Source organism: Rattus rattus, chromosome 5, assembly GCF_011064425.1.
Source record: "Rattus rattus isolate New Zealand chromosome 5, Rrattus_CSIRO_v1, whole genome shotgun sequence".
NCBI classification, from domain to species: Eukaryota; Metazoa; Chordata; class Mammalia; order Rodentia; family Muridae; genus Rattus; species Rattus rattus.
The window spans coordinates 13,471,321-13,615,499 of NC_046158.1; the positions used below are offsets into that span (position 1 = coordinate 13,471,321).

At 48.3% G+C, this 144,179-nt stretch overlaps 1 protein-coding gene across 1 annotated transcript; it reads left to right on the plus strand.

Annotated features, from left to right (window-relative positions):
• Positions 1-25,443: 25,443 nt before the first annotated feature.
• On the plus strand, positions 25,444-109,114 carry Ttll11 (tubulin tyrosine ligase like 11). The gene is made up of 6 exons (XM_032903181.1): positions 25,444-26,148; positions 51,717-51,813; positions 58,670-58,803; positions 94,718-95,293; positions 107,692-107,787; positions 108,696-109,114. Exons 1-6 carry the CDS (start codon positions 25,444-25,446, stop codon positions 108,813-108,815), a joined length of 1,728 nt encoding a protein of 575 aa, XP_032759072.1. The 3' UTR covers positions 108,816-109,114.
• Positions 109,115-144,179: the final 35,065 nt, after the last annotated feature.

Here is a 144,179-nt window from a genome sequence, read left to right on the forward strand (position 1 = left end):
CAGATGGGCACTGGGCATCCCCGTGAAACTGAAAACATGGGGTGTAATTCGCATGCTATGTAGCTCCCACACTGAAACGCACATTTCGGTGGGGTTTTAGTATTCCGCAAAGTTGTTCAACCATTACCACCACCTAATTCCAGAATGCTTTAGCACTGCAAAGAAAGCCCCCAGACCCACCAGGAGCCCTGCCCACTCAGCAGCCCAGTCCTCCAGGGATCTCCGCTCTGCCCTACCTTTGCCAATGGTGGGCATTTTGATCAACGCAACCACACTGCAAGTGGATTTCAATGTCTGGCTTCTTCCGAGTGTTGTGTTTGTGGGGTCTGAGTTCTCGCTCTGTGAATAGGAAATCCAGACAGATGACGTGAAAACCAGAATCAGGCAGAAATCCCGGGCAGGCTTCCCTACGCTGTTACTGCCTTTTCTTTTCCAAGTGGTTAATTCTGAGATTTCTATTTTCTTAATTATGCGTGGTACGTCGTGTGTGGGTATTTCCGTATTAGAGTAGGTGCCAGAGGCCAGCAGAGGGTGTCAGGTGCCCTGGAGCTGGAGTTAATGGCGGTTGTGAGCCTCCTGATTGGGTGATGCTAATAAACCAGGGTCTTCTGCAAAAGCACGGAGAGCATTTAACTGGTAAGTGTGTTTGCATGGGGCTAGGGAGATGGTTCAGAGGTTAAGAGCAGGAGCACGGGCTGCCCTTCCAGAGGTCCTGATTCAGTTCCCAGCAACCATCCATATGGTGGCTCACATCCACCTGTGATGAGATCTGGTGCCCTCTTCTGGTCTCCAGGCACACATCTAGGCAGAACACTGTATAAACAATAAAGCTTTTCTTTCTTTCTTTCTTCTTTCTTTCTTTCTTTCTTTCTTTCTTTCTTTCTTTCTTTCTTTCTTTTTAAAGGTGTTAGCCTGGGATTGTGGGGCTAGGAGTTAGAGACCAGAGATAAGCTCTCAGTCGTATAAAGGGGTAGCCATTGTTCGTCCCCATTGCTATCATACTGGCTAAGAACACACAGCAAGCTGGTGACAGAGCTGGGGTTGGGACAGCAACCTGAGTCCTTGCTCTCATGCTCTCATGCATGGCTCACAGTGCAGGTCTGAGTGAGGAGCTCACAAGGGTTGGCTACTCACCTCAGTTCCTTTTTGGCACCACTTAGACAGCAGGTCCTGGGCCTTCGCAGTTTATTTTAACCCAAGTCCTTTTGCCTCTGGCTTCCTCCTCGGTCTCACTGCCCTTCTATCTACATTGTTGAAGAATTTTTTACAGGAGCAAGAAGGAGAGCATGCCACAGGGCACTGGATCCAGCTGTGGGCCATGCTGTAGTGGGCAGCTCCATGACCCAGGGGTGATCCTGTGCTTGGCAGGATACTGCACCAGTCACCTCCCCTCCTCTCCATAACTCCCCATTGCAACCTGCAGAGGGACTTTCTCATGGGGTAAAAGGTACTCCTGTGACAGTGACACCCTTCTGAGAAGTCCATACCTGTGTCCCTGTATATGCCTTTACCTTCATCCAGAACAAAAATCAAATGTGCTCACTACAGCCTCGAGTTGTGCTCAAAACTGCGGGCACTCTGGAATGCTGGGAAATATTAATGGCTGACACTTGGGTTAGGGGCTGACTGAGACCAACACCACCAATCCCTGGGCATACAAACAGTCCCACACAGCACCGGGAGGGCCCATACACTGCCTCATTCAATCCTGAGGTCACCCAAGCCAGGGGGCCTTCATCCAACCTGGAGGTCTCAGCCACAATCTCGTTGGTTGTTCACCACATAGGAAAAATAACACCCATGTTCCAGAGCTGTACAGATTCAGTAAATTACAGTATAAAATAGGCAGCATACCAAAACCAGTTTCTTGCATTTGGCAAACACTGCAGACACGGGCTGCTTTTCCATTGCTATTTTTCTTGGAGTGGGAAATGTACTGCAGGCTTGATGCCTTCTACACATGCACGCTGCAGAGCTCCTCCCCAGCCCCTCCCTGCTCCCCCTTCACTGTTGGGAGGCCTAGGAAGCAGAATGATTGGCTATTGCTGCGGTTCCATTTGAGTAGTTTCCTTTTCCTTTCTTTTCTTTTCTTTTTAAAGATTTATTTATTTTATGTGAGTACACTGTCGCTGTCTTCAGACACACCAGAAGAGGGCATCAGATCCCATTACAGATGGCTATGAGCAACCATGTGGTTGCTGGGAATTGAACTCAGTACCTCTGGAAGAGCAGTCAGTGCTGAGCCATCTCTCCAGCCCCAGTAGTTTTCTTCTCGGGCACCTTCACCATGGTTGGGAAGTCATTGTGCCCACACTTCCCTCAGGGGCCTGTAGGACAGTGGCCAAATGCCCTGAAGTGAATAGGACTCCCTTGTAAGCACCTAGCCCTGAAATAACTTGACAAGACACGGCTGGGATTGAGTCCAAGTGAGGACATGGCTTTCTACCATGTGGGCTCTGGAGATTAAACTTGAGTCCTGAGACTTCAAGCACCTTTGCCTGCTGAGCCATCTTCCTGACCCCTTCAGCTCTAAGGGCCTTTCTGCCTTCACTTGGCCTCGGTAGATGTAGTTATTATCCTCAGGTTTGCTTGGGAAGAGAGCTAGGTGCCTCGCCAAGGGGGGTATCTTTTGCACCCTCCAGATCACATGTGAATCCTTCTGAGAATGCCTCTTGGCTCCTCTAGCACACCCCCACCCCTGCAACCCCCTAGCCTCTCTTCCCACACACTCATCCCTGCAATGCCCTGGCCTCTCCACACCCCCACTACAATCCTCTGGCTTTGCCTGACCACCACTGCGTCCCCTGCTCTTCCCCCAACCCCTGCAATCTCCTGGACTCCCTCCATACCCATCCCTGCAATTGCCTGGCCCCTCCCCACACCCAGCACTCCTTTGACCTTTTCCCCCACCACACACGACCCACCCCTGCAACCCCCAACACCTGCCCCTGTAGTCCCCTAGCCTCCCACAAACCCACCCTTGCAATCCCCTGGCCTCCCCGCTTACCCACCCCTGCAATCCCCCAGCCTCTCAAAAAGCTGGAGGAACAATTGCTAATCAGCTTCTGAGAGTGCGGGGGATGAATGGAGGCGAAGACAACGAGCTTCAATCACTGGCAGCTGGTCTGCTCTGGCTGCCCAGCCTCAGCGCCTCTCCTGGTACCCCTTCCTCTCTTCAGTTCTTCCTCTGCTGGTTTCTCCACGTCCTAATGGAGCACCAGCCCGTCCCCGATCCCGCACTTTACTCCTCTTCTCGAAGTGAGGCCCCTAAACCCTAGCTCAGTCTCAGTCTCACCTCTGAGGTGCCACGCACCTCACATTTCCTTCTACCTGATCATCTCCCACCCGTCTTCCAAAGTCCAGCTTCCAACGTCACCTCCTTCACGAAGCCCTCCAGGTCTTTGATCTCCTCAAAGGCGCTGTCCCTGGTGTACACTGGTGCATCCATCACACGGTATGAACTCGCCCTGAGGGGCAGATGCTGGGGCAGCTTGGTGTGTGGAGAGGAGTACCGCCTGCTGCCTGGAGTGCTTTGCTCTTTTCTCTGACTTTCTTGGCTGTTTCTCTCCCTGCTTTTATCCAGCTGATCCCTACCCACAGTCTAAACTCTGGTGCTCTGGTCTTCCCCCTACACTAAGAATGAGTCCCTTAGTGCCCCCAGGGCAGCAGTCCTGGCTTTGTGTCCACTGCTGCAGCCTCTGCACACGAGTGACATCGAGGTTTGCTCTGTGGCTACGGATTGTCATGCTAAGTGCAACCCCCGATTGCCCCAGAGACGAGTGGGAGAGTCTGCAAGTAGACCCAAGTGACGCTGTGTGACCTTGCCCCCAAGTTATTTTTGATTGTTAAATAAAGATGCCTACAGTCTATAGCCAGGTAGAATTGAGATAGGTGGTGCTTGGTGTTCCCAGGCTGGGGGTCAGAGGAGACCACAGGGGTGAGAGAGGGGAGGTGAAGGAGGAAGAGAAAGACGCCATGGGTTAGGAGTCAAGAAAGCATGGCCCTGAGGGCTGGCCAATCGGAGTTAAGAGCAGTTCAATAACTCGGGGCTATCAATAGATTTTTAATAGCATAGGGGGTAGATATCTGCCCAGCTCTAGTGCTGATCAAGGTTTATTGTCAATATAAAGATTGTGTGTGTCTTTTATCCAGGAACTAAATGGTCAAAGGTAGGGTAGAAACCCTGGAATAGGATTAAATATTTTCTACAACAGAGACACGGGTGGATGAACGGACGAGAGAACATTCATCTTTAAAGCGGTGACAGTAGCTCCAATGAGAGTTGTTGTGCGACACAACTTTTCCTGGGGAGATACGAAGCACACTTCCACTCACCCCAGATGTGAAACCCAAGGCAGACCGAAGTATGGATACCACCAGAGTCCAGCTTGGTGAACCCATGGGCTTCATTGGGGTTACTTACAGGAACAGAAATGACTCAGGGATAGCTCTGTCATCAAAGCCCACCTCAGCACAGGTGTCAGTTCACAAAAGCTGGGAGCCTGGAGCACATTTCACAGCCTATAGATAACTCAATAGGTTTGATAGTGTCCTTTCCAAGTATCTCTTGTCTAAACTTTGTCTAGGCAGCTCAGCTGGTTTCTGCTCCTTCGAGTCAGCTGTCTGGTCTCAAGAGTCTTCGCAGCTCAGCTTCTCTGAGAGTCCGTTTTGCAGTCCAACTTCCTTTTCTGAGAGGGACTAGATAATGCGTGCCAACCTCCCCCACAGTTCTCGGTAGCAGCTTAAGCAGATCCCGCTATTCCTTCAAAAACTCATGTTTGAACATTGAGTCCTCAGGCCGAGGCTGGCCTCGAGGTAGGGCCTAGCTAAAGGAACTAGTCACTAGGGGTTGGGTCTCGAAGTTTGCTTAGCCTGGCCCCACTTCCGGTCTGCTCCCTGCTTCTTGACTGGATGCAATGTGACCGACAGCCTCTTGCTCCTCCCACCATGGCTTCCTGGCCTTGATGGACTGTCTCTGCTTTCAAACCGAGACAAAACAAGCCTTTCCTTCCTTAGTTTTCGTCTTGTCGGGCATTTAGTCACAGAGCAGCTAACTCAAGGCTGTCTCGTTACCCATGGAGCCCCGCAGAGCTCCCGGCACATGGTAAACATGAGGCATCTGAGTCCTCAGACTGAAGGAAAAGCTGAGCTTTGAGGTTACTCAGTTCTCTCTGCTCCCCACAAATCCAGTACCCCAGACTGTACCCAAGCTGTAACTTCCAAAGAAGCAATTGAGACTACAGGGTTAGGATGGCTTTAGTAGTGAAACTGCAGTCCAGGCTATGGAAACATGGGCTACAAGGGTTGTGGGTTGGCACCTCCTCTGTTCTGCCTAGGGCCCATGTAGCCCCTCAGCCTCACCCCTGCTCACACAACCACCTGGATGAGTAAGAGTTTTGGAGATGTGTGTTGGCAATTGTTAAGAGTTACTGTTGATGCCTGGTTCCCACTTCATACTTCAGTTTTATTGTTTAGAATAAGTTAATCCTCTCCCTCCACTGATCCCCTTAAACTTAACCACACCCAGTGTTCTGTTGGGGGAAAACACACTAGAACTTCCTTGGTCTCTTCTGTAAATAGAGTATGAGTTGACCAAAAACAGAATTAGGTCTGTAGTCACAGCTACTGTTGTTGCATAACAGTTTCCTCTGAGATTGAAGCATCCTTAAACTCCATAAGCAGGAAGGTAACAACTCAAAATAATTTCAGGAAGTCCCTGAAACTGACCAGATTCACTAGGTCCCTCCACGCTAGAGTAAATGATGAAAGCTGGGGGGGGCGGGACAGGTGCAGAGCACCCAGTGCCAAGCCAGCCAGCCCAAAGTATTTCTAGGGTAAAGGAATGTGTCTAGCTGAATTTGGAGCTTTTAAAGAAGCATCCAGTGGCAGCAGGGCACAGATTTAGATAGGACACGCAGCCTGGCCTAGACAGCTTTATCAGCACAGTCTGGTCAGTTGGCTCTGCCTAGAAGCCAACTTCAATGCAAAGGAAGCCTTCACTCCTACGAGCTGTGGCCCTTCTGGAAGAGCAGGGGAGGCAGAGCTGGTGTCAGCAGCAGGGGCAGAGACAGGTGGCCTGCCTCCTTTTGTTGTATTGAAGTAGGGCAGGGAAGTTCCAGGCTGTTTCAGGTTCCAACTGCCCCTGTGGTTGGCTCTATTAGACTTTCCCTATTGGTCAGGTGAGGATGGCCTGCCCGGCAATCTCACTGGACTCAAGTACAGACTCAGCAAGGGAGAGCATGTCCCATGCCAAGCACAGCATCAGGCATGTGGCATTGCCACCCCTGCTGAGACTCAGACATGGGTCAGGAGCTCACAGCCCTGTTGGGAAGCTTCCCCTATTACTGCCATGGATAAACCCGAGACCAGTGTTTCATGAACCTCTCCTGGGGAAATAGTATCTGTTCACCGAGACAGGGTACCAACGTCAGGCCAAAGTAATGATTCATCCCGCTATAGTCTGGGAAATGAAGGCGTTTATTTGATTTACTTAAAAGGCACAGGTGAGCTGGATGGTGGTGGCTTTAAACCAAGCTAAGAACTTGGTCTTGGGGGTCCTGAGCAATACGGATCCTTTCAGGAAGGGAACCAAGACCTAGGTATAACCTTCAAAAACACACCTCTACCAGGAACCTGCTTCCTCCTGCTAACCCTCACTTTTTAAAGTTCCCACCACCTCCTAAAATAGCCGGGGACTGAGGCTTCAACACACGAGACTGCGGGAGACATTTCATATTCAAGCTATAAAGCCTCTGAAAAGACTCACCCTCAGGCTAGAGTAAGGAATGGGAGGAGAACAGAGGTCCAGGGAAAATGATAGCGGCTAGGAAGGAGACACGGGACCTTTTGTCACTGGCGTCCCCCAAGCAGGTGCATCCTCCTCAGGACCACACACCTACACACTTATGGTTTGAAACATCTCCTGTGGGTCATGTGGATCACTTGGTCTCCACATGTGGGAGGCTGTGATGTCTTTAGGGGGCAGGAGTTAGCTGTTAGAAGTAGGTTGCAAGGGGCAGCCCTTCTTCCTATGGTGGCCTCTCTGCCTTCCTGACCCACTGGGATATGTCCACCACATGTCCACCACAAGTCTCTGCCACCATAAACACAGGCTTTTCATCCTGCCTTCCCCATCAGGATGTCCTGAAACAGAGCCCACGGACCAAAACAAACTTTGGCATAGCTACACAAAAGTATATAACCACGTGAAACTAACGCACACACAGCCTAGAGACTGGCACGTGGCTGATACCGAAGGGCTGACTGGAGTGCCAGCTTTCAAATGCTACTACTGAAGGCTGTGGTCAATGCTAGGAGGTCAATCTGCAGGATGCCTGTCGGAATCCCTGGTTTTGGAGGTTTCCTTTGGAAGTCTGCTTTTGAGGTGATGGTAGACTATTACCGAGCTGGTCTGTTGTCTCCCAGTTACGTAGCCCTGCGGGTGGTGGTACTGGAGGAATCCCCATCCTCTCTGTCTAGACCAGGCTGACTAACAGACGGAATCAGACAGGGCCAAGGCAGGATGAAGCTAGACTTGGCCTTTGTCCTAGTTAGGGTTACTATTGCCACGATGAAACACCATGACTACAAAGCATGTTGAAGAGGAAAGGGTGTGTTTGACTCACACTTGCACATCATAGTCCATCGTTGAAGAAAGTCAGGACGGGAGCTCAAACAGGGCAGGAACCGGGAGGCAGGAACTAAAGGTCACGGAGGGTCACGGAGGGCTGGCTTTGCCCAGCCTTCTCTCTCTCTCTCTCTCTCTCTGTCTCTGTCTCCTGTCTCTCTCTGTCTCTCTGTCTGTCTGTCTCTGTCTCTGTCCTCTGTCTGTCTGTCTGTCTGTCTCTCTCTCTCTCTCTCTCTCTCTCTGTCTCTCTCTCTCTGTCTCTGTCTCTCTGTCTCTGTCTCTCTCTGTCTCTGTCTCTCTCTCTTCTGTCTGTCTGTCTGTCTCTCTCTCTCTCTCTCTCTCTCTGTCTCTGTCTCTGTCTGTCTCTCTGTCTCTCTGTCTCTTTGTCTGTCCAGGGATGACCTCACCCCCAAGGAGCTGGGCCCGCCCACGTCAATCACTAATTGAGGAAATGCCCCACAGGCCTGCCTACAGCCTGAGCTTCTGGAGGAATCTTCTCAACTGAGGCTCCCTTCTCTCAGAGGACTTCAGTTTGTGTCAAGTTCATGGAGGACTCACCAGCCCAGCCTTCAAACAGACTCCCAAGTAGAACCTCCCACTTCACACAGGGGTAATGTTTCTGCCTGAAGAATCCTGACTGTAGCGTAGGGACCAGAGGAGAGGTCGCAATACACACTGGAGAACTGCAGGCTTCTAGGTGCCAAGGTGTCCCTGTGCTCTTAAAGAAGCCAGGCTGACTCCTTCCCTCGTTCCCCCCACCCCCAGTTTTTCTGACCCTCTCTAGCTGTTTCTTTCCCTGGTGACCAGTTGGTAGTCTCCTGTCTAGCACCACGTGTCCCCTTTAGCCAGTTGGTGCTGGTTCCTTAAAGGGAGGGAGGAAGCTTTGCCAAGAGCTTGAGGACGAACGGGCAGAGACACCATCCAGCCCCAAGCTGTGAGCAGGGGTCAGGGTTGGGGTTGGTAGGTGTCAACTTGAGGGAGATGGTCTGGGAGATCCCCTGCCTGTCCCTGGAGGTCTGCATGTCTGCCTTGCCCCTTTGCTCTGACCTTCTTTTCCTGGTTCCCTTCAGCCCAGCTCCTTTCAAGCTACCTGGTTCTCTATAATTCTTCCTGACTGGCTTGGAGCTGGGCAGGTTTCCCAAGCCTTCTGTGATTGGGCTCTAGTTCTTCCTTCAGCCTCCAACACACAGATGAAACCAAATGTATCCCTTAGTGACAGGTTCTAACTGGCACGGACTGGAACTGTCTGGTTTAGTCCTCACCAGCTTTACTAATTCCCAGACGGAACATGCTTAGAGGAGTCATTTGCTCCCTGCTGCAGGCATCCCTTGGAGATTTGCAGCCTGTGGAGTCCCTCCACCTGCCTCGACATTCCTCCCTGAGTTCAGTTCCTCTGACCTCTCATGCCACTGAAGGAATGAACTCCCACAGGTTCCCCTAGCCCACTACACATCCCTTTTCACACACCTAAACCACGGGGCTCCCCTTGCACAGGACATTCAGAACTGGGAAAGTTGCAAGCTGGGATCCCAGTTGCCAGACTTACTGTTCCATGATGGAGATACAGACTGGGAGAGGTCTTACTGGTTCTCAAACATCTCAAAAGCAATGTGTCTGCCACTATGAAGCACTCAACACGCCACTTCTCCAAATGTACCATGTTCCGGCTCTGTTTTGGAAAACTGACAAAGCCTGCATCATCAGGATACTGAGAACTGGGTGTAGGCCTGCGAGATTTAAAAAGAAACACACAGACTCGGGTCACTCGTGTTTCAAGAAAACGAATACCAAAACTTTTACTGGGTACACGGAATATATACCCCAACCACCGAGTGGAAGCACAATGGAGAAACCGAAACTGAAACTAAAGCTGAGATCATAAGATCTAGCGTTCAGGTGTTAGCCATCCCCTATGGCGGACAGGAAGTCCAGGTGTTAGCCATCCCCTATGGCGGACAGGAAGTCCAGGATATTCCTTCAAGAGAACAAAGGCTTTCACATGCATCAGCCAGGCTCAGCAGGGGGCAAACACTGACAGAATCCAGGAGGGTCTGACAGTAAACGTCTCCATGCATTCCTCAGTCCTGGTGAACACAGTCAATTTCCACCTCAGACTCTCAGCTATTTCCCCCCATCCCCAACTGTGCCCAACACCCAAAAAAGTGCCCAGAGCATAGGTGTCTTCTGAGATGGCTGGCTAGGTCCAGCTCTTGCAGTTGCCTGCAAACTCAGTTCCTGCAATCCAGCCTCTACAGAACAGCCACAGTAACAGGACCTCCTCAACGTAGCCCTGTTCAAGCCTGCTTCACCCTACCAAGCTCAGAGATGACACCCATGCTTGACTGGCTTGCAAAAACCTGAACAGCCCACCCGACACCCCTCTCCACACACTACTATATATAGATGTTCTAGCCACATCTTAGGTCTTGCAGGCAGCCAACTGTGCCAGGCCGATGATTCACACTTTGGTTTGGCACATGCTGGTCCCTCTGCCTAAGGTTCCCTGCCCCCATCCCATCTGCCCAGTGAACGATTCGCACTTCAGAAGCATGTTCAAAAGTCACGAGGCTCAATTGGACTCCTTTGCATATGTTATAGTATTTAAGTTTTGGAGTTATTTATAGATAAATCTGTTTAGTAAATGGATAAGTCTAGCCTCAGGCCCCAGGACCTTTCTTACTTGTCTCTGCCTGGAGTTCCCAGAAAAGAGCTGGGTCACAGAAGCAGTCATAAAGGACATCTCACTGTTGTGGAAGACTGGCTGTGTCCAGCACTGTTCACGAATTGTTCGCCTCTTGCCCAGGCGGGAGTCACTGTGCCGGTCATTCACTGACACTCAGCAGATGGCCAACGCAAACTCAATTCAAACAGTGGTCTTTTGGTGCTGACCTGATCTGGGGAGCTGGCTAGATTCTCTTGGGGACTGCCCCAAGTGTTGTAGCTCAGGATGCTCACCATAGTGACACTCAGCTGGGGCTGGTACATCTCAATCTTGATGGCTCAAGCACTACTGTCATGGTTGTTGTTGTTGTTGTTGTTGTTGTTGTTGTTTAATGATCCTCCCTTCCCTGCAGCCCCACCTATGCACACAACCCTAAGCCTTTTATTATTGTTGCATACACATGTATGTATGTATGTATGTATGTATGTATGTATGTATGTATGTGAATGCCATAAATATATAAATACAACCTGTTGAGTCTGTTTTTGTTGTGTGTATATGGTTTAAGTGTATATGGTTTCAAGGATGACCATGCCTCATTGGACGAGAAAGACCAGCTCATTTCCAATTTCTAATCAGGAACCATTTCGATAGTCTGGTTCAATTAAGTCCCTGCTTTCTGCAAAATTTTGAGTTTCTGACCCTCAGAGCTAGGCTGTGCCCTAACCCTGTAACCATAGAATGTTCTGTAACAGCCGTTCTAACCCTGTAACCATAGAATGTTCTGTAACAGTCATTCTAACCCTGCAACCATAGAGTGTTCTGTAACAGCCGTTCCAGGAAGATTCCCTTAACTAACTGCCTGGTCTCGCTTCTGTAACTAGGCCTGCTCCCCTACCTTGTGGCTGAGACACTGGTTCACAGCCGATCTCTTGAACCCCGTCTTTGGAGGAGACAGTCACTGGCTGTGTTCCATGTACACAGATAGAGCTTGCTTGAATTTGGCCATAATTTGGGTTGGTGAAATTGACACAACTGATAAAGGAACTCATCCCTGGGAGAGGCTGAGCCCCCTTCTCCCAGAAACTTGCTAGTTGCCTGTAGCTCTTTGTCTAGGGGTGGGGCCCCTAGAAATTTCCTTCCATGTTGACTTGTCCAATTGCTACTGGCTCTGGGTTCTGGTCTTGTGAAGCCATTTCTAAGAGACTCTGTCACAGCAGGCTTCCTGATATTCTTTCTGGCTCTTGAAACTGTTCCACCCCTTCCATGATGTTCTCTGAGTGACAGACGTGGGAGCTGTGATGTATACCCTGGGGCTGGGCTCCTCAGGAGCCATCGAGGTCTGCATTGTGTCCAGTTGTGGTTTTCTGTGGCTTCTTTGGTGAGGGATGATAGCTACGCTCTCTCTCTGTGTGTGTATGAGGATAAGATTTGCAGTGTAGCAAAGTCTGCCTGAGTCTTTACAGTGGGGATTGTGTGTGTGTGTGTGTGTGTGTGTGTGTGTGTGTGTGTGTGTGCTTTCTATGCGGCTGTCAAGGAACCTGTCTGCCATGGTCTTGTTTCCTTCTTCAGAAGTATGTCTGAGCTACGTCTGAGCTATGTCTGAGCATCCTTCTGTCCTATCATGTGGTACATAAACCCATGCCAGTAAGTTTGGTAAGGTAAAACGGGTTAAGGCCCGGGACACTCGGTGGGCACACACCTGAGGCTTAGGTGACTCCCAGCTCCCTACCAGACTCCTGACTTGGAACACGTGTCATGCTTCTCACATTAAAAAATCGTGTGGTCACATAGGCCCAAATCAGAGTTCTCCATGCTAATGAGGTACCTAGAGGCCCAGAGGGCTTAGCCAGTAAGCTTCCCTTCCCAGACACGCCTCCCTGCCAAAGGTATTTAATCTCAGGCCTACCTCAGAGAAGTGGGTATGGTGCATTATGCATCCATTTTCCACCATGAACAACCAATAAACCGTTTAAAATCATGGACTGACTCTTTCATCGAGATCCGCCATGGGGAACCATGAAGAAGGCATTCTCTTACGGAACCGCAGCTTAATTCTCCTGGGAGAAGACCTCTCTGCACTCCCACCCACAACCTGCCTCCACCAAGCTAAGGCCAATCACCACTGGGATGAACCAGAGCTCCCCTTTTCCCCCTGACCCCAGACTGGATGCTGTCCCCAGCCCACAGGTCCCCGACTCCATTCTCTGCTTTTCAGAGACTCCTAACAGTGCCTGGATGTTTAAGAGTCTGAGAACCCCATGGCCCTTGCCTCGTCGCAGGCCCGGGGACCCCTGAACCAGCTCCAGCTTTCCCACATCTCAGATTGAGCTTTCCCACACCCAGAGCAGTGCCTTGGCGCTTCCAAACAGTCCAGCACCCATCCTGGCGGTGGCTTGAGATAAGCACAAACTCCCCACGTTCCACCTCCCCGAGAGGCAGTGCCCAGCGCTCGAGCGGACATGGACTGACACTGCCAGGTGAACGACATGTTGGCTAAGATAGTTAGACGTGGGCTCTGACCTCACTCTGGTTCAGATCTGGTCTTATTCACAAAGGATGGGTCTGAAGGAGGCAACAAGAGCTCCTGTCTGATGTATTAGCCCCCTTTCCCTCAGGCCAGGTCTTTGGCATTAACAACTTCCTTCTGTGATAAAAGTGGCAGGACACTGCTTTCTCCTGAGCATCAGAGACTCCCCTACACTGCAGGCTGCTGGCTCCAGAAGGCAAGTGAGAAGAACCTTCCACATCTCCACTCTGCCACCCACGCTTTCATCATTTCGAATCCTCTCACCACTTCTCATCCAGGGAATTGGGTTAAATGACCCTTAAAACTGTCCCTCTGTGACTCCTCTTCCTCTTCTTCCTTCTTCCCAATGTGCTGAGGATGGAGTCTGGGACTTCAAGCAGGTAAGCACGGAGCCACACCTGAGCCTGCAGTCTCCTCACCTCTTCTCGTTTCTGTGCAGCCAGATGATGCTGTAATACGACTACGCTGCTTAACTCATGTGCCTACTGTGTGCCAGGCATCTCATACACCTACTGTGTGCCAGGTGTGCATTAACCCCTCCGCCTCTCTTCACTCTAGGCGTGAGGGGTGCTGCTGAGCTCCACACCACAGTCTTGTAATGATTTATCCCTGGGCCTTGCTGGTACAGTGCCCGGTGTTCAGTGTTCTGCCCTGGGCAGGGGTCGGGGGAGCCCATGTGTGATTGATCTCTCTTTTCTTCCCACCATAACAGCCATGGTTAGTCTAACCTAAGCTAGACTGTTGAAATGGAGCCTACATTAGCCTATGACCTTGAGTGACAACTACATAAAGAGCCCTGTCCTGGATGTACAGTGTGGTGAGAAGTAGACATCTCAGATGTAGCTGAGACATGGGAATGTTTGTCACTGCCACCTAACAGCCTGTCTGGACTGATGCCTACATTCAAACTCAAAAGAAGCTGCCCCAGGGCTGCTGGAGCCAGTTCTCTGTCCCTTGTACTCAGCCCTTCTGGGAAACCGTAAGCAATCGCTCAGACTGCTATCAAATCTAAAGCCACTGGAGGCCAGCAGGGGTCTTGGCTAATTGGTTGCAGTAGGTTTCAGAAAACAAAGGGATCTGGTGTTCAAAATCTAAAGATACACTCTTTTTTCTACGTACTCCTTATGCCTACAAGGAAGAAGATTCCTTCTCAAACGGGGCTACTCTGGAATTCTGGGAGTTTTCCTTTTTAACCTGTTTCCTAAAGTCAGCCTCACACAGATCACTCGCTGGTGTGGGTTTTTCCACTGCAGCAAAGCTCTGCTCGTCTGCTCAGCACCTCTTGATTCCCCACCCCAGTGAGGGAGGCCTCTCTCTGGAGTGCCTACAGATGATTGCTCCCTAAAATATTTTCAAACTCTGGCAGTTCTCCAAGAGAGGAACCATTTGTTAGGAAAGTGCGCTGGATTCTAATTTCCTTTTTGGGGAAGTGATTTGAAATTTGGTGTTTATTGTCTGCTTTCCCATAGTGTGGAGACAGAAAGATCCGTGGGGCTTGCTGGCCAGCCAGCTTAGGCTAATTCATGAGGCCCAGGTCCCAGTGAGAGGTCCTGCCTCAAAAACCAAGGTTGATAGATGCTGAAGAATGACGCCTGAAGTTGGCCTCTGGTTTCCACATGCCTGCATGTATGCATACATATGTACCCGAACACATGTGTGCACCAACACACATGAACATACTCATCTCCCCTACTTGTAAAGAAGGTCACTTCATATGATCAAGGAACCAAGCCACCAAGAGGTCAGTATAAACTTAAAACAACACACACACACACACACACACACACACACACACACACACACACACACCATGGAAGCTCATGGTATAAGAGGCAAAGTCAATCCGCCTTCACCAACAGACAAATCATATTGACAAAACAGATGGAGGGAAAATATCTGAATTAGAAGATCCATTCTTTGCGGGGCAGGCATGGCACATACCTTTAATCCCAGCATTTCAGGAGGCAGAGGCAGGTGGATCTCTGAGTCGAGGAACTCTAAAATAGTTTCAGGATAGACAAAAGTACACAGAGAAACTCTGTCTCAAAAAACTGTAGGATGTCGTGCAGGTGAGGGCCAGTACAGGATAGAACGAGGCCTGGAGAAGGAAGGATGGGCGGGAGAAAGGTTTGAGGGAAGGGGAGAAGACTGGAACGGAAAAGAAGAGGAGACAGGAGAAGGAGAGAGTAGCCATGGAGAGAACATGGAGGCTGACGTTAAGATTCCACGCCGTACCCTTTGCAGGTTGTTATGAATGTTCTTAAGGGACGGGTGTGAACGGGGCTTTGTATGTCTAGGTGGGCAATTATATCTTATCAACTGGATCAGAGGTTACTGTGTTATGTGTTCTTTCTTGTGGTGAATTAAGTTTAAGAGAGTATGTGGCAGCTGGGACCCTAAGCTGCCACAGTTTGGATGTGTGTTTCTGGCATGGAAACTTGCCTTGGGAACTGGACGGGTAGAGAGATTGTTACCAGGCTCAGAGAAAGGCCTGTGTGATATGGAATGGAGCAGAGCAGGTGAGATGCTTTGCTCACTGAGATTAAGATATCCACCAGCTATCTTGGGGCACTGCGGTGCCGGATCTAGCGGGAGATAAAGAAAGCTATATATGTGTGTGTGTGTGTGTGTGTGTATGTGTATGTGTATATATATATATATATATATATATATATATATATATATATAATTTTACAACAACAAAAAGCAAAAACAAACAAATGAAAGGAGACCCACTGTTCTGGAGCATGACTTCCCCGCAATGATGGTCTGTGTCCTCATAAAACAGCATGGGCCAAACAACCCCCTTCTTCTCTCTAAGTTGTTTTTGTCAGGCCATTTATCTCAAGAACGAGGAGAGCAAATAATGCACACATGTTCCACTAAGTTACAAAATCTAAACGGATAGAGTTCTAGGTGTTTATGACTTGCCAAGGCTAAGCCAAGTTAAAGCAAAAACCAAAACAAAACAAAACAAAAACCACAACAGATCTTGGATGGGCAATAAGAGTTAGGAGGCAGTAAATCTCCCAATGAAATGAGGTTTAGGTCCTAATGGGTTTACTGTCCAATTCCACCAAAACTCTAGAGAACTTAAACCACCACTTCTTAAATTATTCCTCAAAATAGGAAATGAAGAAATGCTTTTAAACTCTTTTTTTATAAAACCAATTTTACCCTGATACCAAGCTTTGACAAAAACCACAACAAAAAGAAGAGTATAGGCCAATCTTTCTGATGAATAGAGTTACGAAAATTCTCAATGAAGTACTACTGGTCTTATCCAAGAGCATATAAAAAGTCACCATTCCTTACGTTCTAATTGGCCTCATTCCAGAACTATTCCAGAGATGCTGGGATAAGTCAACACACACCAATCAGGAGCCAGATTCAAGGACAACAACCAGGTGATTATCTCAATACGTGTAGGAAAAGTCACCGACAAAAATCAAAGATCGCTCCTGGTAAAAGCCCCAAACATTAGGAACTGAAGGAACATACCTCAACGTAACATGAGATTATATGTAGCAAATCGAGAGTCAACGTGATACTAGATGGAGAAACACAGGATAAAGGGATCATGGTAGAGCACATCTGTAATCTCAGCACTCAGGAAGTAGATGAATCAGGAGCTGTCCAGGGTGGGAACACCTTTCCTGCCTCAGCCTTGGTGAAACACCACTACAGGAGCTGTCCACGGGAGCTGTCACACAGGAGCTGTCCCACAGGAGCTGTCCCACAGTAACTATCCACAGGAGTTGTCCCACAGGAGCTGTCCACAGGAGCTGTCCACAGGAGCTGTCCCACAGGAGCTGTCCACAGGAGCTGTCCCATAGGAGCTGTCCCACAACTGTGGACAGTCCCACAGTAACTGTCCACAGGAGCTGTCCACGGGAGTTGTCCCACAGGAGCTGTCCCATAGGAGCTGTCCCACAACTGTGGACAGTCCCACAGTAACTGTCCACAGGAGCTGTCGACAGGAGCTGTCCCACAGGAGTTGTCCCACAGTAACTGTCCACAGGAGCTGTCCACGGGAGCTGTCCCATAGGAGCTGTCCACAGGAGCTGTCCACAGGAGTTGTCCAAAATGGCAGCACCTCTTCTCCAGCTTCCCTAAGCAGCCCCACAGAGATGGTGCCTCAGCAAAAGCCAGCTGCTACCAGGAAGGACCTTCCACCCTAATCCCTGGTCCCAATGGGGTGGTGGGCATATGTGGAGAAAAAACTCACGAATTGCAAGGTCCTCCAAGCTCAGAACTTGAAATTCAACCAAACCTCAGTCTAGACATCTCTATCCTGTAAAACACCCCCATCCAAGAAATCCTATATAAGCCTTGCCCTTTGTACATTTCCATCACCAAGAGCAGAGGACAGTCATCCCTGGATTCATCCCTCCATACCCTGGACACACACACCCCGCCTCCCAGTACCTCTCTTGCATGAAATTTGCTACCTGGTGTGACTCTCACTGGAAAAAGCCAAGAAGAAAAGAAGGAATGAAGAGAAAAGTGAAGAAAGAAGAAAGAGCAGGGTTGAGAGTCCCGAGGTCCTCAGCTCAACTGGGGATACTCCCCTGGGAGCTGCAGTGCTCTGCTGAGAAGGCTTCTTCTCAGAGCTGTGTAGTTCCTGAGTTCCTGTGTCTCAGGACGCCCTTCCACTGGGATAATGCCCCTCAGAGCTGCATGGTTCCTGGGCTTCCAAGTCCCAAGATACCCTTCCATCCAAGCAGAAACATTGACATTGCTGTATTTGAACTGCACTAAATAAATGCATTTGTTTTAATGGATATTGAGTCATGAGCGGACCAAGAATAATGTTAGAAATCCCATCTTGGGGATGAGAGATGAAGGACTCTAAGTTTTAGGGGTGGCTAGAAAAAAAAATGAGATACTGCTAGTAAGTAGCTAAAGGAGTTGCCAGTGAGGAGAGGACGGATTCCTTGATTGGGGAATTGTATGCGGGACTGAAAAAATGGGCAGGGCTGGGTGAGGAGGGAACGCTGTGAGCAGGAGGTGGCAGGAGAAGCCTCAGCTTCAGAGTAGTCAACAGTAGACGGGCAATCATGAAGAGGATCTGAAAATGGAAGCCGCCACCCAGACACCCACCTTCACCTTCCCCATCCCTGGAAAGACCTGACTCAGTCCTGGGGAGGAACCCAAGGAAAGGGCTAATGAGGATGTGGCTACCAAGGGGGTGCAGGGGCCTCAGAGGAGAAGGATCCAGATGCCAGGGTATCACTTGAGCTGCTGAGATGGGGTAGGGGCCTTTGAGGTCGGGGTTCATCTTGTGGGAGGGGAGAACCTGTTGTGAGATGCCTAGAGAGAGAAGTCTGGGCAGAGGCGTGAGGAGGTTGTGAAGGGATTCACTGCACGATCCTCATTCACCTCCTTTTTACCTGGGGTCCAAGGTAAAAAGAAATCATCTAGGAAGATAGTTCAAGCTGCATGTGCACCCAGTGTGGAGGATCTGCACCGCCCCTGTGATAGGCTGCAGTGTGAGCAGTTTTCTTTCCCAGTAGCCAATCAGCTTGGAGACCCCACCTACCCTGCATCACCTTTGCCCAGCTTTCCCTCACTACCCTGAGAAGCTGGGTGGAGCAAATTGGTTGGGGCCATGAAAATGTCAAAAATGCCCCTACTTGCACCCCCTTGATCCAGGTCAAGCGTCTAAGGCAAACGGGATCCTTGACCTCAGGGGACCCCTCAGCAACCCAGCCCTCTCCCTACACAGTGGTCACTGTGTGACTCTTGAGGCTTCCAGTTCCCAGGCTTGGCTCTCAGCTCCTGCCTCCCCAAATGGGATTTCTCTGGGTCTTTTCACTGGTCATGGCCATGGTGCCGTTCTCCCCCGACCCCCGTGCCTCCTCCCTCTTGCTCCCACACAATTTCCCTTCTCTTACCCTTGGGATATATTGATGCGAACATTTAGTAAGTAGGGCTGTGTTGCTCTAACAGATGTGTTAGATGTAGGTGTTGGTCGAGTTGCTTGAAGGCAGAAAGAGCAAGAGTTCAAAGTCATCTCGTCTACATGTCGAATTTAAGGCCAGCCTGGTATAACGAGACCCTATCTTTAAAAAACAAAGGACTAGAGAGCTGGCTCAGTAGCTAAGAGCATTTACTGCTTTGCAGACAACTCAGGTTAAGTTCTCAGAACCCACAACTATTTTGCGACTTCAGTTCCAGAGGATCCAACCCCTTTTCTGACCTTACATACAAACACAGACAGGGGAACATTCATACTCAGAATAATAAAATGAATCTTTTTAAAAACAACAAGGCCTATTGTTTATATACTTTGTATCCCTTTTTGTTTTGTTTTTCTGAGGCAGAATATCCTTGTGTTCTCAGACTGTATTTAAACTGCATTCTTCTTGCCTACCCTCCATAATGCTTGGAATTCAGGAGCATGCCACCACATCCGGCTAATTCCTCCCTACTTAGTGTTTACCGTTCCATCTCTGTCTCTAGTTTTGCTTCTAAGACCTGTAAACTCCAGAACTGAGAATCAAAGATTTAATTTAAAATTTGCACGCCCATGTGTGTGTGTGTGGGGGGGGGAATAGGACCCAGGGTCTTTCACATGCTTGGTCCCAGTTTAGGAGCACAATGACACTCACTGCTATAGTATTGAGCAATCCGTGGCAAAAAGAAAAGAACAAAGTAGGAGCCTCACGACCTAAGACAATCCCCTCCCCATCCCAGTGCCGGCCCCACCCATGCAGCCATCAGCCCCCTCACTGCAATCCTTGAAAGGTCTAGGAGACTAAGCCACAAACGGATGACTCCAACCTTTCAGCTTAGCTTGTTCCTCAGCGAGCTTCAACTCCATGATGAGCCCTGCCTGTTCTACCCTTCCATAAACTCCCTCCCAGGTTGGAGTCCCAGGACCCAGGGTTATTGCCTCTCCCCTCTCCAGTTCCTGGCTATGATACTTTGGGCCATGCCTCGTACCTGGTAGCTGGTCTGTGTGCTCTTTATCTGCAACCTGGAGTCATTCACTGTGGACATGGGCATGCTGACTGGTCATGTAGCAGTCTCTGATGATGCTGGACCACTGTTTTAAGGCCTGGCCCAAGAATAGCATTTGCTCGAGTCATGGTGCCTGCTCAGTAGTTTCCGCTATCAGTGTGTTCTGGTTCCAGCAGAGTACAAGTTGGCTAAACAACTTGGAGAAGATGAAATCTTTGGTCCGTGGGAGGGCAAAGTGGAAGAGGCTGGGACCTGACGCCTGTGTCACCTAGTTGTCGACCAGAGCCTGCTGGGACTATGTGCACAACTGAGAATCGAGGTTTAGCGTTTAATACCTGAGGCCACATGGTACCTGAACTCGCAGATCTCACTAAACCTCCTTTTCTCCGGTGAGGTCACAGACCTGAAGAGGAAAATCACCTGCGTGTTGGAAGTGTTAAGAATGAGTTGCCCCCTTCCCGTCTTCCAGAAATAGGCCCCCTCCTAGAGCAAGTATCAGACCTTCTGTAGTTCTGTTTTCTACTCCCTTTCCCCCCCTCTGTATCCTCTCGGGGTCTCCAGGAGACTGCCATGGATAGAAACCCCAGCTGGAAGTCCCTGGTAACCTTCTGAGATGGTGGGAGGCCAGACTCCAAGTTAATAATGTCCGGTTCATCTTTCTGAGAGGGCATCCTGGAGAAAGAAGCACAGGAGATACTGGCTGGGGTAGATACTAGAGAGGGGACAGGATTATCAGGGCTCCTAGCAACTCTCCCAGAGAGGGTCCAAAGCCCCAGGACAGACACCAGCATGGTGGCATTCCAAACTGACTGCACTTTCCCAAGCAGAGAGTCCTTGGGTGAGTGGACCTTAAAAAGGCTGGGTTGGTTAGGGGCAGTTAAGGAAGAGATGGCGTCTTGTGTGGGCTAGATGTCTGGAAGATGCACGGAGAGTCACTGCTCAGTCCAAGTTAGAAGGCTATGCTGGGTGTTGATGTCAGTGAAGGACGGTGGTGGTGGGGTGTGTCCGCTGCGGTATGCACCAAGGTGGGAAAGGAAGCAGGCAAAGCAAAACCTTTTCCTGGGTGCCTCCTTATATTCCAGCTTCCCGGTAGAAAGTGTGGCCTGTATTCAGTGTAGCTCTTCCCCACTCTAATTAAACTAATCAAGATAATTCCTTACAGATGTTCCCAGAGGCATGCCTCGTGGTGCTGCTGGATCTGATTTTGGATGCCATGAAGTAGAGTCTACTTAGTGGACCATTAATTAACCATCACAATGCGCGCTGACTTTCCGTTTGCCTGCAGGCTTCATCCTTCTGAAAAAGAAGCCTGACGGGGGAGCCTCGCTTAAAACCCTCTCAGTGACATCAGTACTGTGCAGAGGGGCTTGTTTGGAGCCTGACCTTGCAAGCCTCACCAGTCCTTACCGTTCCCCATGCAACGCCCCCGTGCCCCCCTCCCGCCCCAACACTGCTCTTCCATTCCCATTCAACATCCTGGGACTTCTTGACCCCATTGTTTCTGCCAGGATTTCCAGCTCTCATCTCCATCCCCTCCTCAGGAGCCTCCCTCCTACCCCTGCTCACAGGACGTGGGGATAGGAAGAGTCATTCACTACAGAACATTGCATGGCATTTTGCAAGCCTCTGCCGTGAAGCAGGTCCCACCACTGTGGACTTTTGCGTTGCTCGTTCTCACATCAAGTAGATAGTGGACAGCTTGGGTCCTTAAAACGTGATGTCGTTTAAAATTTACTTTATTTTAACCAGTGTCAGGTTTCCTGAGAAGAGGCGCTTTTGTATCGTGTGTGCGTTTGTGCAGAGACAGGTGGGAGCTGCTCAGTGTCCTGGTTACTGTGCCCGCCTTCTCTGTCCATCAACCGTTAACTCTTCAAAAGTCGAGAGTCGAGCGCCATCTGGTGGCAGATCTTGACAGTTGCAGGAAACAAATCTGACAAAAGAAGCCCAGCGCCTCTCCCCTAGACAACTTCTTCCTGACTTTTCCCTCCAGAAATGAACCTGCTATAAAAATGACATAACAGTAGACGCTTTTATTTAAAAATAGATTTTCCAGTTAGCAAAGGGATTTCATGCTTATTGCAGAAAACAAAGAAGAGAACAAAGAAGAAACACGACTCACTTAATGGGCACAGAACAGAGTAATCACTACTAGTATTTGGAAATGTTAACTTCCAGTGGCTTTTCTCTGATTATATTCTTTTCATAGCCAATAATTAGCGGCCTTGCATCTCCTATACACACCTTCAGGTGCTGCGAGCCAACCCGGAGTTAGAATCTTGTCTTCACTGTTACCGACTTGGGCAAACGAGTTCTCCGAGCAGCGATTCCTTCCACCATCTGTGAAATGTGGCTGCTGGAGCTACCCCAGGATGGTATGGCATCTGCAGCGGCCACTTCGGGGCTTGTCGTAGATCTGCGACTTGCCAGTAATAGGTTGTGATGTGAAGCTTCGTCCTTTCTGACTCTTTGAAGCAATCTCCAGAAATAGAATTGATTTGGGGGTTCAGGGGCATGAAGGCCCACAGGGCCGCTACAGTTTTTCAAAACTGAAAGGAAAAATTCGAGCAAGATCTTGTGTTTCCAGCACCACAGCTGTTCCTATTTGTCTCTGAATTCTTCCAAGCTCTCTTTATATTGGGCGGTTTTTAAACACAGTAATTATAGTGCTTTTGCCGGTTCCCTTGACGTTACACCACTGGCATTTTTCTCTGGGGCTAAAGCTGTCATAGACAGCGTTTGCCAAATTAACTTAGCTGCTTCCTCAGTGTGGAATATCTGAACCATGTAAAATTTCATTCATTCATTCACTCATTCATTCATTCATTCACTCACTCACTCATTCATTCATTCACTCACTCACTCATTCATTTATTCATGCAATAGTTACTAAGTGCATCCTCTCTACCAAGCACTAGGCTAGGCACCAGGTCACTGCGGCCCTCATTTCTGGCTCTAAGACTGGCAAGAAGGACATGAGGACAGACAAGCAAAGCTCCCACTTTGGAGCTGTGAGGCAGTCCCTCACCCTGACCTGCTCTTTGCTCTCAGCAGTCACAGTGGATGCTGCTCTTGGAGGAACTTCCTACAGGGCTGCAGTGTCTATTTTCCTATTCCGGGGTCTTTCCAGAGAAGTGAGAGGTATTTCCTGTGCTGTCAAAAGTCGGACAATGGAGCTCAAATGGGCTCTTTGTGCCCTGTTCTTTCTTCTCCCAGGCTTGGGTTTCGTCTGGTCCAGTCAGCTTTCTCCCTCCCAAAGGCTGATGCTGTCTCCTTGCATGCATGGCAGTGCATCTCTTATCTTTTCTCTCAGTGAGCTCCTGCACTTCCCCTGGAGCATCTGAAGCAGGGGTGGGGGTGTCCTCAGCTGATGGACAGAGCCTCTGATACTGTGTCTCAGTGGACAGAGCCTCTGACACTGTGTCTCAGTGGACAGAGCCTGCGCTTGCTTCTTTCTTCACTGGCTCTAGCCATGGTGGAGGCCATGCCCACGCTGTCTAACTTTGCTTGCCCCATTCTCAAGATTCAGCTTATAGTCTACGCCTGATGTAGAGCCTGGCTTTTAATTCTCAGAAGACTCATTTGGCCTCGTGCTTCGTCTTGATTTTCTCTCTTCCATAATTACTCACAGGGTGAGGTCTGCTTCCGATTGACAGCCAGAGCCATCTCCTCAGACTGAAAGCTGAAGAGGTGGGCAGAGTTGGAAGGACATGCAGAAAGGCCCCGGGGGCAGAAGAGCTCATGAATGCACAACTTAGCGGCTATCTCTATGTGGGCTGCTCTTTCCAGATTTGATAAGTTGTAAAATAATTTGTTACTGCATTCACAGTGCACTCTGTAGATCACTCTTTCTGGTCTTTTCTAGAGAGAAATCAGTTCATATTTGTCCTTTGCCTAGACTGATGGAGGAGGCTGGGGTGATTTCTCTGTGAAATGACAGGCAGGATATGGTAGAGGGTTATTATGTACACCACCAGTACAGACTGTAGCTACTTCTGCCCGGAGGTCCTGAGAGACGCTGCTCAAAAAGACAGCTACCAAGATGACTCTGAGTTTCCTAGGCAGACACTAAGGAAGGATACATCCAGGCAGAGGGGGACAGTATGTACAAAGTCACAGAAGCAAAGAGAGGATGTGATTCCAGAAGTGAGGATAGAAAGAAACAACTAATGCTCTAAATTCATCCAGAGAGGTTGGGCAATAAGGGACGTCTTTAAACTTGGAGGGAGCAGTCCCAGCTGTGGTGTGGACAGACAGAAGTGTAGTAGAGACGTACGATACCCATGAGGAGGCTGCTGCAACAGCTCAGAGAAAGGGCAGAGGCTGACATGACAGAGAGATAACAGGGAAGGCAAGAGAAATGATATTTCAATGTAAAAGTTGCAAGACTTTAGGGATGGACTGGCTTTAAGTGAGGAGAGAGGTGGGGTATGTTGTCTTGACAATATTCAAGCATTCATGAATGAGGGTGGTGTCAATTGAAACCAGAAACACCAGGGGGAACAGGATTTGGGGTGTCCTACCGTTCATCTCCAGAACTTTCAATATTGGAAGCATATCCATGAACCAACTCCTGAGGGAGAGTGAATGGTTGTGCAGAGAAGACCTCTTTCAGGTACCATGGACAGCTCCAAAAGCCTCAGGCAAGACTCTGGTTCTTGACTTTGGTAGCCTTAAAATCAAAAGGGCATTTTTAATATCCCCCCCGCCCCCCAACCAGTTACACTCATAGGCTCAACCCGAGTCTGGGCTCCAATTTCTGAAAGAGGGGGTTCAAGATGCTACTTTGTAAACAAGCACCTCAGACCCTTCGTATAGGTACTTGAAGAAAATCTTCCAGGCCTCCTACAAAGGAGGCCTGGTGCCCTTGAAGTTATGGGTGGGCTTCAAGGCAGCTTATTCACACGCTGAAATTCCTATCCAAAGAAACAAGACTTTTGGAGGAATGGAGAAGGGGCCATTTTCCTCCAGGACCCTTAAAATTAATATGCTTTCACTATTGGAAGTTCTTGAGATGAACGGGAGAGATGGTTGCATCACGATATGAACGTACCGAGTGCTACTGAACTGTGAATTACAAATTAGACTAAATGAGGATGGAGAGACGGCTCAGTGTTAAAGAGTGCTGGCTTGTTCATTTCCTGGCACCACACTACAGGTCCCATCGGGGAATCCGATGTTCTCTTCTGGCCTCCTCCAGCATCAGGCGCATACATGGTACACATACATATATGTAGGCAAAAATATACATACACATAAAGTAATAAAAAGAGTTGATTAATGCATCTAGCTATATGGTTTTTATTATAATAAAAAGTGTTGTCCTCTACACTTTTTAGGAATCTGAAGGGCTTCTTCATTCCGCGGGAGATACCTGAAACCTGACAAAGGTGGTCTTCTGCCTCAGTCTGAGACTCACAGAGAAAGAGTCAATAAATGTAGTAGGTCTGGAGTTACCCCAGTGTATGTGGGACTGGGGAAACTGAGTCTCGTGCTCTTCCCAAGTCCTTCTCTTTCCAAGCTCGGGAGCCGGACAGGAACGCAACAACTCCTTTCACCCTCAACCTCACTATCAGCCATTCCTGGCCAGGCCTTGAAAGCTCAGAGCTTTGAGGCTTCTGAGGGCGCCAGGGCCTCAGCGGCTCTCTTCCCTCTTCCAAGATGGCCGCCGCCACCTCTGTGACAGGCCTGGTCACGTGGGCGCGCTCGCTTGTGAGGTCGCCGGGCCCCGGCAGGCGATTGTCCCTTGCCGGGCCCCGTCCCGAGGCGGCGACTATCCCTGTCAACCGGAGCCTGAGAGATCATGGCAACGGGCTCGGGCGGGGAGCGCGTGGCGGCGGCGGCGGCGGTAGCGGCGGCGGCAGTTTGGTCGCGGGCCGGGACGGCGGAGCGGCGGCGGAGGCGGCGGTGGCTGTGGCGCCGGCACCGGCCCTGAGCGTCATGTGGCGCAGCAGCCTCGAGCAGGACTCAGCGGCCGGGTGGGAGACGGACGAGACGGCGGCGGCCGATTCGCTAGAGGCGGAGGAGGGAGAGCAGCTGAGCGTAGACGCGGGCGCCGCCGGGGAGCCCGAGCGCCCGGAGCGAGAGGAGCAGCCCAAGGCCGTGGGCCGGACCCTGACCCCGACGCGACGCCGCGCGACCGAGGAAGGAGATGTCCGCGTTGTCCGCCGGCTGCCGCCCGCGCTGCCCCAGGACCCGCCGAGGCCGGTGGCACGGGCCCTGAGCCATCTCGTGCAGGCCCGGGGCCGGAACCGGGGCTATCGGCGGAACGCGGACTCAGTGCGGCCGGTCACCGTGGACAGCTCCAAGGCTCGCACTTCTCTGGACGCGCTGAAGATCAGCCTTCGCCAGCTCAGGTGGAAGGAGGTGAGGCCCGCAGGCTCCGGCACGGGGGCACAGGGGGGTCGTCCCGAGGCCTGGCCCCCGGAGCCACTTCCCAGGTCAGGTCAGCTGGTCCCTGCCCTGCCCCCCTACAGCTGCAACCCTATGTCTGCAACCCTGGCCTCTTCGAACTCCTGGTTTATATGTCTGTCTTCTCCTCCATTGGCCCCGGGGCCAGGAGCCACCTTCCACTCTCGTATTTAATGTTTATTTAAAGTTTACTAAACTTTAGTGCTTAGAGTGCCACTCTTGGGCCAGGTTTACTCGACATCGCCTCACTACGCTCTTCGACTTAGCCGTGAGACCTTGAGCAAGCTGCTTTTCTTCTTTGGCCCTGTTAACCTTGGTAAAATGAAGCCAGTTCGTTCCTATTAGGGGCCTAGTGCCTAGTGATTGCACAAGATTTCAGCAAGTGACAACTTAACTTTCATCACCTTCCTTTCTTGCCGCCACCACCACCACCACCACCACCACCACTGACACTGATTCAGGGGATGTAGCAGGTGACAGTAAGTAGGGGTGAACGCATGACTGAGGAGATGAATCAGTCACCCTTGAATTCAGTTCAGTCCTTTAAGGGGGCGGGCAGGGCAAAGCACCAACGAATCCAAGAGGTTTCTATTTTCATTGACCGAGTAGATGAAGCCAGCTGACTTTATTTACAGCATAGAAGCCATTTGGTGCGCTAAAGATTCCATGCGCAGACAGCATGAGGGCTCAGGTTCCAAGCCTTGTGCTGATGCTGTGGTAGAAGTGGTTTAATGAAGTCGGAGACTGTGGAGAGATGACCGCAGGAAGGTCCACTATTGTCAGTATGTTGATGTCCCAGTGGAAGAGTTTGGTTTGGAGGGGAACCAAGAGTGAAGTGTGGAGGGGTCTAGCAATCCCAAGTGTCAGAGCCCCCTCAGCCTTAGGTGGAGGACTGGGGAGCCTCGGTTCTACTGTGTCTAAACTGTAGATAAAGTCCCATGTCCAGCCCAAAGATAGGCGGGCCAGGAAGGTAAACTCGGACTCGTCAGTGCTGCTGACCTAGTGAAGAGAGTCCAGGGATAAACTGCCTAAGAACTAAGGTGGCCAGTGAGCGCCTGTGCTTAGCTCAGCGCTGAGAAGAGACAGGGAGCAGACTTGGTTTTGCTCAGCCAACCCAGCTCAGGTTCAGTCCCTTATTTTGTAACTTTCCACTCTGTTGATACCGAGTTCTGTGCTGGGCCTAGGGAGTCACACTTCAAGTCCCCTTGTCTTCAAGCGTCCCTAGTTCAGTAGGGAATGAAATGCAGTAAGTAGTCCCAATGTCTGCAGGACCATTGCTGCTGCTGCCGCTGCTGCCTTAAATGCTCCTCTCCTAGCTATGTGCATGGCTTTCTCTATCACCTCTTGAGACCGCTGATCAGATAGCACATCCTGAGAGAGGTCTCCCAGGCGATGCTCCCAGCATCTCCAGCCCTCGCTGTTTGCTTCGTAGCATGAACCTCTCTATCTGACTTTGTGTTGTATTTGTTGATGGTCTGTTTTGTTCACCAGAATGTAAGCTCTTCAAGGGCAGGCATTTTGTTTTGTTACTGCTGTACTCGAAGTTGTCTGGCATATGGAAGTTGCTCAATAAATATCTGTTGAATGCATGAACACATCATGTGATGAGTGTCTCTATGTGCTGTGTGAGGCAGAGGAGGCCAACTTCAGTATCCCTCCCTGGGGGAAGTGAAGCCCGAATGAGTCTTGAGTGTTGGCCAAAGTTATTAGTGATGTGGACTTTGGGTCTCTGATAGAGGGAGTGGTACAGGCGAGCAGAGGGTGTGCAGTGCTTTGTAGCAGCACTGGCTGGCTGGATCACAGAGAGGGGTCAAGCATGGTGAGAGAAGGGAGCCAGGGTCGGATCATGTCACAGGACTTGAAGGGAAACCTTTCAGGCCATTGCAGAAGTCCAAGGATCTTCAGTCTATTAGCTGTACTACTTCTTCAGACCTGTTTGCTCAGCTGAATAACAAGGGTAGGTTTAGCAAATTCAGGCTCCCAGCATACCACTGTAACCACAAAATGACAATGTTAAACCCTTACATCAGTGAGCCCAGCAGAATACATAGTTTCTAGGACCCTGCCTTGACCGCCCCTCCCATCCCAGGCCTGCCTTCTATCACTTGTAAAATGTGTTGACATGTAGGTAAAGATGCTCATTCTAGTGTCTTTGACTCCCAACAAAAAGCCTTCACTGTGACTTATGCCACCATTCCTAAAGGTGGGGTCATATGACTTGTGTGACTGGTGTCCCTGTCAGAGATACCCAGCAAATGAACAGTGGGACATTTGTAGAACAACACATATGTCATCGGATGCACCAGGACATAGGATTTGGAAGCACCAGCCTCCAGAAACCTTCCAGTCCTTCTGACTTTATCCTTGATTGCTGTACTCTTAGCTTCTAAGACAAAGCAAATGCATGAGAAGTAATATAGATGAACTTGGAACTAACAAAGCACAAATACACAACTTCCTTAGGCTGTCTCTCATCCCTTTTGGGAGTGGTGTTGGACAAGATCCTTTCTAACTTGGGGCCGGTTGATGGGCGTGGCTCATGTCAGGGGTCCTTGAATGTTTAGCTGTGCTGCTCAAGATTGTGGGATATCCTGTTGGCTGGTTTTGGTGGAGGTGAGTGGGTAGCCCAGAAAAGAATGAGGTCATAGCCAGGAGTGGTGGCACATGCCTCTGATCCCAGGACTCAGGAGGCCAAGGCAGGAGGATTACAAGCTCAAGGCTGGGCTGGGCTACATAGCAAGACCTTGTTTCAAAACAAAACAAAACAAAACAAAACATAAATGTAGGAAGGCCATGACTACCAATCAGTGCAAATGCCCCTGCTCTCTGCAGGTATATAGGGAGAACCTTCCCACCATGGTCCACTTCCCAGGGGGCTGTGAGCTAGCGAGCCCTTGAATCCAGAAATGTGCCCAGCTACTGGGCGCACACATTCCCTTCTCTTCTCGGTTTCTTTTTAGTTCCACGTGTATCTAAAACCCACAGTGATGACTGAAATAACGAACCCTCCTGCAGCTCCTACTCAATACCAGACAAGTATTTAGAACTAACCACGCCACTACAGGAAGTGCATTATTGTATCCATTTTATAAATGGAGGAGCTGAAGTCCACGAAGGCTAACTTACGCCGGATCATAGAGTGACTTAGAGACAGAGATAGCATTTGCAATAGACACCCACCCGACCTGAGTCCAGGCTTCAGTTCCCAGCTCGCCTGCAAACTGCGGCAGTCGGTGTGAAGAGAAGAGGCTCCTGGTGGCACAAGAGCTCCTGTTGAAGAGGCACAGAGCTGCAAACAGATGGCCACGGTTCCGCCTGGGATCTGAGTGGGCAAAGGAAACCCCACACAGTGGGGACAAGGCAGGGAGTGGGGAGCAGGTCCCAGATACAAGAGTGACATGCTGGTGGCTCAGGGAGCACGTGGAGGGCAGAAAGATGCAGAAAGGACCAGACGGCCAGCTAAGACCATGCCAAGAAGTTTGTATCCCTGTCTGCCCTGCCTGGCAGCTTGTGGCTGTATGTCAACCCAGCTTCCTTTGCCCACGTCTCTCATGTTAAGTCTGATGGTTAAGTCTTCAGCCACTCAGTTCTGGACACCTGTGTCCACAGAGGTTTTCAATTTGTTTCTGCAAGAGCAAATTCACAGACGGTACGCAGCTCTGTAAACTTGTAGATGTGAACAAAGTTTTCCAGGCTAGCAAAGGAAAGTCACATGTCCAAAAATCACCACTGACGAAGTCGATGGTTCCTGCTCACATTTGGAGACCCTAGAGAATTCTCTTCCCATCACCTACATGTTTTTGTTTGTTTGCCGCCTTCATTAAAGGAGACCTTGGAGAAAAGACACGAGACAGAGAATAGATGGTGAGTGTGTGAGCCGCCTTCCTTGGAGACAGCAGTTGTGTATGGGTGCCACGATTCCGTGGACATGACATAGCATGAATGCAGCCTCAGGGAGATTAGATGGGAGCACATTTGTTGGCAATGGTTTGCATAGTCCTCACCCTTGGAGCTTTTACAGTGGGAACTCTCTTTCAGACACTCCAGAGTGTCTTTGAAAGGTCCCTGACTATCTTCAGCATATGCACACGACTGTCTTAACACGTGTAACATGTGAAATACTTTTTATTAGGTGTATGTACTAGGTATGGTACCAAGTACTTAGTGGTACTCATTAAGAGTGGATTGAGGCCAGAACATGGTGGCACATGACTTTAATCCCAGTCCTTGGGAGGCAGAGGTAGGCAGATCTCTGAGTTTAAGGTCAGCCTGGTCTACAGATTGAGTTCCAAGACAGCATCAAAAGTTAAAAAGCAAATGCATAGTGGATTGAGGAGCTGGAGAGATGGCTCAGTAATTTAGAGCACTGACTGTTGTTCCAGAGGACCCAGGTTCAATTCCCAACATCCTTGTGGAGACTCACAACTGTAACTCCAGTCCCAGTAGATCCAATGTTCTCTTCTGACCCCTGTCAGCATTGTTTGACCACTGTGCACAGACATACATGCAGACAAAACACCCATGCACATAAAAATGAATAAATGAATGAATGAATGAGTGAATTGAAGGGCTGGCATAATGGCCCAGTGGGTAGAAGAGTTTGCCTCCAAGCTTGATGACCTGGAGTGTGATTCCTGGGACCCACGTGGTGGAAGATGAGAACTGACTACTGATCCTTGTAAGCTATTCTCTGCCTTCCACACAAGCATGCTTCTTTCTACATGGACACACACACACACACACACACACACACACACACACACACACACACACACACACTGAATGAACGGGGTTTTAGAGATAGCTCAGCAGTTAAAGAGAACTGACTGGTCCTCCAGAGGACCTGGGTTTGATTCCCAGCATCCACATGGTGGCTCACAACTGCAATGTCAATTCCAGGGAGTCCTGATGCCCTCTTCTGACTTCCCCGGGCACCAGGCACTCTTGTGGGGCAGACATACATGTGGGTAAAACACCCATACACACCCCTAACTGCAGTAAAACATTTAAGAAAACCAAGTGGTTGGGACACTTCCTGTGGGTTCTTTATCTCTTCCTCACACTAACCGCAGGCAGATGCCATCTCTCATCATCTCCAGTTCAGGAAAGATGAAGATGAAAAAATTGAGATTTGAGAGAGATTGGTACAGGGCTAGCCCAATGCCACATAGGTGACAAGTGGCAGAGCCATCCAGGACTAGAGTCTGTCAGCAGCGTACAATCCTAAACAATTGTTTTTGCTATTCCATTGCTAAAAAGCAAGGAACCAGGCCATCACCCCCACCATTATTACTCCTGGGTAAAGGCTGGAGAAATGAAGCAGGCCCAGAATCTAAGCAAGAGAATCAGGCTTACCAGCAGACAGAAGTGTTCCAATACCCCTTTTGCGGGTGTTTTATAATTCTCCACTTTCTATCCCTCCTTTTCCCTATCCAACCTGCAACTCTCAAATGACAGCAGAGTCACTCGGAGCCAGGAGAGCCATATTACGAGCAGCACTTAAAATAAAGCATGCTTAGACACACCCCGTCTGGCAGATGAACACTCAACACCCACTCCTTCCAAGACCTGTCTCGCCAAGGCACAGAGGCCATCCCCGGGCTCTCCGGTGGCTCCTCTGTGGAATGTTATAATGCTAGCAATTTGCATCTCTCTCTGGAGTCCTTCTGGGAAAAGGCAGAGTACAAAATGAAAACCAGGGTGCTTTTGCCCTCCCTCCCTTTCCAGTTTCAACGATAGTACAATTTATGTCATATTTTTGAAAAGAGCATTATACTTGAGAATAGTTTATGCCCCACTCCATCAAATGTTCTCCTTCAGCAGACATGTTATTTTAACGTCTACTCCACCAGAATTTCCCCTTTGCTAGTTAAACTTGTCATCACAGAGAAATCACAATTCACCGCGGCTGGTCTTTGAACAATAGATGTAATAGCTTCGACATCCAGATTAACTTCTTAAAGAGCCCCTTCAAGACAGTAAATTCCAGGGTTCATGCTCAGGGCCTGTAACTACTGCACATTAAGTTTTTCTTTAGCAGGTGTGGTATTTCCTGAGGCTGCTTTTAAAGGTGCAGAATACATACTGTGTGTCCCGTACCTTCATTTTTGCCGGCAGTTCTGGATCCTGGTTTTCTGTCAGCTCACATTGAATGGAAAAATCCACCCTTGCCTTTTTTTTTTCCCCCTTGAAATCTATTTCTGAAGAAGAGCATATTGTAAAACTAATTGGTCTCTTTCAACTGTCTGCTCCGAGGAGGAGGACCAGGTGGCTGAGGGTTAAAATCCTTGCCATTAGCTGCTTAGAGTGTGGACTCTGTACGGACCCTCTGAGTGTCTGCTCCTTCAGCTGTGATGACACTTGCCCCGTCAAGTGTCTGTGAGAGGCACAGAGGAAGGCGCAGACATGACCGCGGCCCAGTGCTGGGCACACTGCTGGTTTTCGATTGGAGCTCCCTTCCTTCTATGGGGCAGTGAAGACATTGGTCTGTATGTGTGCTCCGTCTCTGATCCATTTCATTAACTAGAAGAGAAAAGAAATGTCAGTCTGCTGATTAGGCTTTTTCCAAGCACATAGGACCATTCTTCGTGTCACAGGTATTTGTGACCCACATGTACCTGCTCCATTTGGGCTCTAGTGGTATGACAGATGGCAGACCTGGGGTGGCGGTACAGCACTGGGGATGGAGCCCAGGGTTGTGAGTGTGTGTGTGTGTGTGTGTGTGTGTGCGCGCGCGCACGCACGCGTATTCGTGCGTGTGATGGATTTGACAGTTCCCTCTGTCACATGGCTTTGCATCCCAGACAAGCTGCTTCTCCTCTCTGAAGAGGTTCCTCATCGCTAAAACTGAGCATAGCTGTGAAGATTGTCATCCATTCCCAAGCACTTGGTACTTTGAACACATGACGGTGGGCTTAGCTTCTCTGATGCATTTCTGACATCTGAATTACATTTTATAACAAACGTCAATGACGTGAACAGGTGCATACGCTTGCTGTTTTTTTATTTTGGGCCTCCCCCCCCCCTCCTTGTGACTGCTCCCAGAGTGCCATTTTTAGGGCTGGAGAGAACATGGCTGTGTTTCTGCCCCGTAGGGTTGAAAGAGCATCTCTGTACCTTGTGTCCTCAGCGGCTTGGACACGTGTGCTTCCCTGGGCTTGTGAGCTGCCACAGTTTAGGAGTTGAGGAGTGAATCCCAGCAGGCATTTCCACCTCCCCACCCCCACCCCTGCTTCTGACATCTGAACACACCCCATCATCCGTGAGGAAGCTGGGGAATACGGGTGTTTGTCCCCCATGCTGTACCGTCTGTCCTGGGGAAAGCCAGTTCATCATTTCCAACAGGAAAGTAATGAAGACAGTAACTTTTATAAATATTCCATGAGCGCTTGAGAAAAAGTGCGTCCTTTAGTTATTGAATGCAATATTTCATACATGGCATTCAATTCATTGGGAACTGCATTATATAGTTTACGGCTTTAGTTTCGAGTCTGATGTATTCGTTTATTGGAGTTATGCTAATATTATTCCCAGCAACTGTGGGTTTCCTATCTTTTGTTATTTTTTTCTTTCCCCATTTTCTTGCTGCACTAGACAGGGAGTTACACATTCTATTTTTATTCTTATAAAACTTCATGCTAGAAAATTTGACATGCATGTAATTTTATCTAGTTTAAAGCTAGGGTCACAATGCTCTTTTTAATGTTTAAAAAGATTTAGCTTTCTTATTTCCAAAGTTTTATTTATTTATTGGTTTGAATTTAAATACAGTTGTATCTCTTACATCCTTTCCTTTCCTGCCTCTAACCCCTCCCGTGATCTCTCCCTCCAACCTCTCCCATGGCCCTCCTTCCAACTCCTCCTATGTCCCTCTCCTCAAATAGATGACCTCTTTTTCTTTATTAATTTACACACACACACATGCACACACACACACACACACACACACACACACTCACTCACTCACGCACGCACGGGAGTATAAATACACAAATATAGCCTACTGAGTCATTTTTGTTGCTTGTGCAATTTCAGGGCTTAGAGGATTCCAGGGCTGACCACGTTGTATTGGTTAACCAGTTGGGACTCTTCCCTGGGAGAGGCTAAGTCTCCCCCTCTCAGCAGTCAGTAGTTACCTGTAATTCTTTGTCTAGGGCTGGGCCCCTGTGAGATTCCCCTCTTCTGTGTTAGTATGTCTATTGATGCTGTCACTGTTTAGGTCATATGGTTGTGATATCATGTATACAGCTCCCCTGTCATTTCTAGGAGGCAGAGCATCAGAGCATGTGCACAGCCACAGACATAAAAACAAACAACAAAGTTTTACAGCAGACTTCCGGGTCCTCTGTCTCCTACAATCTTTCTACCTCCCACCCCCTCCTGCTGTATTCCCTGAGCCTCAGGTATAGAAGTTGTGGTGTAGGTATATCCACTGAGGCCGCGTTCCCCATGGTCTGTTGACCTTTGTGGTCTTCTGTAATGGTCTCCCTTTTCTGTAAAGAGAAGCTTCTATGATGAGGGGTACCATTTATCTATGGGTGTAGGGTAGGTTTTAGAACTCTTTAAGAATCATGCAGGTCTAATAAAGTGGTGGTAATCAGCTCTCTTCTGAACCTATCACCTCACCAGCCCCAGGCAGTTGGCTAGGTTACTGTTCCTGCTTTTAATTATGTGTCTGTATTTGTGTGTGGGTTTCTGCTTGTTAAGTACAATCCCCGCTGCGGCTAGAAAGGGTGATGGGTCACCTGGAGTTGGAGTGAGAGGCATTTGTTAGACGTCTGATGTGGGTATTGGAAGCAGAGCTCTGGTAGGTACTCTGTTACATCAGTTCCTGCTTTTAATTGCTAAGCCATCTCTCCAGCTCCTTTATTTATCATTGTTATTGTTACTGTTGTTGCCGTTGTTGTTGTTGTCGTTCTTGTTTTGAGACAAGGTTTCTTTGTGTAGCTTTGACCGTCCATCTCTCTGTGTAGCCCTGGCTGTTCTGGAACGCACTGTGTAGACCAGGCTGGCCTTGGACTCACAGAGATTCTCACCTGCCCGTGCCTCCCAGGTAATAAAAAGTGTGTGCCACCACTCTCTGACCGTTTGCTTGTATGTATGCCCGTGGCTGTGCACGTGCTATGACGCACGTCAGAGGACAACTAACAGGAGCCTGTTCTCTCCTACCACGTGGGTCCTGGGGATCGAGCTCATGGCATTAAGTTTGGCAACAAGCACCACTAACCACTGAGCCTTCTTGCTTGTCCCATTACTCCCTCAGCAACTGGTGACCTTAGGGGGAGTCTTCACTCAGGCCATATTTGTACATGCCTTTGTAGCCGATGTTTTTGTTATTTTATCCTTTCTACAACTTCAAAAGTTGGATATTATTTTATTGAGCCTTGGTGTCTTTTGAATTTACCCACAGTTGCCATTTTCTTTGATTATTTTATTTTGATTTTTTTAAAGATTTATTTATTTATTTATATGAGTACACTGAGGCTGTCTTCAGACACACCAGAAGAGGGTACCAGATCCCATTACAGATGGTTGTGAGCCACCATGGGGTTGCTGGGATTTGAACTCAGGACCTCTAGAAGAGCAGTCAGTGCTCTTAACCGCTGAGCCATCTCTCCAGCCCCTACTTTGATTAATTTAATGAGGTGTTATTTGTAATAAATTCTATCAGGTTTTATTGTACCAAAAATTATCTTTATTTTCCCTAATCCTTGGGGGATAGTGTTGCGGTGCATACAGTTCACACGGCTCTGTCTTGTTGGTCACATGATCCTGTTCCTTGGAAGATGTGCCTTTTCTCACGCTTTTGCTGTTGAGACGAGTCGGCAGTCTTTTTCCTTTTGCTGGCTGGGTAGGCTTTTCCTTTGGGTACTTTAAAAGTCTCTGTTTGTTCCAGGTGTCTCCCGAGTCGCTGAAGCCCTTCCAGGAAAGGGGGTTTCCTTTTTGTTCTGCTGAGGATTTGGGGAGGATCCCATTTTCTGAGGGTCGCCATCCTATCGATTCTAGAAAGTTCTTGCCCATTTCTCTTGCAATATTCTCTTTTCCAGTCTCCCTTTGCTATCTTTCTCTTTTGGACTTGGAACTGAGGTCTCAAGTCTTGTTGGATGTGTATCTGTGCTTAGGATTTAAATCTCTGGCTGTTCTTTGCGGTGTGATTCAAAAATGAGAATTTTCATTTTGTGTGGCCCTGCAGAGGCTTCTGTGAACCACAACATTTAATACTAATTGTGTGTGTATGCATGTATGTGCATGTGACTGTGTTTGTCTTTGTTGTACTTTTTAAACTCTAGACACAGTATGAATCTTGTCTCTAGCCTCTTCTGCAGGAAATGCTATGGTAGGCATCCTGACGGAAACTTTTCCCTCTTACTTCTCCTTGCTTTCACCAAAGCCACGACAAAACAGGGTTTCCTCTAGTTCACCTACTGAAGGCAGCATTTCAGGGGTCCTGGCTTGTATGGGAGTGTCTGTTCTGGTTCTCACCATGCCAGTAGGCATTCAGAAGCCAGAGTACATGGCCAGGCCATTGCCTAAGTGTACAGGAACAAGACTCAGTTGACTGTTGGCCGTGGAGAATGGATTACAGGGCAGACTCCAGGCAGAGAAGTGGGCTAGGATGCTATTGTAGGCTGAGTCAGGGTTAAGACACTGGCATGGGATGGTGACTGGTGAGAAGAATATGGACTGAGACTGTTTCCCTGGACTGCTAGCCATTCAGTGGAGCGGAGTTTGTCCTATGCATCTGCAGGTGCCTGGGGCAGAGGCGTTGGAGGCGATGGCAGGCTTGAACCCTCGTGTATCTGGTGCAGCTTCAAGGACTACCTTCAGAATGATGCTTTTTTCTCTAAAGGCAGATGACGTAGAGAGATCCAGGTGGCGTGCTCATGCCCATCTCTGTCATGGCCAAGCTCCGGCTAGAAATAAAGAGCCGGCTGTTTGAGAGTTCTGACGGCCTTCCATCCCTCACAGCTGCTGTTCCACGATCACAGTTCTCTTCAGCTTGTGCACTTGTCCTTTTATCAGGGATCCCAGGCTGTCTGAGAGAGCTCGCACAGAGCCTTATCGTCTTCCTGAATTTTTATGACATTTCTGAGAGACAACTAAACCTTACGAGTCTCTCGGCACTCTGCAAAGCTGTTCCACTAATGGCTGTTATGGCTCAGAAAACTCCCTACTCCTAAGGTGTTCTGTGTCTGGGGACCAATGGGAGAGGCAAATGGTCCCTGCCATGTGACAGTTTAACAAGCCTCATATGGCCACCGAGGACCGAGGCGCGGAGTCTATGCAATAGTGTTCCGTCAGAGCGAGCAGAGCGTGTCTAGAAAGTGAGGGGAAATAAAGAATAGACAAGCAGCTTAAACCCCGTGGCCTGGGAAGCCATTATTATCACTAAGGAAATATGGGTTGAATATCAGCTGTTCCCCAAGGTCTTTAAACCAGGACCACAGTTGTCTTACAGAAAACTATACTTGCCAATATACTATTTATTGACCAGTTTGTTAGAGTCATCCACTATTAAAAGGTTGATGTTGGTTATTAATAATACCCTGCTGTATCACAACGGAGCACTTGTTGATTCGAACTTGGAATTCAGAAGTAAACAGAGGATGATTGAGTTGCAATATAAAATCTCAAATGTAACTACTGCGCTGATTCTACAAGGGATTTCCCATGAATTTCCAGTGTGGCCCCAAGCCACCTCTCACCTGAAAAGCAGATCTGTGTTTAGAAAAACAGGCTGCTGTTAGATCGGTAGGGTCTCCTGCTTGTCAAACTTGTCAAACTTGCCTGTTAGAATAAGATACTTGATTGCCCTCTGCCAGAAAAGCCTCCTTACAAATATCGACTCCCCCAAGTGGAAAAACCACCTGTTTGCTTACCAAGATGGAATGTTTCTCGATGTTCGTTTAAAACAACAAATCATCTTATTATGACAGCACGTCAATACTACATAATAGCTTTGCTCGTAAGCCTCGCGCTGCAGAGTTAAACATAAAATATTGTGAGCTGACCTTTCTGGCCTGAGCCCACGACCCAGCTATTCTGGATGCCGAGGCAGAGGATCCGTTGAGCCTAGAATTTAAGATCAGCCTAGGAAATGTGGGGAGACCCCTCCTCCAAACTAAACCAAGAAAATTCCAAACCTTACCAAAAAGGCTGCACAGAAACAGCATGTCGAGAAGAGACGCACGGACAGTGAGCCCATACTAGGCGCTGAAATGCAGCAGGGGACAGGAGGGCAATGTGTGTTAAAAACATGGAGGCTCCTGGGTGAGTGCGGTGCATGGTCTTTTCTACAGTTTTGGCCTCTTGCCCACTTCCTGCTGTGCTCTGGATAATGGAATCAGCTCGGGTCTTGATTCCTGGTGCGTTGCTATTTTTAGAGTGTGTTGCTCTTTCCTCTGGCCCACACCGCCTCCATCTTCTGGTGTGAGCTAAAACCTCACTTTCCAAAGGAGACTTACCTGACTGCCTTAGATGCTCTTTCTCAGGGCCTCCCTTCCACAGCATGTGTCCGCTTTACTGTTATTGTTTGTTGAATTTTCTCTTTCCCCAGCAGACTTTAAATTCAACTCACTAGTGCAAGGACCGACCGTGTGTATCTCACTCACTCCTGTTTCTTATTGGATCCTCATGTTCCACACATGGTGCCTGCGACAGTCTAGAATCAGATTCTGATAAGTACTGGCAGGAATGATTCTTCCATTTCCCCCATCAAACATTTCTTCAGGCTTGACTTCAGTGCCACAGACCCCTCTGAGTCCTGGGCAAACAATGCAGTGGTTCCTCCCCTGTAGGGGCTGTCCCTCCGGGAGCCTTGGTCTATTGTGAGACCCAGTAGGAAGGGCAGAGGTAAAGGTAAGGGAGGAAGAAGGGGGGAGGCTTCAGCTGGGAGGAAGGAGTCTCTAGCTGAGGCTGGGGTGTGGGAGAGTGGCTATCAGAATAGAGCTGAGGTGGCACCAGGGTATTGGGACTGGGGAGGAGACTGCTGGCAGCCATCTCCATCTGAAGCACAGGATATGAGAGCAAAGTGACATGAACTGGCCCGAGACACATACCATAGTGCCCGAAAAAAAAACCAGACCCGTAAGCCAGAAAGCCCCTCTGGCTGTGTGTGGAGGTGTATTTAGGGGTGAGATGGTGGATAGAGTGGGTAAATCCTCCTTAGGGACTGAGTGCATGGTCTCCTCTAGTCTAACATCTAAAGAATGGAACACAGCAAGGAAGCACTAAAGTGACATCTGGTGACAGAGCCAACTGTGGAGACTGGCAGAGCAAGGCATGAGACCTCAGCACAGAGCAGGGACAGTGTCACTCAGCACTTTATTGAGCCTCTGTGACAGTTAGGCATCTGCCCTTGGCTCCATGCCCCACAGTAAATGTCCGAAGCAAGACTGACCAAGAGATCCGTGCCCAGTCTGTTTAAATGAGCAAACGGCAGAATATACACCCAGGTCTGCTTGGTGCAGGGCCAAGCACATTCTGTTCTGCCCTGGGCTATGCCGAGGGAGGCCGGGGAGAGAAGTCTCTCTTTTTCCTTTTTAAGATTTATTTATTATATATGAGTACACTGCAGCTGTCTTCAGACACCAGAAGAGGGCATCGGATCTCAGTACAGATGGTTGTGAGCCACCACGTGGTTTCTGGGAATTGAACTCAGGTCCTCTGGAAGAGCAGTCAGTGCTCTTAACCGCTGAGCCACCTCTCCAGTCCAGGAAGTCTCTTTTTTCAGAGATCTCTATCCTTCTTTCTGATGAGCAGGGGCAACCCCAAAGAGGCCTCTCCGGGCCTCCAGCCACTGAGGGTTTTCCCCCATGTTTGCCTCAGGCTGCAAAGCCCTCTCTCTCCTGAGTGTCCTTTCAGAGGGAGAGGAGAAGGCCCAGGAGGCAGTTGAGTGCTGTCTGCCCAGCACGATGGGAAGAGATTTGTGCACAGCTCCCATCCTCAGTGCCTGGTGTATGCCTGCTATTTAATAAAGGCCTCCTTGCAGGGAGGGCCGTTAAGCAACCAATGATGTATTTCATCTTCATTGGGGAAGAAGCTGCTGAATTAAATCAAATTCAGGCCATGTGGAAACAAAACAATAAAAATGCTATCTATCCACATGCATGGGCCTTTTCCAGAGATGAGAGGGACAGGAAGCAGCCACCCAGAGTCCATGCTGATAGCAGCGTTGGGGATGGTTTCTTACTGAATACTTGAAGAAATGCTGACACGGATGCAGGGATCTGTGTTTTCTCCAATCTCTTCACACATATCCACATATGTGTGTGTGCAGGTGTGAAAGTATGTGTAGGTATGAGTGTTTTGTACATGTTTGTGAGCACATGCATGCAAGTGTATGCACATGTATGCACATGTGTGTGGAGGCCAAAGGTCAACACTACCTCCTTGGTGGCTCCCCACCTCATCTTTTGAGGCAGGGTCTCTCACTCCCCTGGAGCTAGCTCATCAATTTGACTAGGCTGGTAACCAGTAAACTCCCAGGGATCTGCTTGTATTCACCCCATCCCTGTTACCTTGGTTACAGACACACATAACCACACCCTGTTTTTCCTTGAGAGCTGGAGATCCAAACTCAGGTCCTCCTGGCAAGTACTTGACAGTCTGAGTTGTCTCCCCATCTGTTCCCACCTCTCCCATCCTCAATTTGGAAGCCCCTTATATTTTCTGTCATCTGTAAAAGGTCATTTAAAATGTTTAGAGTTAGTAATGTGGCCTGTGGACCCCTGACTCACGGTTCTCCATGGTTCTCCACTCTTCCAGCTGGTGACAGAGAATGCAAGGTCTGCACTCCTCTCTGGAACTTGTGATCAGTTCCCACAGCTCCCAGAACAACCTCTTGTTTATAAAGTTCAGCATATTACAGTCCACCAGCCACCCTCGTACCTCTAGGTAAAAGCATACCTGTGGTCCCATCCACTGTCTCACTGGAAAGGGTTTTGTTCTTCACATGCATCTCTCTCTTTAAAACAGAACAGAACACCTTTAATAACTGTTGATTTCCTATTGGCACCGACATCATCTCTCTCTTACTAAGCTGTACATTTCCTTGTTTCATTATTATTTGTTGACCAACATCTGTTAAGGGCCCAACTGTCAAGCCACCACCTCCATTATCTTGTGTTCCTAAGAATATTCTGGAAAGCAGAGCTAATTGGACTCTTTGCAGATGGGCAGACTGAGGATCAGAGAGGTTCATGAAGTGGCCATGTTTTATCTGTAAGTGGTGGGTCTGGGATTTGAACTTAGGTTGCCTTGATTCTGGATCCATGGTCTCTCACCAATGGAAGCCAGTGGTTTCTTATGATCTGGATGCTTTGGCTACTCTGTCCTGAGCCCTCTGTGTGGGAATGGGCTCTGTTCCAAGCAGGCATCCATTAAACCAGAATGAGAGAGGGTAAGGTCCACAAGGAATGGGAAAGACAGGTGAACAGCCTTTTGTTTTTTTTGTTTTTTTTTTTTTTCTTTTTTTCGGCGCTGGGGACCGAACCCAGGGCCTTGAGCTTCCTAGGCAAGCGCTCTACCACTGAGCTAAATCCCCAACCCCAGCCTTTTGTTTTGACTGGATGGCTGACTGATCTCTAGAAGGCTCTCTCCCTCATTCTCTTTCTCTTCTCCCATTTGCTTTCTTAGAAAGCTGAGTGACTTTAAGGGATTCCAGTCTGTTCAGTCCTCACACAGAGCAGCTTTCTTCTGGAAGCCTCTGCCGGGGAGTCTTGAGCCAGCGTGGATTCTGGCTAAGAGGTGTCAGGCATGGCTTGAGATGAAGCTGTTCCCAGAGGGAGGAAAGCGCTTCTGAGGTGGAAGGTCCCTCAGCTTGGCCTCCATTGCCGGCAATAAACACATTTAACATTCTGGTGAAGATGAGACTCAATAATTTGGGACTTAGCAGTGAGCTGACGCAGGCCACTGTGTGGGAGTGGGGACAGAGAGATGGCTTCCGGGGTGCTCCTGAGTCACGCTAGAGTTTATCCCTCGTATTGGATCTATGATCCGACAGACTTGAATATATTTAGCATGGAAATTTTGCTGTTTGTGTCACCCTTATAGATCGGAATGTGGAGGAAAACAGAGGGCTATGTTGATCACTAATCTTTCCAGAGCCGTTTGCTAAAGAAACTGGAATTTTAATTAAAACCGCAAGCCAAGAGGTAAATTGCTGTGGAAGTTTGTGGATGTTTTTCTCCTGCTTAATATAATCACTGCTAATAAGATTCTTCGTGGGTGGGAAAGTAGACGGCACAGTGGGTATCCTGAGGGGAAGGCTGATGTCATGACGGTGCCCGGGTCATCTCCCCACTCCGACTGACGACTGACGGGGTTCCTCCCTGCACTCACACCATTTGGCAACAGTATTGATCTTATTGAAAGACTTGGGTCCAGAAGCAAGAGTGAGGTTGACGACAGACCCCCACCCCCAACCTGCCCCCAAAGCTTCGCCAGCTGTGAAGGGGGGAGGGAATGAGAACAAATGGGTTTAATATAAATACCCTGTGCTTTGGCGTTGACTTGGTAAACAATGAATGGCGCACCAGCCCGGAGTGCCACACTGTATCTACAGTAAGGAAGGGGTGAGCAGGAACGGGGCTCCGTAGATCACAAGAATTGCCACTTTGCAGTAAAAGGTTGTTAATTTAACCATCCTCAGGCTGTATTTATTGACTCTATTAGAGGGTGAGTAATTGTTGTGTTCAAGGGAAAACACCCCGGAGCCAGACGCACTGTTATTAAATTGGAAGGCTCCCCGGGAGCACCAGTCAGCCACGTGAGAGCCTCTCCGGGAGCACCAGTCAGCCACGTGAGAGCCTCTCCTCGGGAGTCTCAGCAGCTCGTATCCTGGGGGAGGTGATACAGGAACTAACCTGGGACTGCCCTGGACCCTAGCTCCTCTGGACCCCAGCTCCTCGGTGACTTGCCTTTTCCTCTTCCCAGGACATGCCTGTTTATGGTCCCGGTCCCGTCACCACACTGGCCCCCTTTTCTTCCCCCAGCGCCGCTTGGCTTCCTCATGGCGTCTGCTCCCGATTATTCATTCACATCTGCCTTAACCCAGCTCTCCTTTTCTCCAGCAAGGCTGCGCCTGCAGAGCCAAGCTCAATCCTTAGACAGCCTAGGAGACTTCAGCATTGAAGTGGGCCACGAGGGAGCCCTGTGAGTCTCTCCAGCCTTGTCCCCCAGAGCCTCGAGCTCTAGGCATGCAGGGCTCTCTGCCTTCAGCCCTCTGCCCTCTGCCCTCTGCCCAACTTCTCTGATGCTCACAAATGTCACCTCGTACTGGTCTCACACCAACTTCTTTGGTTCAGTTTTCTTAACCAGAGCCACCAGGATTCATTGTTGTGGTTTTCTCAGAGGACTCCTGGAGGGGCGTCTTCTCCTTTGTCTGTCATCAGGTATGGCTAGGGAGGCTCCCTCTCAGTCTTTCTCACCAGGGGACTTCATTAGTGGAAGAACAGCCAGGGAGCCTTGGTCGCAGTGTCTCTAACTGGGCTAATTTAGCTCCTACTATGCGCCAGGCTCCTGTGTCAGGGGCGTCCTTTCCCCTGAGTGGCTGTTTTCATCGCTCCAGCAGGCACTCCAGGGACACTGCGCCGCTCATCTTTCTCGGATGATGAAATCACAGCTCACCACAGTTGACAGGGCTGAGATTTGAAGCCAGGTTCTCAGACTCCAGGCGAGGGACTCGTCTGCAAGTGCGGGCTCCCCAGAGTCTGGGCTGTGTGATCTGTCACCCAGCTGGATGTCTTTGCCCATCATCTCCATTCTCTGCTGTCTGGGAGGATGACAGTGTCCTTAGATGAGATACAAGTGGCAGAGACCTGGGCTGGGCTGGGCTGGGCTGGGCTGGGCTGGGCTGGGCTGGCCTTCCTCTACCAGGGCTTGCTTTGACCTTATGTTTGGCCGCCACACACAGCAGTGTTCAGGATTTGATAGTTACTGTAGGTTGGCTCTGAACTGTCTCCCAAGGGCCACGTGGGAAAGGCCTGGACCTCAGCCCTTGGCCTTACTGCAGAGTGGTGGAACCTGTGGAAGCGCAGCCTAGCCCATCTGGAATTACCCTTGAAGAGTGTACTGGCTGGTTTCATGTGTCTACTTGACACAAGCTGGAGTTATCACAGAGAAAGGAGTCTCAGTTGTGGAAATGCCTCCATGAGACCCAGCTGTAAGGCATTTTCTCAACTAGTGATCAAGGGGGCACGATCCAGCCCATTGTGGGTGGTGCCAGCCCTGGGCTGGTGGTCTTGAGTTCTATAAGAAAGCAAGCTGAGCAAGCCAGGGGAAGCAAGCCAGTAAGACACATCTCTCCATGGCCTCTGCATCAGCTCCTGCTTCCTGACCTGCTTGAGTTCCTGTTCTGACTTCCTTTGGTGATGAAACAGTAAAATGGAGGTGTAAGCTGAATAAACCCTTTCCTCCCCAACTTGCTTCTTGGTCATGATGTTTGTGCAGGAATAGAAACCCTGACTAAGACAAAGAGATTGTAGATAGGTACCCTGATCTCTCTTGCTTCCTTGCTAAGAGACAAATGGATTTGCTTCACCATGCTCCCCCTGTTGTGAAGGTGCTTGTCTCACCTCAGGTGCAAAAGCAAGATAGTTAGCCAACCCTGTCCTGAAACCTCCATGATTGTGAGGTAAGATAAATACTGCTTCTCCTCAAGATTCATCATTTCAAGTACTTGTCACAGTGATGGGAAGTGGACCCAGATTTCTCCCAGCCCATAGTCAGCTTCCTTCCTGAAGGTGAAGGGTGAAGTTTTAGTCCTTTCCTGATTTTTCCTGTGTGACATTCTTTTGTTATGGCTTTTATGGTTTCTTTCTAGCTGGGTCTTGAACACTGTCATTGAGAACGGCCACAGTGGTGATAGACAGCGTCTAGGAGAACAGTGGCCAGGTGACAGCTGGGTTGAGATGTGTGAATGAGATGAGCCCAACGAGAGAATGAAACCAGACATACAAAACAAAGACACTTATTACAGAGAGGATAGGGGTGCTTCAGTGGGCAGCCCCATAGCTGCAAAGAACTGTGGGAGGAAGGAAGAGACAGTGGGACCATGCATTTCTTCACGTCTATGGGATTCATCCTTTGGGCTTTCTGCCTCAGGATCCTAATCATTCCTGTCACCCCGATTTTGAACATAAGGTTTTCTGGCCAGTTGTTGAAGATGCACTGGGTTTGGGTCAATAGGATACACAACATGCATGTTGGATCACAGACAGCCATGTAGAGAAGGCAAGCTTCAATTAAGCCAAAGGTGACTAGGTACTGTTCATTGGGTTTCACATAATTTATATCAGACCTAAAAGTCGATGCCAGGGCTGTAGCTATATTAAGCACATTTATGATGTCTTCCTTGAGGTATCAGCCATACTGCTGGGTACTCATTTCTGACACAGGTTAGCCCATCTAGCTTAGTAGAAGCAAAGAGCACAACCTTTAGAGAGAGAGATCAACATTGTCTTCCATTTCTGGGTTTGCTACTCTGGGATTATATTTATTTTTTATTTATATGTGGTTTTGTCTGTATGTATGTGTGTGCAGTGCCTGTGGAGGCAGAGGAGGGGATTTGATCCCCTGGAACCAGAGTTAAGGGGCTGTGAGAAACCATGTGGGTGCAGGAAGTCAAACCTAGGTCTTCTACAAAAGGAGCTCATGCTCTTAACCATTGAGCTATGTCTCCAGCCCTCGGGTCATCCGTTTAAAGCACTGGTTTGGATGGTTTCTCCTATGTACCGCACATGTACTTGCCCATATCAAAGTGTATTTCCCACTTCTATGTAAAACTAGTTTTAAAAGCTGCAGTATTTCTCTATTCCTGGCTAGATCCCAAATGAATAAGACAGCGACTATTCGATTTATATAACCAAGCTTTACTGCACAATACCTGGGCAGTCATCGATCTAGTCTAATCCTCTAAGCTAATCTGGCTACCTCCCAGCCAACATCCCCGAGATACTTGCATTTTAGTATTGGTCTGGCTCTCTAGGCTTCAAGTGTGTTTTTCCATGATGTCTTCTCTTGCCCTTCTTGTGGCCGAATCCCCTCTTCCTCTCTCTTCTGCCCCCTCCCCTGGCTGGGAGGGAGTCCAGCTCAGTCATTGGCTGATCAGCTTCTTGACTGAGCAACCAGGGAATAACTGGGGAGCAATGTACACAGCACTGAGACAGGAGATTCTCAGAATAAGGATGGTAACCAAATATGGAGACGTAGATGCCAGCATCTGAATAATACATGGATAATCTTCGCACACTGCACAGTAACATGCCTACACTTTTATTCTCAGTCAGGAAAAGAGTTTCTGTTTGCATGGGAGCTTTGTGAATAAAAGTGTCCACAAAGTGCAGAAATGAGAATTCTGCTTTCTTTGACCATCAGCAGCCATGAAATCTCATTCTGGGAAACCATGGGAGGTGAAGTTTGAACCTACCTTTTGGGTCATTAAAAGAGAAACCCTGGCATCAGTTCCTTAAACACAAATATACTCAGAGCTCCAGCTCTTGTTTTAGCCTGTTTTGGACGTGTGTTTTGGGTCTTTCCTGGTGTATCCCGCGTCAGAGCTATTGTACAGGCGAGGGAAGGTTTGTTATGGTACTTTACATTGGCGCAATACATGACTGTGATGATTAGTTCAGAATGTGGTGTGTAGAGGTAGCTTAGCCAGCTTTGTATTGCTACAATGAAATACTGAAGGCGCGTTGCTTGTAAAAGAGGAGGAGTTACTGAGTGCAGATGAAGGCTTGTCTCCGCGGCCACCACAACCTGCAGAGTAATAATCTGTGAGAGACAAGAAGGCAGTGGGATCCAGCAAGACTCCGTAGCCAGTGTTGGCTCAAACTTCAGGAGTCTGACCCAAGAAGTTTATTTTAGGACATTTAAGCACAACACAATTTCATGAAAACTTCCTGGTGATTTAATCCCATGTGTCCAATAAAGCAGAGGGATGTATATCCCTCTGAGAATCAAAGAAAGCTAAATAAAAAACAGACATAACTACATCAAAACTATTTGTAAAGTACATGTAACACTTCCCATAAAAATGGGTTCTGTAGTGGGTTGGGGATTTAGCTCAGGCCCTGGGTTCGGTCCCCAGCTCCAAAAAAAAGAAAAGAAAAGAAAAAAAATGAGTTCTGTACATTGACGGAGAAAAATGAGCTCATGATAATAATGGTCTGAGGAAGGGTCCAGTATGCTCTCAGCCACACAGAGTGCAAAGGTCAACTGGGCTAGTAACCACTTCCGCTCCCAGCCTTCTGGGCAGGCATCAGATTATGCATTCCTCCCTTTGAAGGAACAGCCCTCTCCTTGTGTTTAACACCCCTGGTTCCTCTGCTGCTTCTCTGTGAGCACATGTACCTCTCTGCCCCCCACAATTGAGCTCACAGTACTGGAGGTTCCAATCTGAGATCACACAAACCCTTGAGGACCCACATCCAAGCATGTCCAGTGTTCAGGTGTTTGGTCTCGGAATCAGGTCTTTTTAAATGGTGTGTGTGGGTACTCATGCCATGGATCACATGTGGAGACAAAAGGGCAACTTGGTGAAGTTGATCCTTTCCTTCCACCTTCATGTGGGTTCCAGGATGGTTTCACAGAGATGGAATTCAGGTCACCAGGCTTGTGTGGCAAGAGCTTATCCACTGAGCCATCCTGCCAGCCACGTTTAGTTTTTTGTTTTGTTTTGTTGAGATCGTCTCACTGTGTACCTGGAATTTGCTATGTAGACCAGGGCAGCCTTGAACACACAGAAACCTGACCCTTCTGCCTTCGGAGTATGGACTGAGCTTACAGGTGCATGCCACCATGCCTGGCTTGGGTCTTGGAATCCAGGAGACCAGGATTTGAACTCTGCCTTTACTAGCCCTGTGACCAGGAGGAAGTCATTTATCTTTGCAAAGCATTGTGTCCTCAGTCTATTAAACAGGGTTCATGGTGCTGCTTTTCTTATAAGACTGCCGCCATGAGGGCTGAGACACTACACTCATGGCACTGGGCACACATTGCTAAGTCATTAAGAGAGTAGTGGAAGTGACGGTGTGTTTTTGAGTGTGTGGTGCTTTGTGAGCTCATTCAATTGCGTGTCCATGGACATTCTTGGCGTATTATGATCTATGGGTTTGGGGGATGAACGATGACCCATGCTCTTCACTCTAGTGCCTAAACATAGTTTCACTATCTTGAGAATCCTCTGTGCTCTGTGTATTCATCCCCACCTCCACCACACACACACACACACACACACACACACACACCAGCCTCTGACATCTACCAATGGTTGTATCACCTCCATAGATGTCTTGCGTAGAGTGTCTTACGGTGGGAACTATTCGTTATGCAGCCATTTCAGATTTGCCCTTTCCTTTTAGCAGTGCGCACGATGCTTCCTCTACAGTTTGTCATGACCCAAAGCTGATGGCCCTTTAGCACCAAATAGTGTCTCGTCTCACAGTCTATTTACCTGCTGAAGAAGACGGACCTGGCCATAAACACTTGTGTTCATGTTTTTCTGTGGGCATTGTTTCAACTCACTTGAATAAACACCAAGAAATATAATTGCCCGATACTGTGGTAAGAGTACATTTGTCTCCTAAGTAATGGCCGCCTGTCTTCTAAAGTGGCTATGCTATTTCACAGTGCAGCCAGAAAAGAGTATTTTGTTTTACAGCCTTGTAGCTTTGTTTCAAGCTTTGACATCCCAAGTGTGAGGTCTCCCACTGGATTTATCTTTCTCGAGGTTGTTTTGGCCAATTAGAGATTCTCATCATTCCCTTTAAGTGTAAGTTTATCTTTTCTATTTCTTGCCCAAACCAAGTCATGGCTGTTTTCGTAGAGACATTAAATCTATAGCTCACTTTGGATAATATGGTATTGACATCTTAAATAATATTGTTTTCCAACCTGCAAAATGGGATTTTCTTCCCTTTATTTGAAGTTTCATTAATTTCCTTGAGGAACATTTTGTAGTCTCACATTTACTCCATTCCCAAGTTAATTCTTAAGTACTTTATCCTTTGGGTTTGATGTTATGGTTCTCTTGAGTTTCCATAAGCTTTTCATGCAATCTCTGGAATTTCCTATATGCAGGGGCCCATCATGCACACACAGGCCATTTCCTTCCACGTTTCCAGCGAGAATGTCCTTAGTTTCCTTTGTCTGGTGCTCTGGTGGTGTTAACCTTGTATTAGACAGAAGGGAGAGCAGACACCCTCCCCTTCTTCTCAATCTTAGAGGCTAAAACTTCAGCTTTTTACTGTTGAATTTGTTCAAGCTCTGAGCACCTTTAAAATTGTGCTGTTCTGTATTCCTAGCTCTACATTAGAGTCTGGAACATGACAATTATAAAACAAATGTAGCCTTTATAACTTAGTGAGCTCCTGGAGGAGGTGGCCCACGCCTTTAATCCCAGCACCTGGGCGGTAGATACAGGAGGTTATTTATGAATTCAAGGCCAGTCTACTCCAAAGCAAGTTTCAGGACAGCCAAGGCCACACAGAGAAACCCTCTTAAAACAAAACAAAACAAAACAAAATCAAAAAGAAAAAAAGTTTATTGAGCTAAAGGTATTTTTTTTTATCCTTTCTGAGTTTTGCACTGTCTTTTGCTGTTTTTGTTATTATAAGACCAGGTCTTACTCTGTAGTCCAGGCTAGCATGGAACTCACTCTGCAGCCCAGGCTGACCTCAAGTTCATGACAATCCTCCTGCATCAAGTTCCTCAAATATGGGCATAAGCCACCACGTCTAGTTTTATAAAAGTTTAGAGGGCAATGGTATGGGTAGAAAGTGTCATCAGGCGGCACACTAGCAGGAAGCTGGTGTTGGTCACTAATGACGGGCACCAGAGTCACTACGGTTATGGTCCAGCTGCTTGGACAGTATATTTTAGAGCCTCCGTCCAGTTGTCTTTTCCTTTTCTGTATTAGCACTTAACAGCTGGAAGAAGGCAGCATATGTTCCAACACTTCATGCTAATGGCTACTGAATAAATAACTTGGCATCCACTGGAAGCGAAGAAAATGAACCAAAAGCTATAAATTATAGATAGAAGTTGTTCGGGCCCATGGATGTAACAGCATATGCCTCGCCGTGGCACAGCTCTGCAGCCACTTAGCTGGTCGGCCTTGGTGTTAATTGGGGCGGTTGGAAGCACCACTTACCATCATTTCATCAGCTGTGCCATGCTCTTCCATCAGGATGAGACCCCTCCGCTCACAGCAGACAGAAGTTCTGACGAAGTGTCACCTCAAAATGGGAACGTCAAGGGACTTTATTTAATGTGCGGCCATCTCTCTTTATTTGGACTTTTAACAAGGAGGTTCTAAATATGAGCTATCAGGTCTTCAGGCTTCCCTTTAACGAGGCCATCAGAGTCACATTTTAAAGAGCCTCATCTACAGATGCAGAACTCGCTAATGACATTGAGGGTGTCTGAACAGAGCAGAAAGAACAGGCCTTTTTGTCTCCACGAGAGGTTTTCTCCCTGAAAATAATTGAAACCCTGGAGCTTGTGCCAAAGAGGAGCTTAGAACACTGGGAAGATGCAGGATTATCTTCTAGGAGTGAAGCCATTGGCCCCGCAGGCAGCCAGGCTGGGGAGAACAACAGGAGGCAACCTCGGTCTCTCCATCTGTCTCTGGGAGGCATGGCCGTTTCTCTCCACAGCTGTCCCCAATCTCACCAGACGGGCTGTCCCTCCTTTCGCCCACCCAGTCGTCTCCAGTTGTTTAGCTGTCTTTTCACTGTGCCGGGCCCACAGGCCAGCAGAGGTTGCCTGGCGTCTCTGACTCCCACATTCCCGGAAGGTAGACTCTCCTTAGCTCATCTTGAGTCAGGTGATCACGCCTAGCTCCTTCATTTATGAATTCAAACATCTGCACTAAAGCCCAGGAACTGTCTCACCGACTGAGGACACATCCTGCAATGCATGGGGGTCATGGGGAAGGAGAGAGGAGGGGCTGTGTGTGAGGCAGGGGGAGGGAGAGAGGGAACGCCTCCACCCATTTTATAGGACCAGGCTGAAGGTTGCATTTTCAGAGAAAGGGAAGGAAGTGTGGGCTTAGGATTTGTTGTCTTATCCTAGGTTCAAATTCTGACTACCACCACCATCATACCCCCAGACCCCTGACACAGACACACACACACACACACACACACACACACACACACACACACACATACACACACACATACACACACACACACACGCATGTTCCATCGTGCACCAGCTAAGCATGAACTGAAACATATTAAGTGACTCCTCTCAGCCCTAAGTTTTTAATCAGTAAAATGAGACTAATTCTTTATAAAGCAAGCATGAGACTCATTAAAGCAAAACAGCGCTTGCCAAACCAGGAGCGTTTCCACTACCACCGTGATCCCTGTGTGAACATGTTTCTCTGCTTTCCGTGCAGCTTCGAGGATTAAAATGTGGGGTGTTTGCCCAGTGCCGTTTGTAAATCCCGAGCCCCTGTGCAGCTGCTGCGCCTCTTTTCTTACCATGAATCACATGTTCCCCTCTTTTTCTAGTTCCCATTTGGCCGGCGCTTGCCTTGTGACATCTACTGGCATGGAGTTTCATTTCGAGACAATGACATACTCTCCGGTCAAGTGAACAAATTTCCAGGTATCTGAACTTGCTGTTAGCCTTTAGAAGTAACCCCAGGTCCAAGGTCAGAGTCTGGTCTTCTGCAAGAACACGGCACTGTTTTCAGGTCAAACTCGAGGACTCTTAACTGAGGCTCTCTGCTCTGCTGGGCTGCTGTGGCCATGGGGAGGAAGTCGATGGGGAGTCCTGAGAACTAACACTCCCGAGGGTTGGAAGATGTAGACTGGGCCCTCACCGGTTAAGAATGTGCTTTCCACAGGCACAAGAACGTGAGTTAGGGGCTCAGGGTGAAGAGCTTCCTGTGCAGGCATGAGGACCCTGAGGACCAGAGCTTGAATCCCCAGCTCCCCAGGCATGGCGGTCTACCTGTAATCCCAGCTCCCCGGGAGTAGATACAAAGGATCCTTAGTGCAAGCCGCTAGCTGGATTAGTTGAACTGGTGAGCTCCAGGTTCAGTGGGGGGACCTGCCCTAGCGAACGAGGAGGAGGGTGATAGAAGAAGATACCAGATATTAACCTCTGGGCCTCTGCACAAGTGTGTAAGCATGTACATGCTCATCAGCACACAGATGCAAGTGCACACAAGCGTGCCACACCTACATGTAACACATACAAAATAAAAGAACATGCTTTGAACGTGTTGAGTTAGAGACGTAATACAGCGGGCCCAGGGAAGGGACTCTCGTGTCTGAGGAAAGAAATACAGCCCCTTTCTGCAGGACCCAGAGTTCCGTGACTCGTCATCACGGAAATGAAGACCCCACTGCTTTCCCTTCAGGTTTCTCAGTTGAAGGTACCCTGAGAGTGAGCACCCCTGGTCTCCACTAAGCACCACAGGCTGTGGACAGCCTCTACGTCTTACTAAGGGTCTCATGATGAGACTTACCCTGCAGAGACTCAGTAGCAGGAAACGGTTAAGGTCATATCCATGTTTGCTTTTCTCCTGTCTTTCAGCCTCTCTCTCCATCTCCTCTACAGTCGCCATTCCTGATGGCTGTGTGACCCAGAGGCACAGGGCAGTGGGACTGCTTAGGGCGGAAGGAACATTTGGTTGAACTTCTAGATGTAGGCCCTACACTTATCTTGTTGTATGGCATGTTATATATTAAATACAATTAATAATGTTAAGGAAAAAATCACTCAAATTTCACCCTTCATTTAAGATTACATTTTCTCCCAAAGTGTTTGATTTCTTTTTTATATTATGTACTTGAATCTTTTCCATATGTATGTATGTATGTATGTATGTATGTATGTATGTATGTATGTGTACGTATGTGTACCATGGGTGTGCAGTGCCCATGAAGGCCAGAAGAAGGCATCAGATACCCTGGAACTAGAGTAACAGATTGCTGGGAGGTACCATGTGGGTTCTGAGAACTGAACCTGGGTCTTCTGAAGAAGCAGCAATGGTCTTTACTCCTGAGCTGTCTCTCCGGCCCCAGTTCTCTCAGATGTTAGCCATGGCCGCCCGTTTTTATAGCATAGCCTCACAGTGCAGTTGCTGTAGCAAGACACCTTCTGTTAGTCTCACATATTTTGCACTTAGATTGAGGGAAAAATTAATTTGCTTGTTTGTTGTTGTTGCTGTTGCTGTTGTTGTTGTTTTATTTTGTTGTTTTGTATCCTATCCCATATCTTCCAGAAAACTCTCAGCTAGTCAGATGTGGTGACTCATGCTTGAGAGACTGAGGCAGGAGGATTGTCATGAGTTGGAGACCAGACCAGGCAACATAATGAGTTGCAGGCTAGCTTAGACTATGTAGTGAGACTATGTCTCAAGATGAAAACAAACAAACAAAAGCCCGCCATTTCTCAGTACCCACGCTCTACACACTGGGTAGTTCTGTAACATACACCACAGGGTTTTAACTTAACCACGCAGACATACAAAGTTGCTAGTACAGGCAGTACTCTGTTCACGCGCAAGGATCGGGGTAGGAAGCACAACATGGTTGCGGGTCAGAGTGGAGCATTTGTCTTTAGTAGAATATTTGCAAAAGTTCCAGGGACTTGTCTCTGGCCCTCAGTTAAGCGAGATGAGATGAGGAGACAAGGTCCCCATCTGACCCCCAGATGCCAGGATCTTTCCTGATTCTGCAGGCACAGTGCCCCCTGCAAGGCTTATGCTGAGTTACAGGAATCACCACTCAGGAAGTCTGGGGTCTCAGCTTCCTGCTGGGCGTTCACATGGCTTACCAATCCGAGCTTGTGTTAACCATGAAGTAGGTCAGGGTCTACATCAGGACAATGAAGTACGGAGGAAGGGGTCTTCCCAAAGGATTAGCCTCACACAAGAACATTCATTCCAAAGGCAAGCCTGTGTTCTTTAACAACACAGCAGATATCCCAGCTTTATTGGTTTTTTAGGAGAGCAGAACTAGAAGTTATCCCAAGGTCAAATTTCTCCTCAGAGAGGAGAAAGGGTTAGCCAGGGTCCTTGCACACCGATTTAATGGCCTTGCTACTATTTCTTTCTTGCTGCTCACAAAAGGCTACCATAAAAAGGACTTTTTGGGGTCGTGGGAGAAAACTTGTACACAAACAACACTCTGCCTGGGTAGAGTTGTTGAGACACGATTCACAATTACAATTCAATGGTTGAGGCTGCCTATCCGTTTTCTTTCTGTCCTGTCTCCCCTGATGGCTGAGGATGAAGTCGCTCAGGGTCTACATCAGGAAAATGAAGTATGGAGGAAAGGGTCTTCCCAGAGGAGTAGCCTCACACAAGAACATTCGTTCCAAAGGCAAGCCTGCACCATCCTCTATTCAGCATGACAGTGACTGGAAGAGGCAATTTTCCACTTTGCAAACAGCAGTTAATTAACTGTAATGACACAGCGCCTTGGAACAACTTCTAGTTCTGCTCTCCTAAAAAACCAATAAAGCTGGGATATCTGCTGTGTTGTTAAAGAACACAGGCTTGCCTTTGGAATGAATGTTCTTGTGTGAGGCTAATCCTTTGGGAAGACCCCTTCCTCCGTACTTCATTGTCCTGATGTAGACCCTGACCTACTTCATGGTTAACTCTAGGACATATGGCACGTGTGGGAAATGCACACTTAGAATAGTGGGATACTTGTGAGACAGGAGATAAACCCACAGCCGAAGCCAAAAGCCAGTGCTGGCTGGAATTGCCTCCCTGCCCGGGTGGGTTTCTGTCTGTCCAAGGCGGAGGGCACGGCAGTGCGTTCCCTACCTGGTATGTCCTAGAGTAAGCTCTGGTGGACGCTCCAGAAGAGAATGTGCTAGAAACATAGCACAAATTGAGAACTTTAGGACACACATAGTGGAATGTATCTACGTCACTGTATTAAATGTTGTTTGCTTTTCATTGGGCAATTTTCTTAGTTCAAAATACACTTTGTGTCATAAGCGATGTATTAAGATTCTTTATTTAAATATTCTGATTTAGACTGGTATTTGCTTTGGTAGTGTTTGTTTGTTTGTTTGTTTGTTTGTTTTTGTCTTGTTCTTGATACAAAGTCTCTGTGTAGCCCTGGATGGCCTGCAACTCACTATGTGGAAAGGCTGAGCTCAAAATTGCTGTGGTTGCCCCTCCCCTCATGCAGGAATTGCACAGTTGTGCCACAGCACCTGGTACTGTCTTTTCTTTATGAAAGTCCAAGATTATCATTTCTTAGCCCACAAGCAGTTCTTTGCTAAATTCCGAGGTCTGAGATGTGAGGCCTACAGGACAGTCAAGGGGCCTCTCTGTAGGTGGGAAAGGGAGCTTCATGGGGGAGTCTGTAAGGTGGCCAGGCAAACACAGTGTATGTGCTGTGCTGGGATGGTTTAAGGGACTTGCAAACCAATTTGCATTTGTTTGCAAGGCAGACAGGCTGGGTGAAAGAAAACAGGGAGCTGAGTCCTGGGAAGGGGCGGTCCTCTCCCCACACCAAACAGGGAGCTGAGCTGGTGCAGAAGTACAGATGGCACTGGCATGCCATTCCTTCAGAGGACGGCAGGTGATATAGACAGTTCCAGACTGTCCAGTGGGGCAGTGGGGAAGGTGACAGTGAGGACCTAACCTCAGCACTATTGTGGCCCCGGGGTCAGTGCGAGCAACGAAGACCCTCTTAAACCAAAGAGTGACCTAGGTCAGCTCAAACTTTAGAAAGGTTAGCCAGAGGGTCACAGTAGAGGCAGTGAAGAGAGGAAATGGACTCAGGAACCATGACAGGAACCATTATTAATGACAGGAACCATTATTTATGGTTATAAAGGATGCTTAGATTGAACAATGCTTCAAGTATAGCTCAGCTTGTGGTGTGAGGACCAACCTGTATGCTCTTTGTTGGCTCCAAGGGGATAAGACCCATTAGGCCTTATGCCTGCAACAGAAGAACCCAGGGCTAGAGGCAAGCACTTGGTATTAGTAGCTGTGACTTGAGGCAGGAGAACTGCTACCACAGGAGTTGTCTAGGGGTTGACCTCTATGAGTAGTGACTCAGGGAGGCGGTCAGCCTCAAGAGTCCGGTAGTAAGTGGCAGGAGCCTAGATGCTGGCTATAGTCATAGGCAGTAAGATGCTAGCGTTTTGGACAGGCAAGAAGGAATGGAAACAAGACTGGAGAGAGGTGTAACAGGAGAAAGAATGGGCCAACACCTCAGCTCTTTGTGTGTGGCTCAGGTAGCTACTAAACCACGAGGAATAAAAGATACGTTACAAACACAGAGGTCAGAAAAACATAAGACCCCTCAGCTGTGGAACGGAGCCAAACTTTTTAGCAGAGGGAAAAAGACTTAGAGCATCCACTGTAAGTCACAGAGGGCTCCAGGGACGCTGTCAAGTGAGAAGAGGTTGTTTTAAGAACAGAAACAGAATGGGTCCTATAGGGCCTGGAGCCTAAAGGACACAGAGCCTTCAGGGCATAAAGCCTAAGGGGCATAGAGCCTAAGGGACATGGAGCCTAAGGGGCATGGAGCCTAAAGGGCATGGAGCCTAAGGGGCATGGGGCCTGCAGGGCATGGAACCTGTAGGACATGGAGCCTGCAGGGCATGGAGCCTACAGGGCATGGAGCCTACAGGGCATAAAGCCTAAGGGGCATGGGGCCTAAGGGACATGGGGCCTCAGGAGCATAGAGCCTGTAGGGCATAGAGCCTGCAGGGCATAGGGCTTGGAGAGCCCTGCCTATCACTTCTGTTTACATATTTATTCTGGGAGCATGAGCTTGCCTCTGCTGGAAATCCAGATGACCCTGGGCAGGGTTGTATTGTGAAAAGACACCACTCCTCACATGTACATGAGCTGCATGCAAAAGGTGCCAGTGGCCTCCATGACAGTGAAGTCTGCTAGACAAGCGTAAGGACCCAAGTCGACCATCAAAATCCACATCGCAGAGCCAGATGTGGTAGCCGGTACTTGTAGTCCCAGTGCTGGGGAGAGGCAGATCTTGGGTCTCCTGGCCAGCTCACCTAGTCTAATTATGGGGCTCCAGATCAATGAGAGACCCCATTTCTAAAAAGCAAGGTGCAGGACTGAGGACATGTCTCAGCAAGAAATGCTCTTGCTGTGTAAACATTAAGGCTTGACTTCAGATCCCTGGAAGCCATGTTAATGTCTGCTGTGCACGGTGGCCCGTGTCTGTATCATTCAGATGCTTGGAGGACAGAAGATCCCCAGAGCAAGCTGGCTGGCTAGACCAGCTGTACCATTGAACTGGTCAATGAACTGGTCTCACCATTGGTCTGGTGAGAGACCCTGCCTCAGTGAATACAGGGGAGAACAATGAAGACTCAAACAACTGTCACAGCCTCCACACACATGTACATACACACAACACACACACACACACTCTCACATATACATGTACACACATGCACACACATGCACACACATGTACACACATGTACACATGTACACATACAACACACATTTACACATTCACATACACATGTACACACATGCACACATTTACACATTCACATACACATGTACACACATGTACACACAACACACACATGTACACACATGTACACACACCCACACACATGTACACCATGTACACACACATATACACGAACACACCTGTACACACACATGTACACACACTCACACACATGTGTACAGACACAACACACACATGTACACACACTCACACACATACATGTACAAACATGTGTGCACACACACACAGGTGGACAGCTCCTGAGCAATGACACCATACCCAAGGTTGCCTTCCTATAGGTGTCCACTCACCCACACGAACACACACACACACATGTGCACAAGCACACATAAAGATCAAAATATCCATGTATTTTTAAGAGAAACATCTTCATCTCCTCTGGGCAAATAAATGAAGGAAAGCCAGGAGACCTAGTCCCTCAGCACCTCCCACAAGCGACGCCATAAGGTATGCTGTGGCCCACTCCCTGCCCTTGGTTCAAGGAGAGAGATCTTATGCTGAAAGGCGTGTGGTTTTCTATTTTATACCTTTAATAGTCATGGAAGATTAGAACAAAGCAGCTTAATTACATTTCTCACAATGTCGCCAGAGTCCACTAGATAATCTTCCCTGGGGAACAGGATAGAAAGGACCCAGGAAATAATGTGCGCTGGCCACGCATTAAAGAGGGGGCTCAGTTCTACGTGCATGGTAGAACTTCATTACCCACAAAGATGGCAAAGGATATTCTTAGACGGAGGCTCGGATAGAAGGTGGAAAGTTCACCCTTACACCGACCCCACCCCCACCCCCTACCCGGGATTAAGAAGGGAGAATGAATCTACTGATTCTCCTTCCTTTAAGATCCTGCCTGAGAAAGTGACCGTGGTGTTGGGGCAGGGGGAGGATAGTGGGGGGCGGTGTCCCAAACAATGGCTACTGGTTCCCTGGTGGTCCAGCCTCACAGCTTCTCCTCTCCCCAGGCATGACGGAGATGGTGCGTAAAATCACCTTGAGCAGAGCTCTGAGGATCATGCAGAACCTGTTTCCCGAGGAGTACAACTTCTACCCTCGCTCATGGATCCTGCCTGAGGAGTTCCAGCTCTTTGTTGCTCAGGTAGATGGCTCGCTGGCCTGTGGCCCTAGAATGATAATTATCTTTGGGACTGCAGCTGTGTCCCGGTCCCAAGTGTTGGGAGCCGGGCTGACTGGGGCACCAGGAAGTCGAGCGATTTGCTTGTACACGGTTTGGCAGCCATCAAGGCCGCTTGCGGAGCTGAACAGGCAGGGCGACAGGGGTTGGGGGTGGGGAGTTAATTGGAGAAGTGGGGTGCTAGAACTGGATCATGGAGACAGGGAGCCAGCAAACCAGGGAGCTGGAGGAGGTGTGGAGCCCACAAGTGGAACGGGTGTTCTAGGTGAAACCTGGGGGTGGACTTCCAAGTCACCAGTGTCGTTGAGGGTGCTTAAAGACCGGTCGATCAGCAGGTCTAACAGCCAGACATGGGGAGCCTTTTATGTGTCCTGCTTTAAACTTGTGCCAGAATCCACTTTCCAATGGTCTATCCCTTCCACCTTGAAAGCAGTATGTTTGAAAGAATACTCTGGAGCCTTGGATACCAGTTTGAAAAAGTGGTGGTGGGGTAGTAGGGCTCAGAATCACTGTTTACATTAGTTTTTGTTTGTGACAAGTTAATTCCCAGACCATGTCAAAACCCTTGGCAAGCTCTGCAGACCATGCCATAACTATGAACTTCAGGGGAAGAGCAATAAATGGGTCAGCTACTGTTAGTGATTTTATATCATCTGGAATTGTGCCTGCAGCTTAACACGGTTTCTTGTAAAACTAGAATGATTTTATGACATCCCTCCTTTTATGAATCTCCCCCATTTTACAGATAAGAAAACTGAGGCTTTGTGAAATTATGGAGTCTGCTCAAGAAGTATGTTTTAAATCTAGAGCTAATACTGAGGTCTAGAGTCTGTTCAAATGCCTCAATATTGTTTTGGAGCCCGATATAAAAATCTAGAACTAGAAATAAGATTAGGACTTACCAAACACAAAAATAGCTTGCTCATTTTTCAAGAGAGACACTGGGGCTAGAAGCTCGTGGGTAGATACCTTTCCGTGTGTGTATGAGACCCTGGGTTTAGTCTCTAGCACTGCATAGATGGATGGATGGATGGATGGATGGATGGATGGATGGATGGATGGATGGATAGATAGATAGATAGATAGATAGATAGATAGATAGATAGATAGATAGACAGACAGACAGACAGACAGACAGACAGATGGTAGACACGTGGATCCATGTATTTATTGACTCAGGTGTATTTATTATGTGTAAACTTTGCTTCAATAAAGTTAATTTTAAAAATAGCCATCACTGCTTCCATTTTCACTCATGGCTCTGCTCACCCTTCCTTCCAGATCCCTACAACTCTCTCTTTTAAGGATTAAACAGTTAAGTCTAAATCCAGCTGTATTTAAGATCTAGTGAGACAAGCACAGCCACCATCCATTCCCACAGCCCTTGTGTGAGTCCTCGTTGTCAGTCCTCAGGTCTCTCACTGCAGATAGGAAAATAAATAAAAGCTGTCAAAAGTGCCTTGAGATCCAACCAGGCTTGTTGCATGCTTCTGTACTTGTGTGACTGACAGATGTTCCATGATGTGAATGCACCACAATGTGGGGACCCATCCTGCATTTGATGGCTATTTGCCTCTTTTTCCAGCTGGGGACAAAGCAAAGCTGCTCTGACTGTTAGCCGGTAGTTACTTTGTAGACGCATGTGATCCAATCCCGGAAATCTTAGAATCACGTTACCTTTGGGACTTTCTAACTTTCTCACCAGCAACTCCAAAGTAGCAATTCCTCAACTCCCAGCAGCTTTGACAGCTGCCGCTGTTAGATACTTGAAACTGTGAGGCCTTTTAGTTGTTGATGGGCTGGAGGGTATGACTCTGTTTCTTCTTAGTACCCTTTTCTTTCTTTTTTTTCCCCCCTAGTCCTTCTCTTCTCCTCCTTCCGAGATACGGTATTACTATGTAGCCCTGACTGTCCTGGACTCTGTATGTAGACCACAGAGATCCACCTGTCTCTGCCTCCCAAGCGTTGGGATTAAAGGCATGCACCACCATGCCTGTAATATATTCAAATATTAAAACCTCATTATTATACCTATAATAGGACGCACATACCCTCTGTTACCCCACATCTTGTGCCTCCAGTCTATCTCTCCTCAGTAAGTCAATTAAAAGAGCCAAATTAAACATTGAAAGCAGAGGAAAAAAAATTGAAAGACATTTATTCAGTGTGGCCCCACTGGAAGAGGGGCAGAGAGAGCCAGCAAAGTCCTCAAAGGCACTGAAGTGAGATCAGAATTTAAATAGAGTCAAGGTTGCACACAGGTAAACAGCACTGTCCAAGTGTGGTCCCACCCACCACTGACCTGTCAGTGTGCTTCCATGTCATTTTGCATGCTGGTTTACAAGTTGTTAGAACTACGTGCTATCTCTTTCTGAGGGACAAGTTCCCCCATCAGCCTGGTTCTTTTCCTTCCCCCAGAATGAGACTCCCAGGGTTCATTGTGTCACTAGCCAGTCAGATAGTGTGACCTGAGCTTCTCCTCAGAGTATCTTTATTTCTGCCAGGTCTGTGACAGAGGCTCACATCTGGCAGGCAGAGTTCTCTCTCCCCTCCCCCCTCCCTCCCCCTCCCTCCACATCCCCTTCCCTCCTCCCCCCCCTCCCCTGGGTCTGGACTCTTGCTAATTATCTTACATTTGTCTTGTTTAGATTAGTTGATTTTTTAAAAAATATTACTTTGTCTCTTCTTTTGTTTTATTAGTATATCTATTTAAAAATGGTTTTAGGTTTTAATCCTAATCCTATGGTATAGCCTCTTCAAAACATCTTTAACTTATAACATTTACCCTTAATTATTTCTATATTCCTAAAAGTCAGGCAACTTCAAACAGCACAGAGCTGTTCCTACTCTCAACCTACATGCTTTTTGCAACATATTTTGCAGAAAATCTTACAACATATTATTATCATTCAAAAGTTAGGTTTTTTGTCTCATAAAGTCCAAGTTGGTCTCACCCCACACTCCCCCAACTGCTGAGATGACAGGCATGTGCCCTTATTTTAAGGAAACTGAAAACTGAATATATTTGGCCTTGATAATTACCACATACCTTTAATGTCCCCAGCACTCTGAATTCCTTCCGTCTGGGCTCCCTCTGCTATTTTGGTTTGACCTGCAGGATTTTAATGAACGCATTATTTTTGGTATCGCAGGTCTGCCAGTGGCAAATTCCCTTGTCTTATCTGAAAGTATATTTTGCCTTTAGTTTCTAAAGTATTTTGAAATGACTTTAGGCTCATAATATGTTATAAAGTTAGTACAGAATTTGTTGTCCTACCTGTTCCCTGCGTCCTCACCAGTGTACCCTGTACACAGTTGTTGAAACTCGGGGAACACTAGTTGACTGCCATGCCACTGTCCCCTTCTGCTCCGGGGTGTCTGTGAGGTCTGAGTTGGCTGAGCCATCATTTCCTTCTCTCCTCCTTCAGCTGTTACAGTTCCTCAGTCTTTGTCTTTTCTGCCCTTGACTTTCTAAGCATCATTGCCCGTTTTTTTTGTTATTTCAGAAGGATCTTCAATTTGATTGTATCTGATTTCTCTCACAATCCAATTTAGATGTTTTTACAAAACATTACCTAAAAAGAAGATGTTGCGACCTCCTCAGTTCAGCATACCAGGAGGTGTTAGGATTCCGGTGTCATATTCCTAGTGGTGCCGGTTAAATGAGTTATTACAGCGTCTGTTCTGTTTCTCTACTGCCAAGTCGGTCTTTTAATCTTTGCAGTCTCTAAGTGTCTTGTGGGGAGGTAGATATTTTTAGATAGCACAGATAGCTCGCATTATAATTCCCTCCCAATTGAGACTGTTAGCGGTTCCTATATCCCCTCCCCTAAATCCCACTGGGACTGTGGAGAGATTGTAGGTCAATCTTTATATCATTTGGGAATAACTGGCACCTTCAGATCTGTGGACATGAGCCATGCCTCCTTTAACCAAGGTCGTCTTTAATTTTTACTCATGTCTTTGAGTGAGCCCTGCACAATGTTGAACACAAGCCACATGCAGACATCCTCGTGGTGTTTGTTTTGGGTCTTTTTTTCTTATATTATTTTTGGTGTGAAATCTGTTGTCATCTTTATCCTTTGTCTTCACTGGGGGAATACCTCCTTTCTGTCTGCCTCACCTTCTTTCTCTGTATGGCTGACTTGAACCCTTGATTAGATGTGCCCTGGGTATAACTTTCCCTCATGTTTCTGATTCATGAAGTTATATGTGGACTTATATTTTCCATAAAATGTAGAAAATATCTGACCTGTTATTTCTTCAGATTTATTCTTCTGTCTCTTTTCTCATTCGGCACTTGGATTCCACATATATTAAATCACTCCAAGTTATCTCACAGTTCACTGATATTCCATACAATATTCTGGGATGGTGGTCTGAGATGGCTTAGCAGGCAACGGTGCTGGCCACCAAACCTGTCAAACCTGAGTTTGATCTCTGGGACCCACAGGGTGGGAAAAACCCAACTCCTGGGAGTTGTCCTCTGATCTCCATAAGTATGCTATGTGCCCGCCCCTCCCCAACATGGACATAAACAAACACAGGGTGGGGCATAAGAAATCTAATCTGAGCCTTGGAGATGGTTGTATCCTTACACAAATTCTTGAACTGTGCTACAAGACAGTGACCTGAAAACAGATTATAGGTTTATTTTCTTGAGTAATACCCAGTCTGAATCCAATTATTCCCTTCCTATTAAGGCAAGCCTTTTACTCTCGACCCACCTGATGTTCCACGAATCCTGGTGTGTCTCATTCTGGCTAGAAGAACATACTATTCCTGGTACCATGCAGATGCCAGGCACTGCCACTTCTAATCCTTTTGGGTGGTGCTTTCTTTGATCTTACTTTCGTCACATGGGCGCAGTGATCTGTACTTGGCTGGATATCAAAGGGGTTCTCTGGTAGAAGAGATTCTGACCAGACTTCAGTGTGTTATGTTTATCATCAGTAAAGTATCAGTCAGAGCCTATATTAGCTACTTTTCTGTTGTCATGATAAAAAAAAAAATACCATGATCAAAAGAACCTTGGAGGAGAAAAGGGTTTATTTTGGTCATCCCGTCCCATGGGGACAGAATCCATTATGGTGGGGAAGGCGTGACAATGGTCACCGGAAGCATGGCGGCAGGAGCAGGGAGGATGATCCCGTCCCAGAACGGTACGACTAACTGGGGACCAAGTGCCCAGATAGATACTCGAGCCTCTGGGGGACATTCTCATTTGGAACACCACAAAGCCTAAGCAACACAAGCACACGTTCATGAAACAGTGTGGCTGGCACACTGAAAGCACACGGGGAGAGCACAGCCAGGAAAGGATGAGCTGTTCGGCCTTGGTGGAGTTTAGGAGGAGAGCACTAGACTATGTACGATGAACTGTGTGTGCACTCCATTCAGGCCCACGGACAGTGGAGGCCACGCGGAAGCTTCCAGTAAAAGACTGGGTGAGGATGGTCAGGTTTTAGAACGGGAAGGGTAGATGGACGAGAGAGACGTAGTAAAAATGAGAGAGAGGAGGACCACGGTGCTGACGGTAGAGCTGGGATGGTGGCGTATGCTACCACGTGATTCTGGTACCTGGGAGGTAAAGGCAGGAAGGCTGGAAGTTTAAGGCCAGCCTGGCTACCCAGTACCACAGAGCTGCCCGCCTCACCATAAAACTCAGAACTTTAAACTGAGACATAGAGACAGGGGTCTTGAGGAGAGAAGGTTTAGATGTGAGAAAGATTCACTAGGTGGTACCAAAAAGACCCTGGAGCTGGAGAGGGCAGGACACTTACGGCGACCTGTGAGATGCCCAAGAAAAGCAGCTGATTTCATGGAAAAAATGGAAAATGGCCTCCCTGGGGCTGTGGAGGTGACCTTGGCTTTTCCTGATGATTGTCTGCATCTACCCAGAGAGACGCTTTTCTCTGCAGTAAGCCAGAGGTCAGGTTAAGAGGTGGCTCCAGTAGCTTCCTGTTTTAGCACTTTAAGCCCTGTAACATCAATGCCCATTTGACCGAAGCTGAGGTGCTGAGGACTGCATAGTCTCTGGTATAATTCTCAGTCTCCTGACTCTGGGCCCGTCACTCATACCATACTCTTCTGGGGTCTCTGGCCTCATCCTTCAGCCCCATTATGTCATCTCTGTGTGTTAGTATTCCGTCACTGTGACAAAGAGCATAAGACCACCAGCCTGCAGAGCGTTGGTCAGCTCATAGCTTAGGGAATTCAAGCCCCAGTCAGTGGCTATGGCCCCGTTGCCTTGGGTCTTTTATGTGATAGCACATTGTGGCAGGGACATGGTAAGGACCTGCCCACCCATGGCAATGGGAACCAGAATGAGGAGAGACTGGCATTCCACAAGCTCCCTTGAGGGCACACAACAAATAACATAATAACATTCTAGAAGGACTTCCCTTTCCACCCTGTAATAGCACCACAAGCTGTCGATCAATCCTGTAAGCCCTTTAAGATCCAACAGTAATATCTGAAGAAGAAAATGCTCCTAACTGGAGTGCATATGGGCAACCAGTGGATGTTTATGATGAGCACTCCTTGTTAGTTACAAACCTCAGTTTTAATTGTGGCATTATTATTTCTACTGACTTCTCTGGTTTGCCAGAAAATAATGTCTTCACTCTAAGAGTTTGGCTAGTATACAATTATGTGAAATAAAAAGTGAATTGGGGGGGGGCTGGAGAGATGGCTCAGAGGCTAAGAGCACTGACTGCTCTTCCAGAGGTCCTGAGTTCAAATCCCAGCAAGCACATGTCGGCTCACAACCATCTGTAGTGGGATCTGGTGCCCTCTTCTGGCCTGCAGACATACATGCGGCTGAATGCTGTATAGGTAAAAAAAAAATTTTTTTAAGTGAGAGAAGGCGCCTGCAGGTGGTGCCTGCCTTTAATCCCAGTACTTGGGAAGCTGAGGCAGGACTTCTCTGTGAGTTTGAAGCCAGCCAGCCTGGGTGAGGTCTACATAGTGAGACCTTGTTTGTTTGTTTGTTTGTTTGTTTGTTTGTTTGTTTTAAAGTCCCCACTTACTAGCTGAAGTGAGGTGTGTTTGGGCTACAGAAGAGTACCACTAATTAGAAAGCAACAGTTCAGCGTGTGTCCTTTCGGCCTCTTCCTGTGTACAAGCAAATACATGTAACAATCACACATTTTTCTCGAAACCCTTGGGTTATACTAAACACTGTTCTCCATAAGCTTTGCTTTTACCCCCTCCCAGCACTTTTGACTTCTTTTCGGGTCAGTCCCACATTGCCTTTCATTATACGAAGAGATCATAACTTGTGTTAGGTAGTCTCATGCTGCTTGTTGTCCAACAAATAACATTCAAGGGCGCCCTCATTACAGAGCGCTGGCATTTTCTTCAGATAGGTAGGTCATCCGCACGCTAAGCCATAGCACGTACTTCCTGGACAGACAAGCCAAGCATAAAGCTTCATCAAACACGGGAGGGTGTGAGTGCCTCTCTGTGTGTGTGTGTGTGTGTGTGTGTGTGTGTGTGAGAGAGAGAGAGAGAGAGAGAGAGAGAGAGAGAGAGAGAGAGAGAGAGAGAGAGAAGAGAGAGAAGAGTCACTGCAAAACAAACAAAAAGAAATCTGGAGCTTTGCGATTTCTTTCCTGGATTATTAGTGAGTGCATTTCATCCAGACAAGGGGGAGACCCAGTTCTTCTGCTGTCCATGCACAGTCTTTACCCACATTCAACCAGCAGGTGGCGCCTGGCGGACGCAAATAGGCTTCTCAGTGGGGTTTTTTTTTTTTTTTTTTTTTTTTTAAAGGCTGGAGAAAGATGCAGGCTTGCTTTCCAATTTTAGCAGATGGCCAATCAAAAAATTCCTTTGGAGTTTTTTTTTCTTCCTTTTTTTTATTTTTTGCATATGGTCTTCCATCTGGGTATTTGAGAAAAGTACAGTTTTGTTATCAAAACAGCATTTATTACGGTGAAAGAGTTTGTATTTCTCAGCAAAGATTTTTTTTTTTTACTTTTTTACTTTTAGTGAATAAAGCCAAAGCCTGCTCAATAATGTCTTGCAGCTTCTTGGAGGGATCCATGGAGCTTGAGTGCTTCCGTTTCCCAGCCGTTGGTCCTAAGTAGCTCTTATGAGTCAGCGCCTCAGGGCACATTGTTTGAAAAGACGAAACAGAAAGCAATGTTCTCCACTGGGTTTAAAATAGGAAAAGTAAAGGTCTAAGTGGGTCAGAGTAAAGGCAGGAAAAAGTCCCCTTCTCTCTGTCCTACAACCTTCTGGTGACTTACTTGCACAGTTGAGTGATGGTCGGCTTTAACTGTTAACTTGTCACAAGACTCACTGGAGAAGACAGTTTCAGTGAGGGATTGTCTACCTCAGGTTATCCTGTGGGCATGCTAATGGGGAACCATCTTGGTTGCCTCCACTGGGAAGACCCAGCCCACCGTGGGAGGTACCATTCCCTAGGCTTGCGGATCCTGAACTATACAAGGGAGGAGAAAGCCAACTGAGCACTAGTAAGCAAGTGGGTGTTTTCATTCATCTCTCTGCTTCTGACTTTGGATGTGCTGTGACCAGGAGCTCCTGCCACCGAGACATGCCTGCAGTGGTGAAGTACAACCTGGAATTATAAGCCAAACCACCCTCCCCCGTCCATGTTGCTTCTGTCAGGTGTCAGACAGTGTTCTGATCTGCCCTGCTTGGAGTCACCAATGTTTGTAAGTTTAAACTTGACTTGCCTTAGTGAGTCCTGCCTACCCCTGAAGTTCAACCCTCACAGTCCCAACCCCTCCTGCTTCAGTACTTTGTGTATACGTGTGTGTGCATGTGCGTGTATGAGAACACACACGTGTAGGTCAGAGGGCAACCCCAGTGTGTTATTCCTCAGCATATCTGCCTTTGTGGGGTAAAGTTTCTCACAAACCATCCAGGCCAGGCTGACCAGCAAGCTCCAGAGACCCATCTGTCTCTGCCTCAGAATTATGTCATGTGGGCCCTCTGTGCCCCGTTTTTATAAGTTAATTCTAGGGGTGAATTCAAGTCTTCCTGCTTACAAGTCCAGCTCATTACCAACCGAGCGATTTCTTCAGCACCATACTTGAGGGTTTCAGGTATCAGCTCCTTGATCACTCTTTGTGGCCTATTGTTGCCTAGAGCTCTGGACTTTGTCCATCGTGTCTCCTTCAGTCCCCAACGCTGTTTTATTTCACAGGACTGATGCTGTTCATTCTTCTGTTTTTCTTTCTTTCTACTTTCATGTCTTTCTACCTTCTTTTGAAACAGGGTCTCATAAAGAGGACTGACCTTGAATTTGTTAAGTAGCTAAAGATGGCTGTGAACTCTTGGCCCTCCTCCTTCCAATGGCCAGGAGCTGAGATGACAGGCGTGTGCCTCTATACCTGGCTCAACTTTGATAATTCCTTAAACTCCTGCCATGCTTGTTCCTTCTCTACCACACCTGCTCTGCTACCCATGTCTAGGGCATTGAGCTGTTTTCTTTAAGATACTTAGGCTAGCAACTAAATTTCCTTCTCTCTTTACCCTACTAAGGGGATCTGGTTGGTCTAATTGACCATCCTCTCATAGTAGACAGTCAAGAACAGTTGTCTAATTGAATAGAAAGGCTCTATCTCTTGGGAGGTTAGCCATTGAAGTTGGCCTCTCTGGTCAGCATGACTTGACCTGTCCCCAAGAATGTAGAACACACTTTGATAAGAACCGAAGTAATGCCATCCAGTGAGAGGCCCAGGTAGTCACTCACTGGCCAACCTGCCCAGTTGTCATCTCGCCTCCACCTGGTCACGTGTCTTTCCCATCAACAGCCAGAGAAGGAACAGACATGAACAATGGGATGTCATCTGCTTTTGGCACACCGCATCCTTAGAGGCTGAGGCCCATGGTGGCGGTGTCCAGTGAGTAAAAGACTGGAGACAGAAGCAATGAACCAGATGTCAGAAGAATCAGATGATCCAAAGACATGGCCTCATCTCTCCATCTGCTTCAAGATTTCTCTTCTTAGTTCCAAAAATAGATTGCCACCCTCCTCCCATGAGATGGCTCATGTTGTCCCTGTGTCCCTTGCTCACCAGCTGGTGCATTTCCTAGGTGATGACATCATCTCCAGCTCAAGTTGCTGCTCCTCTCTGGACATGAGAAGGTCTGCCTGTGTCCCATGCATTAGCCCAAGTGACAACTGGCACCTGAGTCCTGGTGCCTGCACTGCCTACTGCAGCCTTTCCACACACAGGCCTGTTTTAATCTTCATTTGGCATGGGCTGCTCCCATCCCCACCACTTGTAGAAGCAGAGATGAGAGGTGGGAGTGGTAGGCTTGTGCTTTTGTATATGTAAACAGGCATATGTAGCTGCCACTGTTCATATGTACCCAGACCTTGTGGTAGGCAGACATTTCCTGAGATCTACCTAATACCAAGTGTTAAAGCCACAAAATGGATTGAAAATGTTCTGACCCTTGGGTTTCTAGGCTGGAAGGAAGATCATCAATCATCCATCATTCATCCATCCATCTACCCATCCATTCACCTACCTATTCCATCCATCTATTTATCTACCCACTTACCTACTCATCCACCCACCTACCCATCCATCCATCTATTCATCCACCCATTCACCCATCCATCTACCTACCAATTCATCCATCCATCCATCCATCATCCATCCACCCATCCACCCATCCATCCATCCATCTATTCAGCTACCCACCTACCCATCCATCCATCTACCCACTCATCCATCCATTCATTATTCATCCATCTACCCATCCATCCATCCATCCATCTATTCACCTACCCACATACCTACTCTTCTACCACCACCTACCCATCCATCCATCCATTCATCCACCCATCATCCATCCATCTTTCTTTCTTGAGAAGTTGAGGTTCTGATCTCACTGTCATTCCCTGAAATCATATTCTTATTCTTTACATAGGAAGAAGCTAAGGTTCTGAAAGTTAAGTAACTTCCCAGAGTCTCTTGGCTTCTGATGACATGTAGCCAGGACTTGGACACACACTGGACTCGGGCATGTTTTCCCTTAGTCTTAGACATTTACTGGATGATTTTTAAATACCCAGCATCCAAGGGATGAACCTCTGCTTTCAGTGGAGGGCACTGAGTGTGCTGGTTATTTCCATATGAACTCGACACAAGCTAGAGTCATGAATTAAGAAAATGCCTCCATAAGATTGACCTGTTAGCAAATCTGTAGGGTACTATTCGATTATTGATTGCTGTGGTACCTCCCCTGGGCAGGCGGTCCTGGAGGGGTGCATAATAAAGCAGGCTGAACAAGCCAAGAGGAGAGAGTCCACGAGCAGTGCCCCTCCATGACCTCTGCATCAGCTCCTGCCTCCAGGTCCCTGCCCTGACTTCCCAGGATGACAGAGTACAAGCTGTAAGATGAAACAAGCCCTCTCCTCCCCAAGCTGCTGCTGGCCATGGTGCTTCATCGCAGCAATAGACACTGCTAGCAGATGAATGGTCCAAAGGAGATGGACGGGACAGTCTGCAGTGAGCTCAACACAGGCGCCGCGCGAACCAGGGTAATATGGGGTGTGAAGTGTGGGAGTGAGGCAGGTCAAGGAAAGCTCTTAGGCCATCCTTTAACCTGAAACGAAACAGTGAGCCGGAGTCCAAGGGACCAGGGTACAAGTCCACACTATGTCTTCACTGACTATGGGATACGAAAGCCACCTCGCCTTGCTTTACTGTTCCTAAAGGCTTCAGAAGACTAGAATATCACAAGGTGCCTGCATTCTGACCTGTAACTCTGTGGTTTGGGTTTTCCAAAACCTGCTGAAACTAAACCACTATGCAAATTTGCTGTACTGTTCCTAAAAAACCTTGGCTATCAGAAGACTAGAACAGTGAGGGCTACAAGAGGCTGTATCAGGTGTCCTCAAGCAGGTGCCTGCATTCTGACCCATCCCCACTAACTCTGTGGTTTCCCATAGGTTTCCAAAAGGCCACTCAGAAAGACTGTCACAAAACTCTTCTGGACCCCTCTCCTGGAACTAAACCACACACACAACACACACACACACACACACACACACACACACACACACACACACACACACACACACCTCTGGTCCAAATCATCTTTTGTGTTTTGGTGTCATCAAACTATAAAAGGCCCCTGGACCTCAGGCCCTAGTCTGTACCCTTCCTCAATTCCTCAATAATAAGACCCCCCAAGTCCCCAAACATCATGTTTTCAGAATTCCCTGCTAAGAGACAGTGAGAGCAAGATTTGATGTTGCTATAGACTTGGTTTGGGAGCCTCTCCTCGCTCTCTTCAGACCCTGTACTCAGTAAGTTAGTCAGGCTAAGCCTCAGCTTGCTTCTCCTCCATAGCAGGGTTGCTGTGTGAATCACAGAGAATGGCTCACAGGAAACGCTTCCTATTCTGCAGTCCCTGCTAAATTGGGGCCTCTAAGAAGCTGTTCTCCAGTAAGGGGCACAAAGAGCATGCTCAGACAAGTGTGAAGTGAATGACTACTGAAAATGGCTTTGCGGTGCTGGATGTAAATCTAAGACAAGAGTGTTTAGCAAGGCTGGAGAGGTGGCTCAGTGGTTAGAGCACGGCAGCTCTTCCGGAGGACACGGGCTCAATTCCCAGCACCAATATGGCTGCTTAGAGTCACCTGTAACTCCAGTCCCAGGGGTCTGATGTTCTTCTGGCCTTCTCAGGCAGCAGGCATACAAGTGGTGAGCGTGAGCATGTGAGAGACTAAAACATCCACACACATTAAATAAATAAATGCAACTACAAGACCTAATGCTTAGCATTCTGGGTGTTTGTAGCTTAGGGAGGTATAGAAATGGATTTTTACCAGCTTGAGATGATGGAATGATCGAGGCCAAGGGCTGATATCTCCACCTCATCCCCAGACAGCTCCCCCACTCCATCAGCCTCTTATAATAACACTTGCAATTAAAGGAGTTTTAGTGTCTCATGTTCAAAACTCCAATCTCCCCCAGCCACACTAGCGTTTTAAATCACAACTATTATAATCACATTACTTTGCAGTACTGATCGATCATGAGACGCGTGGGGACAAGCTTGCTCATTCAGGCCCCTGCTTTAGTGTGCCTCTCTCTAATGCAGCTTTCAGAAAGGAAAAGTGGGGGAGGCAAAGAATCCCTGTCTGGGAGAGACTGTCTTAAAAGGTCAAGGAAACCCTGCTTGCCCCAAGCAAGCAATGGGCGTCTTTCACCCTTCCGTTTTTTATCCGTTTGTCTCACTTTGCAAAACTAAAACCTTGGTAATGATGCCCAAGTCACTTGAGCATGAGAAGAGTGGAGCCAACCTTGACTTCAGTGCCTGTTTCAAATGGAAATTATGAAAACCGCCCCGTGTTTTCTTTCCTCAGCTCCAAAGAAATGAAGAAATCTCTCTGTCACTCGTTCAAGGCTTCTCCCTGTGAATGCACCTCAGATGGGTCTAATGAAAGGAGAAATGCAGTTAGAAAGACTGTGCAGGCGGGGGTGGGGAGCTTACTAATGGCCAGTGTCTCTGGCCCTTGCCCTCACCTGTCATGCATCCCTCCCCCACCCTCTGAAACACGCCTTTCCTCGAGGGGTTTGGATAGAATGAACTTGGGACAATGCTTCTCGATGCCTAAGGTCTTAATGCCTCCCCTCTGTTTTCTCTCTAACTTTCCTTTACGTAGGTGTACTGTGTGCATGGTGCAGGTGCATGTGTTGCCAGTGCCGTGCACGCCCGCGAGGGCAGGGTCTCTCCTGAAGCTGAAGCTCTGTTTCTGGCTAGGCTTGGCCATCAGTGAACCCAACACCCTCCCATCTTCCGTCCCACCCCAGTGCTGAGTGCAGTTCCACACGGGTGCCGGGGATCTGCAGGCGAGCCCTCATGCTCACACAGCAGGCCCTCTTACGTCTGGAATCTCCCCAGCTTCTTAACTCTTCATTTTGACGTGACTCAGACTCAGACATAGAAAAACTCTAAAAATAGTACAATAACTTCTAACTCCTTCACTGAACACCAAAGCTCGCCGTTGGACCACATTTGCCCCATTCTCTTTCTCTCTCTCTATCCTTTTCAACAGTAACTTCTTTTTATTGGATATTTTTTATTTACATTTCGAATGTTATCCCCTTTCCCTGTTTCCCATCCATAAACTCCCTATCCCATCCCCCTCCTTCTTCTATGAGGGTGTTCCCCCACCCATCCACTCACCCTTTCTGCCTTCCCACCCTGACATTCCCCTACACTGGGGTGGGGGTCCAGTCTTGGCAGGACCAAGGGCTTCTCCTCCCTTTGGTGCCCAACAAGGTCATCCTCTGCTACATGTGCAGCTGGAGCCCTGGGTCTGTCCATGTGTACTCTTTGGATGGTGATTTAGTCCCTGAGAGCTCTGGTTGGTTGGCATTATTGTTCTTATGGGGTAGCAAGCCCCTTCAGCTCCTTCAATCCTTTCTCTAATTCCTCCAATGGGGACCCTGTTCTCAGTTCAGTGGTTTGCTGCGAGCGTCGTCTCTGTATTTGTCAAGGAACAGCTATATCAGGTTCCTGTCAGCTTGCACTTCTTGGCATCAGCAATATTGTCTGGGTTTGGTGGCCCCAGGTGGGGCAGTCTCTGGATGGCTTTTCCTTTAGTCTCTGCTCCAAACTTTGTCTCTGTATTTTCTCCTGTGAATATTTTTGTTCCCCCTTCTAAGGAGGACTGAAGTATCCACACTTCGGTCATCCTTCTTCTTGAGCTTCATGTGGTCTGTGGATTGTATCTTGGTTAATCCAAGCTTTTGGGCTAATATCCACTTATCAGTGAGTGCATACCATTAGTATTTTTTTGTGATTGGGTTACCTCACTCAAGATGATATTTTCTAGTTCCATCCATTTGCCTATGAACGTCATGAAGTCATTTATACACACGATATCCCCCAAACATTTCTGGGTACATCTCCCACATATATGGAGACAGAGTTTTCCAAGACAGAGTTTTTCTGTGTAGCTCTGGCCATCCCGGAACTCTTGCTGTAGGAACAGGCTAACCTCAAACTCGGAGATCCGCCTGCCTCTGCCTCCTGAGTGATGGAATTAAAGGCGTGCACTACCACAGCCCAGCTGCATTTTTTCACAGTTACAGTGTAGCTATCAAGACTGAAATTCACAGGGACCCAACACCGTCTACAATGGAGCTATGGTCACAGTTTATTCCATTTACTGTAATTAGTTTTATCCACTTACTTTGGTCGTCCTAAAAAGCATGGCAGAAATCCAGGTGTATACCTGTAACCCCCAGAGCACACCTGTAACCCCTGGTGCACACCTGTAACCCCTGGTGCACACCTGTAACCCCTGGTGCACACCTGTAACCCCCGGTGCACACCTGTAACCCCCGGTGCAGACCTGTAACCCCAGCCTTGGCGAGGCAGAGGCGGCAGGATCTTGCACTTCACATCAGCCCAGGCTATGGAAAGATCCTACCCTGAGTAAATAAAGATAAAGTGGACAACACCAGGTATTTTTGCATGCAGAGTGCTCACTCTAGACACAGTCCCAGACTCTAGACTAGACTATGCGCATGTTTGCTGTTCAGTTCTTACATTAAATCTGTAAGATACATAACACCTATCGCCACCATTTTACACATGAAAAGTAAACCAAGGGGAGTTCTAGTCTCAGGCCAAAGATGACGGTTTCCTAGGGATCTTAGCAGATAAGGAGCAGCCAGTGAGTGGCAGACCTTACTTTTTGAACCATGACCTATCAGACACCAAAAGCTATGTGTTTTTGAAGATCACATTAACTGGTAATTCTGCAAAAGGATAGAAAGACACTTATTTTTGAGAAAAATCTTAGCAGATGCCAGGTCTAGAGAGGATAACCTTGGAAACAATTAAATATAAACACGGGGACAGTTCGGTGGTTAAGAGCACTGGCTGCTCTTCCAGAGGATGCGGGTTCAATTCTCAGCACTCACACGGCAGTTCCAGAAGATCTGATGCCTTCTTCTGGTTTCCATGGGTACAGGCAAGCTAGTGGTATGCTGGCATGCACGCCTATAGGTTTGTCAACCCTCTAAACATCTGAGAGGATGTTCAAAGGCTACTGATAATCACTCCATGACAAGCATATTTGCTAGTAGAGCTGATGATCACACTATGTTGAAATGTTTGTTTTTGGCAGTAGTATCAATGATACAGCGTGTTTATTCTCTGTGCAGAAGTTGGCCAACTTGTTCCTTCAAGGGTGTCTTCAGTTTTACACATCACAGAGTCTTTGTCACACTCAGCTCAGATGTTGTGCTTCCAAGAGCCATAGACGATCCATGAGCAAATGAATATGGCCACAAGCCAATGAAACTTCATAGCACAGCCAGGGGTAGACTCACAGCATGGTTCAGAGTCTGCCATCCCACACGGCCAGCTGATGTAACCTTATTTCATCCCGGAGACACTCGGTGGGATCTACGATTGAAGCAAGAAAGAAAAGAAAAATGGTCGTGCTCAGATTTTAAGCAATGCCTGACCTTTGGTTTTACAGGAGGTGTGGATGTGGTTTAGTTTCTTTTCTGTCAGTTAGATGACGATTAAACAGAAAGGAATGTATACTGAGTGATAAGAATAATTTATATGCAAGGCTATGCTGTAGATTGACATTGGGAAGTGCTCCTGAGACATGTTAGTACATAAGGCAGGGCTTAAAAGAGGCAGAGTAGGGGTTGGGGATTTAGCTCAGTGGTAGAGCGCTTGCCTAGCAAGTGCAAGGCCCTGGGTTCGGTCCACAGCTCCGAAAAAAAGAAAAAAAAAGAGGCAGAGTAAACACACGTGCACACACACGCACACACAGGCACACACATGCACACACGACATAGTGACAGACACACACACACACACACACACACACACACACACACACACACACACACACACACACACACACACACACATATACTGACAACCACACAGTAGGACCGTCTCACTGAGGAGATGCAGAGAGAAGAAAGGGAAGAAGTATCACTCAACCCTTCACTCCCCAGTGATGACTCAGAGACTTATATTTATCTATGACCGCTTAGGCCTTACAGCTTAGGCTGTTCCCTACTAGCTCCTATAACTTAATAACCCATGTTTACTAGTCCGCATTTGCCAAATGGCGAGTTACCTCTAATTCAGTCTGCATGCATCTGACTTCCTCTGTGTCTGGCTGGCAAACCTTGAGCCTCTCAATTCTTCCCACAGTCCCTCTCTCTGCCTGGATGCTCGGCCTTTCCTGTCCTGCCTCAGCTACAGTCAGCTCTTTATTGAACTAATCAGAGGTAACCGAGAAGAGTGTTTACAAACCGCGATGCAGGTGCTGAGCAAAGAGAATAGCAACACGGAAGTCCAGACAGCTCAGCTCCCTGCTGGTGCAGAAGTCAACATTTGACTAAAGACAAGCTTTACACAATGTACAAGAGGACTATACCAATAAACAAACAGATATGAGAGAATTAAATTCGTGCGTTTACGTGAAGCTATGTATGTTTTAAAATTATTTTAATCGGGTAGCCATCTCTAGATGACAAAGACGGCAGGTCAGCGTCCACTGATTGAGATTCCTTAGCAACCTTAAGTCACAGAATGGAAGCCAATGCTGCCTTGAAATAAGATGCAGTTGTTAGATTTGGTTTGTTTTACGTTGGTTTTGATTTTCTGAGACAGGGTTTGTTTCTCTATGTAGCCCTGGCTGTCCTGGAACTCACTCTGTAGACCAGGCCGATCTCAGAGATCCACCTGCCTCTGCCTCCCGAGTGCTGAGGTTTAAGGTGTGTGCACCACGACCTGACACAAAAGCTAGGGTTTACTAGGAATCAGGCACCAGAATAGCTATATATGTATGTGTGTGTATTCACACACATATAAATGAACACATATATACATACAACATTGTTATTCTAGGTATAGTATACAGAATATGTATATTATACATGTACACATATATAAATGTATATACAGTTTCTGTAGAAATATTTCTGTATTTAGAGAGTATATATATAGAGATATATACCCACATATTTGGTATATAGAAAATAAATAGTGTATTCGTAATAGATATCTACATTTGATTTTATTAAATCTTTTTTTTCTTTTTATTTTTTTTTCTTTTTTTTCGGAGCTGAGGACCAAACCCAGGGCCTTGCATTTGCTAGGCAAGCGCTCTACCACTGAGCTAAATCCCCAACCCAAATTTTATTAAATCTTACAGCAAAAGATTAACTACAAGGCTGGGGGCAGAGCCTAGCGCTTACCTAGCCTATGCCAGGCCCTGAGTTGATCCCCAGTACTATAGAGAACACATGAATGAAAAGGTGAAACAAACAAATCAGGTTTTTGACTAAGTTACTAATGTGTACTTTTTAAAAATCAACTGGTAGATTAAATTATATGTTTATCAGGCACACCACAGGTATAGATTTAAATATGTATAAATTATAGACTGGTAAATAGAGTGGATTACCTCATATGTCTGTCACTTTTTCTGTGGTGAGAACACTTGAGATCTACCCTCTCGGTGCTGGAGAGACAGCTCAGCAGTGAAGAGTGTAGACTGCTTTTGCAGGGGACCAGTGTTCAGTTCCCAGCGCCCACATCAGGTGGTTTGTAATTAAGCGCCTATTACTCCATTTCTAAGGATCTGATGTCTTCTTCCACATGCGCATACACACATGTACATATGCACATATTGAAAAAATCAGTCTCACTAACTTTCAAAATCAACATATTGTTTGCTGTAGTCGTGGCCTTAGTTTTCCATTGCTATGACTACAAAATGAGGTAACTTACAAGGGGAAGGATTGAGTTTTGCTGGCTAGTCTTATGACAGCCTGACACAGGCTAAGTCATCTGAAAGGTGGGACAGCCTCCAGAAGATCAGGCTGCAGACAGGCCTAGAGGGCAGCTTCCTAATTAGTGACTGAAGTGGGAAGGCCCAGTCCATTGTGGGTGTCGTCCTGAGTGCTTAGGAGGGTTCCTTTGCTGTGGGCCTGTGGTAAGGCCAGACATCTTGGCAGAAGTATGTGATGAAGGAAATTGTGCCTTCACTGTGGCCAGGAAGCAGAGACAGGGAGGCCAGAGTTCCAGTGTCCCCTCAAAAGTACAAAACTAATGCTCCAACGTCTTTCTATGCCTGCTAACGGTACAGCCATCTCCCAATAGCATTACCAGCTGTGCCAAGCCTTCAACACACAAGCCTTTGGGGTCACTTAAGACCTGAACCATAACCACCACCATGTAGACCTTCTGATTTTACTCTGATCTAATTTCATGGTCTTTGCCCAGCATTTCACAACCATCCAGCCCCTCCTATCCACCAAACTGTTCTTTACTGTAGAGCAGCCCTGTCAGTGTGCACATGAGAGCATGTGGTCTTTCTTGTATTCTCCACTTGGCTCATTTCACTGAGTACAATGTCCTACAGATTTATCCAGATTGCCGTTAAGTGGCAGGACTTTTTTCCCTTTTAAAGACTGCAGAGTATTCCATTATGAGTGTATACTGCATTTCTTATCCACTCATCTGTTTATAGGCACTGGACTAATTCCCCATCTTGGACATTAAGTACAGGACTGCACCGAACAGGGAAGTGTGCAGGTAATTCTTAGCACACTACTTCCACTTCCTTTTGATATAATAGAGTAAATGAACCGTAGATCGTGTTTCTGATTTTTTTTTTTTGAGGAACTTCACAAATCACGATACCGCCATTTTCCACAGCGACCATGAGCAAAGGTCTCCTCTTCTCTGCAGCCTCAGTAAACTTAGCCTCTGTTGTTTCAGCAGCAGCCATTCCGACAGCTTGCGAGGATAAAGACTTTGGCTTGCATTCTTTGGTGCTTGGCGATAAGGAGCATTCCCTGCATCCCTGGTAATACTTAGCGCATCCTCTCTTGAGAAACGTCTGTGCAGAGCCTTAGCCGCACTACGTTGCTCCGTTTTCATTTTGCATTTGTGTGTGGGCCATTTGTCCTTGTGTTGTACACATAGCACAGGTACACACTGGAGTGAATGTCTTTCAACCATTCCCCAGCCTCAGTTTTTGAGGTAGGATTTCTCACTGAACCTTAAATATCATTTCAAGTAGACTGTCCATGTGTCTGATTATTAGGGACAATAACTTGAATTGTTTGGTTAAGGTGATGTGTGCCAGGCTTCCGGTGTAGACTATTCCTCCATCCCGATCAGTAAACGTCTTGTCGGAAGGGGCTTATGGAAAGCCCTGCTGTTCCACCGACTTCTCCTTTCTTGCCTTAGCTCCATTAATAAGCCTTAGCTCCATTAATAAGCCTTAGCTCCATTAATAAGCCTTAGCTCCATTAATAAGCCTAATAAGCCTTGCTTGACTCTATTATGATGGTGATGATAATGGTTGCAAAATGGTGATTGTCTAATGCCACCAACCCCTGTTCAGTTGCCTGGTGATGTTTTGCTTCGAAGGAGAACTTGGCTTTCTCACTTCCTTACTGATGTGTGTACACATGCATGTTAGTGTGCACTTGTGAACTGCTATTCATTGGGTTATAATGTTTAACATCATTTATTTGAGTGCTTAAATCATCCAAGATTTGGCCAGCAGGATCTTCAGTACTTTTAGCAGTCCCTGACACTCTTTGTGCAATGTATCACCATAACCATAAGATGCTCCGGGTCCCTTTTGTGTTTTCTTGTCACAGCCATAGAACCATCCAATTCCCCAATCAATCTTGGGAGGGGGTTCATTTGTTTGTTTGTTTTTTATGCTTATTGCTACACAAGTGCTATATGGTTCCTCTTTCCCACCTTTTGTTAATATGAACTGTGGTTGGGGCATAACTGTGCACACCTATGATCCCAGCACCTAAGAGGAGGAAGCAGGAGGATGTGGAGTCTGAGGCCAGCCGGAGTTACACAGCGAGACTCTTACTTCAAACAACAGTAAAGTAGCAGATAAGTAACCTGCACACGTAGTCAAAACAAACAGAACAGAACCCCTCCAACTGCACTCTAGAGCACACAAATAAGGACGCATTCTTTACAAACAGTCCACACTTCAATGAGTTCACAGTCACACCATGTGACAAAATGACCCGCACTCCCTCGCCAGCTCCTGACCCATAATGAACACGTCTGCATGTAAGGCAATTGACTAAGCACAGTCTTTCCCACTGTTTAATATTTCTCTATATGTATACATGTGACTCTATTTTCTATATTTAAAACTATGTCCATAAGTAATCACTGGATATTGCATGCATGACAGATCTACCATGAAGCACTGTGCCATTAGTAAGGTGGTGTTCCTGAAATAGTAAATATACTTGATAAAATTTCAGGAATGAAAGAAGGAAAAATGTGATTTCCCCCTATCTACCCAGTCCCTGTGTGTGTGTGTGTGTGTGTGTGTGTGTGTGTGTGTGTGTGTGTGTGTGTGTGTGTGTAATTCAAACCAGAAAACGTCTCCCAAGTTCTATAGGACACAGAGGAAGGTTCTGGGCTGTCCTTATCTCATCTATAAAACAGTCTTTCACAAGACGGCTCAACGCAATGAGGTCTTTCTGGAATCCCTGGACCCTGCCCGCCAAACAGCTAGTCTTACGCTTCAGTCACTGTGACAGTGACAAATGCCACCGGGAACTTCCAAGACCCTCCCTAGGTGGCAGTGGCAGCTTCCTCAAGACCACAGGCTAACCAACATGAAGCAGAAGCATCTCATCTCAGTATCCTAGAAATGCAAACCTCGTATAGTGCTCAAAGGCATTAATTTTTAATACAGCCCAGAATTGTGTCTAATGCCATGCATTTGTCTGGTTCCCACTCTGCTTTCTGAATCAAAATGAGCCAGGTCTGTCTCCCTGCTTGAGTGCGGACCCTGAGATCACTGACTTAGGTGGCCCAAACTGGTACCCAGAGCGTCCCAGGCAGGCTTGTGGTGTGGAGCCATCCTGCTGGCGAGCTCGTCGTAACCAATTCACCAGAAAGCGTGAAGAACCTTGGAAGTTCTAAGCAGAATAGTTCTCAGAAGGATCATCAGACAGAACCCTCCATTGTACAGAGGAGGAAACTGAAGCCCGGAGAAGGGAAGAGACTTGACCAAGATGCACGGGGAGCTGAAAATACTAATTAGGCTTAGAATAGGAGAAATCGGAGAAACTGGAAAGGACCCGAGGATGTGGTCAGACTCCAGCCTTTTCATACGTGGGCAACTAGATGTGTTTCAAGGCAGTTCACCCTCCTATGGGGGAGTTCTAACTGTAGATAAAGCTCAGTTGCACCCTTCGCCCTGTATCTTGCCCTTCTCTCCGGGTATGATTTGGCCCTCGTGGTCCCAGAGAACATGCATATTCTTCGTCAACCCTGTGACAGCTCTTTACAAATTCTGAAGTGGTCTCTGTGTCTGCTGAGTGTCCTAAGCTATAGTGTCTGCATGGGGTGCCACCATTACTGAGAAGGACAAACCTGACATGGTTCTTCTCTTTGAGGAGCAAACACAACATAACCAGGAACACAGGCTCACCCCATGTCCCTTAGCACCGTGGTAAAAAAAAAATCACAGAACCCCAGGCTGTGGGGCAGCTTGCATAGGGTCGGCCACAGCTGATAGCATTACCTCCAGCTCAGGAGAACTCAGTAGGAACCCTCTCAGAGGGCTGTCAGAAGGACAGCAAGAGGTGCACTTTAGTAAGAATGAGGTAGCACCCCCAGCGCTGATGCTTAATAAATCTTAGTTTGCTTCTCTCTCCTTCCCCAACTGACATGCTTGAAGCAGGGAAAGTGGGATAAAAGTGATTCACCTCTGTGTCCTTGTTCTCCAGCCTTTGCCTAGACAGCCATGCGGTATTTGTAAAAGTACCTGGGCGAAGGCCGGAAGATGTCTCTGGATAAAGTGCTTGCCGTGCGTACGTGAAGTCACACATTTGATTCACCAGACCCATGAAAATGCTGTAGTGTAGGATGCATGTATGACCATGTAGTAGCATGCGTTTGTAATCACAAGGGTCCTAAAGAGAGAGGAAAGGTGGGAACAGGAGAATCCTGGAAGCTTACAGTCAGGGAACCTGGGTATGCAGTGGGGACAGGCAGCAGTGAACAACAGAGATCGTTTCAAACAAGGTGGAAGGCAAGGTGGTCCTCTGGCTTCTATACATGCACTGTGGCATGCACATACCCACAATCATATCTACACACACATGATGCACACATGCACATATATTTAAATCACATGGGCCAAGCATACACAAGGAACATACGTAACATGCTTATTTGGATTAAAGGCTCAGGAAAAGGGGAACAGCTTCCCTGATTGTGATTATGTCACATACTGACCACCCGATCAATCTATTTTTACTAAAGAGATGTGAGCGCCGTGTTCTCCAAGCACCCCATGGCCATGCAAGCCTGGAAGATGCAGAACCTGGGAGGTTCCTTGTGACCCCACTTGGCAGGTGAAGACCCCAGCACAGATGTGTAACATGCAGCGCCTCACTTCAACACGTGTCTTCTGTGTTGTACACCTGGGGTATTGTATTCCAGAAGCCTGTGGTGGCTGTCGTACTGAGAGTGGCACTGCTGCTCTGTCCTGTGGGTCCTAGATGAGGCCTAAGGAAAGTGGATTGGCCAGGGCTTGCAGCTCATTCGTGTAATTCCAGGGCTTCCGGGGCAGGGGAGGAGGATCTGGGGTTTCAAGGCCACTTGACTACACAAGGCTACACTAGACTGTTTCAAGAAAAGGAAAGAAAAGAAAAGAAAAGAAAAGAAAAGAAAAGAAAAGAAAAGAAAGGAAAAGAAAAAAGAAAAGAAAAGAAAAGAAAAGAAACAAACAATATTCCTTCTGTGCCTGTTTACAGGAATCTTGATCAAGGCTTGATCCCAAGTCTTGGGGGACCTGGATATGGCGCTGGGAACTAGGGAGCATTGCCCTCTGCCATCAAGGGGAAAAGGGGAGCTTCCACACTGAGGTTGGGGCTCTTGTGAAGAAGAGTGTGTAGCTGTGTGCCCTTTCACTGTCCCACTTGCTCTCCTTGAGTTATTGATTAGGTCATTTACATTGGGGACTAAGAGTTGGGGCATAGCTGTGGTTCTGAGCCAAGTAGGGGTCCAGCTGCCCCTCTTCGTCCTCAGCTTCCCATTGAGGTGGTGATTATGACTTGTGAGACACTCCCAAAATTTAAAAAAAAAAAAAACCACATTGACACATTGAGAGGAAGGGTGGGCAGGTCAGCTGTCGCTCAGAGAGCAGTCTTCTGTAGCCCCTCTTCAGATCATCGAGGAGGAGGTCCATTTCCTCACAGATGATCAGAGATGGGTGAGGAAGGAGTATTGAAGGACATTTCCTGTGATTCCCAATCTGGCTGTCCAGTGTCCCCCTGCTACCCTTTCGATGAAATAACGTTCATCTCCCATTGCCTTTGTCCCAGCTCAGCTTCCAGCCACAGTTCTCCCTTCAAGGTGATCAAAGGCATGCGAGAGCAGCTTCCTTTCATGTCAGTACCTGCAGGCTTCCCTTGAACCCCACACTCACCCGTGTGGGAACCAGACACTTGTCAGGGCATCCTGACCCCACTCTGCTGGTGGAGACGATCTGGGGAGACAGCCCTCATGCTGGGTGTCTAGACACTTGACATCTGGCTCAGAGGCTCACACAGCCTACCCAGGCCTTCTCTGTGCAGGGTACCAGGCCTTCCTGCCTGCTCTGCTGTCCCTGAGGGCCTGAAACAGCCACACTCCCCCACCCACCATGCCACTGAAACTCAGGACAGTGAGGGATAGAATTCATAGCCCAGTCTATAAGGTGATCTTGATTTTGTTATCCATCCCCTCCTGACCTCTGGCTCTGTTGTTCTAGACCCGCTTGACTTCTATGGGCCTCAGCGCTCTCTCATAATATTACTAAATGCAGTCTCCCACCACCTCTCAACCATCTAATGCCTGCAGATTTCTCGTGGTGCGACTGTGAGGATTAAGTAAAATAACAAGCGTAAGGCACGTTGTAGGTGCTTGGGAGATGCTGTTCTCGACGTGTACTGACGCATTTTAAAGCATGAAGCTGTGAGGAGGAACCAGCCCCGCAGACTCTGAGAGGCGAGGCCATTCAGCAGAAGAAGTGTGACCTTGGAACACGGAACACACACCTGTGTTCAGATCCTGGTTCTCTGGAACACAAAATATGTGACCTTGGAGAAGTGAATTTTCCTTTAGGACTCAGTTTTACAGCCAGGTATGATGGTACATGCTTACACCAGCATTGGGAGGCAGAGGCAGGAGGGTTAGGAGTTCAAAGCCAGGCACACACACACACACACACACACACACACACACACACACACACAAATACACACACACACACACACACACACACACGCACACACAAGATCTTAACGCTATATGAGACTCTGTCTTGAAAAACAAAAAAACGCCCCACATGCACCCAAACCTACCAGTTTGGCTTCTGATGGAAATCAACAGCAGGGACAGTGAGCTGTAAGAACCTATGTGTACATACATGCAGGGAACTGTATCTGGGCTATAGAATGGCACTTTCATACAGCTCGCCTACTTTACAATGCTGCTTCTAAGAGCCAAGCACACTGGGTGGGAAATGCTCACACTACCTGCACTGCAGTCTTCAAGATGATTTGGGAAGCTGGTGCGGTGATACCCATGATAATGCCAAGGGAGCCATTAGGTGTGTAAAGAAGTAGAATAGGAAGGTGTGTGTGTGTGTGTGTGTGTGTGTGTGTGTGTGTGTGTGTGTGTGTGTGAAGGAGAAGGCAGATCCCTGGCACGGGGACGTGAAGTGGCTGCGTGCACTGATGAAGCACACAGAGGAATAGATCTGAAGGGAAAGATGAGTTCATTGCTCCTAGCGTATGTCATGATGAGTCTGCAGCCCAGGACAGCACCATTCCAGACAGAGCGAGAGTCAGAGCATGGGGCAGACTTTGACTGAGGTCTTGGGAACAGAGATTCACCCAGGCCTAGCATTTACAGAAATGTTAGTGTTGGGACACAATGTGACAGAACTGAATGGAGGAAACGTTGGGTGAATTCATGGAGGTATCAGCCATGTTCTTCTTCTCTAAAGATGTAGAAGGCGGGGCAGAATCTTGGCATGTCCTACAGTTCCCCTGCCCTCTGGAGTTAGCAGTTACTCAACGTCTCATGAGTCTGGCAGAACCTGCTAGCTACAAAGCACGGAGGAGAATTATTCCTCGCCCTGTAGGGTTACATCTCAGCTATCCATGTGGATGTGCCTAGTCTTGTGACTAAGACTGCCATTTTGTCCGGCAGAGCATTTAGATGAAGAGCACCTGGGTGAAATGCTGCAAAACATGGCATCGATCAGGTTAACGTGCGTGTGGATTGCTGCAGGAGTGCAAGACACATGGGCGAGCAGTGTTGGGCGGGAGGAAGACATGAGCCAGTGATCTGAAGTGCTCTCGACTGTAATGAAGTTGTATATACTTGGAAGTGAACTAAAGATCGTTTAGCCAGTTCATTAGTAGGAAGTCCTGGCAATTGGAAAAACGGCTTTAGCTGGAGGGGGACTCACTCGACAGCTGAATGTTGGGCTCGGGGTGGGCGTGCACAGCTGTGAGGTTTTCTGTTGTCTCACAGAAAACTTGGAGGCCTTGAGACCGGGATCCAGGCTGGGAACCTGAACCCTGGAGGGATGGGCATAGGACAGAGTAGATCCTAGGCAACAAGAACCTGACAGCACTGGGACCCAGCTGAGGGTTAGTAAGTAAACAGGTTTCAGTCAATGATGGGATAGCCTGGGCATGTAGTTAGATCCCAGCCAAGGTGGTTGGGATGTACAATGGGAACCCAAGTAATACTGGGGAAAACCAAGGCAGGCTCTAGTTGAAACAGAACAGAACTGTATTAAGTGGAATGCTGGCTAGTTCTGCATTATTCTCTCACTGCTGGGAATACTCCTGTTGGACACGGTATTGACAAGTAGATAAACCGCTTGGCCAGGGCCCAGCAGTCAGTGCGGCAGGGTGAATGTCATTTGAGCCTGTCCCCCAAGGGCTGATGTGATGGGATCTTGGTCCTAGTGTCATAGTGCTGGGAGGTGTTGGAATTGGTGGAAAGTTCTTAGATTGCTAAGAGATTAAGGCAGTTCTCTGGGACTTTGAGTTCTCAAAAGACCACTCACCTCAGAGTGAGCTCCTGAGTCACTCTTTGGATTCTTGTCTGGCCATGTGATCTGTCCGTTTTGAATATGGTGTCATTTGCCCTGAGACGATCACCAGAGTCAATTGAGATAGCCTTGAACCTCCCAACCTATGAGCTAAATAAACCAGTTTTCTTCACAAACTTCCCAGCCTATAAGAACAGAAAGGGACACATTTTCCTAGAAACTGTCTACAGAGATGTGAATCAACATCTGTCTGGCTCCAAAACCTTATAACCCATAGTCTGTACTTAGTAAGAAAAGGAGGTGGCAGCCTGAGGTCCTCCATGTATTCAGAGATCATTGAGGACCGAGGGCCGAGGGCCGACATGCTCCAGGCCACCCAAGTCAGGCTTAGTATTCACTTTTTAGGGATGGGTGGAGCGCTCGCTCGGGCTGGAGCCATGGAGAAGGGTACCGGGAAAGCCAGGTAGGGCTGACCACAGGGCTGGTGTGCTCAGTGCTCTGAGCTGAAGTATGAGGGGGCTGGTGTTGAGGAGGGCCTTGGGAAAATGGACAAACACATTCCTTCCGACTGAGCAGAGTTCATGTGACCCCAGAGGTGACTTCAAATGGCATTTTGATTGCCCCCTAATGATGGGTAGATTCTGCCCCACAAGTCAGACTTGTGGCATCCATTAAACCACCTTGTGGCATGGGTTAGAGCTAAAGCAGGTGGAGGACTCGGGGTTCTAGCTTCTCTGAGCAGTTTATGTGGTGCTGTGCCTGCTTCCCATGTAAAACCCAAGGCATCTTCCAAAGAAAAGGTCTGCCTAGCCTGGAGCTCCCATTCCACCTGCTGTCTGGACAATGTAGGCTCCCTGCATGCCTCACCAGGACTGTTTGCTTGTTTTCTGTGAAATGTAGGCTTGAAAAACTCAGCTGACTAGGCAGAGTCCAGGAGAACTTGCTATTACTCAACAGATGTTACATGTTGTTCAGAATGAGAGGGCTGCACCCCAAATTCTCCTTCAGAGTCCCCGGTTCAATCTGATAGAAAGAATTTTAGGCTGGGAGTCTGAAGATGTTTGTTTTAATTCTCTGCTGCTAGTTATATGACAGCCTTGGGTCAGTCTCTGGGCCTCTTGGTCTTGGATTCTCTGTTTCTAAAGCATGTTCACGTGCACAAATGCACACACACAAGCACAGTGACATTTCCTTCCCGGGCCTTGAAGGGCCAAGTGTGAAGGAACAGCTGGATGCAGGGAAGCAGCATGGTGGAAGGAAAAAGATCCACTTGGAGAACCGCAAGCCAGGCCAGCACTCCCATGAATGGGACTGTGCATGCTGGGTAGGAATTCTGCAAGTGACAGGGGCAGAGGGGCCAGTGGAAGCCTTAGGCAAACACACATGGAGGCAAGAAAAAGGGACAGGACAGGGATGGGGACTGAGGCTGCTGGGGTCGGTGAGGCAGGGCTGCCACCAAGGAGGGCCTCTCCTGTAAGCTGTGTCACACAGGAGTGACCAGCAACGGCTCCCTGTGAATGCTTAGCACCATTTCTTTTAAGCCAATACTCATCCTGGGTGTAGCTGCAGGACTTTTTTTCTTCAATCTAAAAATTGTAATGTAGGTTTTCTTAACTGGAACCCTTCCATAGATGGTTACAGTGGCAGGCACTCTCCTTTCCACGTGATCCGTGGCTCCCATTAAGTTGGAGCTGAAGGTGTCAGGACCCCCCACCCACCCAGGCACGAGCTCTCATCCCGGGAGATAGCACCCCATGGTTTTTCTTCTCGGATCGGCAGAGTTTCTGCACCAAAATTTCCTTGAGGAAATATTGAACACCAAACATGGTTGAGGAACGAGGTTGAAATTAACTTTGTGGCAAGAGCCAGTGGTCAGTTCAGGATGACTTGGCTGAAGGACTCTCTCCCCTCCACCTCAGCACAGCGATGTCTGCTCTTTGTGGTATTTCCTTAGCCTGTACCTAGCACAGCGCCCCTCTGTGAATATGGAAGCCCTAAAACCTGCAACCTCCCCTCCCCACTTCCTTATATCCCTCTGGTTACCAGTGGGTTCCTGACAACCTAGCTCTTCTCTTGTCACCCCTCTGCCTCAGTGCCGACATCCCTGCCCCTGTCCAGGCCGTCAGGCCTCTTGTGTCTGTGACGCCATCTTGTCTCAGTCTCAGGCCTCCCATGCGGCAGTCTCCACATGAAGGTCCATCAGTTGCCTGCAGGTCAAGCTCTGATAGGACAGGCCTCTGCGGCAGACACCATCACCTGCCTGACTACTCGTGACTCTGGACACACGTGTCCACGTGCAGGCTCGAAGACTCACGCCATTTCTAGTTTGTTCTCTGCTTCCTGTCTGTTGCTCAAGATGTGAGCTGCTAGCTTGCTCTTCAACCTTCACAGGACCTTGAGCCAAAATAAACTCTCTTCCGTAAGTCACCTGGGTCGTGGTGTTTTAGCACAGCAACAGAGAAAGTAACGAAGACTCAAAGTGACCATAAACGCTTCCCAGCTGTGTGTCCTTCTGTCCCTCTATCTGGCTCATCACCTCCCCTGCCCCTGATAAATCTTCCCTCCTCTCATCTCCCTAACACGATGATGGAAATCGGCCCAGCCCCTGGTTTCTCATCACTGCCATGAGACACTTGATCTAAACAACGGAAAGGAGGAAGGACCTGGTGAGGTTTTAGCTTTTGAGAAGTTTAGGCTCACAACTGGGTATTTTGCATCTAAAATGTTGCTCAAGCCTTTCCTCTCTGTCCTTGGACATCCACCCCATCCAGGACACTTTCTATCTAGCAGCTGAAGGATCTTTCCGTAATACCCATCAATTAGAGTTTCTTCTTTCTCGGAAATGTGAAGTCACTACCTTTGCAGAGTATCATCCTCCAGACTCCCCAAAGGGATGTTCATCAAGGTTCTCTTCAAACAGGCTCACCTCTCACACCCAGGCATGACCTATTCATTGTGGACATAGACTCTAGAATCTGACTGCACACCCTATTGGCTGTGTTACTCTGGGCAGGTTAATAGAACATCTCTGGCCCTCTGTTTTCTGGTCTATAAAATAAGATGGTTGTGAGGATTAAATGAGAAGTGTACGGAACAGTGCCTGACTCATAGTGTCTTGAGAAGCTCCTGTTTATCTCATGAGTCTTGTGTGATCTCATGAGTAGGAGTCTGTGTGGCCTCATGAGTAGAAGTATTGTGTGATCTCATGAGTGGGAGAGACTCTTGTGTGATCTCATGAGTGGGAGTCTGTGTGATCTCATGAGTGGGAGTCTGTGTGATCTCATAAGTTGGAGTCTTGTGTGATCTCATGAGTGGGAGTCTTGTGTAATCTCATGAGTGGGAGTCTGTGTGATGTGTGATCTCATGAGTGGGAGTCTGTGTGATCTCATGAGTGGGAGTCTTGTGTGATCTCTTTAGTGGGAGTCTGTGTGATCTCATGAGTGGGAGTCTTGTGTGATCTCATGAGTGGGAGTCTTGTGTAACCTCATGAGTAGGAGTCTGTGACCTCATGAGGTGGAAGTGTGTGATCTCATGAGGGGAGTCTGTGTGATCTCATGGAGTGGGAGTCTTGTGATCTCTTTAGTGGAGTCTGTGTGATCTCATGAGTGGGAGTCTTGTGTGATCTCATGAGTGGGAGTCTTGTGTAACCTCATGAGTAGGAGTCTGTGTGACCTCATGAGTGGAAGTATTGTGTGATCTCATGAGTGGGAGTCTTGTGTGATCTCATGAGTGGGAGAGACTCTTGTGTGATCTCATGAGTGGGAGTCTTGTGTGTTCTCTTGAGTGGGAGTCTTGTATGATCTCATGAGTGGGATTCTTGTGTGTTCTCTTGAGTGGGAGTCTTGTATGATCTCATGAGTGGGATTCTTGTGTGTTCTCTTGAGTGGGAGTCTCATGTCTGCTCCTGACATTAGTGATCATTCTCTTGCTGTTCTCCGCCATTGGCAGTCTCCTAAATATCTCCTGTTCTCTCCTGCTTTGTTATCTACTCGAGTTCTTCTTTGCAGCCACCACAGTCTCCCTCCCACTTTGCCTCTCGGATGGCCCGTGTTGCCCTTCTTGTTTGACCCGGGTCACCTGCATGACAACTGCTTCCTCCTTAGCAGGCCTCAGAAACTGTCGTGTACATCAAGAGTCGGAATTTCCCTTGAGTGCCAGACCCCACAGCTGTCAGGACTGGTTCCTTGTGCCCTACCCAATACACACTTTGTTTATCAAAGTCTTGTTTGTCCTAAAGATCCACAGCCTGTGCCCATGACACCCATGGCCTGGGTTGTTAGGATAAAATGTAGTTCCTCCAGTGTGACAAAACACGGGTCTAACTAGCTGTGACATCCCTGGTGTCATCGTAACTCAGAACTTGTCCCCATGCCTGCCCCTCGATGCTAATAATGCTTTGTTAGCTTTCTGGTCCAGCTGCTGGATTTCTTCCCTCCAAGTGCTCTGACTTGCGTCTCCCACGGGCCCTGCTTGACTGCCACAAACGCATCATAAATCTCCCATGCAAACCCCTGCTCTCACAGATGTCCCTGTGTGCTGGTGGGGAAGCACAGAATGACCTCTCCAGGGCGGCTAATCCTCCACGAGTGTTTGGGACACAGCCTTCAATAGAGGTGATGCCAACCCCTGCTCAGCCCTCGTTAGCTGGCTGAGGCCCGGGATTGTCTAATAAACCCTTGATTCTTCAGGTGGACATGGCAGAGCACAGGAGAAAGCCCAGTGACCTTCTCCATGGTCACATGACAGCCGGAAGTGTCCCAGCAATACTGGAGCCAAAATCCAGAGTTTTCTGGTTTTCACTCTTTCCAACTCACCAAAGGCCAATTGGCGTAAATACACGTAACAAGCGTTTGCCAGTTCCGTCATTTTTTCTTTTGTGTGTGCATATGTGGTGGGGAAGGTACATGTATGTTTTTATATGGATGCATGCACGCACATGTGTGCATGTGCACGTGGAGCCCAGAGACGGCTGTCAAGAATCCCCGGAGCCAGTCCTTAGTGTAGCTTTTCAGACTACCGGGATCTCATGGCTTCCACTAAGCTGGCCAATCAGCATCTCCTGGGATCTGCCTGTCGCAGTTTTCCCTACCCTGCCCGATTCCAGCATTACAAGCACGTGCCACATGCCCAGCTTTTTATCTGGTTGCTGGGGCCACATGCTTGTGTGGTAGGGCCTCTATTAGCTTCATAATTTTTGGAGGGTAAAGTTGAGTGGTACAAACATTGCCACCATCCAGTTGTAGAATTTTTAAAACCTTGAGTGACTGAAATTCCATCATTAAATGCTAACTCTACTAACCATTCCACACCTCCAACCTCAACCCCTTCTGCTTCTGTGTTCTTACCACTTCAAAATCTTAAGAATTTGACCTCTTGGGTACCTTGCACAGTTGGATCCTAAAATACTTGCATTTTTGTGTTTGGCTTATTTCTCCGCACAAAATACTCAAGATTTTGGCCCTGTTATCATTCCGTTGCGTTTTAAGGCTAGTAATGTCCCACTTAGGTTGGAAAACCAGACTTTCTCAGACGCCTTTCCAGAATACCACTAGGGGGCAGTAAAGGTGCAGAAAATTTTCAGTAAGCCTCCTGCGTGCCAGGCAGCCCAGCCGGCATCCTCTAAGTATCTCTTTCAGCCATCCGAGGATACAGTTACAAGATAATGGATTTCACATCCGACAGCAGAGTTGGATAAACCAGAGATACCATCAGCTGTAGTTTAAGAGCCGTCTTCCTCACATTCTGGCCAACACTAAGGCATAGAGCTTCATTTCAGACAGTGGCTTGAGATGCTATTTTGGCTTAATTCACTTGAGTCCAGTGGTTCTCAATGCTCATGACAGAATCACATATTCAGGCTTCAGCCAGAATCAAGTCAGAATTTTGGTGGGAGGTAAGGGTGAGGTTGGGCCAGAGATAGAAGCTATATTTAACATCAGTCATTGAACGAAAAGGTGTCTATTAAGCAAACCCCGAAAGGTTCAGAGAATATGAATTCTGATTTTTTATTTTATTTTTTGCTAAAGGAGTGGCTGAGGGGACTGAAAATATAGGAACCTCATTTCCTAGACCCAGCACTTATGTGTGCATGTGTGTGGAGGTCAGAGGTCAGAGGTCAAAGCCAGATGTCCTTCTCAATTGTTCTTTACCCTCTTTGGTTTTAAGACAAGGTCTTACATTGTGCCTGGAGCCCAATGGGGAACCAGCCCCGGGGTTCCTCCTGTCTCTGCCTCCCTAGTTCTGGAATCACAATTCTGGACACAGTTCCAAGACAGCCATGTTCAGGGTGAGGTCAGAGCCCAGATATCAGTAATGTCTGCGATATTCTGAGAGTCTTTGCTATGGGAATCAGAAAAACAGGTCTTCGACTTCATCTTATCAAAAGTAAAAATGGCACAGAGAACCTGAGGGGGATCAGAGACCTGGGTTCTCACCCTAACTGCGTCACTAGCCAGTTTTAGGACCCAGGTGGACCCTGCCCCTTCCTCAGCCTCAGCCTCCCCTCTGCATTAGGAGCAGATGGGCTGTTGGTCTCCAAGGATCCTTTTGGGTCAGAAAATTCACTGATTCTACTAGAATTAATAATCGTGATCTGTAATGATGACTCTGGCAAAGAAAGGAAGAAATATTTAACAGTGTAATGAATGACAGAGACTATCGACCATGTAGCTTAATTTATTTAAGGCACATACCCCGAATTCAAAGGAGAAACTATCGCTCCTGATAACATATTGAACCGTTAGTATCATCAGCCTCGCAAAAGCTTTCCAGAGGGAAAAATTACCCATCAGTGCAAACTTGACATCTCTCACTTGCTAGTCCACGGCTGTCATCCGTCCGCAGCAGTCGTGTTTGCCGTAAAAGCCATGCATGTGGATGCCGAGGACGAATATTAAATAATGACATAAGCGTCGAGGTCACCGCCTCAGGGGAGGCTCTGCAGAGGGCCGGGAGTGGGGGGGAGCCCGCATTGATCCCTCGTGAAGCTTCCGTTCCGGAATCCTGCTGACATGGAGGAAGCGATTGATGAGAGCCATTATCAGGGCTGTGAGTGTCCCTCCATTGTTAAGGATCCTTTACGAGACCAAGGAATCGGCAAAAGCTTCAGCTAGAAATATAGGCCAGTCAAAGAGATAAGTGCATTCTAGAGTGCAGACAGCCTGGGTCAGGCTTACACAGCACAAGCAGAGGCTGATGGGAAGCCAGCACCGGACCAGCACCGGCTTTGCCTGCATGTCGGGCGCTGCTCTTGGGGATGGCTCAGAACAGAGCTTCCATGCCGGGAACTGCAGAGAGAAGGTGTTCATCTTCACGTGTCCCCACCGAAAACCCTTTCTCTGAACATTTTGGTCCATCTTCTTCCATAGCTTCCCAAAGCACCCCAACAAAGATGTCTGGATGGCTCGGGCCTTCTGAGTCTGTAAAGAATAGAAATGTATGTCTTTCAGCTCTAGAGGCTTAAAAGTCCAATGTCAAGATGCTGGCAGCTGGCGAGGGGCCTTCTCACTATGTCACAAGGTGGCAGAGAGCATTATAGGACAAGACACATCCAATGTGCTGCTCTGTCCCTTTCTTATGAAGCTGCCAGTGCCGCCATGGGGGAATCTACCCCTCTCAAACTTTGCCTGCCAAGTCTCTACCTCAAGATACCATCGCTATATGCATCGAGGTTAAGTTTCCAGCATGTGAGCTCGGGGGAACACCTTGAAGCCATAGCCTGAGGGAATCAGGTACCCATAAATTATACACAGCCACAGGTCCAGATCTGGGCTGGCCAAGTGCCTAGATGGCCTTGGGCGTGTCCTGCTGTCCCAGATCTGGGAGGAGGGCAGCTGCTGCAGGTGACAGGAAAGAGCTCCAGAAAGGTCCTCTCAGATGGAGGGATTGGCCGAGTCTGCGAGATACACAAAATAAAGCAGAAAACCTGTTTCTCCTGTGCTAGCTCAGGGCTTGTCACTGCGCCTGGACCTTAGTACGTCTCGGCTGGTTGAGGGTTGAAAACAATATGGGGGAAGGCACAGGGCTCTAAGGTCATCAATCCAGGATTCAGCCCCAACTCCGCTGCCTCCCCAAGTTAAACCCACAAGTTTATTTTCTCACTGAATCCTTAACCTGCACAGGTGGCCGGATGCTTGCCTAGCATGCACGGAGCCCAGCACCACAAAAGTTAGGTGTGATGTTCGCTTATCTGTGATCCTAGCACCTGGAAGGTGAAGATGGTTGGGTGAGGAGTTCAAGGTCATCCTTAGCTATAGAGCAAGTTCAAGGCCAGGCCGGACAAGATGCCCTGTCTCGAAACAAGATCCAAAAGGGGGGGGGAGCAAATCTTAATTCTATTTAACAGGTATTGAATGTAGAGAGAAATAATTTGCTCTGTAAATGATGACACCAGAGCTTGAACCCAGGTGGGCTGACCCTTTCCTCTCACGTGTAACAATGGCTGCATCCCTCCACAACAACCATATTTTCTGGGAGCATTTGATGAAGTAACTAGTGTAAGTCACCCAGTACAATACCTGTCACATCACAGGCATTCACAAATTATATTAAGCTGATGTCATAGTTATTAGTTACATGACTAGAATACAACTAAGAACTGGTGGAGTGACTTGAACTCAGGTCTCGTGACTACCTGTCTAATCCACATTCCACCTCGCTCTTGAGTATAAGACTGAGGACAAGTCTTGTGTCGCTGTGCCCCCAGGCAGCGTCATCTCTGTGGATCTCTGACATAGCCCTAACAGTCTTTTCCCTCCCTTCCAGGTCCAAACGGTGAAAGACAATGACCCCACCTGGAGGCCCACTTTTATTGTGAAACCGGACAGTGGCTGTCAGGGCGACGGAATCTACCTCATTAAAGATCCCTGTGACTGCCGCCTGACTGGGACCCTGCATAACAGGCCGGCAGTGGTCCAGGAGTACATCCGCAAGCCTCTCCTTATCGACAAACTCAAGTTCGACATCCGTCTGTATGTCCTGCTGAAGTCCTTGGACCCCTTAGAAATCTATATAGCCAAAGATGGACTCTCTAGGTTTTGTACAGAGCCATATCAAGAACCCAACCCCCAGAACCTGCACCATGTCTTCATGCACTTGACCAACTACTCCCTGAACATCCACAGCGGCAAGTTCGTCCACTCAGACAGCGCCAGCACAGGCAGCAAGAGGACTTTCTCTAGCATTCTCTGTAGACTGTCTTCCAAAGGTGTGGACATCAAGAAGGTCTGGTCTGATATCATCTCCTTAGTTATTAAGACTGTCATCGCCCTGACCCCAGAGCTCAAAGTTTTCTACCAGTCAGACATCCCAACAGGGAGGCCGGGGCCCACCTGCTTCCAGGTAACCATGGCAGCCGCCACCCTGAGTTTTAGCCTTGAGTGGGCTGAGGAAAGGCTCCTTGGCTATGGGATGAAGGATGGGTAGGACTGCATTGTCAGAGGTGGGGATACACAGGTGGTGGCCAGTCTGGGCCACCTTCCCCAGCCCAGCTTTCAACTTTAACCCTAGGTGATTTGGGGCAGGCTACTTTCCTTCATTTAACTGTGAGTCTGTAGGCTTCTTGTGAGAGCACATATGTAACACATACATTCTTCATTCAGTGGACAGTTGTTACTGCCTACTCAGGAGGGGGGCAGGCATTGTTGTAGAGTCCTGCTGCCCAGTGCCAAGAATCCGTGGTGTGAGAAAGCCATTAAGAAGGCATTGACATGGGGGTTGGGGATTTAGCTCAGTGGTAGAGCGCTTGCCTAGGAAGCGCAAGGCCCTGGGTTCGGTTCCCAGCTCCGGAAAAAAAAGAAAAAAAAAAAAGACAAAGTAATTAAGAAGGCATTGACACAGAGGGTCACATGTGGTGGAATGAAGTAAGAAATGGACCAGGTGCTATGGGGTTATGGACCCATCCACCATTCCTGGCTCAATCCAGGAAGTCTTCTTGAAAGACATGACGGCTCCACTGAAAGCCGGGGAGAGCTGGAGCAGGAAAGAATGACTAGGGATCGTCACAGACTGTTCTAGGTGAAGACATGCTGCTTTGGAGGTAAGAGGGAAACCCGGTATGTTTGAGATAACCGAAGAAGTTCAGTGTGGCTAAGGCATGCTTCCAAGCATAGAGGAAGAATGTGAGAAAAGATGAGGTGGGGGCGAGCAGGTTAAGCTCAAGTTGTGGAGAGCCCTAGGGGCAGTGGCAGCCATCATTAGAGGATTATAAACGGGACAGATGGCACCCAGCTCAAAAGCACAGAGTTCCATGATAGCGAGTTATGGCTTAAGCCAAGGCTGGCTGCACGGAAATTGCTAATGCATGCTTTTGTATAAGCAATGGAAGATGCTGGCTTTGAGTAGGAAGGTCTTGATAGACGAGAAGAGCAAAGGTAAAGTGGAATCCCATCTGAGGATTCTGATGGCCCGGTGACTGTGGGGGCTCTGGGGAAAGAGAAAAGAAGGTAGCAGACAGAGGAGGAGTTCCTGGGGTAGAGACATGCGGCTTGGGCGCTTGAAAAGATGGACAGAGGCTACTTGTGGAGGAGGATTGGGGTATCAGGGAAGGGCCAGGATCTGGAGGCAAATGCCTCTGTGGCAGTCGAAAGGAGAGGTTAGATTGCAAGTGGGTATTTGGGCTGGCATTTGGAAAAGACAGGAGTGGGTTGGAGAAAGAACTGGGAACGTGTCCACTGCAGTGACTAAAGGCATGAGGTGGTATGGGGAGGACCCCTGTGATGTCCCCACCTTAATAGAAGAATGGAAAGAGGCAGGGAACCAACAAAGGAGACTGAGAAGATTGGTCAAGGGGGATGTGTTCAAAATGCCAGGAGAGAGGTGCTCAGAGAATACCTGGGCATGGGCTATAGCCTCAAACATTGCCAGGATGTCAGGCAAGACCATTGCTAGCACTAACCATTACGTTCACTGACACTTGTCCCGGGGACGCGAGCAAGAACTGTCTTGGGCATCCAGCCAGTTTGTGAGAGGGAAGGAAATGGTGTAAAGGAGCTTTTAAGCACATTTTAAAAACATAGCTCTCAGGGGTGAGACAGGGGCATGGAGACCAGGCACTCACTGGGCACACCCTTCCTGCCACCAGATCTGTCAGACGAGGCAAGAGAAGATAAAATGAAGCTCTGGGATTCTCTCCTCCTAATCTTTGATATTGTTGCATAGCAGTGTGTGTGTGTGTGTGTGTGTGTGTGTGTGTGTGTGTGTGTGTGTGTGTGTGTGTGTGTGTGTGTGTGTGTGTGGATAAAACAACACAACACATTTGTAAGGATCACACCTGACCCAGTGCCCAGCTCCAATGTGTGTTCTTCCTAGTCTCTTCCCCAGCCCGTGCTCTACATAACCACTGTTCTAAGTGTTATGTTCAATTTTCAGAACTACACATGGTCATGCATGTATGTCCCCCCAGACAGGACACCACCGTATCTGACTCGTTTCAAAGCTGCATAGCAGTCCCCGGTGTGAAATCCTGAAGTGCCTGCTCCTTCACAGGCAATGGTTCAAATGTCTGTCCCATCGCTGGGGCTGGTGGCGTGGCTTTGCTTGTACTGGTGCACAGCACATAAACACGTACAGGATATTTCCTGCCTTGACTAGGAGGGTCAAAGGCAGCAAGGGCCAAGAGTGAGGAGAGGATCAGAGCAATGGCTCTCACAGTTGGATACCTACTGACTAGCCCACAAGAAACTGGGTAGCTCCAGATCCAGAGACTCAGGGACTGGGTCCCCATCAGCAGGGTCATCAGGTGAAAGCCCCTGGACAGGGACGGGAAAATGGGAGAAGTAGGGATTGTCCTGTAGAGTCCCATCCATGGTCCTATGCCAGCCCCACCCTCCGTGCCTTCAGTTCTTAAGCAGGTATGTACAGTAGCCATGGGGAGATGCTTAGAAAGAGCTGCTGAGGACTTCCAGACAGTGCCAGAACAAAGACGCCCTGACCCAGGCCACCACAAAGTGAGGGCAGAGGAGCCACTTGTAGTAACGGTCACACCCTAGGTTCATCCCTGAGGACAAGTGTGGCCATGCCTGTTTGGCAGTGACAGCTATTCTAGGAGCATCAAATGGGGCCGGGCAAGCACAGCAAACCGCAGAGGCCCAGCAAGGAGGACCGAGAGGTCATTATGTGCGTGTCCTCAGTAGACAGGCCGCAACAGCCATCAGGGTTGGGGCAGGGCCAGCTGTAGGGCACTGAAGGTCTGGGTCAGGAGCCACTGCTTTGGTCAGGGTCACATTTAGCAAATGGGCCCAGAGCCTCATGACCGTTTGCCACTGCTTGATCACACACACTAAATGCTTCCAAGGTGAGGAGACAGGCTGGGAATGAAGCCCTTTCTGGCTTGGTGAGTACTGGAGTCTTTCTCACCACCCAGTGCCTCTTAGGTTCCCTGTGTACACTCACACCTCTGTCTCTGTCTCTGTCTCTGTCTCTGTCTCCTCTGTCTGTGTGTGTGTGTGTGTGTGTGTGTGTGTGTGTGTGTGTGTGTGTGGTGTGCGTGTGCGTGCTGGAAAGTGATGTGGGTGAAGAGGCTTTAAGAAGGTGTCAAGTGGTATCTGCTTAGCATTTCTTGCTCTGAGGGTCTCAGACACAAGGTGAGGGAGAGGATTTGGTATCCTACTCGAAGCTGAGTCCACTCCTGCTTGCTCTGTCTGCATCACCTTTCAGGATGCTGTTAGCTGGGCTCCAGACATCTGAGCAGATCTTGAGCAGGTTTCCATGGTATGGTTCTGATGTCCGTTTGCCATGTGACCCATCCTAAGTCACTTAACTCTGCAGGAGTTCAGCTTCCTCCCCTGCCTCATGGGGTCGGCATCCAACCTCTGTGAGACAGGGATCACGTAGGAAACACTTTGCAAACTGCTGAGACTCTGCACAAGTGCAGGAAGTTAGTTTCTTACCTGGGTAGGCCTTTCTTGTTTGTAGCAAGGCCTGACCAGATGGCAGCATTACGGAGCATAAACCTTAGCCAACCAGATTACACTCATCTGGGGCATGTGACTGTGACCCTGTTCCAGCCATGACCGCAGTAATGACTTGGAAAACATGGTGGCCAAGCGACAGCTGGCATGGCTCTGTCGTGGTCAGGTTTCCTGTAATCTGCTGCTGAGGAACACAGCTGCCCTGTCATTCTAGCCTCTCCCTTGTCATTGCTCAGGCAGCCCCAGCCACAGAGCCTCACATCTGCCATCGTGAGGGCAACAGTGTGATCCAGCTTAAATGTCAAGGTCAGCCTGGGTGTAGACGATCATGTGGTAGAAACACACAGAGGGAACAGGCTCTGTGGCTTGGACTGTATATTTGTCGTGTTCCTTATGTCTAATTCTGGCCTCAGCCATGACCTCCTGTTGGGTGTCGAAAGATTCAGCTTTCCTAAGACCTAACATAACCCTCCTCCTCCTCTGTCCTCTGCCCTCTTTCTTACCCCACAGCCCGGACACATTACCAGACAGAAGTGGAGAATCAGTGTATGTGTTGGTGGGGAGGGGTTGTCAAGGGCTGGAGCTTCCTTCTCAGATGGACTGGGTTTGGGCTTCTCCCAGCTCCTGCTTACAGCTCCTGGTGAGCTTAGCAAGTCAACCTTTCCTAGTCTGGATTTCTGTGGCTACAAGGAGGTAGCTTGCTTGTAGCTATATCCCAGAGTTGTCCCGTGCTCCAGTAAGAGGGAGCTGCGTGGACCAGTCCCCAGCACAGAGCAGTCACTTAATAAGTGAGAGGATGGGTGTTTATTACTATGGCAACAGCTCTCACACCTACCCACGAGAAAGGACCTTGAAGTTATGGTACATCAGCAACTATTCTCATTTTGATGTTAACTAGGACATTGGTGATACAAGTTTGGAGCCAAGTCTGGAAACCTGGTGTTTTAGCCACATCTCAACCTGGCTCCCTAGCTCCCCTGTGCCTCAACCTTGGTTCTCCCATACCAGATCTGCTTCCTCTCCTGTGGTTGTCACCAGTGCCTCCCTGGTCGTGCCGTTGGTTTTCCTCTGTCTCTGCCAGGCTGGTCTGATCTCTCCTATTCATTGGTTTCAATATTCAGTACCTTCCAAAGTACAACTCAAGACCTTCTTTCTCTGTAAAGCCTTCCTTGACCACTCCAACAGCTACATTATTTTCCTCCTTTGCAATCTAGCACATACCCTGGGTACCCACTGAGATGAGGCCTGAGATAGGTATGGGGCATGTGGCTAAGAACAAAGGGAGGCCAGGGCCTCTAAGGGATGCTCCGTTTAGTGTGAAAGACTCACAGAGATAATCCCTGCTCCTTATACACCATGCTATCCAAGGGCACACATGAGATGAGGGGGGAAGAGTTAACTGCCCAAGCAAAGCCTTCCAGAGGAGGGGATGCCCAAGTGAGTTCAAGGCATAACGAAGAGGTTTTCCCAGCAGACACTGAAGGGTCCCACATTTTCATGTTTCCCTGCTACCTTCCTGGTTGCTCTTCCCCCAGCCTCTTCCTCTGGTCCTGTCATTATTGGAGATATATTGGAGATCCCTGGAGATCGATTCTTAGAAACTTGTCATTGTACACCTACCAGCTCTTCCTAAGTGATCTCATCCTGCCCATGGCTTCAGGGATCAGCTGCGTGCTGTTGGATTCACATTGCTAATCTTGACCTCTGCCGGAGCTCCAGGCTGTCATATACCATTGATCACTCCCTCTTCTACTGGGATAGCTGGTGGGCACCAAACCCAGAGGCAATAGCAAATCTGCGCCTTCCCTCCTAGAGCCTGCCATCCACAGCCCTTCCTGCCTTAGTGAGCGAGCAGCACTCACATGACCAGAAGCTGGAATCACCCTTAGCTCTTCCATCCCCTTCTTCCCACATGCAAGCCACAAACGACCCTGCAGTAGCCAACAGGATGCTTTAGAGATTCCAGTCAGATGACATTGACTTCCTTTGCTCAAATCCTGCATTATAAGATGCTGTCTAATCCATCCTCTCTGTTCTATCAGAGCTCAGCTCCTGTCATGTACCTGTTGGTCATCCACTTGGTCACTCAAAAGTAGCCTCCGTTCTCAGTGCTCCATTCTGGAATGCTCTTACCAGCCCTTCAAACAAAACTCACTCTCTTACTTTACTCGTTGTTGACACATCACCTCCTGAAATCCACAGTTCTGATCGTGATGGAGGCACAAAGACTCACCGTCAACCGCTAGGCTCCCAGGAACATGTCACACAGGCATCTGAGTAAGCGTCCTGAGCTTCGGGCGGTAGAGGTGGCCTTCCACTGTGAGCCCAAGAAAAGGGTGGAATCAAGGCCAATCCTATTGCTGTCCCTGTTTTCTGTTAGAGGCAGCGTCTGGAGTATGGGACAAGGATGGGGTACCACACAGACCTGGCGACCTCAAGGAAAGTGACTGGTGATGTGGTCTAGGTTCTGGAAAGATGCTGGTTAAGTCAGGAAGGAGCCTCAGAAATCTGTCTCAGGATCCCAGCAAGTCTTATTGGAGTCCTAGGCCACTTGTGTGATGGTGGTGGTGGTGGTAGTAGTGGTGGTAGTGGTGGTGTGGTGGTGGTGGTGGTATATTCATCTACCAAGCTCGCAGAGAATGACACAGAACTGATAATGGGACCTCTGAAGCTCACACATGATGGGGAGGAGTCCTAGTCTTGCACAGAGTCCAGACCTGAGCTACAGTCCAGAGGCCTTGCTGGTTACTGAGGGTGTTCAATGAAGATGTCAAAGATGTTCTGTCTCTACAAGTTGACACATGGGTTCTTCCTCAGTTGACACAGCCCATCTGACCATAAACAAGACTTTAAGGTATCAGAATAACTCACAAAGACTGATTGCAGCACAAAGCCCAGAGTCTTGAGATGGATGCTAGACATCCGTCATGGTGCCACCATGGTGCCCAGCACCCAACTGAAGAAAACACTGGCAGTGCACACGGGAAGGAAAGCTGGGGACAAGCTGTTCACTAGATCCAAAGTCTAAATGATGATAGAACCAGCAGGAAAAGAATAACAAAATAATTATAGCGATCACAAGAGCACAAGGGAAATACTATGTTAATGAAGATAGAGCTAGGTGTCCTTTAAAAAAGCAAGTCAAGCTTCTAAAAAGACTAACATCTAAGGCAAGCATCCTGGTCCACATCTGCAATCTTAGCACCGAGTAGGCTGGGGCTGGGGCTGGGGCTGGGGCTGAGGCTGGGGCTGGGGCTGGGGCTGAGGCTGGGGCTGGGGCTGGGGCTGGGGCTGGGGCTGGGGCTGGGGCTGGGGCTGGGGCTGGGGCTGAGGCTGGGGCTGGGGCTGGGGCTGAGGCTGAGGCTGAGGCTGGGGCTGGGGCTGGGGCTGGGGCTGGGGCTGGGGCTGGGGCTGGGGCTGGGGCTGGGGCTGGGGCTGGGGCTGAGGGATGGAGGCCAACCTGGGCTGTGTAGTGATACCCCATCTTAAAGAAAAATAAAGAAGGAGCAAGAAAACAACCAAAATGGAATCTTGTTAATGATGTGAGGTTTCACTGACTGAGATTCATGACAAACTGAAGAAAGTAGCAGTGACCTTGTAGACACCAGCAGAGCAAAACTACACAGCAAAACTACACAGAGGAGCACAGGGAAGCAAATCACGGAACAGACCCGGAGGCCTCACACTCGTTCATCTGGGTCCCAGGACAACAGAGGAAAGGAAAGCACAGAAAACACGGAAAGAACGGGTAGTGGATACTTTCCAAATTCGGTTAAACATAACAGAAGTTCACTATCCAAGAAGCTAAAACAAAACAAAAGATAAAAAAACAAACTAAAACAAAACAAAAACACTAAGAAACTTCAAACAGGACACACGTCATACACCCCCCACTCATACACCTTCACCCCAACCCATCCCATCCCAACCCACACACACCACCATAAGACTTATAATCAAACTGTGAATAACCAGTAACGATAAGAACAACCTTACAGCAGCCAGGGAAAAAAGACTGATTCCACTGAAAGGAAGAAGGACATGTACACACACACAGATACACACAGACACACACAGACAGACACAGACAGACACACACACACACACACAGACAGACACACAGACACACAGACAGACACACAGACACACAGACAGACACAGACACACACACACACACACACACACACACACACACATTCTATGAGAGGCTGTGTGAGTCGAAAGACAGTGGCTAACAAAAGGTTCCTCCTCAGGAAGGCCTTCCCTGGCCTCTACCCCTGTGCCAGGCTCTGTGTTCTTACCTTGCTCATGGTCCTCTCTCCTCAAAAATGTGAGTCCTGGAGACCACAGAGCTTTATTTCGAGTTGCTTTGAGTGACAAAGAAATAGTGCCATCCAGGAGGAAGAGAAGAGAAGAGGGTCGGAGAGACACAGCAAATTAAAGCAAGCTAGAGCTGTGTGATTAGAGCCACGATGAACAGGAGTGAGAGGAGGTAAGGATGCTGTGTGAGACCCTTAACTGAGGGGCACGCCACAGGGCTTGGACCCTATGGGCAGAAGTGAGGCAGAGGAGTAGTAGTGTTCTATCGGCAGTCTAGGAGTTACCCTGCCATCTCACACCAGATAATTTAATTTAAAAGTATGAGTTTGAAATCAGATAGGTGAGAGCTGAGAGCAGGGTTTCAGAAGTGGACCTGGGCCAGATCTAGAAAACTCCTGTGGGAGCTGGTGACCAGGAAGCTGTAAGGTGAAGGGAGGAGTTTTGACTTGACCGATGGTTGGGTAAGGAATAAGGGAAGCAGTGTAGATTGTAGAGGAAAAGGATGCTTTGCTCGTTATCTACCACTGCGGACAAATGAGCAGCCCAAAACAGCCTTCCTTCATAATCTCAGCATTCCTGGTGATCAAGAAGCTACAGGGAGGGGCTGGAGAGTTGGCTCAGCCTGTAAGAGCATTTGTTTGATGGTTTTGATTCCTAGTACCTATATGCGGGCTCACAACTCCTTTAACCTCTGACCTCAGCAGGCACCAGGCACACACGGTGCACAAATGTACAAGCAAGCAAAATACTAATACACAGAAAATAATAAAATGAATAAATCTAAAAACCCCAGCATAATAAGTTTTTAAAGATCTAGGGGTATAATTCTAACACTGAGGAGACAGGTAGATCTCTGCAAGTTAGAGACTAGTCTGGTCTACATAGCAAATTCCAGATTAGTCAGGGCTACACAGTGAGGTCCCTCCCCCTTCTCAAAACAAAACAAAACAAAAAAACCTGGGAGTAATTGATGTGTCTTTGGCTCCAGTCTCCAGGCTGGCCAGCATGTCAGTCCTCCTCCAAGTTCACTCAGTGTTGACGGCCCTTAGGTCCTGCTGGCAGGTGGCTAGATAGATCAGGTCAATTCTATCCTTCTCTACAGGGAAGCTCACTTGCATGCCTGGTGGCTTCTTTCAGAGTGGAGAAGAGCACCCCAACACAGAAGCCACTATCCTTTTTTTAACTTAATGTTGAAAGTGGCACACCATCACTTCTGCCTTCCTGTCAGAAACAGGTACTAATAAACCTAGCTCTCAAGTGGGTAGAGCTGGTTGGGGGTTGCACAAACTCTTGAATCCTGGGAGATGGGACTCATTGGGACATTAGAGTCCATAGGCCATGGGTAGTTACATGTATGCTTTGAGGAGTCCCAGACCTCCTTTGTTGAGAATAGTTGATTTGGGTGATCTATAGCTCACTCAGAAGAGAGCATTCTCTCTGTGGAATGCGGCTCGAAGTCTGTGTGAGTCTACAGTCAGTCACTCTGGACCCTCTCCACCTCAGTCTGAGCATCTAGAGGTCAACAGTGGAGCCCAGGTGGTTCTAAATGCCAGGGCAGCCTTCGGGCTGGAGGCCTCGCCACGTAAGTGTTGATTGAAAGGCTCCATAATGCAGATCATATGACTGAAAAGCCACCTCTCCATTTGACAACGCTTGCCGTGCTGCAACTGTAGGGCAGACTTAGAGGGAGCTCCTTCCCTTCCCAAGCAACAGGTTCCTAGGGCCGCCTAAGAGAAGGGACTAGACAAGATTAATGGGTTCTCAAAAAAGACAAAAAGAAAAATACACAAATGTCTCTTCCTGGAAGTAACATATTAAAAGTGCATCAAAGTTGATCCAATCTGTCCGGCTTCCTCCTTCCAAAAGAACACCATCCTCGGAAGTTGTGGACCAAGAACATTCCAGACTTTTTTTTTTTTTCCAGTTTAGACAGTTTGGAATTTTAATGGCAAGATCCAAATCAAAGTTGTTCCCAGTCCTTTGAGTCCAAGACAGTTCATCAGCAAACTTGTTGAGAGGAAAATAATCCAGACGTCCTTAAACTTAGGAAAGCTATAACATTGCTTGGGCTTCCTTAGGCACATCTGGTGCTTTGCAGAATGGATCACATTCTGAGTCTGACTTGACGGTGCTTGGTTGTAGAAACTATTCGGTAAATATCGCACCAATGAATGAGCGAAAGCTCTCATTCCCATTTTACAGGTAAAGACAGTGGGGCCTAGAGGCACTGAGAAGCTTGCCTTCAGTCATAAAGGCAGAGCTGGACCATGAGTGGCTCCTTGCCACTCTACGACATACCCAGGCCATTCCAATTTCATGCTGATGGCTCAGTTGGAAACTGGAAAGAAAGCTAGCCTAGGCCACCTTCTATATGGTGAGCACAGTCCCAGGTGGTACTTTTCATAGCCGTGACTCATGACCCTGTAGGGCCTCTATTTTATGCCCATTTTTCAACAAGGTAATGGGCTCAGAGAGTAAAAGCCTGTTAAAGAGCTAGTGGGGTAAAGTGGGCTAAGACGGGAGCCCAGGGCTTTCTGATTCCAAAGCACATTCCAAACCATGCACCCATGTTCTGACTCTTGAATGGATGGCATCAACTGCCCCCTCCTCCAGCTCTCAACATTTTCGTTCATTTACCAGTCCACCGGGCCTGGGACAGAAAAGTGTCTACCTCGTTTGAAAGAGTGTAAATCCATACTTCTAAAGTGCAGCAGAAAGGCGGGCAGACAGTTAAGGATGACCAGCGCTGGCACCAGCCATCGGCCTCGGCCTCATCTGCAGCACGTGGCTCGGGCCAAGTCCAAAGTTACCCTGATGATGTCACCAGATCTCTTAAAGGCCTCATCACTCATACCCACGTGTCATTTATTATTAAGCAGGTCCGTGATCCATGCAGCATATCTACTGATTTCCATCCCTGACTTTTCATGACCACAGGAAGAAAAATAGTCCAAGGGCGATTTTTCCCAGCTCCTCATCCTGATTGCCCTTCACCAAGACAGAAGTTCATTTTGAATCATTCCCCAAAATGGCCATCCAGACTTTGATTTCATTAATATAGATGAATACAGTTTGATAATTATCATTTAACTAATGCATATTCTGTACGGTTGAGCAAATGGATTCCCGTCATCTCTCCCTCTGAGGTCCATAGATGAAGAGGTGTCTACACTGTACCTTTCTTTTCTTTCCACTTGTCCTCCCGCATTATTTTTTTTGTGACCCCAGGGTTGTGTCAATGTTGTTGGAAATGTTCTAATGTTCTTCCTTCTCTAGAGATAGAGACCCCCTCCCCCACCCCAGAATCTGAGGTCTGTGGAGTTCAAGTCTGAACCTCATGAGGAAGGATCTCAAGGATGAGAAGTTAAGCAGGTGGAGGACTATGTAAGGGGGAGAGCATGGGGCACTTGGTCTGACAGACTCGTTAAGGAAGGGTTCAGAGGCAAGGGGACTGGGGGGCTGGTTGACCGAGCTTCACCTGGTGCCGGTCGGTACTGGATTCAAGCACAGGTGCCCAGCAGTTGGTGCTGGAATGAGCCTTGAGTGCCGGCCCAGCCTGTGGTGGTGGGGAAATGTGTGGAGTCGCTGCACAGGGTCCCACGTTTGGAGTGGCTTTCCAGCCTGGTTTGATGCTCTGGTGTCACCGTCAGGAAAGTATCCGTGATTTTTGAGCAAAGAGACATACACTCATATAATACTGGAGGCACATGTGATTGGTTTAGATGTGAAAGCCAATGCGTGCACACTAGGCGGCCTGCACTGAGGAAACCCATGGTGCTTTCTGAGGCCCAAACTCTGCTTGTAAGAGTGTTTTCATAGGATCTAATGAGATTCCGAGTCTTTGGTGCGTCAGATAGTTACTAATGCTGTGTGTGTGTGTGTGTGTGTGTGTGTGTGTGTGTGTGTGTGTGTGTGAGTGTGATGTCAAATAGGAACACACACACACACACACACACACACACACACACACACACACACACACACAGGCTCACCCAGGGGAGGGTGACTGCCCCATTCTACACTGATCCAGCGGGTGTGGCCTGTAGGATGAGCTGCTCTGAAACCTTATGAGACACTCAGGCACACCAGGTTAAGAAGGGTGGCCTTGGGTTTCCAGAGATGCAGCCAAGAAGTAACTTAGCAGAGGGAAGTGGACAAAGGCCAGGAGAGAAGTCAGTGGACTGCTAGGAGTCCTTAACATAATGAAAAGCCTGTTAAAAGGAAAGGGGTCATGGTTTTATGGCGCTTGCGACACAGACAGTGCTGAGAGGCACTACGGGAACACAGCCCATTACCAAGGTTTCCATAAAAAAAGGCCTGCTATCCATTTGGTCAGACAAGTACACCCAGAGGAGCAAGGGCTGAGGAGGTCAGAGGTCAGGGTCAAGGCCAAGGCTGGAGACAGAGTTTGAATTTATTTTCCTCTTAATGTCCCTAATACCATATGCAATCCCTGAGAAGAACCTGTGGCCCTGGGGGATAATGCTGAGTGATGTCTGTTCTGCCCAGATTCTAGGCTTTGACATTCTTCTGATGAAAAACCTGAAGCCCATGCTACTTGAAGTGAATGCAAACCCCAGCATGAGGATTGAGCATGAGTACGAAGTAAGTGATGCAGCCCCCCTGGGCCGTGAGGCTGCAGAGCGCCCCCTGGGCCGTGAGGCTGCAGCAGGCAAACCCCTGCAAACCCCTTTGCTGCCCAAGACTTGCCATCCTCGAAATTTCACAGCAAAGTTTCGTTTGAGTCAAATACTTTTAGTTCTGTCGAGCTCCAAACAGAGTCTATTAATATGAGACCTTTCTGACCCTTGGTAATTTCCCAGCATGCCATTCTCCTCATTTTTAAGGTGGGAAACTTGGAAGCATCGAGTCTTTCCATCAGTTTTTTTTTTTCCCATCAGTTTTGACATGAACTAATTAGTTAGCCTCCGGAGATGAACTAATTGAAATTCTATGACTATGAGTTAGCCACGTCGATGTTCTTGAGCCACTAAGATAAACAGTACATTTAACAGTGCCTATGCTGCCCCTCACAACACATTTAAAAAGCTGGAGGAAATACCCCTAAAATTACTAGTGGGCTTTGGGGGGATTATCTGGATTCTTTTAATTTTCTTTCAACCCTCTTCACATTCTCAGCTCTTAGAAAAATAATCCAAGAAGCACAGTGCTAAGACCAGGCATGTGGTGCACATCTGTAGTCCCAGGAGTCCAGAGGGCAGAGTCATGAGTTCAAGACCATTCTCAGCTACATATCAAGTCAGTGGCTAGCCTTGGCTAACAAAATAAAACCATACCACCACCAACAAAACCATAGTGCTAGTGTTCCTCTTTGTAAGTTTTGTGATTTTATAAAAGGGAATTTGCATGCTAATATGGAGGGAAGGTCTAAAGACTGTTTTCTATGGATTCGTATAGGCCAGATGTATAATTGCACAACCATTTGAGCTCATCAGAGGCAGTCAGGGACTGGGTCCCAGTTTGGCTCTAACTCAGAGTTCTTACCTTCCAAGCTCTCTCCAGGAGTGTTTGAAAATATCCCCAGCCTGGTGGACGAAGAAGTGAAGGTGGCCGTGATCAGAGACACGCTGCGCCTCATGGACCCGATGAGGAAGAAAAGGGAGATCCAGTAAGTCTCTAGTGTGTTACTGCTTTCTGCCGGTTCCTTCATGTCTCTGCTGTGTCCCAGGCAGGTGAAGTAACTTCTTGAGAACTAAATGGAGAGACCACACATCTCATAAATAGTCCCATGTCACCAGCAACTCAAGAGCAGGAATGGTTGAGAGTACAGCTCAATGGTAGAGCTTATGCTAGCCTGTGTGAGACCCTAAGTCCAATTCCCAGCACCACATGCAACCTACCAACCAACCAATACACACTGAACTGACGAGGGGCGGGATCCAGTGATACATTTCCCACAGCCATCCAAATCCTAACCCCCCACCCCCCGCTTCCTCAGTGACAGATTCCACACTTGCTCACCACTATTTAGTGGGCAGGAGTGTGACAGCATGCAGGGGAGACCCCAGCAGCTGGACACAGAGAGAGCTATCTCTGTCCTCCCTCATGCTCCTTTTGACTCCTGTGGGTGAGCTTTGAGTTTGCAGAGTGGATGCCATCGCCTTCTAACACCTCTAGTGCAGGTCCGTATTAAATTCTCCCCACATGCCCCTGCAGCCACCCATGGGGACCCCCAGGGGGATGATGAACATCCCCCGCTTCACTCTCCAAGCAAGCGCCCTCGAGATGAAAGATATTTTGCTTGGCCAGTTGGTTCTGTTTGTCCCCCACCACACACACGTCAGGTTCCCACAAAGTGTTTGCTGGCGACTGAATATCGTTGACTGAGTCTTCAAGTAGTAGTTCTTCCCATATTCGTGACGTGTTGGACTGACCCAAAAGCTCCCAGACCTTCAGCTCTAACCACCATGGCCTGAAGCAGGGAGGAATGCTGACTTCCCCAACAAGTGGTGTTGGGTTCCTCTGCTGAGACTCCTCATCAATGGGGCTGCAGCCCAGCTCTTGCTTGCAAGTTACCTTACAGCAATGTTTCTCACCCTTGACTGCACACAAGAACCTTCCAGAGCAGCTTTCAAAATGCCGGCACAGCAGCCTCCACCTTCAGCAACACCGATTCTCATGGCTATGACTTAGAGGTTTGTCCGTGCATTTGCAAGTTCCCTGGGTGCCCCATCTTGGCAGCCCATGGTCAAGCAAACAAACATACCTTGCGGGAAATGTGAGTCTTTAAAATTGGTCATATTATCCTCAGGCAGGCTGGGTTGTAACCATTCCCCTGATCTGTCCTGAGAGTGATGTCATCACCAACAGCCAGTTCTGTCTGTGTGGCCTCCATTGACTCCTGCTTCGGAGATGAGGTCCTTGGGCCTCCAGGTTCTCAGAGCATCTATGGCCCGACAGAGGACAAATGATAGGGCCACCGACTAACTACTGCTACTCTCACTACTCACCCTCAGAAAAAAACACCAATTAGAGCTGCAATTTAGTCAGATTAATCGCCATAGAGCACACTCCTTAAAAATCTTTTCTGTAATGGTTATTGATCTCAGCAGCCAAGATGAGATTCCCAAGAGACTTTGTGCTCCACACATAGAGAAGTAGGTGGCTTTCTGCAGCATGGTGGCACAGATTATTTTAGGATGACCTTGACACATCGGTATTCTGACGTCTTCACTGGAAATAAGAAGTTCAAAGTCCATGGTGTGGCCCGAGCATACTTTCAAATTTTAAGTTAAAAGGTTTTTTTTCTCTTTTGCAAATTTCCTGAATGGGTGCCATATTTGCGTTCTTTCCACTTCTCGCTCATCCTCTCCAGCTCCTCACGTGCCCGTCCCACCATCACTCTAACTTAATAGTCACTACCTCCTCTTCTATAATCATATATATGTATATGTAAATCATATATGTAATCTACTAAGCATATCAGTGTTGCTGCTACATATGTGTGCTTAGGGCTGATCACTTGGGATTAGACAGCCCGTCGGAGGTCTCTCCTACAGCCATACCGCCCTGGATGCGCCCGTCTCCTCCTAGCTCAGAGGCTAAACAGTCAGGGCCAGTTAGTACTCGGGTGGGAGGCCCGAGCATTCTTTAACCTTTGCCACCAAGCACAGAGGAGCAGAGGCTCTGCCCTTCATGGTAAAGCAGCACGGCGAGACGGGCTTCCCTCTTCCCTTTCCTTGTTTCGCGTTACCTACACAATCCACCAGAGCTGAAGATTTGAGATGTAATTGCCAAGGAGCCCAGGACCATTGATTGGGAAGGACGAAAGAGGCATTTTATAACTTGTCAAGTCATAAGCAGTGTCTCATTTTTAATTTAAAAAGCATTGACATTTGTATCGATATCCAGGGACAGAATTTTTAGGGCTCCGGCTCCATTTCTAATCTAGAAACCCTTTCATCTCCCTCTTTCTTACCTGTAGCATAAGGAGATGCGTGACTCGCTAAGTGCCATTTACTGACTTCTCCCTTAATTTCACCTTTTTATTTTATGTTTACCCAGCATGCACAAGAGCACACTGCAGTCTGCAAAGTGCATGAACACATAAACAATTGTTACTGAGGTAACTTTACCAGGCTTGAGGCTGAAATTATTCTCAGTTCCTACGACTCGCAGTAACGGGATGGAGCACGGGGTGGGGAAACATAAAATGTGTAGGGCTGTGAGGTCAAAACCTGTGGCTGCAGTTCTGAGACCACGCCATTGCAACTGTATTGAGCAATGTCACAGTAGAATTCCAGGCTGGAATTTACCTGTAGTAGCAGAGTTTTCCGTTTCTTCTTGCTGTTGTTTGACTTGGGTCTCACTACGAAGCCCAGGCAAGCCCTGAACTCACAACCCTCAGGTTTCTGCCTCCCCGGAAGCAGGAGGATTAAAAGTGTGTGTCTCTATGCCCAGTTCTAGAGCCCGTGGCATGGTCCTTTTTAGTTCCTTCCTGGGGTGTTTGTCATCAAAACAGCTGGGGTGGGGGCATTTCATTTGCCCCACTCAATCTTAATTAAGCAGATGTCCTGAGACCCTCAACCCTGGGCTTCCCGGGAAAGGTGCAGAAGAACCATTACAAAGGTGCCAGCACGTAGGGTACTATACACCCTGCACCCTGCACCCCCATACAACCTGGGTCCTGTAGACCCCCAGGACTGCTCCTGGTGAGACTGGGAACAGTCACGGGTGTTCTGTGTGCAGAGGAGCCTGACCCCAGTGACTGCCTTCTGCACAGAGCTAAGGTACTTCTTTTGCTGGGCATGAGGGTTTCTGCCCGTAATCCTCATGAGGCTGAGGAACAAAGGAAAACCTGCTCTGCCTAGTGAATTCCTGCCCAGGCCTGGGCTACAGAATCAGGTGGTGTCTCAAACAAGGAAAAAAAAATGCTTTCTTTTGTGGCTAAGAGACAACATGCAAGTCTTCACTTTGTAGTGAGTTACGAGTTAGGGCTTCAGCAAGTCGCATGGCTGTTTTGAGTCTACATAATAGATAAGGGCATGTAAATAGATCAACGATAACTACATCCAAATGAAACAATTTAGTGGGCGCTTTCTAAATTTGGTTTGCCATTGGTTTTTGAGAAGCAGCCTCCCGGTGTGGGCCATGCTGGCCTGGAACTTGTACTTGGTTCTCGTGTCTCAGCTCCCTGAGCCTGGGGTCTTAGGTGAAGTGCCGCCATACTGTTGACAGTAGACTCTCTAACGTACACTTTACTGCTCGGCGAGGAAACAAGCCAAAGCATGGATTGGTCGTTATATCCTTGCAGAATTGTGAGTTTATGACCAGTGATGGAGCATAAATCTGAGGTGGGGAGATCACCATGGACTACCGCAGACACCAGGCAGCAAGGTGTCGCTGGGGCTCGTGTGTGGGGGAGGTTAGGAGAAATTACCTTTGGAGTAAAGCAGGGAGACAACCACCACAGCAAACTAAGTTGACCGGAAACCTTTTAGTAACTAGACACTACTGATTTCCGTTCCTGCTGGGGCTCAGTGGAGGGGCCCTAAGAACATGGAACTAAGGAGGCTAACTCTTAAGACTGTAGAGGTAAAATTCATATACTGTAAACTTTGAGAGCATTCACCTTGAGGGCCTGGGGTGTGACTCGATTATGGAAAGTCGCCTAGCATGTCTGAGGCCTTAGATTTGATCCAAAGCAACCCCTTCCCCAAAAGCGTACAATCCAGTGATATATAGTGACATTTGGTACATCTCCAGTGTTATAGGGATATCAGTCTACCAGGTTCCAAACATGTTTGTCACTCTGTGAGAAACCCATCCCTGTAAGCACTTCCTGCATCCCCAGATCCCTCTCTTCCCCATCCCCTGCTGACCACTACCATCCTTGGGGGCTACCTATCTGCCATGGATTTCCTGCCCTTGGTAGGTTGTTTTGTTTTGTTTTGTTTTAACAGAGCTTCACAATAAGCACTCTTTTGTAATTGGTTTCTTTTGTTTGTATAATGTCCCTGAGATTCAGCCATACTATAGCATGTGTTAAGAGTTTTAATAGATTATTATCTATATAGATTATAATCTTTATATAGTCTATTATATAGATTTTGGTTGTCCAAGTCTTTGTTTTGAAAATCTATCAGACATAGTCCCCAGCTATTCTCAGATGAGGTCCTAGTCTGAGGAAAAAGTCGCGTCTCGGTCCAGAGGGGCCATTTTACTTGCCCTTCCTTTCTGGATGTCGTTCTGTCTGGTAACTGGACTCTCCTTGGAAATTACAACCCTTTGGGACCCCAGAGTTTATACAGGGTGCCAGGAATAGAGGCACGGAGGAATCTGAGGAGATTTTATGGAGCTTGCGATGCCTGGAAGTTGGGTTACCTCCTCTTGCCTCTGATTCAACTACAGCTGCTTGCAACATGACTTACGGAAGCCCAGAGGGCCCTTTTCCCACAGTAACTTGTCACAGTCTACTCCCACTTTATTTACCCCTTCCCACCATGATAACAACCCTGTTTGCTGTAAAAGACAGAGGGAGTCTGCCTGATGCCTCAGTGCAATTGGAGACGTCCATTCTTTACTTCTTACCTTGACAAGCATTTCTCTGGAATCCTCTGCCATTAGAACCAACAGGTAGAAACTCCAAAGCAGATAGATTCTACATGGAACCCAGGACAAAGGTGAAGCATTCTGAGAGAACTGAGAAGAGGAACCTCCCCAGGCACACAGTTGGCATAGCTGGGAGTGACTGTGACTGTGTCCTGTCCTCAAGAAGAGTAGAGGAAACACACGGATCAGAAAGCTCACAGACTGACTCCTCCCACTTGCATTGGCTGTACTGAAAAATAATAGGAAAGACGTATCCATATTTTAAAAAGACTTATGGTTTTTATTTTATCCATGTGAGTGCTAGGAATTGAACCCCAGTTGTCTGAGAAAGCAGCCAGTACTCTTAACTCCCGAGCCACCTCTCCAGAATTATGCGCACTTTAGGAAGCATGCCATCCTAGAAAGGGGGCGGCACCCTCTGACCGTGATCATGCTTCTGGAAAGAGTCTTCCAGAGGTCTCTCTGTCCTGTAGATTGGTCCATCTATCTACACCACAGCTGATCTCTGATTAAAATCCCGAAGTTCAGCTGATGCCAAAGAATTCTTTACACTGACCCCGGTGGAGCAGCATACACAGATCCCAAGTGCCTCTGGAGGTGTCATCTACATAAAAGAAGTCTGGGTCAAAGTAAGGCCACCGTTGGAATGTTCGTTTGCATATCATTTGCATCAGCGGTGTCTTAGAGAAACGAGACTGCTTTATCTCCAGTGTTTGTTGAGCATTTACTGTGTGTCAAGAGGAGGACTCCAGAAACCAATTAGCTCACGGCCAGGAGGGGAGGCGAGACCCATACACAGAGACCTATACTGTGGAGCAGGCTAAGCACAGCGAATGCAAGGAGAAATTGTCAAGGAGGAAGAGCCTATGGAGACAGCATTTCCTGTCAGGAAGAACTGTTTAAGTAGATGAAGAGACAGCACTTCAGCTGAGGTGTAAAGCCAGAGTAGGGCTTGAAATACAAAGACAAGAAGAAGGACGTCCCCCAGGGAGGAAGCAGCCACCGCAGGAGGCTCTGCAGGGAGCTCTGAGGAGTTCAGGGAGGCTGGAAAGGCAGGTGTGTGAAGTGGATCTAAGAGAGGAGGGAGGCAGAAGGAAGAGCCATGGAAACCCAGAGCCCAGAGGAGGGCAGCCTGGTGTCAAAAGAAAGAATCCAGAGCTCCTCTTTTTCAGAGCGGAATGTGCATGGTCTTGAGGAGCCCAGAGGTGACACAGGATCTTGTGTATGTGTGTGCCGTTCCTGGAGAAAAAGGGCCAGAATTTTATTATCTAAGGCCAAAGTTGGAGACTCCGTCACCCAACCCTCCAAAGGTTGGGGACATTGTGGTTTGCATCTAAGGCGACTCTCTGGTCCTGAAAGGTCTCAGGCTCGGACGGGTTGTCAGTAAACTAGAAATATGTGCCTGCGGTTTCATGGGAAGACAGACAGGAGGTGGCCAATGATACACGCATTTCTCTGTGTAAAGCACGCCAAGTCATTTCCATCTCAGAATGTGGAACCGTTGAATGAGGAGTAAGCCTCTCCTATGTGTAGTCCGCTGAGGGAGCCACTTCCGAGGCTGCTGGGAAAGTGGATTTCCTGAGGAGTGTCCTTCCAGAGGGACATCGGGCAGCATCTGGGTCCCTCTACCACTGGTATGCAGGTGCCCCTCCCCCTATAAGAGTGGAGATGGGAAACTGGATGGACATTAACACTGTGGATAAAGCGCTTGCCACGTTAAACCCTGAGGATGGAAATTCAGACTCCAGGACCCACAAAAAAAAAAAAAAAAAAAAACCAGTGTGGTGTGGTATGGCCACCTGTGTGGTAGAGAGTATGGTAGAGGTCACCTGTGTTTCCAGGGAGGAGGGATCTCTGTGGGACAGCAAGCTGGTCTGGGTTCAGAGAAAGAGACTCTGCCTCAGTGAATAAAATGGAGACCTGTCTTGTTTCTTCACTGTGAGCTAGAACGGTGTCTTGTCTCTCTATTTATGTGGGCTAAGCAAATGAACAGGTGACTCTGTGTGAGAAAGAATCTCAGGCCACCAGGAAGTGTCTAGGCTTTCAGTCAGGTCCCAAACCGGAAGGGCTGAAGCATAAGCTGGGGTGTAGAGAGAAGTTAGACCCTTGGTGGGCAGGATTTTCATCAAGGGTTAGGCAGGGGTTTGTTTCCCTCTGCATATAATTATCACATCCTCTGAGGGAAGAGAGCAGAGAGCCACTCATGGCTTTTGTGTGTAGATGGGGAGCAGAGTGGGTAGGCACAGGGCTCTGCAGTCAGATGCTTCAGAGGTAAATCCCTGCTCTGTCATTTATAGCCATAAAAGGTTTTGTCTCCTCACTCTGCACTCTGCTTCCTTCATCCATAAAAGGGAGTTTTTCAGTTGGATATATATATTTTTTTTAAATCTGCAAAGCAATGAAAAGTTCTTGCTTTGGAGGGAGGGAGAATCTTGCTTATTCCTGGGAGAGCCCTTGCTATGGGAAATGTCCAATCTGAATAGTTTGAAGTAAGTGGTCCACTGTGTGAGAGGGGTGTGTGTGTGTGTGTGTGTGTGTGTGTGTGTGTGTGTGTGTGTGTGTGTGTGTGCTCACGCTGTTTAGGGAGAAAGTGTGGGAGAAGCGGTGGAGTAGTAAGTAGGAAGAGCTACGGCCGTGACAGGTTAATCTTTGGCTGTGGGGAGGGATTTGATTTCCCTCTAATTATCTGCTAGATTAAAAGAAATGAGAGATGAGAACGAAGGCCCGCTTTGGCATTCCCCGGAGCCCTGGGTTATCACACCAAATGGTCGGCAATATTCTCCAGCTGCTCTCTTTCCTCCTCTTTTCATGCAATTTCCATTTCTTCCTTCACTTTCGGCAACTCTCCAGGCAGAGGCTAATGTGCGGGGCGTGGGAGAGGGCAGGATCTGAGCAGTTCAGAGCAGTAGGATCTGGCCCCACGCTTGCTCGTCCACCCCTGCACCCTTGCAAGTCAGGGCTGCTTGTGAACAGAGCTCTACTCCCCACCCCCTCCAGCTGCAGAACCAGCTCTCCCTGGCATGGTGGGTGGCGTCCTTAATGTTGAGTGGATCCCCTCTGCCCCCAGACTGTGCTATCCCCCTGCAGCATGGAAGCTGCTAGCAAGTCAGTGGATGCACAGGGGAAAACACCTCTGCATGTCAAACTGTGCCCGGGGCTGGGTCAGCAGTGCACCTGACCCTGGTGGGGTACAGAATGCAGTAGGAACGCCATGGAGGGGACCAGCGGACCTGCCCCAGAGAATGTAAGGCAGGATGGCGGTGGAGTGGAAGCCTCAGCAGAAGCTCCAACCCGGTCCTAATGAAGCTCTTGGCCACCAGAAAATCGGGACTACAATATCCATAGCCCCGTCACTCGTGAAAGCTAGAAAAGCAACCATGCTCCCACAGAGGCATGTATTGCTTTGACTCCTGGCGCTTAGTTTCTGCCCCACCCACAGCACCACAGCGCCACAGCGCCACAGCGCCACAGCGCCACAGCGCCACAGCGCCACAGCGCCACAGCGCCACAGCAGTTCAGAGGCCCACTTGCAGGCTCAGCCCCTGGATGCAGGAACATCTTGTCTTTTAGGTACCTGTGATGACTAATATTGATCATTGACTTGACAAGACCTAGGATCAATCACCCAGGAGGCAAGCCTCTGGGACTGTCTCTGGGTGTCTAGACTAGTTTAACTGAGGTAGGAAGACCCATCCTGAATACAGGCTAGGGACCTGGATCCTAAATTTAAAAAGGGGGGGGGGACTGAATCCCAGCATTTCTCTCTCTCTGCTTCCCGACTGCGGCAAAGCCACCTCATACCCCCCGCTGCCACAACGAACTGTAACCGCCTTGGTCGAGCCACAATAAACCCTTCCCTCCTTAAGTTTTCCTTTGTAAGGTGTTTATTCCAGCAATGCCGGAGTGGTTGTCTGTCTATCATCCGTGCAGTTATAACTCACTGGGAGTCTCTCAGAGCCACACAACAGCTTTGGCGTACTCAGGGGCACTTGGCTCAGCTGTGCACTGTGCCAGGCCTGTCAGCGGTGGGGATAGTGAAGGAGATGAACTCTGGTGCAGAGGTAGAGGGCTGCTCAGAGCACTGGCCTCCAGGCCAAGAATCCAAAGCGCAGGAAGGCTGCCTTCAGCTCTGGGTCTTGGGACCCCATCTCCTGCAGGCAGGAGGAGTTAACCTGCATCCGAAATCAGCTGAGGTGGAATGTCTACACAAGATGCACCCTGAGAAACGCCGTGGGGACAGAGACTAGACTGTCCTCCAAGGCCTGATTAAGTAGAGGATCTAGAAACCCTCTGCTAGGAAGGAAAAGGGACGCATTGAGGATGTCTCAGCTCAGAGGAGAGAGAACCAAAGCAGGAGCCATGTGTAGCTTCGAAGATTGGCGTGGGAGATGGAGTAACGTCTCTGCCGGTGCCGGTGGCGGAACAAGGAACTGAGGCTGAAGTTAGAGGTGGAGACTGTAAAACCCGGTGAAAACAAGGAAAAGCAAAAAGCTCCCCTTTGCAAAGTTACCATCAGTCTCAAAGGACTCATGAGTCCCATGCAGCCGGAAGTAACCAAGCCAAGGTCAAACAAGACATAGCAAAGGAAAGGCAGCCCTGGGATGAGTGCACACGGGTTCAAAGTTTGAGCGTGTGACAGAGCAAATCACTTAGCCTCCCTGAACTCCAGCTTTCCGCACTCTACAGTGGGATAATGGTGGAGCGATGCCTGCCTTGCATTTTTGACTGGAGCATCACTCAGTGCTTGAGGCGGACACCTCAAAGCAGGCAGGGTTTTATTAATCTTAGTTCCCAGCTTCAGAGTAGTCGCTGCCACTTGACTCCATTGTGATGATTCAGAGCCTCATGGTCTGCATGTGTTAAAGCCAAGCCACTCTCCTCATAACACCAGAAGGAAGGGCACACAATGTCACCTCGAGAGTAAGCCCTCAGTAACCTGTTCTTCCCACCAGCCTCTACTTTCTACAGCTTCCCCCCGACCCCAGCATCCCTAGAGCCCAGGAAGTATGCACCCACCAATGAATCAGCCCATTCATGAGACCAGGACCTTCGTGGTCTGGTTAGCTGGGCCCCACTTCTGAATATTGCAACACTAGGGGCCAAGCCTTCAACTCATAAGCTTTGGGGGCACATTGTAGATCCAAACCATAATAGTTATTAGGAGAAAATAAGGGATCAGAACAGATCTCAGGGTACATTCTCTCCAGAAGTGTCTATTGGGTTCTTCCTGGGGTGTGGCTCACGTTACCTGCATTCTCATCAGTTTGCATGCAGACCCTCCCCTTGTCCTTGTGACACCCCAGAAAGAGTACATCTGAGATCTCAGCCTGCTCCCACTCAACTCCACCACTTCAGGATGACGGTAGACACTCTAGTTTACACACACACACACACACACACACACTCTCACACACACACACACACACACACACACCAACCACAGCGTCTCTACCCTACCTGGCTCTGGCTTTAAGTCTGTCCCACCATCAGACACCCTCTGGGAAGCACTCCCTTAGCCCCCTCGTTTAGTGCTGAGATAATCAGGAGCCTCGTGAGAGGTGGACAGTGCCCCCGGGGAGGGACACCCTGGACACAGCTTTCCAATGACTCCAAGAGCAAGGTATGCCCCAGTTTGAATTCTGTTCATAACGCTTGCAGCCAGAACACTGAGAAGAACACGGGGCCCCACCATTAACTCACGTTTTTGTTCATCCGCTTTCTTTCCCTGGCTTTCTGTGTGGGTTTCTTAAGACAATCAAAATATTAACAATTGTCAAACCTAACCTTTACGGCACCATCACATCCATTTAAAACAATTCTTCTAATGAGGGAGAAGTTGCAATCCCCCTCCTCCATGCCTTTTTATTCTCCCACAGCTGGTTTGCAGGCTAAACCTAGATGCATTCTTAATTTTGACTCAGCCTTTCTCTCCAGCAGAGAAAGTGATGGGGAAGATTTTTTTTCTCTAGGCAACAGCAACGCTGTTGTCTCATTTGTTTGGTTGTTGTTTGTTTTGTTTGTTTGTTTGTTTTTGCATTGTAACATGGCAACTTGCAAGATCGCTGATCGGAACCTCAGTGCTTCTAGGAACATGTCCTTCCTCCATGGTCAGTAAACACGACTTGCAGATTTTAGCCGTCTAACTATTGAATGCCGAAGTGTTTCTTTGCTTCATGAATATCTTAAGACGGAACAGTAGACAAATTCTACCTTGCTCCCAAATTTTGCTGGAGCTCTGAAACAATGTGCATTTCAGTTTTATACAACTGCCCTGGCCGGTGTGAGCTCTACTTCCCTCGGCTCTCTGCCAGGACAAGGCCAGGGTGGCTGTGGAGGACATGCTGTCCTCCAACCCCTGAGTTTACCCTTGGATCTTGAAATGCCCTCGTTGGAAATAGAATTTGAAGCAGCCCCTTTTTGACAGACGGGGATGCTGTCTTCTGTGGTGCCGGAGGCAGAAGGTTTCCGAGTCCTCTGGGCCTGGATTTGAGAACAGCTCTTCCATTTGCTCTCTGTGAGAACTGGAGCAGTTGACTTCCCTGATCCTTGGTTTCTCCATCAGTAAAAAGTTGGTAATAGTTAAACGCTGCTTAGCAGAAGTGTTGCGATGGTGAAGTGAACCTCTGTGCCTAATCCACACAGCACACGCGCTGCCTGGATATGGGAAGCATTTCATGAGTGGTAATTGTTTGATAATTAGCCTTTTACACTCATCTAATACCACAGTACGGAGCACCACTAATAGCACAGGGCTAACGTTGCTAGCATTAATGTTATTACAGCCCTCACAAATGGACACATGCTGAAATACAGCTGTCCTTCCCAGCATCTCCCATGGTACCAAAGCCTGTGGATGCTCAAGTCCCTTACACAGAACAGTAGAGTCTGTGTGTAACTGCCCCCCCACCCTGCCCCATACACTTTAGATTTCTGCAGATACCTTGTATACCGAATACAATGTAAATGCTGCCTAAGCAGTTGCTACACTGTATTGTTCGGGAAATGACCCTTTGAAAATAGGCTAGACACAGTCAGTAAAAATGCGGCTTCTTTCCAGAGGATTGCCCATCCTTGGTTGAATCCTTGGACACAGACCTCACAGACCTCACAGAGGCAGAGGGCAAATGGTATACAGGCTTCTTCTATTCAAGTCATGTGTGTGTTATTTTTTGAAGACAGGAATTTATCTAAACAAACGGATAGGGTAACAAGAGTTCAGCAAGACTCAAGTAAGTCAACAGTGCCCATGTTTCTAGTCTAATTAAAGTGATCCCCGGTACAAAGCGTTTGCTCCGTTCGTGCCTCACATTGAAAACGGATCCCTCTAATTTCCATGAAGTTTTTGTCACATCGCATGAGCGGGGACCCTTAAAAAAAAAGAAAAAAGAAAAAAGGAAGTCTCCTAGGGGATGTAGCTCTGACCCAGCTCGGAGGTGAGGTCCTGGGCTGCTGGTGCCACAGTGCACTCTGAAGCTGACCTTGAGCAAGTCTCTACATCCACCCAACCCCGCCCCGCCCCGCCCCGCCCCCAGCTTGTGGTTTGTTCATCTCTACTGTCTGCCATGTCGCAAAACCCTCAGCTTTTATAAGCATGACGATTTATCATTGGAAGAAAGAGATAAAAATAAAAAGAAAGATTCCATCTTTTAAAAACCCTTGGACTCTGTGCTCGCTTCGGCAGCACATATACTAAAAACCCTTGGACTCTGCAAATTTTGCTGGTTGCTTTTAAACCATTAGATATGAGATGCCAGATATTGGAGGCCAGCCTAATTGGGAGCTGTAGTTCTTGTCTACCGTAGCTGTGCTTTCGAGAAGTGTTTCTGACAGTCTCTCACCACCCCGCCACTTGCTTCCAACTGTAGGGATCTGCTTCTCCATAGCAGTCACAAGAAACACTTCAGTCCTGCTTATAAACGTTAATTAGTTTGAAGAAGAGAAACAGGATTTGTGGTTCTTAAAATAGCTGCGGATATAGAAGGCCACTTCCCCGGTGTTGTAATCTGGATGCTCCGTAAAGATGCCACTGTGAGGCTTTGCACGGATCCTCTGCCCAAGTTTATGGCTAGCGACTTCCAAACTGGCAAGCCAGTGTGTGCATTTAAGGGAAGAGATTGGTCCTCATCCCTACACTTAGCTATTTTAGATGTGACTCCTGTGTCTTCCGTGGTCTGGCCACAGGTTGTGAGCCATCTTTCCATTAATGTTGGAAGCCTGCTCAAATCACATCTGACCTGTGATTACAGTACCAGGACTACTCGGTGTTGGTGGAGTGACCAGGCAACGGCGTCTCTGAGTAATATTCCAGATACGAAGCTCACACATGCAATAGCCGCCATTCCTTTGGAGGTCGAAGGCAGACGAATTGAGTTCAAGCCCAACCTGAGCTATGTTGTGAGTTTGAGATCAGCAGGGAGACCTTGAGTAGCAGCCCGGCTGTGCCACTGGCTTGCTCTTCGATGCATGCTATGGGCCAGGTGCCGTATTGAGCCTGTGGCTGCACAGATAATGTGTGTGCAGCTTCCTGCCTCTCCTCAGCTCGGGGCTGGGTTCCACTGCTGTGCTGGTGTTTTAATTTTTTATGTGTGGGGCTGTTTTGCTTGTGTGCATGCTTTGCCCACAAAGGCCAGAAGCGAGCTTTGGGTCTCTGGAGCAACAGGTATTTGTGAACTGCCATGCTGGTGCTCATAATCAAACCCGGGTCCTCTGGAAGAGGAACCAGTGCTCCTAACTGCAGAGTCCATCTCCTGGTTAGTTTTAACTGTCAACTTGACATCACCTGAGAGGCGCGTCTCTACTGAGGGATTTCCTAGACAGATTGGTCTATGGGGGATTGTCTCGACTGTTAACTGAGGTTGATAGACATAATCCTTCGTGAAGGCGATACCGTTTCATGGGCTAAACCCTCAAGTGTTTGAGAGCAATGAGAAGTAGCCAAGCATATGCACCAAGCACGCACTGTTTGGTGGGAACCAGCTGCCTAAGCCCTGCCTTGACCCCTCTCAGTGACGGATGTAACCTGGACTTGTAAGCTGGACAAACCCCTCCCTCTCTTAGATCCCTTCTGTCTGGATAGTTCATCCTGGTCATTGGTGTTAAACCAGAAGCGCTGTGGAGGGCCCTTCCTGTCCCCGGGGTCCATCAACTCTGTTGTTCTCGCACAGCAGTCAGTCTCAGGCTATCAACCAGGGCCCCACTCCAGCAATGGGCAGTCCCTAGACAGGTTCCAGATTATAGAAGCCCCAGCAAGATTACTTACCTTGTGAGCGTGGTCGCACCCCACACGAGGTCTGTTGGGTTTGGGAGTCTGTGTGTGTATTATAAGGACTTACTTGTCTCCAAATAAACTGGTTTTAGCCCATGCTTGGCAGTTGAAAATATCTGTCCTTGGCACTTGTTAGGAGTCCTCAGGTCACCTTTATACTGCACCTTAGATGGGGGAATTTTAGTACCTCTCTCTGGACAGTGCATTCATTTGGATTTATGTTTTCTCTTCTAGTTTGCTTTACACTTAAGACATTTTTGTAATATTGCCCCACCCCTCCCTTTCCCATTAAACTGTGTGGATTAATCTGCATTAAGAAAATCACCTTTGGGGTTGGGGATTTGGCTCAGTGGTAGAGCGCTTGCCTAGGAAGAGCAAGGTCCTGGGTTCGGTCCCCAGCCCCGGAAAAAAAAAAAGAAAGAAAATCACCTTCACACAGCGTAATGTTGACTTAGCACACCCCTGACCGCCTGTAAGCCTCTTGTGAATTGGAAGTCACATGGAACTGTAAGTGGGACTTGTCCTTCCAGCCAGCCCCTGACATGCCATCTAGGTGTTTTATTTATTTTATTACAAGCCACAAGCCTAGGTTGGGCGCTATTCTAACTTATTTCCCAGCCATAACGTTCCTTGTTACTTGTTGTTTTCCTGGTCACGTGCTCTTGGTCCATCTCTCATCTGGCTTGCTCTATTCTCCCAGTCCTCTCCCCCCACCCACCCCTTCCCCGCAACCCCCTCACTCAGTCCTCTAGTCCCACCTTTCTCCCTCTACTGCCCAATCACAGGCTCTAGCCTTCTATTGACCAGCATTACTTGGTGTGCCCAAGGGTCTGCTGTCAGTTGTGGACAGCCAGATCTTGAGGGCAGGCAGTAGAATACAAATAGCATCAGACCAACCAATCAGAGCTGGGGGGCCTTGCCTCCACCTAGCGTCAGAATGATTTGAGAATATGATAAAGGAATAAAGAGAACCTGAAATTCATCCTCATGGAAGAGGTAAGACCAGAGAGAGAAGCATCTTCAGGCAAGAATCCAGAGTGAGGTTTTCCCTGCAGCCCACACGCAGGGCTGCGAGGAACCAGAGTCAGGCCTGTAAGCAGCAGAAATGAGCAGGCAGTGGGTGTCTGGGCCCCCTCCGCGCACGTCTTCCTCCAGATTCAACAGTCACCAAAGGCGTTCTCTCTCCTCCAGTAGACGATGCCCCAATACCGTGTGATTGTGCTTAGCTCCTGGGGTGAAATGAGACTCAGGGAACAGTGCCCCTTGCAAACAGAAGCAGGCTCAGGTTCCAACTGTAGTCCCCCATGTTTAGCTGTGGGATGACAGGTGAGCCCCCCTCCCAACACTGCACCTCATCCACAGAAAGAGACATAACGCTGGGCAGCTGTGAAAGTTAAGAGGGCTAATACACGGATGTGCCGCCTCCGTGAGTGCTCAGTGTATAAGAATAAGGCAGGTGACACAGCAACGCACACAGACGTCCTTGGTAAACGGCACCAATTTACATAAATTGCTTCCATATAAGTATAAAGAAATACTGTTATGTTTATGATGGTTTTAGCTAATCTGGAATTCTTTTGGCTGTTAGCACTGCTTATTTTGATAGCGGGGCACCTGGTGCCTGCTCCCACCCTCCTCCTTGTTACAAAGAAGGATCACAAGCCAGAAGGAAAGGAGAAATTAAATTCATGAGAAACCTCTGTGCATCGAGTGGCCATTCTCTGACGCTAGCTATTTTTATAGGTCCTCCTGGAAGCTGTCACATAATTCTGTAGCAGCCATTTCAAAGTATTTGCGCCAGTTAATTTATGCTGAGAAGTCATTGGTGGGAATTTGACACAGGCCTGGCATATCCGTAAGCCATCAGGCTTCAAGGGACAGCACGCTGTCCAAGGCAGCCTGTGAGGAACATGCAGGAATGAGAAGGAGTGGGCACCCATGGCTTCTTGATGGCTCGTCTGTCCTCCCTGTCATCATCGCCACTGGATTTTACTGAGAGTTACTTTAGTCAGAACCATAACCCTACCGAGTATACGATGCCATTTGACTGTTTCCAGGTTCGCCGCAGGACTTGGGCAGAGGAGAGGATTGAACCAGGCTTAGCTCATGCGGGATCCCACATTAGCCTCATGGAGCTGAGGGGATGCTTCTCCATTCCCAGAGAAGGTTCCATAAAGGTCCATGTGGCATTTGTGCGGGAGTTACTTGGTATTAATCAACAGTTTCTCTCTTCCTGGCAAACATCACTGCTAATGTGTTGCTCCAGACTCCTTGCCCTTTAAAACTAATATTTCTCTTCCTCCCTTGATCCGTGCAATGTGGGAACTGACCCAAGCCGCAGGGCACTCTCTCTACGATCCATACCACCTTGTGTTCCTAGGGAGGATTCTGTCTCCGATCTCTAGATATGCTGGGCGTTGCCAGAAAGAATCCCTAAGTCACCTTACTTTGGCTCATGATTCTGGAAGTTTCAGTACAAAACTGGGTTGGCTCTGGTGCTCTTGGGCCTGTGATGAGCCAGCACATGTGGTGGGGGGCACATGGAGGAATCTGCTCTTCTTACAGGGGCTGGCGCTCTGCCTCTGTGGTTAAAAGCACGCGCTACTCTTGCAGAGGACCTGGGTTTGGTTCCCAATACCCATGCAGCGTGGCTCGCAACCACCGAAGTCCAGCTCCAAAGCATCCGACACCCTCTTCTAACCTACACACAGACACACAGATATTTGATAATGCCTGTGCATTATTAAAAGTAAATCTTTTTAAAAGTGAGCATCCCAATGACCTAACTTCCTGCCACTAGGCCCCACCTCTTAAAAGTCCCTCTACTTTCCAATAACACCAAGCAGAAGACCGTGCCTTTTAAATTTGGGGATTTTGTCTATTTTGTGTTTGTTTTGTTTCATCTTGGACATAGGGCATCACTATGTATGTCCAAGATTGTCCTGGAACTCGCGATCCTCCCATTTCCGTCGCCTGAGTGCTACAATTACAGGTGTGCATTGTCGCACCCAGCTGAGACCAGTCCTTCCCACACAGGAGCACGTGGTGAGGGCTGACTGACAGGAGCATGAGGGCCTAGATCTATGGCGTCCCTGAAAGCCCACCCCAGAGGGAGGTGACGTGCAAAAGCCACGTCACTGGAGCTCTTGAGCGACTGGCAAGTAGCTTCACCAGAGTCTCCTCTCCCTGCAACTGCACACTCCTCATGAAACTGTGGGGACAGGGCTGGTGTCCTTAGAGTCTGGGGAAACACTGCCTCCTCCCTCCATAAGGGAATACTTCAGTCTGGAAGAACAGCTCTACAACAGGAGCATTATTTAATATGACTGTGTAGACCAAAATAAGGACTAACAGAGGACATGGTTGTTTGTTTGTTCATTTGTTTTTGACCAACATCAGAAAAAGCTTTGTGTAACTCAGATTTCTTCTGCAAGTGGGGCCTGGCTGTGAAGACCCAGCAGGCTTCTTCTCTGTCACCGTCAAGTTCAAGCCGACGGCAGATTTTGGAATGGTGGCTTTCACACCACAGACCCTGCGTAGGTCACCTGAGCTACCTGAACGCCCATTTCTCTTTGTGTGCGCATGTGTATAATGTATGTCTGTGTGTGCATATGTGTCTGAGTGTGCACACACATGTATGTGCACATTTGTGGAGGTCAGAGGTTAATAATGGGAGTACTCCACATCAGTCTTGAGACAGGTCCTTTATTGAACCTGGGACTCACCGGTTCCAAGGCCTTAAGGATTCTCTCCCCCCACCCCACCCTTGTCAGATGAGAGGTGCGTACCACTGCTCCAGCTTTCTGTGTGGGCACTGGGAATCCAAACAGGTCCTCATGCTTGTGCCCCAGGCACTTTACCCCCTGAGCCAGCTCCCCCACCCCTGCTTGTCTCCATCTCTCACAGGATCCACCACAACTGTGAAAGCGGTTCATAAATCATGAACATCATACGAAATGTTAATTGCTACACTCATTGTGGCTTCATTGTCCTTACTAGTAAACGTGTCATCCAACCAGTCAGTCTCAGTCTCTAGAGTTTTTAGTTTAATACTAGCACGTGAGAGTAAAAGCTTATCGAAGGAATTAATTAGCAAATCATCAATTTCCTCCAAAACTGACCCTGAAGCTTAAACTTGGGTCTTATCCCAAGCTAGGAACACAGTAGTCCCCAACTGAAAACGCACTGGGTGAATGAAGGAAGACAGTGTGCTCACTGCTGCCGCCTAAGGTGTTAGTCACTGGGGCACTAAGCCTGCTAATTAGAGTTCACGTAATGTTACACAATCAGGACGCAGACGAGGCTGCCGGCATTAGGTGGGAGATCGGCCTGGCTGGCCTGTTCATCACCCTCACTGCCAAGATGCCACATTTCTGGGGTAGATGCTCTTGCTGAGAAATGCTGGGGGGCGGTGCCTAGGGGGTCAGGTCCTGAGCTTGCACCACATGACATTTCTGTCTGCACTCCCTTCACACGGGCTGCGGGGTACTCAGAAAACCCACTCCCCGTTTGCCTCTCCATGTTGTCGATGCAGCAGTGGTGGCATGTGCTCCCTCGCACCGTGAAAGGCCACATGTGTGGCAGGTAGATTAGGGGAATGGATGGTGGAGCTCCAGATCCCTAAATCCAGTCTGCTCAGTCACTTCCAGCTCTGTGACCTTGGGCAAGGTCGGCCTTCAGGTCTCAGCTCTGACCCACCACATCCACTCACTGCAAGGGTCCAGATTACACGTGAGGACCAGAGCCCGGCATGTGGAAGGGGGCAGAGTAAAGCAGCATGAACACCCAACACTTTTAGAGTCCTTAGACGTGGGAGCTGTTACTCAACTAACAGTACCCACCATGTATAATTACTACCGTTTGCTAATTATAAAAAGGATCTTAAGGTTTCCGTTTTCTCCATCTTTGTAATATTGATGCCATATCATCTTTTGATGAATATTGACTAAAAGGAGGCCAGGGTTCCAGTCGACGACAATCCTTTCTTTACTGTCAGTTCCACCGGGCAGGACAGAGAGCTGTCCCGGAGTCCTTGCTCTGGCCCTTTCTTGGCATCACTGCGTTCTCACTGGGTAAACACAGCCTAGGCTTTTTCTGCTCTGTAAAATGCGGGAGACTTGTGGCTACTTCATAGGGCCATGGAGAGGGCTAAGTAAGTTACTCATCTAAGGGCTTGGTGTCCAATAGCTATGAAGCAAAGGGCAACTGCATGGCACACATCGAAAGACATCGAGGTCTGTGCGCGGTGGCAAAGGAAGTGCTCATTAAACACAAGTTCCCCCACTCCTTTGTACTATTCTCTCCCCTTCCGACTTCCACTAACACCCATCACTGTGACTAGGCTTCCCAGCTGTGGAGCTCCGCTAATGACACAACCATGTTGGGGACAGAGGAGAAACCCCATAGCCTGAGCAACTTCTGCTAGTGGCACCTGCCACCCACTACCAGGAGGCTCGCCACCAGGATTCCAATACTTGACTCTTCATGTACAGGCAGCTAAGGCAGGGGCTGGCTGCCAGGTTCCCTTCCTGGAACCTTGTCCACCACCACTTCCCTTTTCATTGTCATAAAGTAATAGAGTCAAAGTCTTCCAGCCAATAGCAGCACACAAAACGCCTCTGTACCTGTGTGGCAGCCTCATTCAAATTGCAGAATTATATTTTTCATACTCCCAGGGCTTTCCTTTCTTAAAAGGAAATTTAAAAAAAAAAAGCAACAAAAAAACTGGAATCTTTCTCTTAATACAGCAGTTTTTTGTTTGTTTGTTTGTTTATTGGCAAGAGTCGGGGGTGAGACATGAGCCATAGCACGTGTGTAGTGGTCAGAAGAAATCTTGTGAGGGTCACTCCTTCCCTTCCATCATGTCGGTTCATAGCATCAGGCCCAGCAGCAGGCGTCTCTGCTGGTCCTCTCTCCAGCCCCCTCAGAGTCTTCCTGAGTGTTATACACCTGCTCCCAGAAATCAAAGACAGCAATCTGACATTTGTTTTCTCTTTCCTTGTTGCCTTGGAATGAAGAGACGTGCTAATAAACTGGCTTTCAAAACACAAAACAAAACACTCCACACTCCTCCGCTCATGTTTGCGTTTTCCCCCACGGTGTAAATACTCTTCCACAGTGGTTCTTAACAACCAGCTTAGAAAGGGTCTTGAATATTCATAGGCTGCTCATAAGGGAACAGAAGCACGCAGCGTGGAATGGACAAGCCACCAAACCCCGGTGGTCCCGACTTTGGGACTCACTTAACACTTGACAGCTGGCTTACCTGGGATAGGGGATTCCTGGAGCTTCCTTCTGTGGGGGTAACAGTGACCTCGTGCGGTGATGACAAATACAAGGGAGAGCGGCATGCAGGCCAGGAGCCTCAAACTCAAGGGCCCCATCGACCAAGGCGTAGGTCGAGCCCCTGACAGGCACCTGGATCTGCCACCATAGCTTGGCTGCAGCTGGGAACCAACCGAGAATGTCACTGATGCCTACAGCAGCCAAACCAGAGTTCCTGAAGATGTCAGGCGGCTGTGGATGGGCAGCACGTCTGCCACCTCCCAACCGTTGTGCACATAGCAGCAGCTACAGAATGGCTTCCCTGCCCCTTACAGCCTGGCACCATGTGGCAACCTGGTTACCGTTCTTTGGGCTCTCTTGGCTGCTGTTTTCAGTCTTTCTCAACCCTAATGGCCTGGCCTCTAGGTACCACTTCTTCAGACAGGTCCCTCTCTAGGCATGTCCCCCACTCCTGGTTTTGTCTTGCTGTCCGCAGTGGGCTTCAAGTGTGTTTTGTTCCACTTTTGTCTCTTAAGTGAGGTTGGCTCTGCTGGGGGTTCAAGAATTTTGGGATTCTACCTCCCATGTTTTTCACTACGTCACTCTGTAGCCGTGGGAAGCTTGTTGGAGAACCTAAGCGTGACGTCCCCTCTCTCATCTTTGGCAATACTCTTCCCTCTACCCATGATGCTCCTCTGTTTCCAGCAAGTGACCTTTCACCTCCCCAAAATCAGCTCAAGCTCATCTCCTGAAGCCCTCTTTGCCTAAGAAATGGGGCACACGCTTGCTTCTTGAGGGCTTAGAGTCTCCTAAGAGACAAGCCTCTGGGCATGCTGGGAAGGGGCATCTGGATTATGTTAATTGAGGTGGAAAGACCCATCTTAAGTGAGGATGGCACCAACTGTAGTCCTAAACTGAATGAAAAGGAGACGTGGGCATTCACCTCTCTGTGCCTCCTGATTGTGGATGCAATACGCAGATGCCGGTTCACCAGGGTGGGCTGTTTCCTCAAACCGTGAGCCAAGATTAATTTCTTCTTTGAGTTTCTTAGGTCAGATATTTTGTCTCAGCAACACATAAGGCAAAGCAGGACCCCTGTGCCCTCCCTTAGCACGATCCCGCCCTTAGTTGCTTATCCGCCTGTCCTGATTAGGCAAGTATTTATGCGGTGATTTTCCTGGTGAACCAGAAATGAGCGAGCTGGACTGATGGACTAGAGACTCCGGGCTGTGCCTTCCCGAGTCAGAGCTGCATGGGAGTCGTCTGTAGCCCTGGCTCTCTGCACAGAGCCATGCATGCAACCTTGGGGTTTGCTTGGTTGTTTTGTTGTGTCCTCGTGTTGGAAAGGCAGATAGAAGGAAGGATGGCTGTGAGACATTCCTTACTCGTGTGTGTACTCAGGACGGTGACTCAGAGGGCTAAGGGGACTAACTGACTGCCAGAAGTTTCATAGGGAGAGTCCGATCCTACAGCAGGACTCGTTCGTGGGCATCACACCTTGGGCCACGTTCTTTGAAGGACTTGACATTGACTTTGAAATAAAAAATTTTTCATCCAGGACGAAAGCAGTAAACGGAGGGTGAGTACAGGAGGTTGAAGTACTTAGGATCACCCAGGGGTGTTTTCAGTTGTATTTTTCTGGGGAGAAACCAGCTAGCGATGGTTCCAGACTTTGCTCAGTGTGTGTGTGTGTGTGTGTGTGTGTGTGTGTGTGTGTGTGCGCGCGCGCGTGTGCACTTTGGTACAAGTGTGGAACCCAGGACCTCGCATTCACCAGTGCTGGACAAGCACTGAGCTCTGTGCTCAGGCCCTAGTGTGCACTTAGTAAAGTAGGTAGCACACGAAGCTTAGGGATGAGCTGCTAACATCAGATCTCCTTCAGTGAAGAAACTGATGTCCCATCTCTCTAACTCCTGAAAACTAACTGGGAGTGTTTGCCAATGCCTCACTGTCCCAGGACTCGACACACCGTTGTCATTACTGATTACTGTTAGCTGTACACGTGGTGCAATCTGAAAGACCTTTGCAGATGCTCTTTCTCAAAGAAGGAAACTCAGCCTCAGGAACGAGATCACTGCCAAGCCACGCCCACGCTCAGTTCCTGTTTGTTTGCTTGCTTGCTTTTGTTTGTTTTGTTTTCCCCACTGTGCTGTGCTTGCTCAGTGTGTGCTCCCAGAGCTCAGGATCCTGTGTGCGCTGGGCGATAGCCGAACCTAAGCCCCACCCCAGATGCCTCTGGCTCACTGATAGCATTTTATGCCACAGGAATTTGTATTTTAGCTAAACAGCACATGGAAAATAATGAAAATAATTTAAAGACATGCACAAGAACGTTATAGATTTGCACTAAGTGCCATTAATACTTCTCTAGTATTATGTAGCCTTTCCGCTTGAGTTCACTTGAAAAAATAAATTCAATATTTCCTTGCTCTACTGGTGAAGCCCTAAATTCTAAAATTACCCCAAGGGCAGGAGTTGAGCTCTCCAGTGATTACTCCTGGTGTAACCAGCTTTCCTGGGCTATATTTATCACTTAGCTAATTTGGTCATAGGTTTTCTTCCTTCCAGGAAGACGGTAATTGTATGGAATCACTTTGGATAGGGATTTATGAACGTCACATTAATTTGGTCTCTTTTGTTCTCTCACGATTAGCTATTTATAAACTGAAGATGGATTTTTATTCTTTGAGCAGACATGGAGAAAGAAATGGCTGGGATTATAGAACCACTCACGTAACAAGCATTTTCCAAACCTCTCCCATGTGTGGGGCAAATTTCCAGGGGGCGCTTTAGAGCCAGTGCCAACCTGTGTGGTCTCACAGGCTAAAGAAAGGGTTAGACCATCAACAAAACATGAAGGAGAAGATTAACTAAAAGCCACTGGTATGTGTCCCAGCAGGGGCTTGCTGTTCTGGGATCTGGAATGCCCCCAGAGGATCAGGAATAGGCTTAGTTCTAAGCCTGTCAGGTGGAGGAAGCTCTAAGAAGTAGGGACCAGTGGGAGGTCTTGGGCCTTGGAGGACGAGCTCTCAAGGGGGATTCTGGGACTCCAGCCCCTCCCTCTCTGTCTTTATTTCCTGGTTGCCATGGAGAGAACAGCTTTCCCACCACACTGTGCTACCTCCTACAGGCCCAGAAGCAGACTATCCCGGATCACGATCTGTAACCTCTAGAACCGTTACTCCAAATAGGCTTTTAAGCACATTATCTCAGGTGTTTTTTTGCAGTGAAGGAAAGCTGACCAAACACAGTTAGCCATGTAGCCAGATGTGGATTATGTCCATAATCCTAGGATTTAAGAGGCCGAGGAGGGAGGATTGCCTGGAGTTCAAGGTGAACCTGGGCCATGGACCAAGGCCCTTGCTTCAAAACATAAATAAACATGAAAAAAAAAAAAACTTAAGGCTCTTTTTAGGTCACAATTTGGGTTGTTCAAAGGCACAGTGATGGCAACAGCTGAGTTCTGGTAAGGATCCTTCTATAGAGAGTGGAGACAGTGGGAGAAAGTGGTCAGGCCTTGATACACAGAGTGTATGTAGGGCACAGCCAGTTTCACGTTCAAATCACACTCTCCTGAGAACAGCCCTAATCCCCGCCAAGGGCATACCCCAACCAGCCTCTGGCCCTGCCACTAGATCCTACTGTAAGGCTTACTACTTCCCAAGCCACTAACCTGGGGCCAAGCCCCCAACACACGGGTCCTCAGGAAATAAACCATGCCCAGACATAGCAGGCAGGACAGGACCGTGAAGGGAACCAGCAGGCATCCTCTTTATTTGAGGTGATCCTTGCACAGGAGGAGACAGACAGATTCATACTCTATCTTCTGAGCCTCTGTAGGTCTGATCTGACCTATTTCCACCATCCTCGGAAGCCATGAGATCTGTGAAGCAGCAATCTTTCCTTTGCTAATCTATGATAAACTATCTCTCATTGCAAAGCAAAAGGCTTTTGTTTTCTGTTAAAATGATTTGAACATCAGCGAGCAGATGAGGTGAGAGTCTAGGGAAGTGGGGAGCCTCTCCTGTCCCTCAGGATCGGCCACAGAGATCTAGTCCATCGATTAACCTGGAGGGCAGTTATGATCAGTGCACCTAAGGAGAGCTGGGCCACTCCGTCCCTGCCTTGAGGAGGGAAGTAAACAACTGTATCGCTTTGGGCTCTGGCAGTCGCAGGCCACACACCCTCTGGGCGTCTTCGAGTTCGGCATTGGCACCGCTCTGTGGATGCTCCCTAAAAGACTGGTGGGCCAAGGCCATGCAAGGCGTGTTGAAATTAGCATTTCTCAGCTCACACTATAGCTCAGTGCCCTGTGACCTTCAGGACTGCGCAGGCTGAGGGATTGGCCTGCTGGACACCATTCCAAATTCTGTAGCTGTAGCTTAAGTGGCTGTGGGGACACTGACAGTTCACTGGATTAAGGGCCATCGGACTCCCATCCTTAGCAGTGGACGGAGTCGTGGAGGCTAAGTAAGGGGCACAGAGCTTGTTCTAAGTCAGTAGAAGCCCTGGTGGCATAAACTGGTTTTTAGTTGCTCTGGAACCAGCTGGTGGAGACAGGCGTGGCATCTGAAGAGTTCTTCCTGTATAGAGCAAGCCTAGGGGAATATAGGAGCAATCCGAAGTAGCCATGTGGATGGGCAGAGAGAGAGAGGGAATGCTAGGAAGGTTCACCATTAGTTCGGAAGCAAGATATGCAGGCTCCCTGCCATGGAGTCAGGGGGTGAGGAAGACGTGGAGGGAGCTTGGTCTGTGTCCTACAGAAAAGGGTGACAGGCCCCAAGATGGGCAGGATCAGTGTGAAGCTAGGTGCCTGAAGGACACCTAGACATGAGCACAAAAGCCCTGACCCCCGTCCCTGCTCTGCTCAGCTGGCTGGTGTGGAGCCCGGACCCACCAGGGAAGAGGCCAGGGACTCAGAACGAAGGCTCGAGAGCAGAGCAGTTTCCGTGAGGGCGACAGCAGGAAGAACAGCTTCACAGGAAGAGAGTCATCCCCGTTCTGGACAGGTCAGCTGTAAAGCGCATGTCAGCGCTCAGTAAATGTCACTATTATCACTGCGCTCATCCTCACCGGTTCCACAGCTGTCGGCTCATCCGTCAGCAACAGACACTGCTAAAGGTGAGGTCTTCTGGGGAAAGCAGAGCAGCAGAGAGGAGGGGAGGCAGCCCTACCCGCACAGAGGCATTTGTGGGTGCCCAGCTCTCACGTGTGTGACAACGTGTCGATTTGAAGGTGTCTCGAAATTAACTGCAATTTCAGAAGCAAGGCCCAAGCGCTAGCGATGCCCAGCCACCCTGAGGTCCCTACTTGAAAGCTCTCACACACACTAAGACAATGACAGGCACTGCGCAGTTAAAATGTTTTAATGGGGAAAAATGGATGCGAGCAGCAGAATCTTAAATGCATTAGTTTTCGACGTTGTGAAATTAATTGGCTCCCAAATATAGCCCTCTCCTGTAGTACGTGGAGCTCTGAAGAGCCTCCAGTTTTCTCACCGCCTGTAGCCAACATCTCTGGGATCCGTGGTGAATAAAGGCCTCTTTGTTTAATTAGAGTTGAATAGTGTTTGAATAAGTTGGTAATCCAATTAAAATTATATTTGCAGTTTATGCAAAATAAAAAAAAGTGACTTGTTCAGCAAATGTCTTATAAAACTTGCTCTGTAGCCTGCAGTGAGCTGGAGGCAGGGTTTCAGGGTGGCCTAGGAAACAGGCCGCCTGTCAGAGAGCGCGGGGCCTCCAGTGTGACACCAGCAGGCAGCGTAGGGGGTGACGACTCAAAGTGCTCTCCGGGCACAGAGGAAAGTGTTTGCTCTGCCTCGAGAAGGGGACTCTTGAAGTGGGCTTTGAAGAGAAGAGGACGGTGCCACTCTAAAAGGGAGTCCACTTAGGCCACCATGACGGCCAAGGGATAGAGAAGATCTGGAGTGCTGATTGATGCTCCGGACGAGTGTGACAGGCACCTCGGCAGTCCCCATGTCTGATCAGGTGCAGACCAGTGGAGGTAGCAGGCAACACGGATTCCAAGGAACTAAAAGAAAGATGAAGCAAAGAGGCCTAGGAATGCAGCTTAAAGGTAGAGCCCTTGCCCTGTGTGGACAAGGGCCTGGGTTCGATCCTCAGTGAGAGGTGGGGAAGGGGCGGAGAAAAATAGGTCAGAAGCACATCACTCAGAGGGGAAGATGGGGGACTCAGTAAGGAGGGCTAGGGAGAGTGGGGCGCCCTATTAGCACACAGTTGTACATCATTAAAAGGAGGTCTGTGACTCTCAATCACAAACTCAACAAACAACTTTTGTCCATATCTGTGCTTTCAGAGACTGGGTAGCCATCTGACTGAGTCTTTGCTGACGTCCCAGGGGCAAGCTCGCATGTTGGGACCAGCGAGGAAGGGAGCTAGCCAAGTGGTCGGTGCCAAGAAGGGGCTGACCCTTCTGCACAGGCCACCTTTTCACTTGGTACAAAAGACTCTCTGGCCTTTAGCTCCCACCAAGGAACCCCCACACCGCCAGCTACCTTACCCGCTTTGCCTCCTCCTCCAGCTGAGGCTCCCGGTGCCTTTTCCTTGCTCCTGGCTCCCAGCTGATGACGTGCCTTTCAGGGCCACAGTTGCATCAGCTGACCTGTAGTCCCCGGGCTGGGCTGGGCGAGCACCAGAGGTTCCCTCCATGCCCAGAGCAGGCACCTTTTGTCTGTTTCCTGCTTTTACAACGTGAAACATCTATATTATTAATCATGGAACATTTTAACTCTCCAGACAATACAGTGGATAACTGTGTAATTCCATAGATGGACTTGATTTATCTATTTCAGATTTCTGGGTTTTCTTTTTTAATTTTGAAAAGTTAATTGCACGTATACTTTGACGGTTTTATACCTTCATATAATTTGTATAACCATCATTCAAACGTCACTTATGCTGTATTCCATAAAAAGTCACTACTCCCTGTCCTTTTTGCCAAAGACACATACATTCACAGACAGTACACATGACTATTCTATACACCAGGTTTTTTGGTTTTTTTTTTTTTTATCTAAATGACACAACACTGTGCCCTTTTGTAACCAGCCTCCCCAACCCCCCGCACTGTGTTTTGATGTTTACTGCATGTGACACATCTAGACCTCTGCTGGGTGTCCATTGTTCATGCTGCTGGCTACACAGTATTTCATCTGATAAACCACGGTTTCTCTGTCCCTCATTAGTTCGCTCTTAGCAAAGAGAGGTCAAGCTGCTCCCTTCACCCAAACGGAGCCACTCTAGATGACTTTCTGTGTGTCCCTGGCACCCACGTGTAAGAGGTCCTCTCTACTTCTAGAGTAGAAGTGGACTCTTTACTAATGTTACTTATTTATTATGTTATTTTATGCTATGTTATTATATTATTATGTTACTGAAAACGCTATTTTCTCACCCCAAGACTTCAAGGGACCTGGTTATCTGCTCCATTCCTCCATCCTAGAGCAATTCCCTCAATAAATATCTATTCAAAGAATGGACACACTCACCTGACACCCCAGAGTGATTGTACTAACTTGCCCTCCCACCAGTTTGTGTAGACACCCCACTTCCCACATTCTTGCCGACACCTGGCTATGGCGTAATTAACTAATTAATTAACAGTTGCCTGTCTGATCCACACGGGCAGCACCTCGTCACCTCATCTGCGTTTCTGGGATTACTAATGAGCCTCACTGTCTTCAAGCAGAGTTTTCGCCACTTAGATCTCCCACTCTGAGTTACCCTGGCTGCCTTCTCTGGAGCTTCTGTTTCTTACAGTTTTGTAGACAGGCTCTCTTCACCCCGGCTAAAAAGCATCCGATGACTGCTTGGGCCATGTACGACCACTGTGGCTGTGACTTTATAGTTTGCCTGTTGGTGAGTTCTACAGGTTCTTAATTTATTTATGTATTTTTAACTCTCTTGGAGGCCTGCTTTTTAAAATAAATTTTTTAGAATAAATATTTTAGCTTTTTAAAATAAATTTACAAACTTTTATTTTATATGCTTTGGTGGGAGGGTGTCAGATCCCTTGGAACTGTAGTTACAGACAGTTGGGAACTACCCTGTAGATGCTAAAACTTGAACCCACGTCCTCTGGAAGAACAGCCAGTGCCCTTAGCTGTTGAAGCACCTCTTTAGCCCCTTTTAGTTTTGATACAGGCAGTTCAGACTGACCTGGAATTCAATATGTAACCCAGGTGGTTCCTAATATACAATCCTCCTGCCTCTATGTCCAAGTCACAGTTGTGCAGGATTCTTCCCAGCCTTTTAATTATGCAGCCTTACCATGTGTTTGCTAAGATTGACAGTTTTACCTTTCCTTTTTAAATATTTATTATTTTTTTGTTTTTTTGAGACAGGGTTTCTCTGTGTAGCCCCTGGCTGTCCTGGAACTCACTCTGTAGACCAGGCTGGCCTCAAATTCAGAGATTCATCTGCTTCTGCCTTCTGAGTGCTGTTAAAGGCATGAGTCACCATTCTTTTTTAGAATACCATTTTATCCTCATGTTTACTATGATCATAATTTGAAGGGGGATCTTGTAGCGTTTGCCATTTCTAACTGTGCCAGGGTGACGTCAGCCATGGGTTCTGGCAGGAATCTGTGTTCAGGTTATTATGTTTGCAATACTCGGTAAACATTCACAATTATAGATTTTTTTCATATTCTACCGATCTTTTTCTAGATAACACATCTTTGGCTCTCAAAATTATCCATTCCCTTAGGGTTTGGTTTATTCTCTTGAAAACGTTAATTGTTTTTTGTTGTTTTTTCTAATATTCTTAGATTAGAATTTTATGTTTCGCTTTGTCATTTTCTCAGGGAGAGGCATCTCTCTCTCTCTTCGTGGTTCGTACGGCCAAGGAGTCACCAAACATTTCGGATGACACTGTTAGATGCCAGTACAGTAGTGAAGACACAGAAGAGGTTTAGACGTCTGAAAAGCCACCGTTTGACAAACACTTGTCACACAATTAGTGCTACTGTCTTGAAAGCCCTTGAAGACAGTGCTGTGGGATTGGTCAGGGCTCAGGGCTTGGGATCACATGAGCCTGGGTTACAGTTCCGGCCCCACCATGTCACTACGAGTGAGTTAAAGGCCCCACTTCATCCCTTAATGCAGGACGTTAACTGTGTGCTTCACAGGGTATCTCGGACTACATGAGGTATAAAATGCTTAGCACGGCACCCAGCATACAGTGGGGATCAATCAAATGGAGCTGTCATTATTTGAGTTCATCTTTCCGCTTGTTCCCATGATTGCTTCCCGAGGTAGATGATTGTTAGCGTTTGACAGATGTTTCATGCGCATCTGGGAACATTTAGTAAAATATTGTAAAAATGTTGCTTTTTATTAATGTATGTAAAAGGGCTTTGATCGATGTCAAATACCATGCAGATGGAAGGGAATGCCGTTCTCCAGGATGGCTTAGGCCCAAATTCCTGTCTGCATTTGGAAGTGTCACTGCACGAATTGAAAATCATGTATCACAAGCGTCAGAGAAACAGCCTCCATGTCTGAAAGAGGGACCAGAGGATGGATCAAAAATATCGTTTAGCAGGAACATCTAGGCATTACCATATTAAAACACCAAGGCCATTGAGCGTCTACGTGTGTGTGTGTGTGTGTATGTGTGTGTGTGTGTGTGTGTGTGTGCCCTCGCGCGCATGAGCATGCTCCCAAGTGTGTGAGCATGTGTGGGGGTCAGAGGTCAAGCTCGCGTGGTGTTATTCAGGGGACACCCGTCTCCTCTGTTAGGGACAGCAATCCCTGCTTGCCCAGAACTCGCCAGGTAGGCTGACTAACCAACCATACAGCCTCAGAGACCAGCCTGTGTCCCTCTGCCCAGCACTTGGGTCACAAGTGTGTGCCATACCCAACTCCTGTTTTGCTTTGTTTTATTTTGTGTTTTGAAACAAGGTCTCTGTAACTCTGGCTCTCCTAGAATTTGGTAAGTTGATCAGGGAAGCCTCGAATTCACTAAGGCCTGCCTCTGTCTCCCAAGTGCTGGAATTAAAGGTGTGCACCGCCGTGCCCAGTCGACTCTTAAAATGTGGTTGCTGGGGATTGAGCTCAGGACTCTGACTTATCGGCTCTCCATGCTTTAATCAAGTACTTTGCTGTCTGAGCCGTTTCCCCATCCCCAAACAGTAAAATCGTAAGCATGGTCATGTCTGACATGCAAGATTATAGATGATTTTTCTTTAAACTTCTCTGTCTATTCCACGTTTCTCCTGTGTCCTGGTCTGAGGGAGGGGGAGTCAGCTGCACATAGGAAGGAGAGCTGGGAATGTAGTCCCAGGAAACTATCTAGCCATGAGCTGGGACTTGGGGCCTTCAAAACTCATGCCCTGACCCCTCTTTTCTCTAAATCCAACTTGGTACACAGACACAGAGGGCCCTCTCCGTCTGTCTTTGATGACTGAGCCAGATTCTTCCTTTTGCTGGAAGGACCCGCCTGGATCTGAGATCCCAGGCAGGGAGACCTAAAGGCTTTGGCCACACCACCCCTTCTGTCTTCTGTTTGTTTGCCTTTGACAGTCCTCAGCGTAGTCAAGGCCAGTCAAGGAGCCTCCACCCGAGGCTGCTTTTCTCAGAAGTGGCCCAGAGAGGTCTCACAGAGGTGGCAACAGCTCCTGCCTCCTCAGCCAGGCACTGTGCTCTGCCCTGAGCTTCTCTCTCAGGCGCCTAAGCCAGGGCCGCCACCTTTTCCATGAACTCCCGGTTTGTGCTCTTTTCTGACCTCGGGATCTATTGGTTCATCATTCTCTCCTTCACCACGCTTGCCCTTCACCGTGCTTACTGTCTTCTCCAGCTTGGATAGCTCTGAGCAGCTCATAGCCTGTCTTCTTTCCTGCTCCTACTTCAACTCTACTTTCCCGTCAGCAGCCAGTGCCTTTTTCCGTGTCCGTGCACAGCCCTTTCCAAGTAGTGCGTGTGCGTGTGCGTGTAGATATACGTGCACCTGTGTGTATATACATGTGTCTGCGTGTAGATGTACATGCCCCTGTGTGCGTGTGTTTACATGTGGTGGCAGAGCATGCACTTTGGTATCATCCTTGATTCTTCTTCCACCTTATGCATTGAGTTAGGGTCTTTCAATCAAATGCAGAGCTCACCGATATGGCTAGCCTTGCTAGCCAGCTTGCTCTGGGAATCCCCTGTGCCTGAATTCGGAGGCTACCTGTGGGCCACTACTCCCACCTGGCACTGACTTGGGTTCTGGGACTGCAAAGTCCAGTCTTCATGTACGCATGGCAAATGCTCTAACCGCTGAGCCACTTCCCGAACCTGGGATGATCTTCAAAACTCCATTCTAAATGGGGTCACTGACAGCTTTTTGTTTCCCCATAGAATGAAGACCGTGTCAAGTAGCAGACAAGGTTTTACATTGTCTAGCATGTATCATGGTTCTCAGTCTGCAGTTCTTAGAGCCCCAGGCTTGCCCGAGACCTTGTCAGGGTATCTGTGAGGTGAAAGCTGTTGTCATGAGCACAACACTAAGAGACTATTGACCCTTTTCATGGTACTGATGTGGGCCCAGCTGCTGTAAACAGTGAGATGAATAAAGCCTCTGGCTAAGGGTCAGTCAAGATGGTGACAGCTGGGTCGGAGGACGGCCACCCAGCCTGATGCTGTGAGGTCAGTCCCTGTGGTAGGAGGAGAGAATGCTCTTAGCGTTGTCCTCTAGCCTCCACATACACACGGCACTTGTGTGCATACATGCATAAACAGATGCAATATATTTTTTTAAAGATAGTAACCGCAGACTGTATTTAGTCTAAAAAATATAGTTTAAAAAATTTAAATCTCAGCCCTTGTTATACAGTTTCTGTTGGTGGCATTGGTAATATTGTGTGTGACAAATGGCCAAGTGGCAATGGCCAAGGTGCTTCTGTTGCTGTCCATGGAAAAGCCCCTTGCTTGTGTTGGCATGAGTTGCTGGTGGCCACAACAGGAAGGGCTCTCTTGAGAAGAAAACTGGCAGGCAATCTATTATCTCAAAACAAAGAAGCAAATTCCCCACTGCAAGGAAACCAGATTTAGAATCTTTAGGAAGCTTGTACCTGCCACTGTGTGCTTGTCAACTTTCCGGTAAAGAGCTTTCCTCCTGAAGTCAGAAGTCACGTAGAGGACAGTGATGTCATGCCAGTGTGTGCTGGACGCACATGTGGAAGATCCCCACACACCAGTGTCTTCCAAACATCCAAACCATGACACTGCCGTGCTCCACAGGGTAGAGGTTGGTCCAAGGCAAGTGGTGGAGCCTCACCTCGCAGAGCATCCGGTTTGTCAACACCACACAGGTTCTCCCTTGCCTATCACCTAACGAGGCAGCCCTCGAGGAAACGGGGTGCACACCAGGTTCTCTCATAGCCCTTCCCAAACCTTACAGCACAGTCAAGGTAGAAACAGGTGGAAGGCTCTGACATACCCCACCCCCTCTCTGGTGTATGTAAGGTGCATGCACATGTGTGCACGTGTGTGGAAAGCAGAGATCAACTTCCAGTACTGCTCCTCATGCCTCATCCAGCTTGTCTTTTGAGGCGGGGGTCTCTCGCTGACCTGGGCCTTGCTTTAGTCCAGATAGGCTGAGCAGTGAGCCAAGGGGTTCCGCCTACCCCGGCCTCCCCAGCTCTGGGATAGGAGGCTGCTCCACTGCTATTGTAGGCTATTTTAATGTGGGTTCCGGAGGTTGCATTCAAGCTCTCATGGTCACAGGGCAAACGTTTTACCAACTGAGTTCACCCCACCTTCTCCAAACATCTTTTTATAAAGTCATCAAAGAGATTTGCAAGTGTGTAAAACCCGTTCATCTTTTGCAGTTTCTTACAAAAATGGGATTTTCATGAACATGCTCGCTCTCATCACTGTCGTACTGACTTATCGTTACTAATGCATTGTTGGAAGAATTCGTATGTTTTTAAGGGTTCTGTCTCACTTTATGTTATGGAAACTGATGGGTTGTGGGAGTATGAGGGACTTGTGAGCGCACAGCCCTTGAGAGTCACTGGTCTGAGCTCTGTACACAAAGGTCTAGCATTCCAGCCTCCCCTCACATCACTCTTAATGTCCTCGAACGTCCCCTAATCCCTTCTTTCTGCCCCACAGTCACTTCCTCAGCCTGACTGCCCTGTGCTTCAAGGTTTCTTCTCATGCAGTTTCTTGTGCCAAAAAAAAAAAAAAAAAAAAAAAAAAAATGGACACCCAAACCCCAGCCCTCCCCTCCCCACCTGGGCTGTCTCTCTGCAACGCAGCCTGAGAGGGCTTCTCCTTGCCAGCGTCTACTCTGCGTGCTCTCATTCCCCCCGCCCAGTAGGCTCCATGTTAATGTGTTTCCTAATGATCTCTACCTTCAGATTGAAATTCTCATTATGTCCCTCCTTTATCATCTCCCTTCTGCACCTATCTTACAAGTGCCTCCTTTGCTGCCTGTTGTATCGTATTAATCACCACCTGTCTGAGAGAAGAGAGAGGAAAAGCTAACCGACATTTTCCATGTGAGAGCAGTCAGTTCTCGGCCTTTTCTCCGAGTAAGAGGGTCTCATACCTCTTTACAGGCGCTGGGATAATTTAGTCACTGTTGTCGGTGTTTTTTTTTTTTTTTTACCTCCCAAGCCCGGGAAGAAAAGCATCTGGTGTTGTCACTAATGAGGCCAATTTCCCTGTCTCCTGTAGCTGGAAGCCCCTGAAGTGTGTGCCTGTTCTGCACGCCCAGCCACTCCGCTCGGTTTCTCAGTGCATCGTGTTGTTCTCTGGGCTCCAGCCCCTGTGTAGACTCCGCCCTCACCTAGGGTCAGCACCAGCGGAAATCATCTGCGTCCTTTGATTTTCCTTCGCAAAGAAAAAAAAATGTGGGTTATCTAGACGTCTCATCCTGCTGTGGTGCTGCGGTAGAAGGTGTAATAGGATTTGCGTATTGGAACCGAGATCTGGCTATCGGTGCCCTTGGTCAAAGAGGTCTGGTTGTGAAGCATGTCCTGGTATGAATGATGCCAGAGCCTCTGCTCCTCTCTGGACCTGGTTTTCCCTCGGTCAGCTGAACAGGTTCCAGAGAGCCCAGGAAACTCCAGGCTGCTCTTGGTGCAGAAGAGGGACACATGGTGGGAGACACGCCTGGGTCTTCTCTGCAGAGAACGCAGTGCCTTAGATACCCTAAAGCATCGCAGAATAATAGCCACTCTGCACGCGTGCATATCCATTTACATACACACATGTGCATGCGTGAATACTCTAGGCTGCCCGCCTTGTGCCGGGACCCTTGTTGATCCTGGGATGTGGTGGGGGTAAATGAGAAAGAACTCTAAAGAGTTCATCGGCTTGTGAGGGAGCCACATAGCATGCGTAACTAGCCGGGCTCCAAAGCACCACCAGGAGGGTACTCTCCTGAAGGACAGAGGGAACACGGAGCCCCTGATGCTTTAGGGCAGGAGCTGGGGAGTGGCTACCAGTTAGGAATGGTTCCAGTTGAGGAACTTGAGGAAGCCTTTTGGAAAGGCATGATTTAGCCAAGGCTAGTGGCATATACCTGACGTCCCAACACTCAGGAGGCAGAGGCAGGAAGACTGTAAAATCTGGCTACACAGTGAGACCCTGTTTTATAGATGGAGAGGCAGGAGATCCATTATCAAATCAAAACCATATAACTCAATGGCAAATACTGCAAGGATCCAGAGAGGAGAGAAATCAAAGCACCCTAACCTCACTAAGGAAAGGTTCTGGGGGTGGGGGGAAGAGAAGAGGAGGAGGAGGAGGAGGAGGAGAGAGAGAGAGAGAGAGAGAGAGAGAGAGAGAGAGAGAGAGACCACTGTACACACTAAAACTTTTTGTTTGAGGCTCTGGAGTCCCCTAGAATCGTGCAGCTAACCCAGGGTGAGCAGGAGGTCTGGT

Coding starts and splice junctions, on each gene's coding strand:
- Ttll11 (XM_032903181.1), top strand. CDS start 25,444: ATGGCCGCCGCCACCTCTGTGACAGGCCTGGTCACGTGGGCGCGCTCG. Junction 26,149..51,716: donor GCCAGCTCAGGTGGAAGGAG/GTGAGGCCCGCA, acceptor CTCTTTTTCTAG/TTCCCATTTGGCCGGCGCTT. Junction 51,814..58,669: donor TCAAGTGAACAAATTTCCAG/GTATCTGAACTT, acceptor TCCTCTCCCCAG/GCATGACGGAGATGGTGCGT.